The 144179-nt window shown below is 47.4% G+C and overlaps 3 protein-coding genes, 2 non-coding genes and 1 pseudogene across 6 annotated transcripts; 3 read left to right on the top strand and 3 right to left on the bottom strand.

The window, feature by feature from the left end:
• Positions 1 to 13573: 13573 nt before the first annotated feature.
• TRNAA-AGC lies at positions 13574 to 13646 on the top strand. Its single transcript has one exon. It is a non-coding gene; the product is annotated as a tRNA-Ala (tRNA).
• Positions 13647 to 18014: 4368 nt separating this feature from the next.
• On the top strand, positions 18015 to 18087 carry TRNAA-AGC. The gene has a single exon. It is a non-coding gene; the product is annotated as a tRNA-Ala (tRNA).
• Positions 18088 to 18779: 692 nt separating this feature from the next.
• Positions 18780 to 19061, bottom strand: LOC124670672. The gene has a single exon (XM_047207145.1). The coding sequence runs from the start codon at positions 19059 to 19061 to the stop codon at positions 18780 to 18782; it is 282 nt and encodes a 93-aa protein (XP_047063101.1).
• A 769-nt stretch (positions 19062 to 19830) lies between these two features.
• LOC124676313 lies at positions 19831 to 23917 on the bottom strand. Of its 2 annotated transcripts, none has more exons than XM_047212392.1 (5): positions 23688 to 23917; positions 22822 to 22954; positions 22319 to 22713; positions 21010 to 21649; positions 19831 to 20492 (listed from the first exon to the last, which is right to left on the bottom strand). In XM_047212392.1, the coding sequence occupies exons 1-5, from the start codon at positions 23778 to 23780 to the stop codon at positions 20260 to 20262; spliced, it is 1494 nt and encodes a 497-aa protein (XP_047068348.1). In that variant the 5' UTR covers positions 23781 to 23917; the 3' UTR covers positions 19831 to 20259. The 2 variants fall into 2 exon arrangements, with proteins under 2 accessions (XP_047068348.1, XP_047068349.1); XM_047212393.1 differs by having other exon boundaries at positions 19833 to 20492; positions 22319 to 22698.
• Positions 23918 to 58968: 35051 nt separating this feature from the next.
• On the top strand, positions 58969 to 123653 carry LOC124673211. The gene is made up of 11 exons (XM_047209329.1): positions 58969 to 59118; positions 60961 to 61523; positions 92103 to 92160; positions 92839 to 92911; positions 92988 to 93209; positions 93301 to 93608; positions 118602 to 118745; positions 118830 to 119792; positions 119883 to 121235; positions 121951 to 122761; positions 123293 to 123653. The coding sequence occupies exons 1-11, from the start codon at positions 58969 to 58971 to the stop codon at positions 123523 to 123525; spliced, it is 4878 nt and encodes a 1625-aa protein (XP_047065285.1). The 3' UTR covers positions 123526 to 123653.
• Positions 123654 to 125395: 1742 nt separating this feature from the next.
• Positions 125396 to 130842, bottom strand: LOC124673210 (annotated as a pseudogene).
• Positions 130843 to 144179: the final 13337 nt, after the last annotated feature.

The following is a 144179-nucleotide window of genomic DNA, read 5'->3' as shown; positions in this document are numbered from 1 at the left end:
GAACGACGTGGTCTTCAACAGAGCGGTGACTTCACATGTCACCATCAGGGACAAGGTGCGAGAGGATTTCGAGCGGTGGCGCCTAGCCAAGCTTTTCCGTGACGCGCTCTTTGTGTTTCTTGATCCAATCGTCCTACCGTGGCAGCACGGAGAGTAGGCGTGTGTGTGGGGAGCTGTCCCCCTTGGGTAGATACACCTTTCCATGGTGTATTCTCAGAAAAAAAATGCACTAGTCTTCACCCAACTATCATAATTTATTTTTTGTGAGATCTTCATTATATGTGATCATGGTTGGATATTGCCTAGGAGTAGCCAAGTAGCATAAGTTTTTCTAGAAACACGTGGAATATTCGTTAATCCGGGAAGTGATCTATTATCTATATAGATAGGTTTGTACAGACTCTTTATGCATTGTGAACAATACCACAAAAAAAGATAGAGGAAAAATGGATAACCACATATCTGGAAAATTCCCTTTGTGTAACCGTTTAATAGGCGTATTATTTATGTATACCAAGGGGTCATGTTTGTTTTGTGATTGTGGGCTTCCTCGTATGCCCCACAAATTTACTGTTTTTTACGTATCGCCATTTAAAGAACGTTCCGACGTTGTTGTCTCTATCGGTTTGGAGGTTTTCATGATGTGGGCATGTTTCCACCATTCATGTTCCTTTTCATATGTTGGCATGTGTTTTTTTGTCGTGTTTATCCAACTTATTTGCTGTTTTAGGTTTGCTTCACCTCTATTTCTTAAAGTCGTACATTTAGTGATGTGGTTATGAGTAATATCACAGGTTTAGAGGCTACAAAATAAGAGAACACCAGAGTGTGCATTGCATTCATGCATAGAAAATCCGGGGAATTTTTGCTGCATATGGACCCATTCTACCTAAGAACCAACTAGTCCCTATTAGTGAACTAAATGAATTCCATAGTAAACCTTAGAAGCACATAGCTCCTATTTGTAGTAATTCTTGTTCTTTATTAAACATGTTCTTCAAAGATTATTATTTTGAAGTAAATATCAAGCAAACCATAGAAGCCAATAGTTCTTACTTAAAATATTTCTTATTTACTATGTAACTTGTTTTTCAAGAGTTATTCTTTTGAAGTACATAATAAGTAATCATCAACCATGCACTATAAGACTTAAAACTGACAACTACTCTTTACATGTTATGCAACCATTATTCCTTTGTGAGTATGATTGTTATGATGCTTTATATCACTTGTTTATGATACTATGATAACCAAACCCTAATCAGAACCTTGTTTGAGAAACCACTCTAAAAGTGCAACTCACCCTAAAAAAAACTTCACAACTCACCAATCCTAAATCATCGGGGTTAGGTTACGCTTAGGGTGATTGCATCTCATACTATGCATTATAGCATTTTTGCTAGATCTTTAAACATTGTCATTACCAGACGATGATGGTATTTCATAATTTGGAGTTATCACGCATAGAAGCTTTTGCCTGCATAATCTTGCAGCCAAGAAAGGCAAGTTCATCGCTTGCTCATGTCATTTGATTATTTTTATCAAATTATATGCAAAATACTATACTTATCACTCCTGCATTGAAAATCAAAACATTACTTTACAATTATGAATATGACTATGTGGTGGGCAATAGAACCATTGTATATCTTGATGGTGGAGGTTCCATTGCAAGGGTATTACTCATCTAGGACTAATCACCAATGCCATCTAGTGATTCTAGCGCCGTATATTTCGCGTTAACCATGAGATCTATAATGGCTCTGGAGAAGTCAACTGTATCTTCTTCCTTTCGATGGATGCCTATTTGCCGGCGTTGTGGTGTACTGCTGGTCCCACAGTAAGATTGAGAGGCCATAAAGCTCTCCGGTTCTAGGTGGACGTCATTGTGCAACAGGGTCTATGATGGATTGTATCATGCCCGAGGATCAAGCGCTCTAGATAAGTAAGCGATTGAGGGCCCTCTGAATGCAAAAGGGTGGGTATGCGGGGTCACGGAGAAGGCAGTGGTTGGCTTTGTTCTTATACTGGGCCTCACACCAAGAAAGTGTGGACGGGAAAGTTAACTCTCGGTTGGCAACAAGGATAAGTTCTCTTATGGAAAAAGTAACGCACTTCTGAAGAGTATATTGAATTGTGGCTGTCACTCCTTGTTCTGGGAAGGGAACTACGAACGCTGCAGGAAAGGAACTCCGTGAAATTCTGTTCAACCTGTGAAGACTGTCGGGCATTATTTTTAGAATAAAATAAACATTTGAAGAAATGTTTACTAAAACTTGTATTCGTCTATGACTTTCTGGTCTGTGGCTGTAGCTAGTGCATGATACACCTATGTCCCATAATGAACTTGTTGTGTACGCTCGTACTCATCCCTCTTTGAATCCCCTTCTTAGATCAAAATCATCGAAGGAGAAACTACCGTGGAACTCGAAGACAAAGGAGTCAAGTACAACAAGATGGAGAACCCAAATCAATGAAGTCAATGGAGTTAGCTTCTAGAGTGAAAACATAGTCTAGTAATAGAAGGGAATATTTTCCCTAGTCCTAGTACCTAAGTAGCAAGAGTTCTTTAGCAACCCAAGTAGCTCTAGAGCTAGAGTTAGCAATAAGATAGACTACGAGTTGTGCTTTTGGAGCTTGAGTTAGCAATAAGATAGACTACGAGTTGTGCTTTTGGAGCTTTATTTGAAGTTTTACCTCACTGTAAAGTAGGAGGTTGTGTTGATCGTCTGTAAACAGTTCGTGTATCCTTCTATAGACATGCCTTGAACTCGCATATGTTTCTGTTGTACCACTCTGAGGGATGTAATATGAGTGAAACAGTGTTTCACTTGTGTTATGTCAACGACTTGCGTACTACACCATGCAGTGATATGTTGAGTCACCTCATTATGATGCATTAGTTTTGTAGGATAACGTTGCATAGAAAACAAAAAATTTCCTACCGCGAACATGAAATCCAAGCCAAGATGCAATCTAGAAGATGGTAGCAACGAGGGGATTATCGAGTCTCACCCTTGAAGAGATTCCAAAGCCTACAAGAGTAGGCTCTTGTTGCTGCGGTAGACGTTCACTTGCCGCTTGCAAAAGCGTGTAGAAGATCTTGATCACGATCGCTTCCGGCGCCACGAACGGGCGGCACCTCCGTACTCGGTCACACGTTCGGTTGTTGATGAAGACGACGTCCACCTCCCCGTTCCAGTGGGCAGCGGAAGTAGTAGCTCCTCTTGAATCCGACAGCACGACGGCGTGGTGTCGGTGGTGGTGGAGAAATCCGGCGGAGCTTCGCTTAAGCGTGCGGGATGTGGTGGAGGAGAGAGACCGCTAGGGTTTGGGGAGAGAGGGGAGGCTAGGGCGCCGGCCAAGGGCAGCCCTAGGTGGTGCGGCCAAGTGTAGGCAGCCCCCTCCCTCTCCTCCTCATTATATAGGTGGAAATCCCCAAGTGTTGGTATCCAAGTCTTCGAATAAGACCCCAACAATGAAAACTCCCATATGTAGGAAAACCTACCCAATGTGGGAATCCCACTTGGGGTGGGATTCCCCCTTTCCATGAGGGGGGTTGGCCGGCCACCCTAGGGGAGTCCACCTTGGACTCCTCCCCTTTAGGGTTGGCTGGTCATGCATGGTGGAGTCCCTTCAGGACTCTACTTTCCATGGTGATTTCTTCCGGACTTTTCTAGAACCTTCTAGAACCTACCATAAATGCACCGGATCATTTCCAAACTTGGAATATGACTTCCTATATATGAATCTTATTCTCCGGACCATTCCGGAACTCCTCGTGATGTCCGGGATCTCATCCGGGACTCCGAACAAATATTCGAACTCCATTCCATATTCAAGTTCTACCATTTCAACATCCAACTTTAAGTGTGTCACCCTACGGTTCGTGAACTATGCGGACATGGTTGAGTACTCACTCCGACCAATAACCAATAGCGGGATCCGGAGATCCATAATGGCTCCCACATATTCAACGATGACTTTAGTGATCGAATGAACCATACACATACGATACCAATTCCCTTTGTCACGCGATATTTTACTTGTCCGAGGTTTGATCATCGGTATCACTCTATACCTTGTTCAACCTCGTCTCCCGACAAGTACTCTTTACTCGTACCGTGGTATGTGGTCTCTTATGAACTTATTCATATGCTTGCAAGACATTAGACGACATTCCACCGAGAGGGCCCAGAGTATATCTATCCGTCATCGGGATGGACAAATCCCACTGTTGATCCATATGCCTCAACTCATACTTTCCGGATACTTAATCCCACCTTTATAACCACCAATTTACGCAGTGGCGTTTGGTGTAATCAAAGTACCTTTCCGGCATAAGTGATTTACATGATCTCATGGTCATAAGGACTAGGTAACTATGTATCGAAAGCTTATAGCAAATAACTTAATGACGTGATCTTATGCTATGCTTAAATGGGTATGTCCATTACATCATTCATATAATGATATAACCTTGTTATTAATAACATCCAATGTTCATGATTATGAAACTAATCATCCATTAATCAACAAGCTAGTTAAGAGGCATACTAGGGACTCTTTGTTGTCTACATATCACACATGTACTAATGTTTCGGTTAATACAATTATAGCATGGTATGTAAACATTATCATAAACTCAAAGATATTATAATAACTATTTTATTATTGCCTCTTGGGCATATCTCCAACAGTCTCCCACTTGCACTAGAGTCAATAATCTAGTTTACATTTGTAAAGATATAACACCTTGGCCTTCCGGTGCTTTATCATGTTTTGCTCACGGGAGAGGTTTTAGTCAACGGATCTGACACGCTCAGAAACGTATGTATTTTGTAATTCATTTGCGTCTCAACGCATCACTCATTTCAAAATGAGTCGGCATTAAATATGTTTTGTCTTCTGGTGGAACCTTAATTCCGCGGTCTGAAATATGTCACTAATATTGTCACACACAATATAGCTTCAAAATTCTGACTCTGTCGGAACTACACCAAGTTCTCAAAGAACCTCTTGACTTTAACATCCTTTGTCATTGTCAAAGCAATGACATATTCTGACTTCTTTTGTAGAATCCGTCACAATATTTAGAACTCTTCTAAATCTAGCATAGACAACTTCTAGCTCATTGTGCTACCTTTTTTAAACAACACTTAGTCTAATTTGAGATTGAAATTATATTTTATATGTGACAAAAACAATATTGGTGTAACACCTTACAACGATTTGTTTGTCATTTCTTCATAAAAATATATATATATCCTTGGTTCTTCTAAAGTACTCAAGGACATTCTTACTGTCGTCCAATGATCATCTTATGAATCATTCCGGTATATGCTCATAACATTTTAGAGCACAAGATATCTGATTTTGTACATATTATTCGTGATCTAAAATCACTCATGTGTTTTTACTCATCGAGTGTCAGATACACTCAAGTCTTGTTAAACCTTCACATGACAAGAACATTTTCTTAATATTTCTATATTGAACTATTTCAATATCCATTCTATGTACTTTGACTTAAACTTATTATGTGTTTCAATCTATCTTCATAGATCTTGACACTAAATATGTTTTATATCCTTTCATTGAAGTTAATTTTCAATGAAACATTTCAATCAAGTATATAAATATGTCTCAGCGCTCCCACTTAATTTCTTGCAAATGCAAGCCTCTTCATCGTCTTTGATGAAATCAAAAACTCTTTGACTATTCAGTGAAGATTCAAACTCCGCTATACTTACTTCATCAAATTGAAGTTTGTATACCTATCTAGTATTCCACGGACCAGCAAAACTCTTGGTTGTATCTTGTATACACCTTTTAATACATACTTCTGATAAGTAATGTATTTTGCCATCCTACTAGCATATCTCATAAAGGAAATATGTAGTGATTACTAGAATAATCCACATAGACTATAAGCATTGCTACGGAAGATCTAATCTTATCGTAGTCAACTCTTTGAACTTTGTCGTAAACAATTTTTCGACAAGTCGAGCTTCTTTAAGGATATTCTATCCAAGTCCATAAATTGTATAGATCCATTTACTTTCAAAAAGTATTTATCTATCTTGGATTTCATGGCATATAGCCATTTTAACGGAGTCAGGGCCCATCATAACTTCTTTGTTTGTAGTTGGTTTATCATTGTTCAAAATCAATCCTTTGTTCACAAATCATTTATTTGATCACAAAGTAAACCATACCTACAAGGTTCAATATGTACTTTGATCTCCATGGCTAAAACACTTTTGTAGTCATGGGAGCCATGATCATCGTGGTCGCTTCCGAAACCAATTCCAATGCTGCGCTACTCTGATCATTATGCTCAGGTTCATAAACCTTATCAAAATATATTGTCCTCCCACTCAAATACTTCACTAGAAACAATTTCTCGGAAATAAGAAACATTGACAAACACTTTTGTCTTTGTCTTGTGGGAAGAATTCCCAATTAAATCTCTGGGATAACCAACAAAGACATTCATCCGATTTTGGTTTGTAAACTCTTAGACCAAAATTTAAAGAAAGGACTATTAGGGTTTATACCCATGCCATAACTCGTATGGTGTCATTTCAACGGATCATGATGATGCTCTATTCATTGTAAAAGCGGTAGTCACTAAAGCATAATCCACAAAAATATAATGGCGTCATAATATTTTATCTCATCATTGATCCAACAAGGTTTGGATACATCTCTTGGATACTTCATCATCACTATGATACTCCAATAAATGTGAGTTGTAGAACAATTTCATAACTCTCTTAGATATTCGCTAAAACTCGTAATTCAAATATTTCCACCATGATCCAATCATAGATATTTGACTTTTCTATTACAATGATTTCCACTTCATGCTGAAACTTATTTGAATTCATTCAAATGTTTCAAACTTCTTCCTTATTGAATATATCCACATATATACTCAATTCATTGTTGAAAGTTTTCATGAAGTAGAAGAATCTCCCGCACACAACTATGCTCAGTGAACCACATACATCATTATGTATTTTTCCACTAAGTTTGTTGCCCGTTCAACTCTTGGCCTATGAACGGTATTTTAATCATTCTCTTTAGAAAAGATTTGCAAGCGCCAAATGATTCAAAAATCAAATGACTCCAAAAATCCATTTGCATGGAGTTCCTTCATGCGTTCCTTTCTAACATGACCTAAATGGCGGTTCCACAAATAAGTGGAATTCAAATCATTTGCCTTATGGCATTTTAGCGTCAGTATTATGTGTGTGTGTTTCACCATTAAGATTTATAATAACTTATCCATCACACATGGAGTAATGTCATAATTTGAACAACTCATTGTTTTCATTTGACCAGAGCAAAATAACAATTATTAAGTTCTTTATTATAAATTCTAAGGGCTAGATAGAATGCCAACGACGAACATAATAACACTTTATTTTGTTCCAGACGTGTATTCCTATCATATTCCTTGTCAATCACTTAGGCCATTGTATTCTTGTATTGCGTTGTTTTGTATGACACTTCATACCAACCAATGTAGTACTAATACCCAAGAATTTCATAGTGTGACTTAACTAGGAATACAACCATAACATGTATATCATTTATATATACCTGAGCTAGACTTTCTAGTCTTTTCTTTTCTTTTGCCAAAATATCTTTTGCGGTTTCTCTTTTAGCTTTCCTCATTATTCAGAAAAACACTTCAACATCATTAACTTCTAGGTTTGTTGGTCAAATACCAATAACCTTGAGGTTCTTACTTTGAAGTTGATCATCATATGACAAGTGTTCCAGATTTCACTATTAGTAACTTTGTAATATGATGAACAATTTCACTCATAATTTTATCCATCATATCATGACGACTTTCCGAGACCATGTCCGTACATGCTAGGCTCGTAAAGTTTTAACCTTGGTATTTGCATGTGCAAATCTAGCTTGCACCCGTTGTATGCACACGTAGAATCTATCACACCCGATCATCACGTGATGCTTCGAAACGACGAGTCTTAGCAACGGTGCATATTAAGGATGGTCACTTCATGGATATGCGAATATCGTTAGTGCCCCAATAGTTGGAGGATTGTGACGCCTTGCGTCTTCAACCTTCGTACATTCCCATAAAACTTATGAGTTCATGTAGTCTCACCAAATTATATTCTATCATCTTGCAATAAGGTCTTAGATATCACATATATCTCATACCTTGATTATTTCTGAAAACTAAATTGAAGTTTGCAAACAGATTTGAACTTCAAGTTTCACGGAGACAAGATAACTTTAGGTACTAATTGAAACCATAGCTCTTTGAATCAACAATGTGAGGTTTACTAAAAGTTTGCAATAGGACTTAATCAATTCTTGATTCTTTAACAATACGGTACCAATCCGTAAAGTTTCTTGTCAGATTTTAACGAGTATTTCTATCTCAATAACAAGACTAGCGCATGGTAGAAAACGGATGCCAATACTACAAAATTAATTCAAAATACTACTCGGACTATGTTTATGATAATTAGTTCATGTTTTAATCTAATTACTAATGAACTCCCACTTAATACAAGCATCCCTCATAGTTGTTAAGTGGTACACGATCCACATCCACTACACCAAAACCGATCATCACGTGAGATGTTGTAGCTTCAATGGTGAACATCAACATGTTGATCATATCATCCATATGACTCGTGTTCAACCTTTCGGTTTTCCTTGTCCCGAGGCCATGTCTGTACATGCTAGGCTCGTCAAGCAAACCCAAGTATTCCGCGTGTGCAACATGGCTTACACCCGTTGTATGTGAACGTTGAGTCTATCACATCCGATCATCACGAGATGCTTTGAAACGACGAACCGTGCAACGGTGCATACGAGGGGAGAACACTTTATTATCTTGATATTAATGTGAGGGATCATCTTATAATGCTACCGTCGCGATCTAAGCAAAATAAGATGCATAAAGGATTAACATCACATGCAATTCATATGTGATATGATATGGCCCTTTTGTCTTTGCGCTTTCGATCTTCATCTCCAAAGCACGGACATGATCTCCATCATCAACGGGCATGATCTCCATCATCGTCGGCGTAGCGTCAAGATTCATGGTGCCGTCTTCATGGTTGTTCACCTCATGTAGCAACTATTACAACTACTTTGAAATACTACTCAACATGAAAATTAAAGACAACCATAAGGCTCCTGCCGGTTGCCACAATACAATAATGATCATCTCATACATATTCATCATCATATCATGGCCATATCACATCACCAAACCCTGCAAAAACAAGTTAGACGTCTCTAATTTGGTTTGCATATTTTACGTGGTTTAGGGTTTTCGAGAGAGATCTAATCTACCTACGAACATGAACCACAACGGTGATACTAATGTTGTCAATAGAAGAGTAAATTGAATCTTCACTATAGTAGGAGAGACAGACACCCGCAAAGCCTCTTATGCAATACAAGTTGCATGTCGAACGAGGAACAAGTCTCATGAACGCGGTCATGTAAAGTTAGTCCGAGCCGCTTCATCCCACTATGCCACAAAGATGCAAAGTACTCAAACTAAAGATAACAAGAGCATCAACGCCCACAAAACCATTGTGTTCTACTCGTGCAACCATCTATGCATAGACACGGCTCTGATACCACTGTAGGATAACGTTGCATAGAAAACAAAAAATTTCCTACCGTGAACACGAAATCCAAGCCAAGATGCAATCTAGAAGATGGTAGCAACGAGGGGATTATCGAGTCTCACCCTTGAAGAGATTCCAAAGCCTACAAGAGTAGGCTCTTGTTGCTGCGGTAGACGTTCACTTGCCGCTTGCAAAAGCGTGTAGAAGATCTTGATCACGATCGCTTCCGGCGCCACGAACGGGCAGCACCTCCGTACTCGGTCACACGTTCGGTTGTTGATGAAGACGACGTCCACCTCCCCGTTCCAGCGGGCAGCGGAAGTAGTAGCTCCTCTTGAATCCGACGAGCACGACGGCGTGGTGTCGGTGGTGGTGGAGAAATCCGGCGGAGCTTCGCTTAAGCGTGCGGGATGTGGTGGAGGAGAGAGACCGCTAGGGTTTGGGGAGAGAGGGGAGGCTAGGGCGCCGGCCAAGGGCAGCCCTAGGTGGTGCGGCCAAGTGTAGGCAGCCCCCTCCCTCTCCTCCTCATTATATAGGTGGAAATCCCCAAGTGTTGGTATCCAAGTCTTCGAATAAGACCCCAACAATGAAAACTCCCATATGTAGGAAAACCTACCCAAGGTGGGAATCCCACTTGGGGTGGGATTCCCCTTTCCATGAGGGGGTTGGCCGGCCACCCTAGGGGAGTCCACCTTGGACTCCTCCCCTTTAGGGTTGGCTGGTCATGCATGGTGGAGTCCCTTCAGGACTCTACTTTCCATGGTGATTTCTTCCGGACTTTTCTAGAACCTTCTAGAACCTGCCATAAATGCACCGGATCATTTCCAAACTTGGAATATGACTTCCTATATATGAATCTTATTCTCCGGACCATTCCGGAACTCCTCGTGATGTCCGGGATCTCATCCGGGACTCCGAACAAATATTCGAACTCCATTCCATATTCAAGTTCTACCATTTCAACATCCAACTTTAAGTGTGTCACCCTACGGTTCATGAACTATGCGGACATGGTTGAGTACTCACTCCGACCAATAACCAATAGCGGGATCCGGAGATCCATAATGGCTCCCACATATTCAACGATGACTTTAGTGATCGAATGAACCATACACATACGATACCAATTCCCTTTGTCACGCGATATTTTACTTGTCCGAGGTTTGATCATCGGTATCACTCTATACCTTGTTCAACCTCGTCTCCGACAAGTACTCTTTACTCGTACCGTGGTATGTGGTCTCTTATGAACTTATTCATATGCTTGCAAGACATTAGACGACATTCCACCGAGAGGGCCCAGAGTATATCTATCCGTCATCGGGATGGACAAATCCCACCGTTGATCCATATGCCTCAACTCATACTTTCCGGATACTTAATCCCACCTTTATAACCACCCATTTACGCAGTGGCGTTTGGTGTAATCAAAGTACCTTTCCGGCATAAGTGATTTACATGATCTCATGGTCATAAGGACTAGGTAACTATGTATCGAAAGCTTATAGCAAATAACTTAATGACGTGATCTTATGCTATGCTTAAATGGGTATGTCCATTACATCATTCATATAATGATATAACCTTGTTATTAATAACATCCAATGTTCATGATTATGAAACTAATCATCCATTAATCAACAAGCTAGTTAAGAGGCATACTAGGGACTCTTTGTTGTCTACATATCACACATGTACTAATGTTTCGGTTAATACAATTATAGCATGGTATGTAAACATTATCATAAACTCAAAGATATTATAATAACTATTTTATTATTGCCTCTTGGGCATATCTCCAACAAGTTTTTCACTAGAGGATCGTTGCCATGGGAAAATGTGTGAAGGTAAACGCAACAACCTCATACGATTTCGATATAACTAACTTTTATCACCGATCTTTGATATTTGTATTTGTTTCAATTGTTTAAAATTGTGATTGTAGAAATCATTTTTTGGGGGGTATTCTGCCTTCACGTGTATTGTGAGATCTAGAGCACACACTCTTCACAATTTCTGAAATAACAGTAAAAAGTTATGCTTGCTTTGAGCAGACACGAGGGCCTCCTAAACCTCTGTAGAAAAAATTGTGCTTCGGATTTTAGAACTTTAAGTATGTTGATGAAACATTTTAATAGAAAAAGTGTACTACTATTATCTAGAATGAAGGAAAATATCCTTATGAGAAAGAATCATTTGAAAGTGGGAAGGTAGAAGGTAGGGTTGAAGATAATGGAGAACAATAGGAACATGAAGAGGAAGAATGTAGTATACTCCTCGTCATTGACTTCAATATTAGTGGAAACTCTCTAACTCCAATAAGTGCCCCTATAGTTTTTTTTTACTATGAGTGCCCCTATAGTTAATTTGATAGTGAACATATTATCTTGATAATGGCATGTGTTTTGATCTTCTTGAGGATAAATTATTATTTGATGAAACATTTTATCTTCGAGGAATGGGTTTACACAATACTTGTAGAAGATAATCACAATAAATGGGTTTACATGGTTCTTGTAGAAGATAATCACAATGATTGTAGTTCTTGTTTTTCAAAAGAATACAATTTAAGATGATGAGGAGTAATACATTTGTTAATTAAAGGATAATGAAATAGAAGATGATCGCACCATGCTTAATTATTCTCCATGTGGAACATCTAGACCTGATTTATGGGAGGATGAAAATTATATCAATGAAACTAAAGACCCCGATGGCTCATTAGATGATAAATCCCTTTATGATTATAGTAATAAATATTTGATATGCCTATGTGAACACATCATTGGATATAGTAATTCTGCATTTATTATAAAGAAGACATCATTGATAATGATTTTAGTGTTGAGTTATCCTAGGCCTACCATAGAGGATAAATATGCTTTTCTTGAGGATTGCATTTGTCATTTGCAATTGGCATGTGCTCATAATGATTCATGTGGAAGAAATATTGTTGAATTTATTCCAGACGGTTGCAACTATTATGAGAGGTGAAGAAATAACTATAAGATGCATCTACCTTTTTCCAATATATTAAATTTCAAGTAACTACTTCTAATATGCACCTAGTCTTCACCCAACTATTATACTCCCTCCATCCCACTAAAAGTGTCTCAACTTTGTCAACATTTAAATATAACGAAGGGAGTAATTTATATTTTATGAAATGGCACAAAAAAGATACTCATTCCGATTCATATTAATTAACTCTAATATAGATGTATCTAGACATATTTTAGTACTAGATACATCCATACTAGTGGCAAGTAATACGAATCAGAGAGAGTAGTGTAAAAAGGGATAAATCACACATTTGTATAGTTGGAAGGCATGAATTGTGAGTATTTCGCAGTTTTTTCTATCCGTTTAATATACATGTTATTTATGTTTACCTTGGGATCCTGTTTGTTTTGCAGTGATTGTGGGCTTCTTGGCATGTCCCACAAAATTGTTGTTTTCTTATGTACGCCATTTTGAAGGACGTCTATCTGATGTCTCTATCAATTCGGGGGTTTTCATGTTGTGGGCATGCTTTTTTGCATTCGTGTTTCTATTCATATGTTTGCATGTATTTTTTTGTTGCATTTCTTCAACTTTTAGCTGTTTTAGGTTTGTTTCACCTCTATTTCTTAAAGTCGTATATTTAATTGTGTGGTTGTGCTGCATAAGTTTTCCACGGGAGGATCGTTGCCATGGGAAAATGAGTGAAGATAGAGACAGCGGCATCAAAAGATTTCGATATAACTTTAACTTTTGTCACCGAGTCTCTGATATTTGTATTTGTTTCAGTTTAAAAAAATGGTGGTTCTAAATCCTCCTTTTTCGGGCGTTATGCCTTCACGTCTATTATGGGATCGACATCACACAAAGATCTTCACAATTCCTTGCAGTAAAAGTAAAAAAAATGGAAACTAGCTTTGTCAACATGGAAAGGGGATGTAGCTCAGATGGTAGAGCGCTCGCTTAGCATGCGAGAGGCACGGGGATCGATACCCCGCATCTCCATTCCTCGTTTTTGCCATGTCAAATTACGATGGATTTTTCAGTTGGCCTTCAGTTGCGGGAGAGGCAGGTAGCGACGAAGTGTTTATAGCTCTGCGCCTCTGACGGCAATGGCCTGATCGATGAGCCATAACCAGATGCTGGGCTTTGACCGTGGCCGGAGACGACGTGACAGCGCGGCCATTTCGCACGCGTTCAGCGGGCTGGCTCATGCCCGGTGAATTGCGTTGAAGCCGTCCGTCATTTTCAGTCGATGCTCAGGCAATCAGTTGATGCTCACGCAAACGAACCCGTCCGTCGTTTTCAGTCAATCAGTTGATGCTCATGCAATCAGTTGATGCTCAGGCAAATGAACCCGTCCGTCGTTGCCAGGATTCGTCGGGTTTTGATTTGTGTAGCAAGCACTGGATGCTCAGGCAAACGACGAGGCATCATCATCAATCATGTTTTGAGAAAAGCAAAGGTGCTATACATGCCGGAGAGAAGAAGAGGGAGTTGCAAGGTGCACCTCCACAGCCGGTGGGCCCCTGTTCCCCGCCGTCGGGCGCCTCTTCAGCTCGCCCTCGACGACCTCCTTCACAAGTCATTCGAGCGCGATGCACCGCCTCCTGTTGTCGCCTCTGGAGCCGCGTCTGCACCATGTCTTCGTTTAGTCTCCGAACGATGACGCCCGCGTTTTCTCCGGCATGCCCGGAATGGCAGTCTGGGACCTTCCGCACAAGGCTCTGCAGCGGAAGTGTGGACCAAGAGCCAGTCGTGGCCAGCACACCCTTCTACCGCGGGCATGTTGCACAACCGCTGGAGCAAAAGGGCCGACGGCGAGCGGTCGGTAGCTGACCGGAGAAGCGGGCAGCGGTTGGCTCGGGCGACCGGTTGCCTGGGACCCGGATGCGGCAAAGATTAATTTCTCTCCGGCCATTCAATTCTCGTCATTGTGAAATTGGGAATTGCCTAAGAAAATGTTAGTTTCTCGTGGTTTTGGCTCTCGTTTGATTGGGTGGATTTTCAAAGCTCTTGTAAATGGATCTTATTGCATTCGCATAAATGACTGTAATAGTGAAAATTTCATTGCGGGCAAAGGTCTGAAACAAGGGGATCATCTCTCCCCCATCCTTTTCAATTTCATCTCAGATGTGTTCAACAAAACGCTCTTTAAAGCTGCTTCGAAATTTTGATTCGAGGTTTGTTGCCTCAGGTTGTACCAAGTGGTATTGCCAGTCTCCAATACGCTGCCAATACCAACTTGTTTCTGGAGCCTGACATTCATATGGATCGTGTTCACAAAGGGATATTAACTTGTTTTGAAAATATTTCAGGAATGAGGATCAATTATCATAAAAGTGACTTAATGACTATGAATATGCCTGACTCTACTCCTAGAGAATTTGCTCAGGTGTTTAGCTGCAACCTTCGATCTTTTCCATTCAAATATCTTGGAGTGCCTTTGCATTTTGCCAAGCTCAGAAAAGAAGACTTGCAACCAATTATTGATCAAATAATAAAGAAAATTTCTGGATGGCGAGGTAAATTAGTTTCCTATGAAGGAAAACTCATTTTGATTAGGGCTTGCCTTGCTAGTATTCCTACTTATCTGATGTTTGTGTTGAAGTTTCCGAAGTGATCAATTAATGCCATTTATTCTAAAATATCTCACTTCTTCTGGAGTGATCTTGATGATCATCAAAAGTACCATCTTGCAAATTGGGGTTTAATCGAAAGGAAAAAATAATTCGGGGGGTTGGATGTTCCTAACTTAAGAGATATGAATCTCTGCTTGATGGGGTCCTAGTTTAAAAGATTCTTCAATTCGGAAGATAAAATTTGAAAGCAACTTGTTTCTTATAAATATCGTACCACCCCCAACTTATGTCATTGTCCACTATGGCTCATCACCCTTTTCCGAAAGTTTATGCTGGGTTGCTCCGTCTGTTAGATGTGGATTTAACCGGAGATTGGGTAATGATAGTAACTTCTTTTTCTGTTAGCTGGTGGGCCCTGTTCCCCGCCGCCGGGTGCCTCTACAGCTCGCCCTCGACGACCTCCTTCACAAGTCATTCGCGCGCGCTGCACCGCCTCCTGTTGTCGCCTCCAGAGCCGCGTCTACACCATGTTTTTGTTTAGTCCCCGAGCGACGACGCCCGCGTACCATCTTGTTTGTGTTGAAGTTTCCAAAGTGACTATCATTTATTTATACTAAACTTTTTCACTTCTTTGCACTTTCAACCCATTTCTCTCTCCATATGATCTTAACAACTTTTTTTTTCTTTTATATTTATATAAATTAACCACATCCTAATACAACTATATAGCAAGATACAAACATTTTTATTATGCAATTTTAACTTCTACCTTGCAAATTGTACTTGCACTAAATTTGAATCATATATACAACAAAGTTTATTCTACTTGTTTCCCATTTGAGACACTACTTAAAGAAGTTTAGTTGAGTATAAGTACCCTCTATGTGAGGGAAAAATAACAATTCTGCATGTCTTCTTAGATTAATGTGTGCCACTAAGGTGAACTCCAAATATATGTATGTGTTCATGTCTATTTTTATTTCCTTACATACCATGACAATGACCTCTAAATTGGAAAGAGGTTTCTTCAATGCATGATGTTCTCTATTAGGAGCAAGTAAATATAAGATATGATTCTAAATAGAAATTACTAGAATGTCCAAATTATCTATGATGGATTTGTCCCCTTAAGTGTCCGCCTACTACACTAATCATAAAATCCTATAATTTATAAAATATCTAGGACGGGTTTGTCTTCTAAGGAATCCACTCATGGCCGACTATGTATTTCCCGGGTACAACAGTATCTTAGCATTACATGCTTAATTTGTAGCTAGTGTTGAATAAGACCATTTAGCTCAACCCACATAAAATTCGTCTAATTTCTAACTGCCAGATCCACACTCTTATTTTCTTAAGAGAATATCCAGACTCGCATGAAGCACTTTCTTGTTCCGTTGTTGGGTAGCATACTTCTAAGATTAATATTCATAAAAGGTACAAAAAAGTATGCTTGATTTGAATAGAGATGAGGGCCTCCTAAACCCTTGTAGAACAAAAGTGTGCTTCAAATTTTATGAGTTTAAGTATCTCGATGAGATGTTTTAATCAAAAATTTGCTAATGTTTGTGATGTCTCTCTTGGTACTAATAATATCTAGAATGAAGGAAAATATGCTTATGAGAAAGAATCATTTGAAAGTGAAAAGGAAGAAGAGAGGGATGAAGATAATGGAGAACAATACGAACAAGAAGAGGAAGAATGGAGTATACTCGTCATCGTCGTTCAACATTAACGGCAATTCTCTAACTCCAATAAGTGCCCCCTATGGTAAATTTGTTAGTAGTGAACATCTTTATCTTGATAATGATAGGCATTTTTATCTTTTTTAGGACGAATTATTATATGAAACATTTTATGTCGTATTAGTTTATGGAAAATCATGTGATAAATGGGTTTACACAATTCTTGTAGAAGATGATCATGATGATTGTAGTTTTTTTAAGAATACAATTCAAGATGATGCGGGGTAATACATTTGTTATTTAAATGATAGTGGAATAGAGGATGATCGCATTATGTTTAAGTATTCTACATGTGGGACGTTTAGGCCTAGTTTATTGGAGGATGAAAATGATATCAATGAAACCGAGGTCCATTACGGCTCATTAGATGAAAAATCCATTTACGACAAAATTAATAAATATTGACACACATGTGAACACATCAGTAGATATAGTAATTCTATGTTTTATTATAAAGAAGATATCATTGATAACGAATGTATTGTTGTCACATATAATTGGCAGGTTTTAGTGTTGAGTTATCTTATTCATACCTTCGAGGATAAATATACTTTTACCGAGGATTTCATTTGTCATTTGCATTAGCATGTGCTCATAATGATTCTTATGGAAGACATATGTTTTAACATTTTGAGAGTAGACCGGCAGCATCGCCAGCGAGAAGATGGAAACCTTGGTGGGTCTCTCCGTGTTTCTATTTATATGTTTGCACGTGTTTATTCCCGTGTTTCTCTGACTCTACTTCTACTCCCTCCGATCCTTTTTAATTGACTTGTGCTAAATCAAAGTCAACTAAAAGAGATCATAGGAAGTATTTCTTAAAGTTCTGGATTAAAATGATGTGAAAGTGAAGGTAGAGACAACGCGCGGCATCACAACAGTATTGATATATATATCTTTAACTTTTATCGCCAGTCTTTGCCATTTGTATTTGTTTCGGTTTTTTTATTCTTAAATTGTTATCCTCAGCCTTCTTTTTTGGGCGTTTTGCCTTCTCCTTGAACTAACGGGTCCAATTCAGAAAGCTAGATGCAAAAGCGTACAAAGGGGATGTAGCTCAGATGGTAGAGCGCTCGCTTAGCATGCGAGAGGCACGGGGATCGATACCCCGCATCTCCATATTTTTTTACCGCTTGCCACGTCAAATTACGATGCATTTTCAGTCTGCTGTGGGAAGGCAGATAGCGACGAAGTAATTTTAGCTCTGCCTCTGCCGGCAATGGGCTCAAGGGCCAGGAGCGGGTGGAGAATCTGCTGGGAGTTGACCGGGGTCGGAGGCGGCGCGGCCAGGCCACACTTTTGGCAGAGGGGTTCAGCGAGCTGGGTAATGTCCCCGGTGAATCATGCGCGCGAGCTATTTGATTCTCGCGATAGCTGTGGAATTTCACTAATCCGTGTTTGTCCGGTGTCAATGTGTCATTCGGGTTTCGATTTGTTTAGCAATAGCAACTTCGCAAGCATTCGATGCTCAAGCAAACGACGCATCACCGATCAGCAAATCGTGTTTTGCGAAATGGCCAGCTTTACTTGCAACCCCGGAAACCAACATTCTCGACAGCAGAAAGAAACGGAAAGAAAAGCTCTCGATGTCACCCTACTCTACTCTCTCGAAGTCTCGATCGATGACGTACGAGTCCATCTCTTTCGCATTTGTTCCTAGCAAACATCGATCCTCCGTCGCTCTCCTGCAAGATGCGCGCCTGAAAGATGGACGAAGAGACATGTAAGCAGAGGAAGAACAGTACACAAGGAATGCGGTCCAGATCAATGGGAGACAGAACCAATATATACCTAGCAGGTGCGGTGGCTAGCTAGCGATGGACGATGTTGGAGCACTTGGCCTTGATCCAGCGGAGGCCCCGGCGGATGGAGGCCTTCACCTTGCCTTCCACGGTGTAGGCCTTGTAGCTGGCCACCCTGCCCCGCCGCTTCATCTCCGCCTGGTCACCCACGAACCACGCCACCGACGACGACCCCATACCCGCCACCCACCTCGCCGGCGCCTTCCGCTCCACGGCCCCGCCGCCGTAGGTGACCACCATCGCGTCGCCGCGCCCGTACTCGGCGGCGTAGGGCCGGTACGTCGGCGCCATCTTTCCAGCCGCAACACCACGCTCCGGCCGGTGACTGAGTAATGGAGGTAGGAGAGGACAGTAGAGAGGGAGGTGGCAAGGCAGGAGACAATGAAGGCGAGGCGCAGAGGGACGTTGCGCTGCTGATGGCCTGATATGAATGAATGAATGAGCCAGGCTCCAGCGACCGAGTTGGCAGCCAGCGGCAGCGGCATCCTATGCTCGGCTCCTTCATATGGAGTTTGGCGTTGCGCTCGCCGCCATGTCGGCCGTCCGATCGGGAATCTAGTGCCTTGGAAACGCAGCTCAGCTGCCTAGAGAGTCGCATTGTATACCTCCTGTGTGTCACGTGTCTGTCTTCGCAACACGACTACCCGAGCGCCGAACCATGGCCAAATATTATTTAGTTAGTTTCCAGGTATATCCGAATTTAGATAAGCTCAATGGTGGTGCTTCGGCTGCTGTATCTCCTCGTCGACAGACACGCACGAGTAGTGAAGCAAGCGATCGTGTGTGTCATGGGTCATGGCGTGTGCTCCGTGACTGGAACCTCACCATGATGCGGCTGCGTAGTGGAGCCGAAAGGTGGGAGATAACTTTCCTCTCCCAACACGACGACGACAAAACCCGTTCCTTCAGTTTGTCAGTTTGCAGAGGAACATTCAATTGTTCATGACCACAGCAAAGGGTTCAGCAGGGGAGTGGAGACAGAAAAGGCACACAAGAAAGATGGAACAAATATATACCTTGCTTGATAAAGAACAGCTACGGTATTAGGGTAGCACTTTATCCTAACAGAGAAGGAATATGTATTCTCTTCCTTTGTGCTAGGAATTGCTTTATCCCTTCCTGACGCAGCCGGGCTTGGGATGCCAGGTGCAAAACCTTTTTGATGCACCTGGATCAGATGCTACTACTAAGCAACTAAAAGGGGAAAGCTCAAACCACAGCAAACACTTCAAAAACACGGGCATCGAATAAAATTCCACATAGATATCCAAGTCCTTCCGAAGATTGGGCTTTGAAAGATCTGCCCAATTGGCAGGCTGAACGGCTGCACCCGAGCAAGTACTCAGGCACCAGTATGACAGGCAGATCTCGCAATACTGGATACCAGCAAATTTCGGATGCAGATCGCGCGCCAGTTCAAACTACTTACAAAATTATTCCACGAGCCTCTCAAAACACTTCTCGTCAGGGATCTCCAGCACCATCAACTTCAGGAAAACATATTTGCGATGTGACCGACGACCTTGCCCACAAAAGAGTTGAAGCATGCTGAGCAGATACTTCTCATGAGAAATGCTGGTTCTCGGCCATCACAGGCATGGCAGCAATGGCTAGGAAAAGGAAAAGGTGTAGCAACAACCCTATCCCTGTTGTGCTCAATCCCAGACAACGCCAAGATAGTGTTTGTTGCCCGCCGTGCTACATTCATGAAAGCAGTTTCATCTGGAACATGAAACACTGATAGGTTAGTCCGCTAGTCACATAGCCATGGGTTCGCAAGCTTGAAGAGTCCAACACAGCTATTTTGGCACTTAGTTCAATGTGCAAATAAACATGCACTATAAGATAGGCAAGCAGGACAACTGAAACTACTGGTAACCACAACCCCAAACAAAACGGTCCCTTCATGACATCCACAGACACATTTCCAGTACTTCGAGGGTAGCAGGTGCAACACCAGGATATTATAGCTCTAATTACGAATTTGTGTTACAGATGTAACTAATTTATTTATTTTTGGACCAATAACCTGCAACGATGGGCAACCATGTTAAATATGAAAACACAAAGCAAGACCAGAAATTTTGGAGCACAATCATATTAAATCTCTGTCTAATCAATATGTTAATAATGAAGTTGAACTACTAAACCCAAAATGTTGTTGAATGGTTATAATTCAAAATACACACATCCGCATAAAATTAATAAATTAATAGTTTGCTCAGAGGGCTATACATACCCAGTGGAGACTGAGCACAGATGTCCTTGATGCTCTTCTTGACAAAAGGAATCAGCTGGTCCTTGGCATTTGCTACTTCTCGGAAATTTTCAACACCGTTCTGCAACGCATGAGTTGCAGCCCTACGTCTAGACAGAAGAGTGTGAATACGCCGGTTCAAGGCACGCCTCCTATCCAGAGTAGAGTATCTCACAGTAGGGATTAATGCAGGTTCAACTGAGATATGCGACTCAGCCCGCTTATCTTCGTCAGGGGTTTCTATTGGAGAGAGATTCAGATCAAACCCTTGCAAAGAAGGCTGGTGGATGTTTAGTGGTGGAGGTGGTCTCTGGGATACCCCATTCAATACAGATCTGCCAAACGAACTAGAACTGGTGTCAGCAGTGTTCATATTACTTTCTCCATGGTTAACCACCTGATCCTGTGTTTGTGCATAAGAAGGCCCCTCCACAGTGAATCTACACCCACCACAAGACCAGCTCTCTTCTGGTACTTCTCTTCCCAAACCAACACAAAAAGTATGTGCAGAGGACTCACATACATCACACTGCAACATGAGATTGTCCTCACCACTTTGATTGCACTCAATGCATATAGTATTTTCATATGGATCCATTTCTTCTTCACTGGGCTGGTATACCTGTTCAAGGAAGAAATAGAACAAATGAGACAACCATATGTCTACATCCAGAGCTTTTTCTGAATGACAATGCTTTTAAGCTAACACTCATACGAGTTCCATAGCATTGTAACAATCAAAATGGATTTTATAAGTTGTCATACAAAACGTAATGCAAAAATCCAAAAGGTAATGAAGTCTTCAACATTTACAGATTTATGTCAATATCAAGGTTCCAATTATAACAAGAACAGCTCTTTATTGACCAGATATATGAGTGTAGCAAGAAAGGTTGGTACAAGATGATGAGCATGACCAATACTTATCAGTATTGTACATTATTGAACCCTGTGTTAGAATGGCAAAGTAGAGGTAATGGATCTGTTATCTCTAAAATTGTGTGGTACGTCTGCTTGTAAATTTTTCATCCAAGAATCAACATTTTGGATCGTTGCTCAACAAACAATTCAGCACACTTGCTACAAAGAATAGCAGCAAATGTAAGAGTACAAGGTCAAAAGCCTCCTATTCCTACAGGCTAAGGAGGCATATCTATATTGGCATGTTGAACATACATGCCCTTTCTCTCAATGCATAACTTATGCTAACATAAGTGGGTGAGTGATGGAAAGTGGTTTTAATACCCTGCAGACATGCAGTTAGATAATGATTATATGAGTGAACCATTACCTGATCACGTTTTTGTACCCTAATAGCAGTACTCCTCAGCCCTGATCCTTCATCTGCCACTGTAATTGTGTTGAAACGCCTTTTACACACTGGGCACCTCGACTCCGCCTTTGACCACTCCAGGATGCATGTGAAGCAGAAGTAATGTGAGCAGCAATTAAGCAAACCCTGTAATGTGGTTCTCTGCTCCTCTGAGAGACAGATCCCACATATTTGTTTGGAAGCCTCCTCAGGCTCTTTCCCCTTCTCATCAACTCTCCTCGGAACAATGATGTGTTGTGCTGGGAATTGTGGTGGTTGTGGCACTGCCTCTTGGGGACTAGGTACCACCGAATGCTGAAGTTCCTCCTCATCAGACAGTTCAGTTTCAGGGAACAAACCTGCTAGCAAGGAAACTAAACGGGCTATGATCTGACTTAGCCTCTTGAAACTAGTTACAGATCTACAAGAAGTAAAGTACACAAAGATTTTATGTAGAAGTAGCAAAGAGGGAATTTTCTCACCATGGGAATTGCTGGCAAGCGCCGCTCGAGCCGCCGCTGCCGCCGGAGCCAGAGCTATTCCTGCTGGAGGCCTAGAGGATATTTGAGCTCTGTCTTCGCCGCTCTCTTGCAGCAGAGAAACATCCATCTCGATCTGGTAATTGTTTCAAAAAGAAGCAATAAATCTTTTGTTAGCATATCTGAAGTTGTGTCTGTGTGAAAAAAAAAAATAACCAAATGATGTAATCCTGGCCATGAGCTGATTCACAAGGCCGGCATAAATGCAATAATTCAATTTGTTGAGTCATATAAATCCCCCCTCCCCGGGTGAACGTTTCAAAAAATATATAATCCCCCCAAACATTCCCTCTACAGCAAACAGTCCCACCCATGAGTAAGTACATAATTTGAATGTCTTAATTTTGTAGAATTTATATGTCAGTGCGTAAACTGTATGCAATTTGAGTACCAGAACAATAAAATTATCGGCCTGAAACTATGTACTTTACATTTTAACTTCCTCCACTGAAGTGGAACTGTGTAATTTTTTGGTCTGTAGCAAGGTCACAAAACGATTAAAAAAATTAGGTTAATGGTAACAGAATGACATTTGAGTCCCCAGATAGATTAGATCTGGGCAGTGAGGTAACTTCCTCCACTGAAGTGAAACCAATGTAATTTGTTGGTCTGTACCACGCCAGGTGGAGGAAGAGCAAGGTCCCAAAACGATAAAATGTGTAGCTTCCTCACACCCGCTAGCATCACAAAACAGTAGTAAATAGATAACAGAGAACTCTATTAAATCAGACCAAGAACCCTAGCTAACACACGAGTTTGCTCATCCAAGAACAGAAATTACTCCGTAGTAGAAATGGAAGAGAATTTACTGCCGGTTCGGGGTTCCGGATGGGGGTGAGACTCTGCCGCCGCCGCGTCGGATTGTGGGGAGTCGGCGGCGAGCCGGCGCGTCGTCTGGGCATCGTAGGAATCGACACCGCTCCCGGCTGCGGTGGAGACGACGGCAAGCTCGAATTCCTACACCAGAGTGGCCTGCTACGGCCGCAGCGATGGGACTACCGAGGCGGCGGCGGGACTAGGTGGAGTTCATCAGACGAACTTTTGCTGGACTAGTCGACTGTCGTCCAAAATGGTTCGGAAACGGGGGTAACTGGCTCCTAGGCACAGGCAGACCCAACAGGCCCACTGGCCCAATGCTTAGAGTCTCTAGTAGACCCAGTAAAAATGCGAACAAAAACACGAGTTTAGTGCACCGAACTCATATTTACGGGCAGGAAAATGGTAGACGCAGAACAGATTCTGTTTTTTAGTTTCGGTTTATGATCTCTGTTCTGCGCATGTGGGTTCCGAACCCGTAAAAGGCAGGGTTTTTCATAGAATTTATATGCAACACATACATCAATGTATCATAATTAATCAAATAATCATCCAAATTATTACAACACATAAATAATTATTTGAACCAAATTATTACAACAGTTTTGGGAAAATTAAACAAATGTAAAATGTCTCAACCAAATTACAACAACTTCGGGAAAATTGGACAAATGCACAAATGTCTCAACAATGATACATGTGACAAACAAATGAATGGAATGGTAGGATCAAAGGCGACGGCCATGTCGCTGCCAGTGGTGCATCTTCAGATCATAGACGAGCTGGGCATAGGTATTGGCATTCTCAATCTGCCGATGTGTTTCAAGGAAAGCTTCAATACGATCCGGATTGCGTTGGGGTTCCACTCGTGTGCCAACATTGTCATAGAAGCAGGGCAAGCTCAAGTCTCTTTCATCCTCGATGATCATGTTTTGAAGAATCACACAACATGTCATGATGTTGATAAGGGTTTTCTTGTCCCAAAATCGGGCTGGGCTACGAAAAATAGCAAACCTTGCTTACAAAACACCAAAAGCTCTCTCAATGTCCTTGCGAGCTGCTTCTTGAGCCTTGGCAAATTCAGCTTCTATTCTATCTTGGGGATCCTTGACAGACTTAACAAAAGTTGCCCAATCCGGATAGATGTCATCGGCTAGGTAATATCCCATTGTGTACTCATTGTTCATGACCTTGTAGTTGCAAGTGGGTGCTTCCCCATTTGCTAATTTAGCAAACAAAGGGGACCTTTGCAGGATGTTGATGTCATTGAGTGTCCCGGCAAACCAAAAAAAACAGTGCCAAATCCACAAATCTTGTGATGCAACGGCTTCAAGTACAATGGTTGCATCTTTGCTCTTGCCACAAGATCTTGTCCATGCCATGCCTTTGGACAATTCTTCCATGTCCAATGCATACAATCAAGACTACCAAGCATGCCAGACCAACCTCTTTTCTCATTTATCTCCATCAACCGTTTGGTGTCATCCTCGTTGGGAGCTCGGAGATACGTAGGCCCATACAAATAATCATGCGGGCAAACCTGCGGACTGACTCCGTGGTAGTATCTTCGCCAATTCGAAGATACTCGTCGGTGTAATCCGCAGGGATGCCATACGCAATGACCCTCATGGCAGCAGAGATCTTTTGGAAAGCGCTGAAACCCATCACCCCGGCGGCATTCCTACGTTGCTTGAAGTAATTCGAATGCAATTCGCAGGCCTTGACGATTCGGACGAACAAGCTACGCCGCATGCGATACCTCCTACGGAACAGATGGGGAGGATAGGTAGGTACCTGATACGTCTCCGACGTATCGATAATTTCTTATGTTCCATGCCACATTATTGATGATATCTACATGTTTTATGCACACTTTATGTCATTATTATGCATTTTCCGGAACTAACCTATTGACGAGATGCCGAAGGGCCAGTTCCTGTTTTCTGCTGTTTTTGGTTTCAGAAATCCTAGTAAGGAAATATTCTCGGAATTGGACGAAATCAACGCCCGGGGTCCTATTTTTACACGAAGCTTCCAGAAGACCGGAGGGGAGACGAAGTGGGGCCACGAGGTGGCCAGACACTAGGGCGGCGCGGCCTAGGCCTTGGCCGCGCCGGCCTGCTGTGTGGGGCCCTCGTGTGGCCCCCTGACCCGCCCTTCCGCCTACTTAAAGCCTCCGTCGCGAAAACCCTACGACGTTCGACGAAACCAGAGAAAACCTTCCAGAGCCGCCGCCATCGCGAAGCCAAGATCTAGGGGACAGGAGTCTCTGTTCCGGCACGCCGCCGGGACGGGGAAGTGCCCCCGGAAGGCTTCTCCATCGACACCACCGCCATCTTCATCAACGCTGCTGTCTCCCATGAGGAGGGAGTACTTCTCCATCGAGGCTCGGGGCTATACCGGTAGCTATGTGGTTCATCTCTCTCCTATATGCTTCAATACAATAATCTCATGAGCTGCCTTACATGATTGAGATTCATATGATGATGCTTGTAATCTAGATGTCATTATGCTAGTCAAGTGGGTTTTACTTATGTGATCTCCGGAGACTCCTTGTCCCACGTGTGTAAAGGTGACAGTGTGTGCACCGTGTGGGTCTCTTAGGCTATATTTCACAGAATACTTATTCGCTGTTATGAATGGCATAGTGAAGTGCTTATTTATATCTCTTTATGATTGCAATGTGTTTTGTATCACAATTTATCCATGTGCTACTCTAGTGATGTTATTAAAGTAGTTTGTTCCTCCTGCACGGTGTAATGGTGACGAGTGTGTGCATCGTGTAGTACTTGGCATAGGCTATGATTGTGATCTCTTGTAGATTATGAAGTTAACTATTGCTATGATAGTATTGATGTGATCTATTCCTCCTTTCGTAGTGTGAAGGTGACAGTGTGCATGCTATGTTAGTACTTGGTTTGGTTATGTTGATCTGTTATGCACTCTAAGGTTATTTAAATATGAACATTGAATATTGTGGAGCTTGTTAACTCCGGCATTGAGGGTTCGTGTAATCCTACACGGTTAGTGGTGTTCATCATCCAACAAGAGGGTGTAGAGTCTAGCATCTATCTATTTATTTTGTTATGTGATCAATGTTGAGAGTGTCCACTAGTGAAAGTATGATCCCTAGGCCTTGTTCCTAAATACTGCTATCGTCTGCTTGTTTACTTGTTTTACTTGCTTGTTTACTTCCTGCAATATTACTACCATCAATCGCACGCCAGACAAGCACTTTTCACGGCGCCGTTACTACTGCTCGCATTCATTCATACCACTTGTATTTCACTATCTCTTCGCCGAACTAGTGCACCTATTAGGTGTGTTGGGGACACAAGAGACTTCTTGCTTTGTGGTTGTAGGGTTGCATGAGAGGGATATCTTTGACCTCTTCCTCCCTGAGTTCGATAAACCTTGGGTGATCCACTTAAGGGAAACTTGCTGCTTGTTCTACAAACCTCCGATCTTGGAGGCCCAACACTGTCTACAAGAATAGAAGCACCCGTAGACATCAAGCTATTTTCCGGCGCCGTTGCCGGGGAGGAAAGGTAAAAGGCTCTCATACTCCGGTCCCGGGTAAAGTACTTTTACTGTTGTTGTTGTGTGAGTGCTCGAAGCTATTTCCTTTAGATCCTGCAATTGCATCTTTTTGTTTCTTGTTTACACTAGTTTGGCATAATGGACAACAATGAGCTTCTTATTCTATTTCCTGATTTAAGACATGGATGGTTTGATGCGAAAATTAAAAAACCTATGGAACATATTAGTATGAACGCTTTGAACACCATTGTTGCTAATGATAAGGAAAATTCTAAGCTTGGGGAAGCTGGCTTTGATGATTATGATATTTTTAGTCCCCCAAGCATTGAGGAGAAAATTTACTTTGACGATACTTTGCCTCCTATTTATGATGATTATAATGATATTGGTCTTTTAGTGCCGCCTACTATGGAGAGTAATTTTTATGATGATAATACTATGCCTCCTACACTTGATGAGAATAATAATGATAGCTACTTTGTTGAATTTGCTCCCACTACAATTAATAAGAATGACTATGCTTATGTTGGGAGTAGTAATAATTTTATGCATGAGACTCATGATAAGAATGCTTTATGTGATACTTATATTGTTGAGTTTATTCATGATGCCACTGAAAATTATTATGAGAGAGGAAAATATGGTTGTAGAAATTTTCATGTTACTAAAACACCTCTCTATATGCTGAAATTTTTGAAGTTACACTGGTTTTATCTTCCTATGCTTGTTACTTTGCTCTTCATGAACTTGTTTATTTACAAGATTCCTATGCATAGGAAGCATGTTAGACTTAAATGTGTTTTATATTTGCTTTTTGATGCTCTCTTTTGCTTCAACACTTATTTCTTGCGACTGCATCATTGAAATTACTGAGCCCATCTTAATGGCTATAAAGAAAGAACTTCTTGGGAGATAACCCATGTGTTTTTTTACTACAGTACTTTGTTTTATATTTGAGTCTTGGAAGTTGTTACTACTGTAGCAACCTCTCCTTATCTTTATTTTATTGCATTGTTGTGCTAAGTAAAGTCTTTGATAGCAAGGTTGATACTAGATTTGGATTACTGCGCAGAAATAGATTTACGTCACATCACGAATTTGGGCAGGGTTCTCTGTAGGTAACTCAAAAAAATCTGCCAATTTACGTGCGTGATCCTCAGATATGTACGCAACTTTCATTCAATTTGGGCATTTTCATCTGAGGAAGTCTGGTACCACTTTAAAATTCGTCTTTACGGACTGTTCTGTTTTGACAGATTTTGCCTTTTATTTCACATTGCCTCTTTTGTTGTGTTGGATGGATTTCTTTGTTCCATTGACTTCCATTAGCTTTGTGCAATGTCCAGAAGTGTTAAGAATGATTGTGTCACCTCTGAACATGTGAAATTTTGATTATGCACTAACCCTCTAATGAGTTTGTTTCGAGTTTGGTGTGGAGGAAGTTTTCAAGGGTCAAGAGAGGAGGATGATATACTATGATCAAGAAGAGTGAAAAGTCTAAGCTTGGGGATGCCCCGTGGTTCATCCCTGCATATTTCAAGAAGACCCAAGCATCTAAGCTTGGGGATGCCCAAGGCATCCCCTTCTTCATCGACAACTTATCAGGTTTCTTCTCTTGAAACTATATTTTTATTCGGTCACATCTTATGTACTTTACTTGGAGCGTCTGTTTGCTTTTGTTTTTGTTTTGTTTGAATAAGTTCATCCTTGTGTGGGAGAGAGACACGCTCCGCTGGTTCATATGAACACATGTGTTCTTAGCTTTTAATTTTCATGGCGAAGGTTGAAACTGCTTCGTTAATTGTTATATGGTTGGAAACGGGAAATGCTACATGTAGTAATTGATAAAATGTCTTGAATAATTTGATACTTGGCAATTGTTGTGCTCATGTTTAAGCTCTTGCATCATATACTTTGCACCCATTAATGAAGAAATACACAGAGCTTGCTAAAATTTGGTTTGCATAATTGGTCTCTCTAAGGTCTAGATAATTTCTAGTAAAGAGTTTGAACAACAAGGAAGACGGTGTAGAGTCTTATAATGTTTACTATATGTCTTTTATGTGAGTTTTGCTGCACCGGTTCATCCTTGTGTTTGTTTCAAATAACTTTGCTAGCCAAAACCTTGTATCGAGAGGGAATACTTCTCATGCATCCAAAATTCTTGAGCCAACCACTATGCCATTTGTGTCCACCATACCTACCTACTACATGGTATTTCTCCGCCATTCCAAAGTAAATTGCTTGAGTGCTACCTTTAAATAATTCAAAATTTATCACCTCTGATTTGTGTCAATGTTTTATAGCTCATGAGGAAGTATGTGGTGTTTATCTTTCATTCTTGTTGGGCAACTTTCACCAATGGACTAGTGGCTTCATCCGCTTATCCAATAATTTTGCAAAAAGAGTTGGCGCGGGGTTCCCAACCCCAATTAATCAACCTTCATTAATAATTCTCTTCACATGTTTTGCTCTCATTCATCGGTAAGCAACTTAATTTTGCAAATAGACACTCCTTCATGGTATGTGAATGTTGGAAGGCACCCGAGGATTCGGTTAGCCATGGCTTGTGTAAGCAAAAGGTTGGGAGGAGTGTCATCCATAAATAAAACTAAAATACATGTGTAAACAAAAGAGAAGAGGGATGATCTACCTTGCTGGTAGAGATAACGTCCTTCATGGGAGCCGCTCTTTGAAGGTTTGTCTGGCAAGGGGGTTAGAGTGCCCACTACCATTCGTTGACAACAACAAACACCTCTCAAAATTTTACTTTTATGCTCTCTTTATGTTTTCAAAACCAAAGCTCTAGCACAAATATAGCAATCAATGCTTTCCTCTTTGAAGGACCTTTCTTTTACTTTTATGTTGAGTCGGTTCACCTATTTCTCTCCACCTCAAGAAGCAAACACTTGTGTGAACTGTGCATTGATTCCTACATACTTGCATATTGCACTTGTTATATTACTTTACATTGACACTATCCATGAGATATACATGTTATAAGTTGAAAGCAACCACTGAAACTTAATCTTCCTTTGTGTTGCTTCAATACCTTTACTTTGATTTATTGCTTTATGAGTTAACTCTTATGCAAGACTTATTGATGCTTTTCTTGAAAGTACTATTCATGAAAAGTCTTTGCTTTATGATTCAGTTGTTTACTCATGTCATTACCATTGTTTTGATCGCTGCATTCATTACATATGCTTACAATAGTATGATCAAGGTTATGATGGCATGCCACTCCAGAAATTATCTTTGTTATCGTTTATCTACTCGGGACGAGCAGGAACTAAGCTTGGGGATGCTGATACGTCTCCGACGTATCGATAATTTCTTATGTTCCATGCCACATTATTGATGATATCTACATGTTTTATGCACACTTTATGTCATTATTATGCATTTTCCGGAACTAACCTATTGACGAGATGCCGAAGGGCCAGTTCTTGTTTTCTGCTGTTTTTGGTTTCAGAAATCCTAGTAAGGAAATATTCTCGGAATTGGACGAAATCAACGCCCGAGGTCCTATTTTTACACGAAGCTTCCGGAAGACCGGAGGGAGACGAAGTGGGGCCACGAGGTGGCCGGACACTAGGGCGGCGCGGCCCGGGCCTTGGCCGCGCCGGCCTGCTGTGTGGGGCCCTCGTGTGGCCCCCCGACCTGCCCTTCCGCCTACTTAAAGCCTCCGTCGCGAAAACCCTACGACGTTCGACGAAACCGGAGAAACCTTCCGGAGCCGCCGCCATCGCGAAGCCAAGATCCGGGGGACAGGAGTCTCTGTTCCGGCACGCCGTCGGGACGGGGAAGTGCCCCGGAAGGCTTCTCCATCGACACCACCGCCATCTTCATCAACGCTGATGTCTCCCATGAGGAGGGAGTAGTTCTCCATCGAGGCTCGGGGGCTGTACTCGGTAGCTATGTGGTTCATCTCTCTCCTATGTGCTTCAATACAATAATCTCATGAGTTGCCTTACATGATTGAGATTCATATGATGATGCTTGTAATCTAGATGTCATTATGCTAGTCAAGTGGGTTTTACTTATGTGATCTCCGGAGACTCCTTGTCCCACGTGTGTAAAGGTGACAGTGTGTGCACCGTGTGGGTCTCTTAGGCTATATTTCACAGAATACTTATTCGCTGTTATGAATGGCATAGTGAAGTGCTTATTTATATCTCTTTATGATTGCAATGTGTTTTGTATCACAATTTATCTGTGTGCTACTCTAGTGATGTTATTAAAGTAGTTTGTTCCTCCTGCACGGTGTAATGGTGACAGTGTGTGCATCGTGTAGTACTTGGCGTAGGCTATGATTGTGATCTCTTGTAGATTATGAAGTTAACTATTGCTATGATAGTATTGATGTGATCTATTCCTCCTTTCGTAGTGTGAAGGTGACGGTGTGCATGCTATGTTAGTACTTGGTTTGGTTATGTTGATCCGTTATGCACTCTAAGGTTATTTAAATATGAACATTGAATATTGTGGAGCTTGTTAACTCCGGCATTGAGGGTTCGTGTAATCCTACACGAGTTAGTGGTGTTCATCATCCAACAAGAGGGTGTAGAGTCTAGCATCTATCTATTTATTCTGTTATGTGATCAATGTTGAGAGTGTCCACTAGTGAAAGTATGATCCCTAGGCCTTGTTCCTAAATACTGCTATCGCTGCTTGTTTACTGTTTTACTGCTTGTTTACTTCCTGCAATATTACTACCATCAACTGCACGCCAGCAAGCACTTTTCTGGCGCCGTTACTACTGCTCGCATTCATTCATACCACTTGTATTTCACTATCTCTTCGCCGAACTAGTGCACCTATTAGGTGTGTTGGGGACACAAGAGACTTCTTGCTTTGTGGTTGTAGGGTTGCATGAGAGGGATATCTTTGACCTCTTCCTCCCTGAGTTCGATAAACCTTGGGTGATCCACTTAAGGGAAACTTGCTGCTGTTCTACAAACCTCTTGGAGGCCCAACACTGTCTACAAGAATAGAAGCACCCGTAGACATCAGTACCTCGGCGAAGTAGTCCTCCATCAGCTGCTCGTGGCCGAGGAGGTGATTCCGCTTGATGTGGTTCCGGCCAAACACAGAGCCGCGCCTCCGATTTAGCAGCTTCGCGTGGTCTTCCAGGTCCTTGACGGAGAGGAGGAGCATGGTGGCCTCCATCTCGTCGTCCTGGAGCAGCTCGTCGAGGTCGGAACCATCGGAGCTCGACGAATCCGACAGATCGAACTCGTCGCCCGAGCTCATCCTCGATTCGGACGGAGCGGCGGCGGTGGCGGTGGGGGCGGCAGCCGGAGTTGGGCGAACAACAGGCGGGGTGCGGGGCGACCGGCGCTACCTCCGGGATGCGGGGCTCGGCCGGGGCGGCGGCGGTGGAGTGTGGTGGCGGCGCGGGGAAGGAGCGAGCGGTTGCGTCAGCTGAAATTTCAGCGCGCCCTAGATAGGGATCGAGCGTTCGGTTCGCTAGATCGACCCCTACAAATACAGGCCGTTTTGAGTTTTCGGTCTCAGCCCGAAAAAAGTTTTTTGGTTTTGGCCCTTTTACGGTCACTGATCGCCGCCAATTTTCAGCCCGAACCCGTAAACTGGCGGTTATTTTTCAGTTTTGGCCCGTTTACGGGCTCTGTTAGAGATGCTCTTAGAGCATCTCCAGCCATGCCCCAGGAAGCCCCTTAGGGCTTCTTTTTTTTATCCGGACGGACGAAACTGGCTCAGTCACGCCCCCAGCTTCTCGTTTTCGTCTGGATTTGGGCCTAAATCCGTCCGGACTCCCCAGGCTATCCTCGATTTTCCGGGGTGCTATCGGGGACTACGGATGGAGCAAATTCCGCGCTCTGGCCCGCGTGTCAGTGAAGATTTCGCGCTCTGGCCCGCGCAAATTCCCCGGAACGGTTGGAAAATCGTTGCTCCCCATGCCAAAAATAGATCCAAGCCATTTCATCCGGATTATAGCCCGGGGGCCTCCAACGATTGGAGATGCTCTTACCATCTTCTGGGTATCCCTTCCTGATGCAACCGTGCCAACCGTGCCAGCAATGCCGAACGCCAACATTTTTGGATGAATAACTCGCAGAAACAATTGGAGAGGAGGAGATGTACATGAACCTGTGTCTGGTAAAGATGATTTTGTTTGCAAATTAAGAGCATCTCCACTCGGTCTCCCTACAGCCCAAAAACGAAAATAGGGCCGCCGGCGCCAAAATGCTACCCTAGCCACGCGCTCAAAAAATGTTTTCGTGCCGGTGCGGCGCGTATTTTCATCCGAGGCCCCTAGACCGAACTCAATCCGGTGGGAGGCCATGTGGGCGTCGGATGGTGCTAAAAGCAAGCGCGAGCCAACTCTGTCGGTGAGATAGGACTAGTTTCTCCCAAAAATCATTGGATTTCCCGCCAATCTTGGCGCCATACCACCCCGTTCTCCTTCTCTCTCGGACAGTTCCCGCCATTCCGGCCGCGCCCGCCGCGCTAGCCATCGCCTCGATGTGTCGTCCAGCCATGAAGACAAGGCAGTACGTTGCTTTACGCACGTCGGCGTTGTCGGGGGGAAGACCCCGGGTAGGGCAATGGACGCGGAGCAGCCGGCTTGAGGTTGGCCGGCTGACGGCAAAGGCCGGCTGAGGAGCAGCCGGCTGGAGCCGTGGCTGGCTGGCCCAGGAGCCGGCTGGCTCTAAGTCCTAGTCGGCCTAGCTACGGCCTTCAACGATGTGGCTGGGCCGGCTTCTACAAGCCATATCCGACTGGGGTTTATACCCTAGACCGACTCGAGGCTGGCGAGTCTTGCATAAGAAGGAACTGGGTAGGTGGTCCGGGTTCAAAGGTCCACGCTGACCTCATCTCCCGTAGAGCGCGGGGCACTGTGGAGCAACAGTGCCACGCGGCGGACAGGCCATCATGGCGTACGTCAGTCCGTACCGGCTACAGGGCATGATGGTGACAGGGACACCTACTAGCCATACCGCTGACTCCGGCAGGCGGACGGGAAAGGCCATGAGGCCTCAACGGCTCCATGACGTCAACGCCTCGGGAAGGAGCGGAAGCCGGAGCCGGCCAAGCCGGCCACTAGACTATAGGGACTTCTATGTAAAATGCCAGCGCCTATATAAGCTGGGCTACCCCTCGTGCGGGGACGATCGATCACTTCTCATTCATTCTAGTCTTAGCGCTGCCCCGTGAGAGAGACCTTCGTCTACCTTAGCCTCCCGGGAGCAGCCGGATACGGCTCTAGGAGCACCATTGTACTTGTGATATCATCATATACACTCATAGCAGGAGTAGAGGTGTTACCTCCATCGGAGGGCCTCGAACCTGGGTACGTCGCCGTGTCGCTCGTGCCCATACCCGCATCCGGATACCGCCGTGAGAACCCTAGGAACCACTTCGATTAGCCACCCTATGGCATATGCCGTGACGATACCACGACATTTGGCGCCCACCGTGGGGCCTTCAGCGTCCGCGGCCGGTGTGTCTTCATCCGGACGGGCCTCACCATCACCACCGGCGAGCGGGTCGCTTCAGGCTTGATCTGGAGATTCGGCTCCCTCGGCCGCATCGGCGACAACGCTGGTTGCTTCGCCGACCGGCCATTCCCTGCCGGCGGCAACATCATCAGCTTCGGCGGCTTCGACGTCTACGTCGCCACCGTCGCACCACCGCGCTACCCGCGCCAGATCCTGCGCTGCGCAAGCCCTTCTCCCGGAGCCGGCGCCAGCCTCACCGCCTCTAGCCCCTGCATCATGCATGAGTTCATGGCAACCGGCGACGAGCAGCCCACCAAGTCCACGCGCGTCCGTGGCCCGGACCTGGAGCGTCACCTCACGGCCGGCACGTCCGGCTCGGGCGCAAAGGCGCCGCCACCACCGTCCCGGCTGGACGAAGTCCGGGCGAAGCTGAGCACCCCGCTCACGCCTGGCGGCGACCCCGCCACCATCGAGGCGGATTTGGAGGCGCACCGCCAGCTCCTCCTCAAGCAAACCGAAGAACTGGCCGCTGCTAAGCGCCAGATGGAGATCACCCAGCGCGAGTACAACCGCGCCCACGGCCTCACTCCAGGCGGCAACGGTCCCAGCCGAGCCGGCCAGATCCGCCGCAGGGGCCGTGACCTTGGCGCCGAGATCGCCCGCGACGGCGCTCCTTCACCGACTCCGTCCGCGGAGCAACCCGTCTACAACACCCCCAACAAGAACATGCGCGCGGCACAAGCCGCCGCAGAAGAGCTGAAGCGCCTCGAAGGCGAAGAGCTACGCCGCCAGACCAAGCGGGTGACTGAGCTGCTCAACGCAGCCACCAAGCAGGCGGCCGACCCCAGGTATGTCAATGCCCCCAGAGCTTCTCACGCTCGTGGCGCTGCAGGCAACAACAGGGAAGGCGCCAGGGACACGGCCGAGTCCTCCTCCCCAGCACCAAGCCGGCATCGTGACTCCCGGGCCACGCACGCAAGCTCGAGCCGGCCGAGCCACCAGCCGAGCGGCAGCAGCCGCAGCCGGCCTCCTCCAAGCCGGAACCAGGAGCAAGACTCCGAGCCCCGCCGCCAGCACCGGCCGGCTCCAGAAGCAAGCGGCGCATGCTAGCCGGCACGGTCCCGGCTGGGCCCGCGCATCGAGCCAACCGACGCCCGAGAACGCCTCGACCGGCTGGTCGAATCCCGCATCGCGGAAGAAGAAGCGCCAGCCGGCCCAAAGTGCTTCGGGCCGTGCATCATCAATGAGCCCATGATCGACGGCTTCCAGCTCCCGCGCGACACCCCCAAGTACGACGGCACTGCCAAGCCGGAGGACTGGCTGCTAGACTACTCCACCGCAGTCGGCATTGCCAAAGGCAACAAGCGCTGGGCTGTGCGCTACTCCCCCCTCATGCTGCTCGGCTCCGCCCGCACATGGCTCAACAACCTGCCAGCCGGCAGCATAAACGGCTGGCTGGACTTTGAAGCTGCCTTCATCAGCAACTTCACCGGCACTTACCGCCGGCCGGGTCGGCCCCAACAGCTGGAGATGTGCAAGCAGGGCCCGGACGAGACGGATCGCGCGTACTTAACGCGCTGGTGCGAGACACACAACTCCTGCGAGGGCGTGCACGAGATCCAGGCCATCAGCTTCTTCATGGGAGGCTGTGGGCCCAACACCATGCTGTGGCACAAGCTACGCCGCAGCGACCCCCAGTCGATGGCCGCCTTGATGGCCATCGCCGACAAATACGCTGCCGGGCCGAGGAAGCCGGCAAGCCTCCGGCTGAAATTTCGCCGGCCCCCGCCGGCGGGACAACAACAAGCCGGCCGAGGGCGGCTCGCATGGCGGTCGGCGGGACAACTACCGCGTCAAGCGGCACGGCGACCAGCCGGACCGCCGGTACGGTTCCACCCAAGTGGCAGCCGTGTCGGACCATGCGGCGGGCTGGCGGAAGCCGGCGCCGGAAGCAAGACCGGCCACGGAAGCCGAAGTACACCTTTGAGCAAATGCTCGACTCGCCCTGCAAGTACCACAGCGGCAAGAACCCCTCCAACCACACCACCCGCGACTGCCACTTCATGAAGCGGCTGACAAGCGGTGAACCTCTCCCGCCTCCACCCCCGCCTCCACCAGCCGGCGGGCCGGGTGGGCAAGCCGGCGCAGAGAACGCCAACCTCGAGCACCACGAGGCTAACCACGTGCACCATGGCCGCTACTTGGCCGAGGATGCTACCTACATCATCTTCACCTCCGAGCCCGAGGACAAGACGAGCCAGCAGAGCCGTTCCCTTGAGGTCAATGCGGTCATACCGCCGGTCCCCCAGTACCTAAACTGGTCAGAGCAGGCCATCACTTTTGATCGCCGCGACACACCGGCTGTCCTGCCGAAGTCGGGCAGCTACGCCATGGTCCTCGACCCCACCATCGGCACAACCCGGCGCAGCGTGCGCTTCTCGCGCGTCCTCATCGATGGGGGCAGCAGCATCAACATCCTCTACCGCGACACCGCCCGCAAGCTGGGCATCCAGGAGGCCTAGTTGCGCCCCACCCCCACCGTTTTCCATGGCATCGTGCCAGGCCACTGCTGCCAGCTGATCGGCCGGATCACGCTGGAGGTGATGTTCGGGAAGCCGGATCACTTCCGCACCGAGAGAATCGAGTTCGAGGTGGTGGACCTCATCAGTCCCTACCACGCGCTCTTGGGTAGGCCGGCCCTGACCAAGTTCATGGCGGTGCCCCACTACGGGTACCTGAAGATGAAGCTACCTGGCCCTAAAGGGGTCATCACCGTAGCCGGCGACTATCGCCGCTCCATGGACTGCGCCACGCAGAGCTCCAAGATGGCCCAGACGCTGGTCATCGCCACCGAGAAGCAGCTCATCCACGATGCTGTCGCCCTGGCTAAGGCCGCGTAGGCGGACATGCCGGCAGTAGGCAACCCGGCTGGGATGACTCACTTCCAGCCGGCCGACAACACCAAGAAGATCCTGCTCGACCCGGTGCAGCCGGACAAGTACGTCACCATCGGTGCCGGCTTGAGCAGCAAATAGGAAGGCGAGCTCACCAGCTTCCTCCGTGAGAATCGGGACATCTTCGCATGGTCTCCAAGGGACATGCCGGGTGTGCCGAGGGAGTTGGCTGAGCACCACCTCCACGTCAGGGCTGAAGCCAAACCGGTGAAGCAGCCCCTCAGGCGCTTCGCCGAAGAACGAAGGAAGGCCATCGGTGAAGAAATCGCCCGGCTCCTAGCAGCCGGCTTCATCATGGAAGTGCTTGATACGTCTCCGACGTATCGATAATTTCTTATGTTCCATGCCACATTATTGATGTTATCTACATGTTTTATGCACACTTTATGTCATATTCGTGCATTTTCTGGAACTAACCTATTAACAAGATGCCGAAGTGCCGGTTTACGTTTTCTGCTGTTTTTGGTTTCAGAAATCCTAGTAACGAAATATTCTCGGAATTGGACGAAATCAACGCCCGGGGTCCTATTTTGCCACGAAGCTTCCGGAAGTCCGAAGGAGAGACGAAGAGGGGCCACGAGGGGCCACACCCTAGGGCGGCGCCCCCCTTGGCCGCGCGGCCCGTGGTGTGGGGCCCTCGTGCCGCCTCTTGACCTGCCCTTCCGCCTACAAATAGCCTCCGTGACGAAACCCCCGGTACCGAGAGCCACGATACGGAAAACCTTGCGAGACGCCGCCGCCGCCGATCCCATCTCGGGGGATCCAGGAGATCGCCTCCGGCACCCTGCCGGAGAGGGGATTCATCTCCCGGAGGACTCTACGCCGCCATGGTCGCCTCCGGAGTGATGTGTGAGTAGTCTACCCCTGGACTATGGGTCCATAGCAGTAGCTAGATGGTTGTGTTCTCCCCATTGTGCTATCATTGTCGGATCTTGTGAGCTGCCTAACATGATCAAGATCATCTATCTGTAATTCTATATGTTGCGTTTGTTGGGATCCGATGAATAGAGAATACTTGTTATGTTGATTATCAAAGTTATATCTATGTGTTGTTTATGATCTTGCATGCTCTCCGTTACTAGTAGATGCTGCTGGCCAAGTAGATGCTTGTAACTCCAAGAGGGAGTATTTATGCTCGATAGTGGGTTCATGCCTACATTGACACCAGGACGAGTGACGGAAAGTTCTAAGGTTGTGTTGTGCTTGTTGCCACTAGGGATAAAACATTGATGCTATGTCTAAGGATGTAGTTGTTGATTACATTACGCACCATACTTAATGCAATTGTACTGTTGCTTTGCAACTTAATACTTGGAGGGGTTCGGATGATAACCTCGAAGGTGGACTTTTTAGGCATAGATGCGGTTGGATGGTGGTCTATGTACTTTGTCGTAATGCCCAATTAAATCTCACTATACTCATCATGATATGTATGTGCATGGTCATGCCCTCTTTATTTGTCAATTGCCCAAGCTGTAATTTGTTCACCCAACATGCTTGTTTATCTTATGGGAGAGACACCTCTAGTGAGCTGTGGACCCCGGTCCAATTCTCTTTACTTGAAATACAATCTACTGCAATACTTGTTCTACTTGTTTTCTGCAAACAATCATCTTCCACACAATACGGTTAATCCTTTGTTACAGCAAGCCGGTGAGATTGACAACCTCACTTGTTTCGTTGGGGCAAAGTACTTTGGTTGTGTTGTGCGGGTTCCACGTTGGCGCCGGAATCCCTGGTGTTGTGCCGCACTACATCCCGCCGCCATCAACCTTCAACGTGCTTCTTGGCTCCTCCTGGTTCGATAAACCTTGGTTTCTTTCGAGGGAAAACTTGCTGCTGTGCGCATCATACCTTCCTCTTGGGGTTCCCAACGAACGTGTGAGTTACACGCCATCAAGCTAAATTTCCGGCGCCGTTGCCGGGGAGATCAAGACACGCTGCAAGGGAGTCTCCACTTCTCAATCTCTTTACTTTGTTTTTGTCTTGCTTAGTTTTATTTATTACTTTGTTTGCTGCACTAAATCAAAATACAAAAAAATTAGTTGCTAGTTTTACTTTATTTGTTATCTTGTTTGCTATATCAAAAACACAAAAAAATTAGTTACTTGCATTTACTTTAGCTAGTTTGCTTTATTTACTTGTTGCTAAAATGGCCAACCCTGAAAATACTAAGTTGTGTGACTTCACAACCACAAATAATAATGATTTCTTATGCACACCTATTGCTCCACCTGCTACTACGAGCAGAATTCTTTGAAATTAAACCTGCTTTCTTGAATCTTGTTATGCGAGAGCAATTTTTCAGTGTTAGTTACGATGATGCTTGCTGCCCATCTTAATAATTTTGTTGAATTATGTGAAATGCAAAAGTATAAGGATGTAGATGGTGACATTATAAAATTAAAATTGTTCCCTTTCTCATTAAGAGGAAGAGCTAAAGATTGGTTGCTATCTGTGCCTAAGAATAGTATTGATTCATGGACTAAATGCAAGGATGCTTTTATTGGTAGATATTATCCCCCTGCTAAAATTATATCTTTGAGGAGTAGCATAATGAATTTTAAACAATTAGATACTGAACATGTTGCTCAAGCTTGGGAAAGAATGAAATCTCCGGTTAAAAATTGCCCAACACATGGAGTCGACTACTTGGATGATCATCCAAACCTTCTATGCGGGACTAAATTTTTCTTCGCGGAATTTATTGGATTCAGCTGTTGGAGGTACCTTTATGTCCATCACTCTTGGTGAAGCAACAAAGCTTCTTGATAATATGATGATCAACTACTCCGAATGGCACACGGAAAGAGCTCCACAAGGTAAGAAGGTAAATTACTATCGAAGAAACCTCTTCCTTGAGTGATAAGATTGATGCTATTATGTCTATGCTTGTGAATGATAGGACTAATATTGATCCTAATAATGTTCCGTTAGCTTCATTGGTTGCCCAAGAAGAACATGTTGATGTAAACTTCATTAAAAATAATAATTTCAACAACAATGCTTACCGGAACAATTCTAGTAACAACTATAGGCCATATCCTTATAATAATGGCAACGGCTATGGTAATTCTTATGGGAATTCTTACAACAATAATAGTAATTCACCCCCTGGACTTGAAGCCATGCTTAAAGAATTTATTAGTACACAAACTATTTTAACAAATCTGTTGAAGAAAAGCTTGGGAAAATTGATATACTTGCTTCTAAAGTCGATAGTCTTGCTGCTGATGTTGATCTTTTGAAATCGAAAGTTATGCCTAATGAGAATCATCATAATAAAATTGTTACTACAGCAAATGCCATCCAAGTTAGAATTAATGAGAATATAAGATTAATGGCTGAACTGCGTGCTAGGTGGGATAGAGAAGAAAATGAAAAACTAGCTAAAGAGAAGAATGTAGCTAAAGTTTGGACTATTACCACCACTAGTAATGCTAATGCTACACATGTTGCTGCACCTCCTACTAATACTAATAAAAGAATTGGTGATAGCAATGTTTCCACTTCTAATGCAAAGCGCGAGAAACTACTGAAGCTGCTAAAGCTACTGAAGCTCACTTTGTGATAAAGCTGCTGAAATTTTTTCCAACATTGGGGATGATGATCCCATTGCTTTAGATTATAATGGTTTGAATTTTGATGATTGCCACATCTCTGAAGTTATAAAGTTCTTGCAAAAACTTGCTAAAAGTCCTAATGCTAGTGCTATAAATTTGGCTTTCACACATCATATTACAAATGCTCTCATAAAAGCTAGAGAAGAGAAACTAGAGCGTGAAGCCTCTATTCCAAGAAAGTTAGACGATGGTTGGGAGCCCATCATTAAGATGAAGGTTAAAAAATTTGATTGTAATGCTTTATGTGATCTTGGTGCAAGTATTTCTGTTATGCCTAAGAAAATTTATAATATGCTTGACTTGCCACCGCTGAAAAATTGTTATTTGGATGTTAATCTTGTTGATCATTCTACAAAGAAACCTTTGGGGAAAGTTGATAATGTTCGCATTACCGTTAACAATAACCTTGTCCCCGTTGATTTTGTTGTCTTGGATATTGAATGCAATGCATCTTGTCCCATTATATTGGGAAGACCTTTTCTTCGAACTGTTGGTGCTACCATTGATATGAAGGAAGGTAATATAAAATATCAATTTCCTCTCAACAAAGGTATGGAACACTTCCCTAGAAAGAGAATGAAGTTACCTTTTGATTCTATTATGAGAACAAATTATGATATTGACACTTCGTCTCTTGATAATACTTGATACACACTTTCTGCGCCTAGGCTGAAAGGCGTTAAGAAAAGCGCTTATGGGAGACAACCCATGTTTTTACCTACAGTACTTTGTTTTTATTTTGTGTCTTGGAAGTTGTTTACTACTGTAGCAACCTCTCCTTATCTTAGTTTTGTGTTTTGTTGTGCCAAGTAAAGTCGTTGATAGAAAAGTTCATACTAGATTTGGATTACTGCGCAGAAACAGATTTCTTTGCTGTCACGAATCTGGACAAAATCCCCATGTAAGTAACACAGAAAATTATGCCAATTTACGTGAGTTATCCTCAGATATGTACGCAACTTTCGTGCAATTTGGGCATTTTCATTTGAGCAAGTCTGGTGCCATTTTAAAATTCGTCAATACGAACTGTTCTGTTTTGACAGATTCTGCCTTTTATTTCGCATTGCCTCTTTTGCTATGTTGGATGAATTTCTTTGATCCATTAATGTCCAGTAGCATTATGCAATGTTCAGAAGTGTTAAGAATGATTGTGTAACCTCTTAATATGTTAATTTTTATTCTGCACTAACCCTCTAATGAGTTGTTTCGAGTTTGGTGTGGAGGAAGTTTTCAAGGATCAAGAGAGGAGTATGATGCAACATGATCAAGGAGAGTGAAAGCTCTAAGCTTGGGGATGCCCCGGTGGTTCACCCCTGCATATTCTAAGAAGACTCAAGCGTCTAAGCTTGGGGATGCCCAAGGCATCCCCTTCTTCATCGACAACATTATCGGGTTCCTCCCCTGAAACTATATTTTTATTCCATCACATCTTATGTGCTTTGCTTGGAGCGTCGGTTTGTTTTTGTTTTTTGTTTTGTTTGAATAAAATGGATCCTAGCATTCACTTTATGGGAGAGAGACACGCTCCGCTGTAGCATATGGACAAGTATGTCCTTAGTTTCTACTCATAGTATTCATGGCGAAGTTTCTCCTTCGTTAAATTGTTATATGGTTGGAATTGGAAAATGATACATGTAGTAATTGCTATAAATGTCTTGGGTAATGTGATACTTGGCAATTGTTGTGCTCATGATTAAGCTCTTGCATCATATGCTTTGCACCCATTAATTAAGAAATACATAGAGCATGCTAAAATTTGGTTTGCATATTTGGTTTCTCTAAGGTCTAGATAATTTCTAGTATTGAGTTTGAACAACAAGGAAGATGGTGTAGAGTCTTATAATGTTTACAATATGTCTTTTATGTGAGTTTTGCTGCACCAGTTCATCCTTGTGTTTGTTTCAAATAAGCCTTGCTAGCCTAAACCTTGTATCGAGAGGGAATACTTCTCATGCATCCAAAATACTTGAGCCAACCACTATGCCATTTGTGTCCACCATACCTACCTACTACATGGTATTTTCCGCCATTTCAAAGTAAATTGCTTGAGTGCTACCTTTAAAATTCCATCATCACCTTTGCAATATATAGCTCATGGGACAAATAGCTTAAAAACTATTGTGGCATTGAATATGTAATTATGCACTTTATCTCTTATTGAGTTGCTTGTTGTGCGATAACCATGTTTCTGGGGACGCCATCAACTATTCTTTGTTGAATATCATGTGAGTTGCTATGCATGTTCGTCTTGTACTGAAGTAAGAGAGATCTACCACCTTATGTTTAAGCATGCATATTGTTAGAGAAGAACATTGGGCCGCTAACTAAAGCCATGATCCATGGTGGAAGTTTCGAGTTTTGGACATATATCCTCAATCTCAAATGAGAAAATTATTAATTGTTGTTACATGCTTATGCATAAAAGAGGAGTCCATTATCTGTTGTCTATGTTGTCCCGGTATGGATGTCTAAGTTGAAGAATAATCAATAGCGAGAAATCCAATGCGAGCTTTCTCCTTAGACCTTTGTACAGGCGGCATAGAGGTACCCCTTTGTGACACTTGGTCAAAACATGTGCATTGTGATGATCCGGTAGTCCAAGCTAATTAGGACAAGGTGCGGGCACTATTAGTACACTATGCATGAGGCTTGCAACTTATAAGATATAATTTACATGATACATATGCTTTATTACTACCGTTGACAAAATTGTTTCATGTTTTCAAAATCAAAGCTCTAGCACAAATATAGCAATCGATGCTTTTCCTCTATGAGGACCATTCTTTTACTTTCAATGTTGAGTCAGTTCACCTATTTCTCTCCACCTCAAGAAGCAAACACTTGCGTGAACTGTGCATTGATTCCTACATACTTGCTTATTGCACTTGTTATATTACTCTATGTTGACAATATCCATGAGATATACATGTTACAAGTTGAAAGCAACCGCTGAAACTTAATCTTCTTTTGTGTTGCTTCAATGACCTTACTTTGAATTATTGCTTTATGAGTTAACTCTTATGCAAGACTTATTGATGCTTGTCTTGAAGTGCTATTCATGAAAAGTCTTTGCTATATGATTCACTTGTTTACTCATGTCATATACATTGTTTTGATCGCTGCATTCACTACATATGCTTTACAAATAGTATGATCAAGATTATGATGGCATGTCACTCCAGAAATTATCCGTGTTATCGTTTTACCTGCTCGGGACGAGCGAGAACTAAGCTTGGGGATGCTGATACGTCTCCGACGTATCGATAATTTCTTATGTTCCATGCCACATTATTGATGTTATCTACATGTTTTATGCACACTTTATGTCATATTCGTGCATTTTCCGGAACTAACCTATTAACAAGATGCCGAAGTGCCGATTCTGTTGTTTTCTGCTGTTTTTGGTTTCAGAAATCCTAGTAACGAAATATTCTCGGAATTGGACGAAATCAACGCCCAGGGTCCTATTTTGCCACGAAGCTTCCAGAAGTCCGAAGGAGAGACGAAGAGGGGCCACGAGGGGGCCACACCCTAGGGCGGCGCGGCCCCCCCTTGGCCGCGCGGCCCTGTGGTGTGGGGCCCTCGTGCCGCCTCTTGACCTGCCCTTCCGCCTACAAATAGCCTCCGTGACGAAACCCCCAGTATCGAGAGCCACGATACGGAAAACCTTGCGAGACGCCGCCGCCGCCGATCCCATCTCGGGGGATCCGAGGAGATCGCCTCCGGCACCTCGCCGGAGAGGGGATTCATCTCCCGGAGGACTCTACGCCGCCATGGTCGCCTCCGGAGTGATGTGTGAGTAGTCTACCCCTGGACTATGGGTCCATAGCGGTAGCTAGATGGTTGTGTTCTCCCCATTGTGCTATCATTGTCGGATCTTGTGAGCTGCCTAACATGATCAAGATCATCTATCCGTAATTCTATATGTTGCGTTTGTTGGGATCCGATGAATAGAGAATACTTGTTATGTTGATTATCAAAGTTATATCTATGTGTTGTTTATGATCTTGCATGCTCTCCGTTACTAGTAGATGCTGCGGCCAAGTAGATGCTTGTAACTCCAAGAGGGAGTATTTATGCTCGATAGTGGGTTCATGCCTGCATTGACACTGGGACAGTGACGAGAAAGTTCTAAGGTTGTGTTGTCTTGTTGCCACTAGGGATAAAACATTGATGCTATGTCTAAGGATGTAGTTGTTGATTACATTACGCACCATACTTAATGCAATTGTACATTGCTTTGCAACTTAATACTTGGAGGGGGTTCGGATGATAACTTTGAAGGTGGACTTTTTAGGCATAGATGCGGTTGGATGGCGGTCTATGTACTTTGTCGTAATGCCCAATTAAATCTCACTATACTCATCATGATATGTATGTGCATGGTCATGCCCTCTTTATTTGTCAATTGCCCAAGCTGTAATTTGTTCACCCAACATGCTTGTTTATCTTATGGGAGAGACACCTCTAGTGAACTGTGGACCCCGGTCCAATTCTCTTTCTTCGAAATACAATCTACTTGCAATACTTGTTCTCACTGTTTTCTGCAAACAATCATCTTCCACACAATACGGTTAATCCTTTGTTACGGCAAGCCGGTGAGATTGACAACCTCACTTGTTTCGTTGGGGCAAAGTACTTTGGTTGTGTTGTGCGGGTTCCACGTTGGCGCGGAATCCCTGGTGTTGCGCCGCACTACATCCCGCCGCCATCAACCTTCAACGTGCTTCTTGGCTCCTCCTGGTTCGATAAACCTTGGTTTCTTTCTGAGGGAAAACTTGCTGTTGTGCGCATCATACCTTCCTCTTTGGGTTCCCAACGAACGTGTGAGTTACACGCCATCAGTGCTGCACCCGGACTGGTTGGCGAACCCGGTCCTGGTTTTGAAGAAGAACGGCTCCTGGCGCATGTGTATCGACTACACCAGCCTCAACAAAGCGTGCCCGAAGGACCCCTTCCCCCTGCCGCGCATAGATCAAGTTATAGACTCGACTGCCGGCTGTGAACTGTTGTCTTTCTTAGATGCCTATTCAGGCTACCACCAGATTCCTTTGAATCCGGCTGATCAAATAAAGACTTCGTTCATTACCTCGTATGGGGCTTACTGCTACACGACTATGCCATTCGGCTTGAAAAATGCAGGAGCCACCTACCAAAGGTGCATGCAAAAGTGTTTGCAGGATCAAATCGGCAGAAATGTTCACGCATATGTGGATGATGTCGTTGTAAAAACCAAGGAGATGCCTACCCTCCTTGATGACCTGAGAGAAACCTTCACCAATCTGCGAAGATTACGGATGAAGCTCAACCCGGCCAAGTGCACGTTCGGCGTGCGAGCCGGCCAACTCCTGGGCTACCTCGTCTCTCAGCGAGGAATCGAAGCCAACCTGGAGAAGATCAGTGCCATTGAGAAGATGGAGCTGCCGCAGTGCCTCAAGGACGTCCAGAAGTTCACCGGATGCCTGGCCTCCTTGAGCCGCTTCGTCGGCCGAGCTGGGGAGAAGGCACCGCCCTTGTACCAGCTTGCTGAAGAAATCGGACAAATTCGTCCGGTCACCACGAGGCGGATGAAGCCTTCCGTGACTTAAAGCGCGTGCTCTCAACCGCGCCCATCCTCGCATCGCCGGCTTCAATGGAGCCGATGCTGTTATACATCGCTGCCACCAATCGTGTGGTTAGCGTCGTCCTGGTCGTGGAGCGCAAGGAGGCCGGCAAGGAGCAGTCGGTCCAGCGCCCAGTCTACTATCTCAGCGAAGTGCTGTCTCAGTCGAAGCAAAACTACCCCCACTACCAGAAGGTCACCTACGGCGTATACATGGCGGCCAAGAAGCTCAAGCACTACTTCCAGGAGCACCCCATCAAGGTGGTGGCCACGGCACCCTTGGCGGAAATCATCGGCAGCAAAGACGCCAATGGCCGGGTCGCCAAGTGGGCCCTGGAGCTAGCCGCCCACACCATCATCTACGAGCCGCGCACGGCCATCAAGTCGCAGATCCTTGCGGACTTCTTCGTCGACTGGGCCGAGATGCAATACTTGCCGCCGGTGCCCGATTCCACACACTGGAAGCTGCACTTCGACGGCTCAAAGATGCGAAACGGCTTGGGAGCCGGCATCATCGTCACCTCTCCCAAGGGAGATCGGCTGGACTACGTCCTGCAGATCCACTTCGCCGCATCCAACAATGTGGCAGAGTACGAGGCGCTCATCCATGGGCTGAAGCTGGCCAAGGAGATAGGCGTGCGTCGCATTCTTTGCTTCGGCGACTCCGACTTGGTCATACAACAAGCATCCGACGACTGGGACGCGAAGGACGCCAACATGGCCTCGTACCGCTTCCACGTCCAGCAATTGTCCGGCTTCTTTGATGGCTGCGAGTTCCATCATGTGCCGCGGGAAAAACAACAAGGCGGCTGACGCGCTGTCCAAGATAGGCTCAAACCGGCAAGCAATTCCGCCGGGGGTTGCCTTGGCGCATCTGCGGAAGCCGTCCATCATACCGTCACCGGACTCGGATTCCATATTCGTGCCGGCTGAGCCGGGGGCTTCTCAGCCGAACCCGGGGGCTTCATCGCCCAAGACGGGGGCTCATCGGCCAAACCCGCCGGCTCCACAGCCGAACCCGGGGGCTTCTCAGTCCAACCCGGGGGCTTCTCAGCCAAACTCGGGGGCTTCCCAGCCAAACCCGCCGGCTCCACAGCCGAACCCGGTGACCATGCAGTCGAATCCGGAAGCTCCGAAGATGGAGGCCTTGGCGGTCAGCGTGTTTGAAATAAAATACGTACCATCATGGGCACAAGAATTCCTCTCCTACATCACCGATGGTGTGCTGCCCAATGACAGGGTCCAAGCCAGGCAGATTGAGAGAAGGGCCAAGGCCTATACAATCATCAACCACGAGCTGTACAAACGCAGCGTAAGTGGGGTGCTCCAGCGGTGCGTCGAGCCGGCTGAAGGGATTGAACTCCTACGGGAAATCCACCAGGGAGAGTGCGGCCATCACGCCTCCTCCAGAGCCATAGTGGCCAAAGCCTTCCGGCACGGTTTTTACTGGCCGACTACGCTCGGAGACGCAGAAGAACTGGTGAAGAAGTGCAACGGCTGCCAACGCTTTGCCAAGCAAAAGCACACGCCGACTTCCGCCCTGAAGACCATCCCCATTACCTGGCCGTTTGCCGTATGGGGCTTAGATATGGTGGGCCCATTCAAGACAGCCCGAGGCGGCATGACTCATCTCTTGGTGATGATTGATAAATTCACTAAGTGGATCGAGGCCAAGCCAATCAAGAAGCTGGACGGCTCCACAGCCGTCACATTCCTCAAGGAGATAATCGTGAGATACGGCTACCCCCATAGCATCATCACCGACAACGGCAGCAACTTCGCCGAAGGCATCTTCAAACGATATTGCGGGGAGATGGGGATCCGAATGGACCTATCGTCCGTGGCGCATCCGGAGTCAAACGGCCAAGTGGAGAAGGCAAACGGCCTGATCCTAGCCGGCATCCGGCCCCGGCTGGTGGAGCCGCTTGAGCGCTCAGCCGGCTGCTGGATTGAAGAGCTGCCCAGCGTACTATGGAACCTGCGCACGACGCCGAACCGCTCAGTCGGCTTCACGCCCTTCTTCCTCGTATACGGGGCCGAAGCCGTCCTGCCGACTGACATCGAGCACGACGCGCCAAGGATCAAGCTATACATAGAAGCTGAAGCCAAAGAAGCTCGCGAAGATGGAGTCGACCTGGTCGAAGAGGTCCGGCTGATGGCCGAGTCCAGGTCTACCGTATACCAGCAAAGCCTCCGACGCTATCACAGCCGGAAGGTCAAGTCCTTAGCATTCCGAGAAGGAGACCTAGTGCTCCGGCTGATCCAACGGACAGCCGGACAGCATAAACTGTCATCCCCATGGGAGGGTCCCTTCATCGTGAACAAGGCAGTAGGCAATGATTCCTACTATCTCATAGATGCCCAAGAGGCTAAGAAAAACAAGGCAAACAAAACTGATGAGGAGACTAAACGTCCCTGGAATGTCAGGTTGCTTCGACCATTTTACACTTGAGAGCAGGAATGTATGTATCCCTTGTACTCCCTTTTGTAAGCTATGAAAAAGCAAGCGCCAAGAGCGCCGATTGCGACAATTTTTTCGCGTACTCTATTGTTTTCGCCGATTGGCTAACACCTTCTCACGCGGCCGGCTTAGTAACGTGATCCGGTTTCCGACAGCCGGCTTCCGACCAGCTACAGACCGCAACCCGGCTGTCCGGCTGGCGGGAGTAAGTGCCTAGGGAGCCGGCACGCGAAAGACGGTTAAGGGAAAGAGTGAAAGCGAATCGATTCTTGCACAACTCTTCATATGTGTTGGACTACCGAATTCGACTCGTTCGACTGAAATACTGTCGGCCTCACCCAGCGGCCCGCTCTTGATCCGGCGACGGACCGCAAGTCGGACGTACGATCGACAAGGGCAAAGCCAAAGAGTGGGGCGGATGGGAAAAAGCGAACAAGTTGAAAGAAAGCAAGCCGGCACACAAATGATTAAACAAACACATTAAAGTGTGCCCTAATGAAAGGATAATGACATTGTCTTACATATGCACCCGGCATCCCGGGGATTTAATGAATTGTCTTGTCAAAAGCAACATCTTAACAGATAAAATTTAAGCACCGGCTGGATCAGGACCAGCCGGGGGAGCATCAGCGTTGCCGGCTGCCGGGTCCGCCTCAGGCATATCCGCATCTTCTTTCTCCTCCTCGTCGTCAGACGGCGGGTTCGGATCCTCGATGAAGATGCGCTAGTCGACGAAGTCGGCGATGGCACAGGCGCGGGCAAGCCGGGCGGTCTTGTTCTCCGCCGAAAGGCCTTCCTCCACATCAGCCCTCCGGCACTCCAGCTGGTCAAGGTTGACCTCGTCATACCAGGAGAGCACGAAGGAGAGGGCCATATCGGCTCTAGCACGCGCAGCCGACTCCTTCCAGTCGAGGAAGCGGTCAGGCGCCGTCTCCAGCCACTTGATGAGGTTGGCGAGGTCCTGCGGCAGCATCTCTGTCGGCCACAGCAGCTGGATCAGTTCCTCCGCCGCCTTCCGGAGCTCCCAGCCAAGCTTAGTGATTGGCTCCACGCGGGCGGCCATGGACGCCAGATAGTCCTACATGGTGAAGAAGGCAGAGCTCTGCTCCCCAGTGGCCTGCCGGCGCTCCTCCCGCGCCTTGCCAACGGCCGCTTGTGCCGCATCCTGCGCCTCAGGGAAGGCCGCTGCAAAGAAGAAGCACGTCAGAAGCCTGTCAAGGGCAGAAAAATGCAAATTTTCAAAGCAAGACTGGCGGCAGCCGGCAAGAACCGACTGCCCCCAGCCTGAAGATGGATATATCGAAATTTAAAAGACTGGCGACAGCCGGCAAGAACCGACTGCCCCCAGCCTGAAGATGGAGATATCGAAATTTAAAAGACTGTCGACAGCCGGCAAGAACCGACTGCCCCCAGCCTGAAGATGGAGATATCGAAATTTAAAGAGCGGCGACAGCCGGCAAGAACCAGACCGCCCCGAGCCTGAAGATGGAGATATCGAAATTTAAAAGACTGGCGACAGCCGGCAAGAACCGACTGCCCCCAGCCTGAAGATGGAGATATCGAAAAAATCAGTTTCTGCCGCCGGCTGCTAACCTAAGCCGGCAGCCGACGGCCGAAAGCCGGCAAAGGGGAAGGAAAGAGAAGACTCACCCGCCAAGCCACGGTCGAGCGCGCTAATTTCGTTCACCCACAGCTTGGCGGTGGCCGACAGCTCATCAGACTTAGCGGTCACCTCTTGGCGAAGCGCAAGCCGCTGCCGTTCCACCTCCTCCAGCCGCTTGCTCAGGCCCTCCAGCTTCTCCTCCGCATCCTTTTTGAGGGCGGCCAACTCCTTGAGGTGGTTATCCTCAAGTTGGCGCAGCCGCGTCAGCTCCCCATCAGCCACCTTCAGCTTGGCGGCAGCAGCCCGGCCCGCCTCCTCGCTCTCGACGCATTGGGCGCGGGCGGCCCGAAGGTCCGACTCCAGCTGTGGGACCCGGGCAGCCTCAGCTGCAAGTCGACAAGAAAAGTCGTCGAGCGAGTGAAATCAAAGAAAAAGAAGCCAAGTCAAAAGGAAGAAAACCTTACCCTTGGCAACCTCCAGCTCGCGAGCCAAGCCGGCCCGCTCAATTTTGGCCTTGTGGTAGCTGGTCACGACTTGGTTGTACAAGACGGTGCGTCGCTCCGCAACCACCTGAAAGAAACGATCAGATGTTAGACGAAACCCGGACCAGCTCCAAGCAGCCGGCCCATGCCTCGGAGGGCTACCAGGATAACAACAAAATTGCAAAAAATAAGATGAGATACATACCTTGTCAGCATCCTCCAGCGTTGCCAGCTGGGCAAGGGTCTCGGCGGCCTTGGCTTTAAGGCTGGCACGGTAGCCGGAGAAGAACATCTTCATGGGCGCCACACCCAGACGCCCCTCCCGGCTGGTCACCTCGTAGGCATCCGCCTGATGCCACGCCTTCTCCATGGTGCCAGCCGAGCCAAGGCTGGAATCGTAGGCGGACGGCACATGCAGCAGCCGGGCCCCCTTGGCCACATGGAGGCCTTCAGATGGGTCCGACGGGCCCTCCTTCCTCACCAACGCCCGGGAGTCGGCGCCCTTCGAGCGCGCCGGCTCCTCCCTCACCGGCTCCTTCCCGGCCGGCTCCTTCCTCGACGGCTCCGAAGCCGGAGGCGGCACGGTCGAAGCAGTTGGCCCGGTGGGGGCCGCCTTCTCCGGCGTCGGATGCGTTCCCTCAGGCGGCGTAGCCCCGCCGGCTCCAGCTTCAGGCGGCGCAGCCCCGCTGGCTCCAGCTCCAGTCTCGGGCGGCGCAGCGTCGCCGGCTCCAGCTTCAGGCTACGCAGCCCCGCCGGCTCCAGCTCCGGCCGCTGGCGGCGCACCCTTGCTGGCCCCCGCCGTAGGCCCCAGCAGGGGAGCGCGGCGTGGAAACAACTCATCCAGAGTAGGCCGGCGGACCGGCTCACCCTGGACGCCGCGGCCAGGCGCCGCAGAAGGAGGTGCGGTCGAAGATGCTCCCGCAGGCGGCACGACGACAACAGGTGGTGCGCGCATCGAAGACTGCGGGGTCGACTCCCTCCTCTGCCGCGAGAGCGTTGGCTCAACACGGGGAGGCGGCCGAGAGCCGCCGCCCTGGGTGAACTTGATGGCAGCCCTAGTCGAACAAACAAGAAAATATAAATATAAAAAGAAAGGAAAGAAAAGGAATTAAACAACGAAGAAAAGGGACTCACCCGGCCTGCTCCGGAACCTTCTTGGGCTCCACCCGGCGCTGTTTCTTGGCCTTAGCCTCCACCCTGGCCGTGGACCCACCGCCGGCTCGCTTCCTCCCCTTGGGCGCAGAAGTCGCTGAGGCGGCAGGCGGCCTCACGCGTAGGGGCACCGCGGGAATCGGCCCCGTACCGGACTCCGCCGTCTCCTCCTGCTCCTGCTCATGCTCCGGCGAAGGCGGCGGGTTGTGCTCCCCCTGGCCGCCTTGGTCCGGCACCTCCGGCAGATCATCGTCGCCGGCTTGGTCGCCGGCTTGGTCGGCCGGATCAACATGATCCGGCGTCCAGATCTTCTGCGCCAGGTCGCCGTCCTCAACACCCTGGCGGTCGAAAAGCTGAAAGCAAAACAAAATAAGTATCAAGTCGGCCACGCAGCCGCAAGCCGGAAGTCAGCCAAAAAACAAAAGCTTACCAGCTCAGGCGGCGACGCCCGGTCGAAAGGCGGCAGCCCCCAATCCCAGTTCTTCGGCATGTTGGCCTTGGTGATGTTGTTCACCCGGCGGGCAACCTGGGCCTTGGTGAGCTCCACCTTCGACGTCCGGGTTGGATCAAGCCGGTCGGACATGTGCCCGATCTTGTGGACACGCCTCTGGAGCGGCAGCACTCGGCGCTCGATGTAAGTGCAGAGGAGGTCCTCGGCAGTCAGCTGGCCCCCCGTGACGCACTCTCCCAAGAAGTCCCACAGAAGATTCACCTCCGCGTCCGGGTCCGTCGTCCTGGCGTTGTGGCCCCAGTTGGTCCGGCCGACTGGCGAAGCCGGGTTGTATTCCGGCAGGTTGAGCCGGTCGAAGGCTGGGTTGTCATTCCGCACATCTGCCAGTTCTTCACGGAATCCACAGTCGAAATCCTCGGAAATGACGTACCCGTGCGAGGATATATGGAGGCGGCGCCGCAGGTCCTCAGATGGCCTTCAGTCGTCTGCGCCTTGATGTAGAAGAGCCGGCTCCAAAACTCCCCGTCAGGCCACAAGCCGGCGTAGCCTTCCATGAAGGCCACGTAGCAGCTCAGGAGGATGAAGGCGTTGGCCGGCAAGTGGTGAGGCTGCAGACCGAAGAAGTCGAGGAACCGACGGAAGAAGGGTGAAGCCGGCAGGCCCAACCCTCGGTCGAGATGCGCTCCGAAGATCACACGCTCGCCAGGGTTAGGCCTGGGCTCCATCTCGGCGCCAGGCGCCCTCGTAATCACCCCCGCCGGAATCCGGCGGAGGCGCACAAGCCACTCGATGTCATCCTCTCGCATATAGGAGCCCCTCCAAGAACCGCTTGGTTGAGTCATCGATGAAGAAGAAGAAGAGGAGGACCAAGAAAGACGAAATGGCGAGGAAGAACCACGGGACGGCGGCGACGGCGGCGACGGCGACGGCGGGGAGCGTACCGTAGAAACGCGGGGCCCCGTGGCGTCGGCTCGATGCGCGGACGGCTGCGAAGAAGCCAAGGTGTGCGGCCGCGCTCGGTCGCCGGAGTTCGCCAGGAGGACGTCGGAGAAAAGGAGTTCGTGCGAAGAGAAGTGAAGTGGGAGCGCGAGGAAGAAGAAGGGCGCCTCGGTACCGCTCCCAGGGGCATTTATAGCCGCCTGACGCGCCAGTTGCGTGGCCACGTGGTGATCGTGGGCCACGACTGGGATTTACTGCGCCTTAACTTCCCCCCACGACGGCAGCGGTTACTAGAAACAGACGCGCCACTTCCCCCACGACCGCACCGGATCCGGAGGAAACATTGATGTGACCAGACGAAACGGCAGCAGGAGCCAGCCGTCAGACCGGTCAAGTCGGGCGCAGGGCCCAAGGCGGCGGAGACTCCGGCGCACCCAAGCCGGAGCCGGACATTAAATTCAATCCGGTCCCGAACTCTCTCAGCAAGGCGGATACATCGTCAACACTTGTGAAAAAGCGAAAGTTGCAGATGCAAAAAAAATGTCCGGCTAGAAGCAGTCGGACAAAGCGAGCCGGATGAGGGCGCAGCCGGCTGAATAGGGATCTTCAGTCGGCCCCTCCGAGTGCCGCTGAAACACATTGGAGAGATATCTAAAGCCAGGAAAACCTGCCTAGGTCCCTCTTTTCGCGGGACCTTGCCAGCTTCGGGGGCTAATGTCGGGGGGAAGACCCCGGGTAGGGCAATGGACGCGGAGCAGTCGGCTTGAGGTTGGCCGGTTGACGGCAAAGGTCGGCTGAGGAGCGGCCGGCTGGCCCAGGAGCCGGCTGGCTCTAAGTCCTAGTCGGCCTGGCTACGGCCTTCAACGCTGTGGCTGGGCCGGCTTCTACAAGCCATATCCGACTGGGGTTTATACCCTAGACCGACTCGAGGCTGGCGAGTCTTGCATAAGAAGGAACTGGGTAGGTGGTCCGGGTTCAAAGGTCCATGCTGACCTCATCTCCCGTAGAGCGCGGGGCACTGTGGAGCAACAGTGCCACGCGGCGGACAGGCCATCATGGCGTACGTCAGTCCGTACCGGCTATAGGGCATGATGGCGACAGGGACACCTCCTAGCCATACCGCTGACTCTGGCAGGCGGACGGGACAGGCCATGAGGCCTCAACGGCTCCATGACGTCAACGCCTCGGGAAGGAGCGGAAGCCGGAGCCGGCCAAGCCGGCCACTAGACTATAGGGACTTCTATGTAAAATGCCAGCGCCTATATAAGCTGGGCTACCCCCTCGTGCGGGGGACGATCGATCACTTCTCATTCATTCTAGTCTTAGCGCTGCCCTGTGAGAGAGACCTTCGTCTACCTTAGCCTCCCAGGAGCAGCCGGATACAGCTCTAGGAGCACCATTATACTGTGATATCATCATATACACTCATAGCAGGAGTAGAGGTGTTACCTCCATCGGAGGGCCTCGAACCTGGGTACGTCGCCGTGTCGCTCGTGCCCATACCCGCATCCGGATACCGCCATGAGACCCCTAGGAACCACTTCGATTAGCCACCCTATGGCATATGCCATGACGATACCATGACAGGCATCGGACGCCCTCGCCGCCAAGCCTGCTCCCGCAAAGAAGAAGGCGTCATGGGCACCCGTCGTCAAGGAGAGGCCACCGGGGATGACCAACGCCGAGTGGACGTTCGACATCCAACGGCGGTCGGTGGAGAACGCCAGCCGTCGCTCGAGGGATGCGAAGAGGGCTGCGGCAGCAGCGGCGAATGAGGTTGCGTTGATGGAGCGGGCCGCTGCCATGGCGGCGCCCCACACCCCGCCGCATGGAGCGGCAGCCAGGACAGCGTCTCCTCGATGTCTCCATCCACCTCGTCTCCGTTGCCTTTGTTCCATGACGCCCAAGGTAACCCGCCCCACCTGTCGCCCTTCTCATCGAGCTGCCACGATTTCGACCCGCTTGGTGGGTTTAACCCCAACACCTTCGCCGTCACAAACACTTTCATCGTCGGTGACCTGCACATGCTGGCAGCCGGATCGCCTGAGCTCCGCGCACTTCCTAGAGTGGAGGCGGACCTCCTCCTCACCCCGGCTACCAGCAGTTTGCCGCGAGCAGCAGCGCGCAAGAGTCGTTCGGCCCGATGCCGGGCGACGCCATCTTGGAGGACATGATCATCGATGGCACCAGCGGGCTGCCGTCCTTCACGCAGCAGGAAGCCGAGGCGTACGCCGAAAATGAGGAAGAAGGCGACGAAGTTGGGTGGGTGAACGACGTGTACACCTATGTCGAGGATCTCGAAGAGATCACGCTGGCCATCGTCGACCCCAAGGGCAAGAAAAAGAAGGCCGACACCGCGTCGGGCGCTGCTGAGGCGGACCCGAAGAAGAAGGCCGGCATGCGCGGGCCAAAGTGGAGCTCGAGGGAGGACGATTGCCTCGCTGAGGCATGGAAGACCGTGAGCGTCGACCCCTTCACCGACGCCAACCAGAACACCGAGTCCTATTGGAAGAGGGTGAGGGCGGCGTTCGAAGAGCGTCGGCTATTGGATCCCTACTTCAAGGCGTTGACCGTCGATCGCAATGTCTCCACCATGTCTCACCGTTGGCACATGATCCAGCACGCCTGCAACAAGTGGCACGGCGCTGTGGAGGAGGTTCGCCGCGTCCACATTAGCGACACCAACTTTGAGGATCAGGTACTGTCGCTGCTCCCACCGTGCACTGTCCTTGATCACCGGTGTTTCTTCGACTGATCAAGTCATTCGTATGATGGCAACTTTAGTCCCTGCCTGAAGCTTTGCTTCAGCCAGTCACTCGGGGGCTATTGATGTGGGCATTACCCTTCGGGTACCCCCTCGCCCAACAAGGGGCCCCTCTAGGTTTTGCCCCACCGGCTACCCCACGCTGTCCCCTTCCCAGGTAAGGTCTCGGCCTCGCCTCGGGAACGCCGCAACTAGCCATGTCATCCCTTCAACTCGTCGGGGCGTCGCCGGTTTCTTCTCCGGCCAGTCGGCCACCCGTGGCCAACCCAGAAAATGGAAATAGGAGCACTGAAGTTACTGTGGGAGACTAGGGACATGTTTGATAGCCTGGGTCTGATTTGGGGCTCACTGGCGCAGTGGTGCGAGGTCACCTGTGCGTCCGGAACGAGCCACGTGCTAGAATTGGCATGCCATTTGGTCAGTCGGTGAAAAGGGATTAACTTGCCAATGCCTACGGATTGTAGACTAGGGTTTCGTTGGATGTAGAGGGCAAGTAGATCTCGAAGGTTTTAGCCGAAAAGTGCTCGACAATGTAAAAACTAGGGTTGTGTTGACAGTAGATTCGATCCCTTTCTTTGTCCCTCGACCCCCCCTTATATAGGAGGTGAAGTCGAGGGTTTCGTAATATACAAGTTTACAGATTCCGGGAGGGTTTCTGACCCGTCCCGCAAGATTACAAACGATAACTTCTATTACAACTCTAACCTTCCTTAACAATATCTTGGGCTTCCAAATCTTCTTATTCTTTGGGTCGTGGGCCTTCATTAAACCCCGGGTACCACTTTCGGCAGGCCCATTGGGTGTGCCTATGTCAGTAGCTCCCGAGATTTTGCTTGAATCGCAGAATCAAGGAAAATCTCTACTTTTATATTTATTCGACACCTCTGAATTTTCGCACATATCTTTGCATACAAATTTCTATTTTGTGCAGGGATAATGGTAATCGGGGCTAGTTCATCTGACGGATCAGGTACTAGTTAACTGCTCTAGTGGCAATCCGCAAAAACCTACTTCAAAATCACGTCCCCGGACATGATCTCGGGATACTGGTGTAAACTTCGACAGGCGCCGCGTAAGGTCTTACCATTCTGTCGAGTCCCGAGTCATATTTATCGGGTACCTAACGCGTCCGTTAGGATTTTTCTTCGTATCCGTTGATACGGAAAAAAGTAGCAAACCGACGTCGGAGACGGCGCCACGCCGCACGAACGGATGCGGGGTCTTACCTTCGCAAATTTTGCGGCATTCGGAGATTTATTCGCAACTTTGGCGCTACGAGAATATATTGTCGAGTGCTTATTCAGCTGTTGGAATAGCACATTTTATTGAGTCAATGGATGACTTATATTGCTTTCCCGATGGGAGTATATGTAGAGTTATTTTAACTCGAAATATACCCTCTTGTCTTTCTTTTTTTTATAATTTAATCGGGCACGCGAACAGCGTTCTCGATGGGAGTAGCCCCCGAGGCTACAGCCAAGAACTTGTGCTTGGGTGTAGGCTCCACATTTTATGCCGCTATATTTTCTTTTTCTCTCGAAACTCTTAAATCTCACGGATGCGCGAACAGCGCTCTCGATGGGAGTAGCCCCCGAGGATATGAGCAAATATTTTATATTTGATCGTAGGCTCATATCATTTCTATTTTGTCTTTCTCGAACTTTTCATTTTTTCCGAAGTAGCCCCCGAGCATTTGGGCAAAAACTTGTATTTGTTCAAAAGCTCTCTAAACAATCTTATGCTGTCGCCATTCTTCCCAAGCTTCATAGCCGAGATTTTCTTTTTACCAAGGTGACATCACTGCTGATCACAGCCACGACCAATGTATCTGGAAATCGCGAGATGTTCTCTCTCACTGCCTTGCGGGCCCAAACTCCGCATCAGATTGACACGTCGTGCAAGTGGGGGACACACGTCCTCCGCTTTTCCTGGCGCAAGTACTGTAGTTGCTGCACTTTCTCGTCTATATGAAATTACCATTTACCCCTTGTCCACGTGTACACCATCTGTGGCGTAATCTGTCAATCCAACGGCGTGACGGTTCACCGCACCTCTATATAAGGGCGTCGTCTTCCTCCTTCAGCACTTCCGCTCGCGCCGCATCTCTGCTCCTCCTCTGCAACTCCTCCATTGCTCCCATTGCTTCAGGCACTCAACCACTCTCACGCTCTTCGCCTCCAAGTCCGTTGATGCCGCCGCGCATCCGTTTGACTAGGCATAGCACGCCAGAGTCGAAGATGACAGATCTGGGAAGCGCCGAGTGGGAGAGATCCAAGATCTCAGCCCAAGATATCAACATGCTAAAGAAGATGGGCTTCAGCAAGAAGGAGGACTCTCTCCAGTTCCCCAAGGAAGAAAGCTACCCGAAATCTCCAATCGACTACCGGGTTAGTTTCGTTGACCATCTCATCCGAGGACTTTCTCCCCCAATCCACAAATTTCTTCGTGGTCTCCTTTTTGTCTATGGGCTTCAGTTGCATCATCTGACGCCCAATTCCGTTCTCCATATCTCTATTTTTATCACGCTATGTGAGTGCTTCCTCGGGGTCCAACCCAATTGGGCTCTATGGAAGCGCATCTTCTGCATCCGCCGTAATGGCTCTCACAACGTCGCCTACAATATTGGCGGCGTTGTTATCTGTGTTCGATCTGATGTCGAATATTTCGACATCAAATTTCCCGACTCCGTCCAAGGTTGGCGGAAGAAATGGCTATACATCCACGAAGAGAGCTCCAACCCAGTGGAAGAAAACATCGCCCCTTTTGACGGAGATGCTAAAATCCTTCGTCCCCGTTCTTGGGATGCTGAAGCTACCGATGTTGAGAAGTTGGCGACAGAAGCGCTGATGACTCGCATCCATGAGTGTCGGGGGGAAGACCCCGGGTAGGGCAATGGACGCGGAGCAGCCGGCTGGCCACTGGCCGGCTCGCGGCAAAGGCCGGCTGAGGAGCAGCCGGCTGGCGCCGTGGCCGGCTGGTCCGGAAGCCGGCTGGCTCTAGGTCCTAGTCGGCCCGGCTACGGCAGCCAATGCCGTAGGCCGGGACGGCTTCTACAAGCCATATCCGGCCGGGGTTTGTACCTCAGACCGACTCGAGGCTGGCGAGTCTTGCACTAGAAGGAACCGGGTTGGTGATCCGGGTTCCCAAAGTCCACGCTGACTTCATCTTCCGTAAAGCTCGGGGCACTGTGGAGCAATAGTGCCACGCGCCGGACAGGCCATCATGGTCTACGTCGGTCCGTACTGGCTACCGTGGCTGATGGCGACAGGGACACCTCCTCTCCATACCGCTGACCTTGGCAGCCGGATGGGACAGGCCATGAGGCCTCAACGGCTCCTGACTATAGGGTCTTATATGTAAAGTGCCGGTGCCTATATAAGCCGCGCTACCCCCTCTCGTGCAGGGGATCGATCATTCTCACCTCACTTCCACCCCTAGCGCTGCCCTGTGAGAGAGACTCTTGTCTTCCTTAGCCTCCCAGGAGCAGCCGGACACAGCTCAAGGAGCAACCTTGTATTGTGTGATCATCATATACACTCTAGCGAGGAGTAGAGGTGTTACCTCCATCGGAGGGCCTCGAACCTGGGTACGTCGCCGTGTCTTTCGTCCCCATACCCGCATCCGGATACCGCCGTGAGATCTCCTAGGAACCACCTTCGTTAGCCACCCTATGGCATATGCCGTGACGATACCACGACATTTGGCGCCCACCGTGGGGCCTTCAGCATCCTCGGCCGGTGTCTTCATCCGGACGGGCCTCACCATCACCACCGGCGAGCGAGTCGCTTCAGGCCTGATCTGGAGATTCGGCTCCCTCGACTGCGTCGGCCGACAACGCTTGCCGCTCCGCCGACCGGCCCTTCCCAGCCGGCGGCGGCGTCATCTCCTTCGGCGGCCACGACGTCTACGTCGCCACCGTCGCACCGCCGTGCTACCCGCGGCGGTGCTGCGCTGCGCAAGCCCTCCTCCGCGAGCCGGCAGCAGCGCTCCTGCCAGCCCCGCCGTCGTGCAAGTCATGATGGCTGGCGAGGAGCTCCCCACCAAGAACCCGCGCACCCGCGGCCCCAACCTGGAGCGCAACGTCGACCCCAACGCCTCCGGCTCGGGCCCAAAGGCGCCCCCACCTCCATCCCGGCTGGACGAAGTTGAGCTCCCCGCTCACCGCAGGCGGCGACGCCGCCACCATCGAGGCGGACCTGGAAGCACATCGCCAGCTCCTCCTCCAACAGGCCGAAGAGTTGGCTGCTGCCAAGCGCCAGCTGGGCATCACCCAGCGTGAGTTCGAGCACGCCCATGGCTTCACGCCAGGCGGCAACAACCCCAGCCGAGCCGGCATAATCCGCAAGCACGGAGGCGGCCTAGGCGCTGAGATCGAGCGCGACGGCGTGGAAGCGCCGGCTCCGTCCGCGGAGCTGCCCATCTACAACACCCCCGACAAGAACATCCTCGCAGCCGAAGCGGCTTCGAAGAAGCTAGCCCTCCTCGAAGGAGAAGAGCTGCGCCGCCAGACGCAGCGCGTAGCTGACCTGTGCCGGGCTGCGGCTGAGCAGACCAAGGACCCCAGGTATGGTGCTTCGAAAGCTCCTCCCGTCCGCGCTGCTGCGGGCACCGGCAAGGACCACCACAGGGACACGGCCGAATCCGCCTCGCCCGCACCAAGCCGGCACAGAGACTCCCGCGACACCCGCGCAGGTTCAAGCCGAACAAGCCGGCTGGACGGCGGCCACAGCGGCCGCAGCCGCCCACCACCACACCGGAACGAGGAGAACGACTCCGAGCTGGCGGCGCCAAGGCGCCAGCACAGGCCGGCTCCAGAGCGAACCGGCACCCGGCAGCCGGCACGTTCCCGGTTGGGCCCCCGCATCGAGCCCGTCGACGCCAGAGACCACCTCGATCGGCTGGTCGAATCCCGCATCGCGGAAGAGGAGGCGCCGGCTTGCCCCAAGTGCTTCGGGCCCCGCATCGCCAACGAGCCCGTGCTCGACGGCTTCCAGCCCCCCCGCGACACGCCCAAGTACGACGGCACCGCCAAGCCGGAGGACTGGCTGCAGGACTACTCCACCGCAGTCGGCATCTCTCGAGGCAACAAGCGGCCGGACGGTACGCTACTCCCCCCGATGCTGGTCGGCTCCGCCCGCACCGGCTCAACAACCTGCCGGCCGGCAGCATCAACGGCTGGCTGGATTTCGAAGAGGCCTTCATCAGCAACTTCACCGGCACCTATCGCCGGCCGGGTCGCCCTCAGCAGCTTGAGATGTGCAAGCAGGGCCCGGACAAGACGGACCGCGCATACCTGACGCGTTGGTGCGAGATGCGCAACTCCTGCGAGGGTGTGCACGAGATCCAAGCCATCAGCTTCTTCATGGGAGGCTGCCGGCCCAACACCATGCTCTGGCACAAGCTGCGCCGCAGCGACCCCAAGTCGATGGCCGCCTTGATGGCCATCGCAGACAAGTATGCGCTGGCTGAGGAAGCCGGCAAGGCGCCGGCTGATATTTCACCGGCCCCAGCAAGACGGGAGAACAACAAGTCGGCTGAGCACAAGCCGGCAGACGGCACCTCTCATGGCAGCCGGCGGGACAACTACCGCGGCAAGCGTCACAGCGACCAGCCGGACCGCCGGTACGGCTCCGCCCACGTAGCCGCCGTGGCGGTACAACGCGGTAGGCGGCAGCCGCCGCCGAAGCAAGACCGGCAGTGGAAGCCGAAGTACACCTTCGAGCAGATGCTCGACTCGCCGTGCAAGTACCACAGCGGCAAGAACCCTTCCAACCACACCACCCGCGACTGCCACTTCATGAAGCGGCTGACAAGCGGTGAACCTCTCCCGCCTCCACCCCCACCGCCTCCAGCCGGCAGGCCGGGTGGCGCAGCCGGCGCGGAGAACGCCAACCTCGAGCACCACAAGGCTAACCAAGTGCACCATGGTGGCCGATACTTGGACCAAGACGCCGCCTACATCATCTTCACCTCCGAGCCCGAGGACAGGACGAGCCAGCAGAGCCGTTCCCTCGAGGTCAACACGGTCATACCGCCGGTCCCCCAGTACCTAAACTGGTCAGAGCAGGCCATCACTTTTGATCGCCGCGACACACCGGCTGTCCTGCCGAAGCCGGGCAGCTACGCCATGGTCCTCGACCCCACCATTGGCACGACTCGGCGCAGCGTGCGTTTTTCGTGCGTCCTCATCGACGGCGGCAGCAGCATCAACATCCTCTACCGCGACACCGCCCGCAAGCTAGGCATCCAGGAAGCCGAGCTGCATCCCACCCCCACCGTCTTCCATGGCATCGTGCCGGGCCATTGCTGCCGGCCGATTGGCCGGATCACGCCGGAGGTGATGTTCGGGAAGCCGGATCACTTCCGCACCGAGAAGATCGAGTTCGAGGTGGTGGACCTCGTGAGTCCCTACCACGCGCTCCTGGGCAGGCCGGCCCTGACCAAGTTCATGGCGGTGCCCCACTATGGGTACCTGAAGATGAAGCTGCCCGGCCCCAAGGGGGTCATCACCGTAGCCGGCGACTATCGCCGCTCCATGGACTCGCGCCACGCGAGCTCCAAGATGGCCCGGACGCTGGTCATCGCCACCGAGAAGCAGCTCATCCACGACGCCGTCGCCCTCGCCAAGGCCGCGCAGACGGACATGCCGGCTGCAGGCAACCCGGCTGGGACGACTCACTTCCAGCCGGCCGACAACACCAAGAAGATCCTGCTGGACCCGGCGCAGCCGGACAAGTATGTCACCATCGGTGCCGGCTTGAGCAGGAAATAGGAAAGCGAGCTCACCAGCTTCCTCCGTGAGAATCGGGACATCTTCGCATGGACTCCAAAAGACATGCCGGGTGTGCCGAGGGAGTTGGCTGAGCACCACCTCCACGTCCGGCCTGAAGCCAAGCCGGTGAAGCAGCCTCTCAGGTGCTTCGCCGAGGAAAGAAGGAAGGCCATCGGTGAAGAAATCGCCCGGCTGCTCGCAGCCGGCTTCATCATGGAAGTGCTGCACCCGGACTGGTTGGCGAACCCGGTCCTGGTTTTGAAGAAGAACGGCTCCTGACGCATGTGTATCGACTACACCAGCTCGAACAAGGCGTGCCCGAAGGACCCCTTCCCCACGCCGCGCATAGATCAAGTCATAGACTCGATCGCCGGCCGTGAACTGTTGTCTTTTCTAGATGCCTATTCAGGCTACCACCGCATTCCTTTGAATCCGGATGATCAAATAAAGACTTCGTTCATTACCCCGTACGGGGCTTACCGCTACACGACTATGCCGTTCGGCTTGAAAAATGCAGGCGCCACCTACCAAAGGTGCATGCAAAAATTCTTCAAGAGCAAATCGGCGGAAACGTTCACGCATATGTGGATGATGTCGTTGTAAAAACCAAGGAGACGCATACCCTCCTTGATGATCTGAGAGAGACCTTCACCAATCCGAGAAGATTTCGGATGAAGCTCAACCCGGCCAAGTGCACATTCGGCGTGCCGTCCGGCCAGCTCCTTGGCTACCTCGTCTCTCGGCGAGGGATCGAAGCCAACCCGGAGAAGATCGGTGCCCTGGAGAAGATGGAACCGCCGCAGGTGCCTCAAGGACGTCCGGAAATTCGCCGGCTGCTCGGCTTCCTTGAGCCGCTTCGTCGGCCGGGCTGGGGAGAAGGCACCGCCCCTGTATCAATTGATGAAGAAGGCGGACAAGTTCGTCTGGTCACCGCAGGCGGATGAAGCCTTCCGTGACTTGAAGCGCGTGCTCTCAACCGCGCCAATCCTTGCAACGCCGGCTTCAATGGAGCCGATGCTGTTGTACATCGCAGCCACCAATCGAGTGGTTAGCGTTGTCCTGGTGGTGGAGCGCAAAGAGGCCGGCAGGGAGCAGCTGGTCCAGCGCCCAGTCTACTACCTCAGCGAAGTGCTCTCCCAGTCAAAGCAAAACTACCCCCACTACCAGAAGGTCACCTACGGCATATACATGGCGGCCAAGAAGCTCAAGCATTACTTCCAAGAGCACCCCATCAAGGTGGTTGCCACAGCGCCCTTGGCGGAAATCATTGGCAGCAAAGACGCCAACGGCCGGGTTGCCAAGTGGGCTCTGGAGCTAGCCACCCACACCATCCTCTACGAGCCGCGCACAGCCATCAAGTCACAGATCCTCGCGGACTTCTTCGTCGACTGGGCCGAGATGTAGTACCTGCCGCCTGTGCCGGATTCCACACATTGGAAGATGCATTTTGACGGTTCGAAGATGCGCAACGGCTTGGGAGCCGGCATCGTCATCACCTCTCCCAAGGGAGATCGGCTGGACTACGTCCTGCAGATCCACTTCGCCGCATCCAACAATGTGGCGGAGTATGAAGCGCTCATCCATGGGCTGAAGCTGGCCAAGGAGATTGGCGTGCGCCGCATACTCTGCTTCGGCGACTCGACTTGGTTGTACAGCCAAGCATCGGGCGGCCGGGACGCGAAGGACGCCAACATGGCCTCGTACCGCTTCCACGTCCAGCAGCTATCCGGCTTCTTCGACGGCTGTGAATTCCACCATGTGCCACGAGCAAACAACGAAGCGGCTGATGCCTTATCCAAGATTGGCTCAACCCGGCAAGCCATTCCGCCGGGTGTCGCCTTGACGATTCTCAAGAAGCCGTCCATTATACCATCACCGGACTCGGATTCAATATTCGTGCCGGCTGACCCGGGGGCTGCTCAGCCAAACCCGGGGGCTTCATCGCCCAAGTCGGGGGCTAACAAGCCAAACCCGCCGGCTACCACGCCGAACCCGGGGACTTCTCAGTCTAACCCGGGGGCTTCATCGCCAAACTCGGGGGCTAGCAAGCCGAACCCGCCGGCTAGCAAGCCGAACCCGGCGACCATGCAGTCGAATCCGGAAGCTCCCACGCAGGAGGCCCTGTTGGTCAGCGTATTCGAGATAAGATGCGTACCTTCATGGGCACAAGAATTCCTCTCCTACCTCACCGATGGTGTGCTGCCTGATGATAGAGTCCAGGCCAGGCAGATTGAGAGAAGGGCCAAGGCGTATACAATCATCAACCACCAGCTGTACAAACGCAGCGTAAGTGGGGTGTTCCAGCGGTGCGTCGAGCCGGCTGAAGGGATTGAACTCCTACGGGAAATCCACCAAGGAGAGTGCGGACATCACGCCTCATTGATGTCTACGTTCCCCCTCCTTTCCTGTAGACAGTGTTGGGCCTCCAAGAGCAGAGGTTTGTAGAACAGCGGCAAGTTTTCCCTTAAGTGGATCACCCAAGGTTTATCGAACTCAGGGAGGAAGAGGTCAAAGATATCCCTCTCATGCAACCCTGCAACCACAAAGCAAGAAGTCTCTTGTGTCCCCAACACACCTAATAGGTGCACTAGTTCGGCGAAGAGATAGTGAAATACATGTGGTATGAATATATAGTAGCAGTAGCAACGGTGCCAGTAAATAGCTTGCTGGCGTGTAGTTGATGGTGGTAGTATTGCAGCAGTAGTAACACAGTAAAACAGTAAACAAGCAGCGATAGCAGTATTTAGGAACAAGGCCTAGGGATTACACTTTCACTAGTGGACACTCTCAACATTGATCACATAACAGAATAGATAAATGCATACTCTACACTTTTGTTGGATGATGAACACATTGCGTAGGATTACACGAACCCTCAATGCCGGAGTTAACAAGCTCCACAATTAATGTTCATATTTTAGTAACCTTATAGTGTAAGATAGATCAAAAGACTAAACCAAGTACTAACATAGCATGCACACTGTCACCTTCATGCATATGTAGGAGGAATAGATCCCATCAATACTATCATAGCAATAGTTAACTTCGCAATCTACAAGAGATCATGATCATAGCATAAACCAAGTACTAACACGGATGCACACACTGTCACCATTACATCGTGCGGGAGGAATAAAACTACTTTAATAACATTGCTAGAGTAGCACATAGATAAATTGTGATACAAACACATTGCAATCATAAAGAGATATAAATAAGCACCTCACTATGCCATTCAACGGTGAATAAGTATTCCGTGAAATATAGCCTAAGAGACCCACACGGTGCACACACTGTCACCTTTACACACGTGGGACAAGGAGTCTCCGGGAGATCACATAAGTAAAACTCACTTGACTAGCATAATGACATCTAGATTACAAGCATCATCATATGAATCTCAATCATGTAAGGCAGCTCATGAGATTATTGTATTGAAGTACATAGGAGAGAGATGAACCACATAGCTACCGGTACAGCCCCGAGCCTCGATGGAGAACTACTCCCTCCTCATGGGAGCAGACAGCGGTGATGAAGATGGCGGTGGAGATGGCAGCGGTGTCGATGGAGAAGCCTTCCGGGGGCACTTCCCCGTTCCGGCAGCGTGCCGGAACAGAGACTCCTGTCCCCCAGATCTTGGCTTCGCGATGGCGGCGGCTCTGGAAGGTTTCTGTGGGTTTCGTCGAACGCCTCAGGGTTTTCGCGACGGAGGCTTTATATTGGCGAAGAGGCAGCGCAGGAGGGCTTCTGGGGGGCCCACACCATAGGGCGGCGCGGCCCCCCCTCTGGCCGCGCCAGGGTGTGGTGTGGGGCCCCCAGGGCTCCCCTCGGCGGCTCTCGGGTGTTCCGGATGGTTCCGGGAAAAATAGGAACCCGGGCGTTGATTTCGTCCGATTCCGAGAATATTTCGTTACTAGGATTTCTGAAACCAAAAACAACGAGAAAACGAGAACTGGCACTTCGGCATCTTGTTAATAGGTTAGTTCCAGAAAATGCACGAATATGACATAAAGTGTGCATAAAACATGTAGATAACATCAGTAATGTGGCATGGAACATAAGAAATTATCGATACGTCGGAGACGTATCAGCATCCCCAAGCTTAGTTCTGCTCGTCCCGAGCAGGTAAAACGATAACAAAGATAATTTCTGAAGTGACATGCCATCATAAACTTGATCATACTATTGTAAAGAATATGAGATGAATGCAGCGATCAAAACAATGTATATGACATGAGTAAACAAGTGAATCATATAGCAAAGACTTTTCATGAATAGCACTTCAAGACAAGCATCAATAAGTCTTCATAAGAGTTAACTCATAAAGCAATAATTCAAAGTAAAGGCATTGAAGCAACACAAAGGAAGATTAAGTTTCAGCGGTTGCTTTCAACTTATAACATGTATATCTCATGGATATTGTCAACATAGAGTAATATAACAAGTGCAATATGCAAGTATGTAGGAATCAATGCACGATTCACACAAGTGTTTGCTTCTTGAGGTGGAGAGAAATAGGTGAACTGACTCAACAATGAAAGTAAAAGAATGGTCCTCCATAGAGGAAAAGCATCGATTGCTATATTTGTACTAGAGCTTTTATTTTGAAAACATGAAACAATTTTGTCAACGGTAGTAATAAAGCATATGTATCATGTAAATTATATCTTACAAGTTGCAAGCCTCATGCATAGTATACTAATAGTGCCCGCACCTTGTCCTAATTAGCTTGGACTACCGGATCATCACAATGCACATGTTTTAACCAAGTGTCACAAAGGGGTACCTCTATGCCACACTGTACAAAGGTCTAAGGAGAAAGCTCGCATTGGATTTCTCGCTATTGATTATTCTCAACTTAGACATCCATACCGGGACAACATAGACAACAGATAATGAACTCCTCTTTTATGCATAAGCATGTAACAACAATTAATAATTTTCTCATATGAGATTGAGGATATTTGTCCAAAACTGAAACTTCCACCATGGATCATGGCTTTAGTTAGCGGCCCAATGTTCTTCTCTAACAATATGCATGCTTAACCATAAGGTGGTAGATCTCTCTTACTTCAGACAAGACGAACATGCATAGCAACTCACATGAAATTCAACAAAGAGTAGTTGATGGCGTCCCCAATGAACATGGTTATTGCACAACAAGCAACTTAATAAGAGATAAAGTGCATAAGTACATATTCAATACCACAATAGTTTTTAAGCTATTTGTCCCATGAGCTATATATTGTAAGGTGAATGATGGAATTTAAAGGTAGCACTCAAGCAATTTACTTTGGAATGGCGGAGAAATACCATGTAGTAGGTAGGTATGGTGGACACAAATGGCATAGTGGTTGGCTCAAGTATTTTGGATGCATGAGAAGTATTCCCTCTCGATACAAGGTTTAGGCTAGCAAGGCTTATTTGAAACAAACACAAGGATGAACCGGTGCAGCAAAACTCACATAAAAGACATATTATAAACATTATAAGACTCTACACCGTCTTCCTTGTTGTTCAAACTCAATACTAGAAATTATCTAGACCTTAGAGAGACCAAATATGCAAACCAAATTTTAGCATGCTCTATGTATTTCTTCATTAGTAGGTGCAAAGTATATGATGCAAGAGCTTAAACATGAGCACAACAATTGCCAAGTATCACATTACCCAAGACATTATAGCAATTACTACATGTATCATTTTCCAATTCCAACCATATAACAATTTAACGAAGAAGAAACTTCGTCATGAATACTATGGGTAAAGCCTAAGGACATATTTGTCCATATGCTACAGCGGAGCGTGTCTCTCTCCCACACAAGCATGATGTAATCCAATTTATTCAAACACAAACAAAAATAAAAGCATACAGACGCTCCAAGTAAAGTACATAAGATGTGATGGAATAAAAATATAGTTTCGGGGGAGGAACCCGATAATGTTGTCGATGAAGAAGGGGATGCCTTGGGCATCCCCAAGGTTAGACGCTTGAGTCTTCTTAGAATATGCAGGGGTGAACCACCGGGGCATCCCCAAGCTTAGAGCTTTCACTCTCCTTGATCATAGTATATCATCCTCCTCTCTTGACCCTTGAAAACTTCCTCCACACCAAACTCAAAGCAAACTCATTAGAGGGTTAGTGCATAATCAAAAACTCACATGTTCAGAGGTGACACAATCATTCTTAACACTTCTGGACATTGCTCAAAGCTACTGGAAGGTAATGGAACAAAGAAATCCACCCAACACAGCGAAAGAAGCAATGCGAAATAAAAGGCAGAATCTGTCAAAACAGAACAGTCCGTAAAGACGAATTTTAAAATGGCACCAGACTTGCTCGGATGAAAATGCCCAAATTGAATGAAAGTTGCGTACATATCCGAGGATCACTCACGTAAATTGGCATAATTTTCTGAGTTACCTACAGAGAATTAGGCCCAGATTCGTGACGACAAGAAAACAGTTTCTGCGCAGTAATCCAAATCTAGTATTGACTTTACTATCAAAGACTTTACTTGGCACAACAAAACACAAAACTAAGATAAGGAGAGGTTGCTACAGTATTAAACAACTTCCAAGACTCAAATATAAAACAAAGTACTGTAGCAAAATAACACATGGGTTATCTCCCAAGAAGTTCTTTCTTTATAGCCATTAAGATGGGCTCAGCGAGTTTTAATGATGCACTCGCAAGAAATAGTATTTGAAGCAAAAGAGAGCATCAAGAGGCAAATTCAAAACACATTTAAGTCTAACATGCTTCCTATGCATAGGAATCTTGTAAATAAACAAGTTCATGAAGAGCAAAGTAACAAGCATAGGAAGACAAAACAAGTATAGCTTCAAAAATTTCAGCACATAGAGAGGTGTTTTAGTAACATGAAAATTTCTACAACCATATTTTCCTCTCTCATAATAACTTTCAGTAGTGTCATGAGCAAACTCAACAATATAACTATCACATAAAGCATTCTTATCATGAGTCTCATGCATAAAATTATTACTACTCCCAACATAAGCATAGTTATTCTTATTAATTGTAGTAGGAGCAAATTCAACAAAGTAGCTATCATTATTATTCTCATCAAGTGTAGGAGGCATAGTATTATCATCATAAAAATTACTCTCCATAGTAGGCGGCACTAAAAGACCAATATCATTATAATCATCATAAATAGGAGGCAAAGTATCATCAAAGAAAATTTTCTCCTCAATGCTTGGGGGACTAAAAGATCATGAAAACCAGCTTCCCCAAGCTTAGAACTTTCTATATTATTATCAACAATGGTGTTCAAAGTGTTCATACTAATATTACTACCAGACATGCAAATAAGATTCCATAGGTTTTTTAATTTTCGCATCAAACAATCCATGTTTTAAATCAGGAAATAGAATAAGAAGATCATTCTTGTCCATTATGCCAAACTAGTGTAAACAAGAAACAAAAAGATGCAATTGCAGGATCTAAAGGAAATAGCTTCGAGTACTTACGGCGCCGGAAAATAGCTTAGTAGCCGAGATCCGGAGTGTGAGTACCTTTTACCTTTCCTCCCGGCAACGGCGCCGGAAAATAGCTTGATGTCTACGTTCCCCTCCTTTCCTGTAGACAGTGTTGGGCCTCCAAGAGCAGAGGTTTGTAGAACAGCCAGCAAGTTTTCCCTTAAGTGGATCACCCAAGGTTTATCGAACTCGGGGAGGAAGAGGTCAAAGATATCCCTCTCATGCAACCCCGCAACCACAAAGCAAGAAGTCTCTTGTGTCCCCAACACACCTAATAGGTGCACTAGTTCGGCGAAGAGATAGTGAAATACAGGTGGTATGAATATATAGTAGCAAGTAGCAACAGTGCCGATAAATAGCTTGCTGGCGTGTAGTTGATGGTGGTAGTATTGCAGCAGTAGTAACACAGTAAAACAGTAAACAAGCAGCGATAGCAGTATTTAGGAACAAGGCCTAGGGATTACACTTTCACTAGTGGACATTCTCAACATTGATCACATAACAGAATAGATAAATGCATACTCTACACTTTTGTTGGATGATGAACACATTGCGTAGGATTACACGAACCCTCAATGCCGGAGTTAACAAGCTCCACAATTAATGTTCATATTTTAGTAACCTTATAGTGTAAGATAGATCAAAAGACTAAACCAAGTACTAACATAGCATGCACACTCGTCACCTTCATGCATATGTAGGAGGAATAGATCCCATCAATACTATCATAGCAATAGTTAACTTCGCAATCTACAAGAGATCATGATCATAGCATAAACCAAGTACTAACACGGATGCACACACTGTCACCATTACATCGTGCAGGAGGAATAAAACTACTTTAATAACATTGCTAGAGTAGCACATAGATAAATTGTGATACAAACACATTGCAATCATAAAGAGATATAAATAAGCACCTCACTATGCCATTCAACAGTGAATAAGTATTCCGTGAAATATAGCCTAAGAGACCCACACGGTGCACACACTGTCACCTTTACACACGTGGGACAAGGAGTCTCCGGAGATCACATAAGTAAAACTCACTTGACTAGCATAATGACATCTAGATTACAAGCATCATCATATGAATCTCAATCATGTAAGGCAGCTCATGAGATTATTGTATTGAAGTACATAGGAGAGAGATGAACCACATAGCTACCGGTACAGCCCCGAGCCTCGATGGAGAACTACTCCCTCCTCATGGGAGCAGCAGCGGTGATGAAGATGGCGGTGGAGATGGCAGCGGTGTCGATGGAGAAGCCTTCCGGGGGCACTTCCCCGTTCCGGCAGCGTGCCGGAACAGAGACTCCTGTCCCCCAGATCTTGGCTTCGCGATGGCGGCGGTGATAACCCACAAGTATAGGGGATCGCGATAGTCTTCGAGGGTAGTATAACCCAAATTTATTGATTCGACACAAGGGGAGGTAAAGAATACTTATAAGCCTTAACAACTGAGTTGTCAATTCAAGTTGCACTCGGAAAAGCACTAGCAACGAGGGTGATGTGAAAGTAACAGTAATATGAGAGCAGTAGTAACAGTAACACAGCAGCAGTAATAGCAATATGAGAGCGATGGCACGAGAAGATAGTTGATACTACTTCCAATGACATGTAGAACAGGTATATTATGATGAGATATGGACCGGGGTTCCCAGCGATCTACACTAGTGGTAACTCTCCAATAAGTGACAAGTGTTGGGTGAACAAATTACAGTTGGGCAATTGACAGGAATCAAAGCATTAAGATAGAACATCAGGCTTATTAATTATGTAGGCATGTTTTCCGTATATAGTCGTACGTGCTCGCAATGAGAAACTTGCACAACATCTTTTGTCCTACCAGCCGGTGGCAGCCGGGCCTCAAGGGAAACTACTCGGATATTAAGGTACTCCTTTTAATAGAGCACCGGAGCAAAGCATTAACACACCGTGAAAACATGTGATCCTCACATCACTACCATCCCCTCCGGTTGTCCCGATTTCGTCACTTCGGGGCCATTGGTTCCGGACGAGTGACATGTGCATACAACTTGTAGATACAATCTAAGCAATAAGTATAGAGCTTAAATCTAAGATCATGGCACTCGGGCCCTAGTGACAAGCATTAAGCATAACAAGATTGCAGCAACAATAACTTCACAAACTTTATAGATAGACTAATCATAATGTATCATCCATCGGATCCCAACAAACACAACACCGATTACATCAGATGAATCTCAATCATGTAAGGCAGCTCATGAGACCATTGTATTGAAGTACATGGGGGAGAGTATACCGACATAGCTACTCGCTAGAACCCGTAGTCCATGGGGGAACTACTCACGGAGCATGGCGGAGGCGGTGGCGTTGATGGAGATGGCTTCCGGGGCACTTCCCCGTTCCGGCAGGGTGCCTGGAACGAGTTCCGTCCCCCGAATTGGAGTTTCGCGATGGCAGCGGCGCCCCTGGAGTCTTTCTGGAGTTTCGTCAATTGGTACGGTGTTTTTAGGTCGAAAGGGATTTTATAGGCGAAGAGGTGGCGCAGGGGGGCACCTGGGGGCACCACACCCTAGGCCGGCGCGGCCAGGGTCTGGCCCGCGCCGCCATGTGGTGTGGTGGCCCCCTGGCCCCTCTCCGACTCTTCTTCGGTGTTCTGGAGCCTTCCGGGAAAAATAGGAGGTTTCGCGTTGATTTCGTCCAATTCCGAGAATATTGCCCGAACAGCCTTTCACGGAACCAAAAACAGCGAGAAAACGAGAACCGCACTCGTGGCATCTTGTTAATAGGTTAGTTCCGGAAAATGCATGAAATCATCATAAAGTGCAAGCAAAACATGTAAGTATTGTCATAAAACAAGCATGGAACAACAAAAATTATGGATACGTCGGGGACGTATCAGCATCCCCAAGCTTAGTTCTCGCTCGTCCCGAGCAGTGTAAACGATAAAAAGAATAATTTCTGTAGTGACATGCTACTTACATAACCTTGATCATACTATTACAAAGCATATGAAATGAATGAAGTGACTCAAGGCAATGATCTATAGTTGCTAACAAGTAGATAACATATAGCAAAACTTTTCATGGAGAGTACTTTCAAGACAAGCATCAAAAGATTGCACAAGAGTTAACTCATAAAGCAATAAGTTCATAGTAAAGGCATCGAAGCAACACAAAGGAGGATATAAGTTTCAGCGGTTGCTTTCAACTTTCAACATGTATATCTCATGGATATTGTCAACACAAAGTAATATGATGAATGCAAATATGCAAGTATGTAAGAATCAATGCACAGTTGACACAAGTGTTTGCTTCTAAGGTGGAAGGAAGTAGGTGAACTGACTCAATATTAAAAGTAAAAGAATGGTCCTTCAAAGAGGAAAGCATCGATTGCTATATTTGTGCTAGAGCTTTGGTTTTGAAAACATATCGAGGGCATAAAAAGTAAAATTTTGAGAGGTGTTTGTTGTTGTCAACGAATGGTAATGGGTACACTAACTACCTCGCCAACCGGACATTCAAGAGCGGCTCCCATTTTATTTTATTTTTGGGTGGCACTCCTTCCAACCTTTCTTTCACAAACCATGGCTAACCGAATCCTCGGGTGCCTGCCAACAATCTCATACCATGAAGGAGTGCCTTTTTATTTTAGTTTTATTATGATGACACTCCTCCCAACCTTTGCTTACACAAGCCATGGCTAACCGAATCCTTCGGGTGCCGTCCAACAATCACATACCATGGAGGAGTGTCTATTTAGTTTGATTAATTTGGGACTGGGAATCCCATTGCCAGCTCTTTTTGCAAAATTATTGGATAAGCGGATGTGCCACTAGTCCATATGAGAGTCCGTCAAAAGTAAATGACAAGGTTGAAAGCTAAACACCACATACTTCCTCATGAGCTATAAAACATTAACACAAATCAGAGGTAATAAATTTTGAATTGTTTAAAGGTAGCACTCAAGCAATTTACTTTGGAATGGCAGGAAATACCACATAGTAGGTAGGTATGGTGGACACAAATGGCATAGTGGTTGGCTCAAGTATTTTGGATGCATGAGAAGTATTCCCTCTCAATACAAGGTTTAGGCTAGCAAGGTTGTTTGAAGCAAACACAAGTATGAACCGGTACAGCAAAACTTACATAAGAACATATTGCAAGCATTATAATACTCTACACTCGTCTTCCTTGTTGCTCAAACACTTTTACCAGAAAATATCTAGACCTTAAGAGAGATCAATTATGCAAACCAATTTTAACAAGCTCTACAGTAGTTCTCCACTAATAGGTTTAAACTACATGCAAAAACTTATGATCTACTTGAGAGCTCAAAACAATTGCCAAGTATCAAATTATCCAAGACATATGAGGCATTTTCTTTTTCCAACCAAACAATAAGTATTGTAGCTTCCAACTTTTATCATTGAACATTAAAAGTAAAACGAAGAACAAGTGTTCATATGAAAAAGTGGAGCGTGTATCTCTCCCAATCAAGGATTGCTAGGATCCGATCTTATTCAAACAAACAAAACGAAAATAAACACACAGACGCTCCAAGTAAAGCACATATGATGTGACCGAATAAAAATATAGTTTCAGGGGAGGAACCTGATAAGTTGATGAAGAAGGGGATGCCTTGGGCATCCCCAAGCTTAGACGCTTGAGTCTTCTTAAAATATGCAAGGATGAACCACGGGGGCATCCCCAAGCTTAGACTTTTCACTCTTCTTGATCATATATCATCCTCCTCTCTTGACCCTTGAAAACTTCCTTCACAACAAACTTCTCATAAACTTCATTAGAGGGGTTAGTACTCAAAAAATTTGAATCCACCTTGGTCCTGTAGTGGCACATTGCAAGAACTCAATAAAACATTAGCTACAGCTCTCTATGTCTAGAAAAGCTCGCTTAAAGTCCACAAGAGACAATGCAAAAAAAACAGAGACAGAATCTGCCAAAACAGAACAGCCAGTAAAGACGAATTTTAATAAAATACTTCCGTTGCTCAAATCAGAAAACTCAAAACTAATGAAAGTTGCGTACATATCTGAGGAACACGCACGTAAATTGGCATATTTTTCTGATTTTCCTACAGAGAAAACAGCCCAGATTCGTGACAGATAGAAATCTGTTTCTGCGCAGAAATCCAAATCTAGTATAAACCTTCGATTAGAGGCTTCACTTGGCACAACAAAACACAAAACTAAGATAAGGAGAGGTTGCTACAGTATTAAACAACTTCCAAGACACAAATATAAAACAAAGTACTGTAGCAAAATAACACATGGGTTATCTCCCAAGAAGTTACTTTCTTTATAGCCATTAAGATGGGCTCAGCAGTTTTGATGATGCACTCGCAAGAAATAGTATTGGAAGCAAAAGAGAGTATCAAGAAGCAAATTCAAAACACATTTAAGTCTAACATGCTTCCTATGCATAGGAATCTTGTAAATAAACAAGTTCATGAAAAGCAAAGTAACAAGCATAGGAAGATAGAACAAGTGTAACTTCAAAAATTTCAGCACATAGAGAGGTGTTTTAGTACCATGAAAATTTCTACTACCATATTTTCCTTTCTCATAATAATTTTCAGTAGCTTCATGAACAAACTCAACAATATAACTATCACATGCAGCATACTTTCCATGATTTCCAAACACATAATTTTTATCAAGTTCAAGAATAGTGGAATTAAAACTTTCAAACTTACTTTTATTAATAATATAACAAGGTAGTTGATCAATCTCAAGAGATATGGGACTCCTAGATAAAGTCATGAACTCTCCAATCCCATTTTCATTAGTAGTACAATTAATATTATCAAGTAACATAGGACCATCATCTAAAGCTTTATCATAAACATTTGGTAAGCAAAATTCTTTAGTACCATGCATTTCGACATCAGACACAAACAAAGCATTATCATAAGATTTATCAAAGTAGCATGGATTATCATATATAACAGTAGCATAATTATTCTCAGAAGTTTTACTCATAGGGAATATTTCAAGAGAATCCACAGGAACATAACATTCAACCTCTCTCGGTAAGCATGGAGGACAATCAAATAATGTAAGAGATAAAGAGTTACTCTCATTAGGAGGTTGGCATGGGTAGCTAATCCATTCTTCCTCCTTTTGTTCGTCGCTCTCCTCTTCTTTTTCATCCAATGAGCTTTCAGGTTCATTAATTTCCTCCTCTTTTTCATCCAATGAGCTTTCAGGTTCATCAGTTTCTTCTTCCACGGGTTCCTGCAAATTGTGAGTGCATTCTTGTGCATTAATGAGTCTCTCTTTATAATCAATGATATAAGGATTATTACCGAAGCATTCTATGCAACAATTAAGGATAGAAGAGACATAATCTTTAAGGTCCTTACAAACAACACAAGTTTCATAATTCTCAACCATGAAGGATTCGATCTCAGAGGCTCCCATAAACACGACAAATTGTTCTACCTCTTCGAACCCATAATGAATATAGCAATTCCGATTATAGTTCTTAATTAAAAATTCCTCACAAAAGCCACATTGAAATTTAAGATGTTTAGTATCCTGTTGAGAGCAACAGTTTATATCATGGCGTTTAAGCAAGATTTTAGCAATTGTATTCACTTTTTCTATCATAGCACTCATTACTTCACCAGACTCTTGATTTCCTATAATTATTATAACATTCTATAAGCTCCAAGTAGGTTGTTGGTTCTCCCATAACGAGCAGTTTTTAATTTTTTGGTTTTTCAAATTTTTATGGATTTTTGGGTATATGAGACAAATAAAACAAGACAAAAATAAACTAAGCAAAAGTAAACTACGCAAACTAATACTAGACAGAAATAAACTAAGCACAAATAAACTAGACAAAAGTAAACTAAGCAAAACAAAATAAAACAAATTAAAAACAGAGAGAGAGGTAGAGTGTACTCCCCAGGTGAACTTATGAGTAGAGCTATGCCTCCCCGCAACGAGCGCCGTAAAACAGTCTTGATAACCCACAAGTATAGGGGATCGCGATAGTCTTCGAGGGTAGTATAACCCAAATTTATTGATTCGACACAAGGGGAGGTAAAGAATACTTATAAGCCTTAACAACTGAGTTGTCAATTCAGCTGCACCTGGAAAAGCACTAGCAACAGGGGTGATGTGAAAGTAACAGTAATATGAGAGCAGTAGTAACGAGTAACACGAGCAGCAGTAATAGCAATATGAGAGCGATGGCACGAGAAGATAGTTGATACTACTTCCAATGACATGTAGAACAGGTATATTATGATGAGATATGGACCGGGGTTCCCAGCGATCTACACTAGTGGTAACTCTCCAATAAGTGACAAGTGTTGGGTGAACAAATTACAGCTTGGGCAATTGACAGGAATCAAAGCATTAAGATAGAACATCGGGCTTATTAATTATGTAGGCATGTTTTCCGTATATAGTCGTACGTGCTCGCAATGAGAAACTTGCACAACATCTTTTGTCCTACCAGCCGGTGGCAGCCGGGCCTCAAGGGAAACTACTTGGATATTAAGGTACTCCTTTTAATAGAGCACCGGAGCAAAGCATTAACACACCGTGAAAACATGTGATCCTCACATCACTACCATCCCCTCCGGTTGTCCCGATTTCGTCACTTCGGGGCCATTGGTTCCGGACGAGTGACATGTGCATACAACTTGTAGATACAATCTAAGCAATAAGTATAGAGCTTAAATCTAAGATCATGGCACTCGGGCCCTAGTGACAAGCATTAAGCATAACAAGATTGCAGCAATAATAACTTCACAAACTTTATAGATAGACTAATCATAATGTATCATCCATCGGATCCCAACAAACACAACACCGATTACATCGGATGAATCTCAATCATGTAAGGCAGCTCATGAGACCATTGTATTGAAGTACATGGGGGAGAGTATACCGACATAGCTACTGCTAGAACCCGTAGTCCATGGGGGAACTACTCACGGAGCATGGCGGAGGCGGTGGCGTTGATGGAGATGGCTTCCGGGGGCACTTCCCCGTTCCGGCAGGGTGCCGGAACAGAGTTCTGTCCCCCGAATTGGAGTTTCGCGATGGCGGCGGCGCCCCTGGAGTCTTTCTGGAGTTTCGTCAATTGGTACGGTGTTTTTAGGTCGAAAGGGATTTTATAGGCGAAGAGGCGGCGCGAGGGGGCACTCGGGGGCGCCACACCCTAGGCCGGCGCGGCCAGGGTCTGGCCCGCGCCGCCATGTGGTGTGGTGGCCCCCCTGGCCCCTCTCCGACTCTTCTTCGGTGTTCTGGAGCCTTCCGGGAAAAATAGGAGGTTTGGCGTTGATTTCGTCCAATTCCGAGAATATTGCCCGAACAGCCTTTCTGGAACCAAAAACAACGAGAAAACGAGAACCGGCACCGTGGCATCTTGTTAATAGGTTAGTTCCGGAAAATGCATGAAATCATCATAAAGTGCAAGCAAAACATGTAAGTATTGTCATAAAACAAGCATGGAACAACAGAAATTATGGATACGTCGGGGACGTATCAGGCGGCTCTGGAAGGTTTCTGTGGGTTTCGTCGAACGCCTCAGGGTTTTCGCGACGGAGGCTTTATATAGGCGAAGAGGCGGCGCAGGAGGGCTTCGGGGGCCCACACCATAGGGCGGCGCGGCCCCCTTTGGCCGCGCCGTGGTGTGGTGTGGGGCCCCCGTGGCTCCCTCCGGCGGCTCTCGGGTGTTCTGGATGGTTCCGGGAAAAATAGGAACCTGGGCGTTGATTTCGTCCGATTCCGAGAATATTTCGTTACTAGGATTTCTGAAACCAAAAACAGTAGAAAACAGGAACTGGCACTTCAGCATCTTGTTAATAGGTTAGTTCCAGAAAATGCACGAATATGACATAAAGTGTGCATAAAACATTTAGATAACATCAATAATGTGGCATGGAACATAAGAAATTATTGATACGTCGGAGACGTATCACTCATCCAGAGCCATAGTGGCCAAAGCTTTCCGGCACGGTTTTTACTGGTGTTGACGTCCGAAACCCACCGGCGGGCAGCGACGGGCAACACCGTAGAGCCGGGAACAACCTAGAGCTGCGGCTGGCTGAGGTCCCTCCGAGCGACGGCCCGCAAAGCCTTCTGGTCACACGTCCGATGCTGATTGCAAGGGCGTGCCACCTGACCTATACCTGGCCAGGAAGGTGATGGAGATGCCTCGCTTAGTTTCCTGCATGGCATACACTTAAACATTAAATACGAGCCTCGATCGGCTCTCAGGTTATCCTGTGAATCGGCTCAAGGAGCCGATCCACCCATGATTCGTACGGGGTGCACGAATATATGGTGGTCCTGCTTGATCAAGATAAAGCTAATGAGATCTACGACGATTTAGGGTTTTCACCGCATAATCGGATCATCCTACTCAGGATTGGGCCTCGTGGCCACGCACGGTGATCGTAAGCCGATCCTAGACAAGGCCTAAAAACCAACACGAGGTTGATCCCCGGAACTTCCTGTCTAGGACTAGCAAACGACACCCTACGTGCCGCTGGATCCTCCAGCCCCTTGTAAGGCCTAACTATTGCAGATATTAAACTAATCCTTGATGAACAAGGAGCAACCGTAACGGATCGGATCTACTAAATAATGATCAAGCGGGGTGCCGCCCCCACACCTAAGATAGGTGTGAGGGTGGCTAGATATGCAAGGGTTGCACTACGATAGCATGTTACGCGAAGAACTATGCTAACCCTAACACATCTATGATAACTACGTTGCTCGCCATCAACAAGGCTTCAGTACGAGCAACGCATGAACAACGTGGAGCTTGTGCTGCCTAGATCGCAAGATGCGATCTAGGCAGCATGTTGCTTACCGGTAGAAACCCTCGAGACGAAGGAGTTGGCGATGCGCCGAGATTGGTTTGGTTGGTTGAACGTTGGTTGTTGTTTATTCCATAAACCCTAGATACATATTTATAGTCCAGGGGACTTTCTAATTTAGGCGTGCACCTAACCGTGCACGGGTAAAACTCTATCTCTTAATCTAAGATGCGATCTACTATATTACAGATACAAGGGCAAACTAGCCCAAACTTTGCATATAAGGCCGATTCACGTATTTCTTCCGTATATAATCTTCAAGTCCATCTTGATCGCGGCCCACCTCCGACTCGGTCAAATTCTTGTGATAACACATGCCCCCCTGGTTTTGGAATTGATAATTCCAAAATCACTCTGCTTTTTCTTCGTCGGGTCATGTCGTGGCAGAACCGTCGCAGTATCCTTCATCATGATGCCTTGCCTTCTCAACTTCTCCGCGTGAACTCCCATTTTTGAAGAAGGTTTCGACGAAGGACCAGCCGATGACACCCCAATCGGCTTTTAAAACAGAGCATCTACCAGGCCAGCTGCCCCCCGAGCCTCAGTCAAGGCGAGAATAGCGGTGAGGATACACGGATCAGACAAAGGGTTTTGAACTCAGGTAATTCTGAGACGGCCACCATGCCGAGCCAGCCAAACTTGCCCCCATCGATCGCCTCCTCTTCCGTTGAAAGCCGATATTGTAGACGAAACACCAACGGCTTAATGAGCAAAAGGCTGCCTTGCATGCCAAAACTGGCGCTTCGACGAGCATCGCCGAACCGGCGTAAAGGGTTGGAAGTCCTCGAAGAGAAAGTTCGGGCACCAAAATCGGCTCATTGCAGCCGAGGAAGCTCTCATTGTTCACTCCCTCAAGGAAGCAGAAGACCTTGAAGCTGAACTGAAGACCGTCTTGGTGAAAATCCGCGTCTTGAACACGCAGCGGGTAGATCCTGTGTAATTATACTAGAGTCGATGGCTGTGCATCGGCTTTATTTCTTAGCTCTAAAGTCGATGTCCGTGCATCGGCTGTATACCATGAGAAAAATCATCTATGGAAGAACATTGCAAAACCAAATGACATTTGGGCTGAAAGGGCAAAAGGTGGCATCTTCTGGATATTATCAACATAAAGTAATATAACAAGTGCAATATGCAAGTATGTAGGAATCAATGCACAGTTAACACAAATGTTTGCTTTTTTAGATAGAAGGAAATGGGTAAACTGACTCAACATTGAAAGTAAAAGAATGGTCCTCATAGAGGAAAAGCATCGATTGCTATATTTGTGCTAGAGCTTTGATTTTGAAAACATGAAGCAATTTTGTCAACGGTAGTAATAAGGCATATGTATCATGTAAATTATATCTTACAAGTTGCAAGCCTCATGCATAGTATACTAATAGTGCCCGCACCTTGTCCTAATTAGCTTGGACTACCGGATCATCACAATGCACATGTTTTAACCAAGTGTCACAAAGGGGTACCTCTATGCCGCTTTGTACAAAGGTCTAAGGAGAAAAGCTCGCATTGGATTTCTCGCTATTGATTATTCTCAACTTAGACATCCATACCGGGACAACATAGACAACGAGATAATGGACTCCTCTTTTATGCATAAGCATGTAACAACAATTAATAATTTTCTCATTTGAGATTGAGGATATATGTCCAAAACTGAAACTTCCACCATGGATCATGGCTTTAGTTAGCGGCCCAATGTTCTTCTCTAACAATATGCATGCTTAACCATAAGGTGGTAGATCGCTCTTACTTCGGACAAGACGAACATGCATAGCAACTCACATGAAATTCAACAAAGAGTAGTTGATGGCGTCCCCAGTAAACATGGTTATCGCACAACAAGCAACTTAATAAGAGATAAAGTGCATAATTACATATTCAATACCACAATAGTTTTTAAGCTATTTGTCCCATGAGCTTGTATATTGCAAAGATAAAGAATAGAAATTTCAAAGGTAGCACTCAAGCAATTTACTTTGGAATGGCGGAGAAATACCATGTAGTAGGTAGGTATGGTGGACACAAGTGGCATAGTGTTTGGCTCAAGGATCTTGGATGCATGAGAAGTATTCCCTCTCGATACAAGGTTTAGGCTAGCAAGGTTGTTTAAAGCAAACACAAGTATGAACCGGTACAACAAAACTCACATAAAAGACATATTGAAAGCATTATAAGACTCTATACCGTCTTCATTGTTGTACCTTTTATCATTATATCGAAGCCGATCGCTTGAACCGGCCCCCTCTTTGTCCTTGCCACCAGAGTGACTGCTTTCTTCTTTGTCTTTGCCATGGCGGTAAACAGAATGAGCTACCATGTAGTTAATTTCCCGGCGCAGAGCTCTGGTCCGTTCTTCTGAAGGGGTGGACAGATCTACTTGGTCGAGGGCACCCTCGGCTGTAAAGCCGTTCCACCTGATGCCATGAGAACGGGTCTTCGAGAAAGAGCCGATTAGATCGGCTTCAAAGAGAGCCTTGAGCTCATCGTACCTCTTCTTGTGCTCATCGAGCAGCTCGCGTACGTGGATCGGGTCGCCAGCCATCTCAGCTGTGGATGTCGACATGGTTGCTGAAGAGTGTCCCACCGGGCGTGCCAGAATGTGTTGACGTCCGAAACCCACCGGCGGGCAGCGACGGGCAACACCGTAGAGCCGGGAACAACCTAGAGCTGCGGCTGGCTGAGGTCCCTCCGAGCGACGGCCCGCAAAGCCTCTACGGTCACACGTCCGATGCTGATTGCAAGGGCGTGCCACCTGACCTATACCCGGCCAGGAAGGTGATGGAGATGCCTCGCTTAGTTTCCTGCATGGCGGACACTTAAACATTAAATACGAGCCTCGATCGGCTCTCGGGTTATCTCGTGAATCGGCTCAAGGAGCCGATCCACCCATGATTCGTACGGGGTGCACGAATATATGGTGGTCCTGCTTGATCAAGATAAAGCTAATGAGATCTACGACGATTTAGGGTTTTCACCGCATAATCGGATCATCCTACTCAGGATTGGGCCTCGCGGCCACGCACGGTGATCGTAAGCTCGATCCTAGACAAGGCCTAAAAACCAACACGAGGTTGATCCCCGGAACTTCCTGTCTAGGACTAGCAAACGACACCCTACGTGCCGCTGGATCCTCCAGCCCCTTGTAAGGCCTAACTATTGCAGATATTAAACTAATCCTTGATGAACAAGGAGCAACCGTAACGGATCGGATCTACTAAATAATGATCAAGCGGGGTGCCGCCCCCACACCTAAGATAGGTGTGAGGGCGGCTAGATATGCAAGGGTTGCACTACGATAGCATGTTACGCGAAGAACTATGCTAACCCTAACACATCTATGATAACTACGTTGCTCGCCATCAACAAGGCTTCAGTACGAGCAACGCATGAACAACGTGGAGCTTGTGCTGCCTAGATCGCAAGGATGCATGTTGCTTACCGGTAGAAACCCTCGAGACGAAGGAGTTGGCGATGCGCCGAGATTGGTTTGGTTGGTTGAACGTTGGTTGTTGTTTATTCCATAAACCCTAGATACATATTTATAGTCCAGGGGACTTTCTAATTTAGGCGTGCACCTAACCGTGCACGGGTAAAACTCTATCTCTTAATCTAAGATGCGATCTACTATATTACAGATACAAGGGCAAACTAGCCCAAACTTTGCATATAAGGCCGATTCACGTATTTCTTCCGTATATAATCTTCATGTCCATCTTGATCGCGGCCCACCTCCGACTCGGTCAAATTCTGGTGATAACAACTGGCCGACCGCGCTCAGAGACGCAGAAGAACTGGTGAAGAAGTGCAATGGCTGCCAACGCTTTGCCAAGCAGAAGCACACGCCAGCTTCCGCCTTGAAAACCATCCCCATCACATGGCCGTTTGCCGTATGGGGCTTGGATATGGTGGGCCCGTTCAGAACAGCGCGAGGCGGCATGACTCATCTCTTGGTGATGATTGACAAATTCACTAAGTGGATCGAAGCCAAGCCAATAAAGAAGCTGGATGGCTCCACAGCCGTCACATTCCTCAAGGAAATAATCGTAAGATACGGCTACCCCCACAGCATCATCACCGATAACGGCAGCAACTTCGCCGAAGGCATTTTCAAACGCTACTGTGGGGAGATGGGGATCCGAATGGACCTATCGTCCGTGGCGCACCCGGAGTCCAACGGCCAAGTGGAGAAAGCAAACGGCTTGATCCTAGCCGGCATCCGGCCCCGGCTGGTGGAGCCGCTTGAGCGCTCAGCCGGTTGCTGGATTGAAGAGCTGCCCAGCGTACTATGGAGCCTGCGCACGACGCCAAACCGCTCAGTCGGCTTCACACCCTTCTTCCTCGTATACGGGGCCGAAGCCGTCCTACCAACTGACATCGAGCACGACGCGCCAAGGATCAAGCTATACACAGAAGCTGAAGCCAAAGAAGCTCGCGAAGATGGAGTCGACCTGGTTGAAGAGGTCTGGCTGATGGCCGAATCCAGGTCCGCTATCTACCAGCAGAGCCTCCGACGCTATCATAGCCGGAAGGTCCAGCCCTTAGCATTCCGAGAAGAAGACCTAGTGCTCCGGCTGATCCAGCGGACAGTCGGACAGACATAAACCTGTCATCCCCATGGGAGGGTCCCTTCATCGTGAGCAAGGCGAGTAGGCAATGATTCCTACTATCTCATAGATGCCCAAGAGGCTAAGAAAAACAAGGCAAACAAAACTGACGAGGAGACTAAACGTCCCTGGAATGTCAGGTTGCTTCGACCATTTTATACTTGAGAGCAGGAATGTATGTATCCCTTGTATCCCTTTTCTAAGCTATGAAAAAGCATGCGCCAAGAGCGCCGTTTCCGACAAGTTTTTCGCGTACTCTACTTTGTTTCGCCAATTGGCTTAAACCCTCTCACGCGGCCGGCTCAGTAACGTGATCCGGCTTCGACAGCCGACTTCCGATCCAGCTACAGACCGCAACCCGGCTGTCCGGCTGGCGGGAGTAAGGTCTAGGAAGCCGGCACGCGAAAGACGGCTAAGGGAAAGAGTAAAAGCGAGTTGACTTGCAACCTTTCATAAAAGTGTCGGATTGCCGAATTCGGCTCGTTCGACTGAAATACTATCGGCCTCACCCAGCGGCCCGCTCTTGATCCGGCGACGGATCGCAAGTCGGACGTACGACCGACAAGAGCAAAGCCAAAGAGTGGGGCGGATGGGAAAAAGCGAACAAGTCGAAAGAAAGCAAGTCGGCACGCAAGTGATTAACAAACACATTAAAATGTGACATAATAAAAGAGATGATAATGTTCATACATGTGCACCCGGCATCCCGGGGATTTAACAAATTGTCTTGGCAAAAGCAACTGAGAGACAGGTAAATTAAGGACCGGCCGGAGGAGCATCAGCGGAGCCGGCTGCCGGGTCGTCCCCAGGCGCGTCTTCCGCCTCCTCGTCTTGCATCTCCTCATCCTCGTCGTCAGGCGGCGGGTTCGGGTCCGCAACGAAGAGGCTCTTGTCGATGAAGTCGGCGATGGCGCTGGCTCGGGCAAGCCGGGCAGTCTTGTATTCGGCCGGGAGCTTGCCCTCCACGTCGGCTCGCCGGTACTCGAGCTGCCCAAGGTCCACCTCGTTGTACCAGGAGAGGACAAAGGACAGCGCCATGTCGGCTCCAGCGCGCGTGGCCGACTCCTTCCAGTCGAGGAAGCGATCCGGCGCCCGCTCCATCAAGGAGATGAGGTTGGAGATATCTTGCGGCACCGCCTCCGCGGGCCACAGCATCGGGACCAGCTCCTCAGCCGCCTTCCGGAGCTCCCAGCCAAGCTTGGTGATGGGCTCGACGCGGGCAGCCATGGATGCCATATAATCCTCCATGGTGAAGTACTCCGAGCTGCCCTCGCCAGTCGCCCGCCTCCTAGTCTCACGCGCAACGCCAACGGCCGCTAATGCCGCGTCCTGCGTTTCCGGGAAGGCCGCTGCAAGAAGAAGCACGTCAGAAATCATCAAAGCCGAAATAAGCTGAAAAATGCAAATTTTCGAAGTCCTAAAGTAGGCCAGGCGGTAGCCGGCAAGAGCCGACTGCCCCCGGTCCGAAGATGGAAATTCCGAAGGATAAAAGGAAAAGCCTGGCGGCAGCCGGCAAGAACCGACTCCCCCCAGCCCGAAGATGGAGATAGCGAAAAAATCAGTTTCTGCCGCCGGCTGCCAACCTAAGCCGGCAGCCGACAGCCGAAAGCCGGCAAAGGGAAAGGAACAAAGAAATGAACTCACCCGACAAGCCGCGGTCGAGCGCACCAATCTCGTCCACCCAGCGCTTGGCAGTGGCCGACAGCTCCGTGGTCTTGGTGGTGACCTCCTCCTGAAGCGCAAGCCGCTGTTTCTCCACCTCGGTCAGCCGCCGGCTCAGATCCTCCACCTTCTCCTTCTCAACCGTCCTAAGGGAGGCAAGCTCATTAAGGTGGTTCTGCTCAAGCCGGCGCAGCCGCGCTAGCTCCAGCTCAGCCACCTTGAGCTTGGCGGCTGCAGATCGGCCCGCCTCCTCGCTCTCGGCGCACTGAGCGCGAGCAGCTCGAAGATCCGCCTCCAGCCGCAAAACCTTGGCGGCTTCAGCTGCAAGGCAGCCGGAAAGAAGCGTCAGCCAACCAAGACTAAAAAGAAAAAAGACATCGGGTCGGAAAGAAAAAGATCTTACCCTTGACGGCATCCAGCTCGCGAGCCAAGTCGGCCCGGTCCAGCTTGGCCTTGTGGTAGTGGGTCACGGCGCGGTTGTACAAGCCGGTGCGCCGCTCTGCCACAGCCTAAGGAGAAAGAAAATCAATCAACTAGACGAAACCCGGACTGGCTTCGGGAAGCCGGCCCATGCCTCGGAGGGCTACCAGGATGATAACCAAATTGAAAAACAGATGAAGCGCTTACCTTGCTGGCTTCCTCCACCTTGGCGACGTTGGCCGCGGTCTCAGCAGCCCTGGCCTTGAGGTTGGCCTGCAAGCCGGAGAAGAACATCTCCACCGACGCTTGGCCTGGGTTCCCCTCCCGGCTGGTCACCTCGTAGGAGTCAGCGCTGAGCCACGCTTGCTCCATAGTGCCAGCCGAGCCGAGGCTGGAGTCGGAGGCGGACGGCACGTGCAGCAGCCGGGCGCCCTTGGCCACATGCAGGCTCCCCATCGGCGCCGACGGGGCTTCCGTCCTCACCAGCGCGCGCGAGTCGGCGTCCTCCATGCGCGCCGGCTCATCCCTTGCCGGCTCCTGCCTGGCCGGCCCCTCCCTCGTCGGCTCCGGCGGTGGCGGCACTCCGGGCGAAGCAGTTGGCCCAGTCGGCGCAGCCGTCTCCAGCGCCTGAGGCTCCCCCTCCGGGCTCTCCACCAACACCACCACGCTCGGCCCGGTTCCGGCCCCGGTCGCAGGCGGTGCAGCCCCGCCGGCTCCGGCTCCGGTCGAAGGCGGCATGCCCCAGCCGGCCCCAGTGCCTTGGTCCAGAAGACGAGCACGGCGCGGGAACATGTCGTCCAGCGTCGGCTGGCACGTCGGCTCGGCCCGCGTGCCGCGGCCAGGCGTTGAGGCCAGCGGCACGGCGAAAGAAGGCGCCCCTGCGGGAGGCGGAGTACCCGCAGGCGGCGGCGGCGTAGGCGCGCGCGGTGGAGGCTGTGGCGTCGACTCCCTCCTTTGTCGCGGAAGCGGCGACACGACACGCGGGGCTTGCCGGGAGCCGCCGCCCTGAGCAAACTTGATGGGGGCCCTAGCCGAACAAATAAGAAAAAGATAAGCATAAAGAGTAAGGAAAGAAAAGGAATCAAACAAGAGAAAAAGAGAACTCACCCGGCCTGCTCCGGAACCTTCTTCGGCTGCTGCCGGCGGAGCTTCTTCGCCTTCGCCTCCAAGGCGGCGGTGGAGCGGGGGTCGCCGACCCGTTTCTTCCCCTTGGGCGCCGAAGTCGCCGTGGCGCTTGGCGGCCTCGCGCGCAGAGGCACGGCGGGGATTGGCCCCGTGGCGGACGTCGCCGGCTCCTCGTCCTCCTGCTGCTCCGGTGAAGGGGGCGGATTGTGCTCCCCCTGGCCGCCTAGATCAGGCGCCTGCAGCAGGTCATCGTCGCCGGCCTGGTCGCCGGCTTGGTCAGCCGGATCGGCGTGATCCGGCGTCCACCTCCTTGTCACCAGATCACCGTCCTCGACGTTCTGGCGGTTGAAGAGCTAGAAAAATAGAAGACATGAGCAAACAGCAAGCTGGAAGTCGGCAGAAAGAAAGACAAGTCGGCCTCGCAGCCGCAAGCCGGAAGTCGGCCTAAACAGTAAAACTTACCAGCTCGGGCGGCAGATCCCTGCTGCGGGGCGCCAGCCCGTAGTTCCACTCCTCCGGCATGTTCGCCTTGGTGATGTTATTCACCCGGCAGGCCACCTGGGCCTTGGAGAGCGGCGCCCTGGACGTCCGGGTCGGGTTGAACCGGCCGGACATGTGCCCGATCTTGTGGGTGCGCATTTGGAGCGGCAGCACCCGGCGCTCAGCGATGGTGCAGAGGAGGTCCTCGGCGGTCAGCCCATTCTCGACGGCCGCCCCCAGGAAGTCCCAGAGCTGATTCACCTCAGCGTCCGGATCCGTCGTGCGGGCGTTGTAGCTCCAGTTGATCCGGCCGACTGGAGGAGCCGGGTTGAACTCCGGCAGATTGATCCGATCGACGAGCCCGCCCTCGTTGCGCACGTAGAAGAATGACATCTGCCAATTCTTCACCGAGTCAACGGTTGGAATCTTGGGGAAGGGCGTACCCGGCCGAGTGTAGATCGAGGCAGCGCCGCAGGCCCGCAGGCGGCCGTCAGTAGTCTGCGCCTTGAGGTAGAAGAGCCGGCTCCAGAAGTCTATGTCTGGCCACAAGCCGGCATACGCCTCCATGAAGGCCACGTAGCAGCTGAGGAGGACACAGGCGTTGGCCGGCAGGTGATGCGGCTGCAAGCCGAAGTTGTCGAGGAATTGGCGAAAGAAGTTGGACGCCGGCAGGCCCAACCCGCGGTCGAGGTGCACGCCGAAGACGACGCGCTCGCCGGGCTCCGGCTTGGGCTCCGTCTCCGCGCCGGGCGCCCTCGCGACCACCGTCGACGGGATCCAGCGAAGGCGCACCAGCCGCTCGATGTCGTCGTCCCTCATGTACGACCCCCTCCAAGATCCGCTGGCGGAGGCCATCGACGAAGAAGAAGAAGAGTCCCACGAAAGACGGAACGGAGAGGAGGAACCTCGCGACGGCGGCGGCGACGACGGCGGCGGAGGGCGCACGGTTGAAACTCGAGGCCCCGTGGCGCCGGCTCGACGGAGTGGCGGCGGCGGCTCGACGGAGACGCGTTTGCCGGGGCTCGCCAGTGAGAGCTTTCGCCGGAACCGCAAGGAGCGAGGGCTCGAAGAAAACAACGAAGAGCTCGAGCGCAGCGGAGCAGGGCGCGGGCGCGAGGAAGAAGAAGAAGTACGGGAGTGCCGCCTCGATCCCCCTCCCCCCCCCCCCCGCGCGACATTTATAGCCGCCCGGGGCGGACGGTTGGGCTCCAAGTGGCATGCGTGGCCACGTCGCCCGGATCTTCTGCACATTAACTCCCCCCACGATCGCTGCAGTTACCGGAAACCGCCACACCGCGTCGCCCACGACCGCACCGGATCCGGAGGAGACATTGATGTGACCAGACGAACCGGCGGCAGAGCCCAGATGTCAGACTGGTCAAGTCGGGTGCAGAACCCGAGGCGGCGGAGACTCCGGCGCGCCGCAAGCCGGAGCCGGACATTAAGTTCACCTCGGCCCAAAATTTATCCAGCAAGGCGGAGACATCACCAAAACTTGCGAGAAAGCGAAAGCTGCATAAGTGCAAATAGTGGCCGGCTAGGAGCAGCCGGCCGAAACGAGCCGGATGAGGGCGCAGCCGGCTGAAGGGAAATTCTCAGTCGGCCCCTCCAAGTGCCGTCAAGTATATTCAAGAAGCCAGGAAAACCTGCCTAGGTCCTTCTAAACGCAGGACCTTGCCAGCTTCAGGGGCTAGTGTCGGGGGGAAGACCCCGGGTAGGGCAATGGACGCGGAGCAGCCGCCTGGCCACTGGCCGGCTTGCGGCAAAGGCCGGCTGAGGAGCAGCCGGCTGGCGCCGTGGCCGGCTGGTCCGGAAGCCGGCTGGCTCTAGGTCCTAGTCGGCCTGGCTACGGCCGCCAATGCTGTAGCTGGGCCGGCTTCTACAAGCCATATCCGATCGGGGGTTTGTACCTCGGACCGACTCGAGGCTGGCGAGTCTTGCACTAGAAGGAACCGGGTTGGTGATCCGGGTTCCCAAAGTCCACGCCGACTTCATCTTCCGTAAGCGCGGGGCACCGTGGAGCAATAGTGCCACGCGCCGGACAGGCCATCATGGTCTACGTCGGTCCGTATCGGCTACATTGGCCGATGGCGACGGGGACACCTCCTCTCCATACCGCTGACCTTGGCAGCCGGATGGGACAGGCCATGAGGCCTCAACGGCTCCTGACGTCATTGCCTCGGGAAGGAGCGGAAGCCGAAGCCGGCAGAGCCGACCAGTAGACTATAGGGTCTTATATGTAAAGTGCCGGTGCCTATATAAGCCGCGCTACCCCCTCTCGTGCAGGGGATCGATCATTCTCACCTCACTTCCACCCCTAGCGCTGCCCTGTGAGAGAGACTCTTGTCTTCCTTAGCCTCCCAGGAGCAGCCGGACACAGCTCAAGGAGCAACCTTGTATTGTGTGATCATCATATACACTCTAGCAGGAGTAGAGGTGTTACCTCCATCGGAGGGCCTCGAACCTGGGTACGTCGCCGTGTCTTTCGTCCCCATACCCGCATCCGGATACCGCCGTGAGATCTCCTAGGAACCACCTTCGTTAGCCACCCTATGGCATATGCCGTGACGATACCACGACAATGAGTTACAGAACACCCGCGGCAAGGAATTGTCGGGTATTGAGATTACCGCCTATTTCCTTAGGACTAGAGTGCAGCCTCTTCAGGCGCGCAAAAACCCCTTCTGGAAGTACGCTGGCGAAAAAGATGTTGACAGGCTCTCGAAAGATCTTCCTCTGAAGGATTTTGAAAAGCTTATCCGCAAAATCTCATCGCTCAATAAGAAGGATTCAGTTCCATCTTCTTGTCGTATCGCGCCATATAGTAGCGCCAATCCCCTTCCCGAGGTAATTCTTCTTTTTAATTGCTATACTGCCTCCTCGAATTTTTATTTTTTGTCGACTACTATCTTATTAATGCTTTTTGTCGACATTGTTTCTTTTTTCTCAGGACCATCCTGTCCTTGTTTCTCTTCCTCCTCTTCCTGAAAGTGGAGAGGTTGAAGACCGTACCGTTGTCGATGATGACAACCAAAGCACCTCGCGCCCTGCCACTGAAGTCGCGGGTTCCCATAAATCCGTGGCTTCCGCTGATTCAGAAGCCACTGCCTCGACACACTCTCTTCCTCATGCTTCTCCAAGGATGAAGAGGAAAAGGGATGAAGTCAAAGATTTCGGCACATCCAAAGCCGAAGAAACTGAACCTTCAGATAAGAAGGCAGCTTTCAATCCATACACTGATGCCCTCGTCAGCTCGTAAGTTACTCCTTGCCTTGTACTTTATTTTGCCTTGACGCTTATTGTCTATCTTGCTTCTTATACTGTCGCTATTTTATTGTAGTGATGACGAGGAAGAAGAACAACCAATTGACGCGGCTGCTAAAACGAGTACGTCGCGTACTTTAGTTGTTTCTGAAGCTCATCATGATGGGGATGAAACTTCACCTCCCCAACAGGACATTGTGCAACCACCGCCGCTGAGAGCCCCGAGCCTCTCCTCCAAAGAGAGCTAGAGTCGAGTCATCCAGGGAGCCTATCCAATTTCCTGGTAGCTCTTCAACACCTTCATTGGATGATGTAAGTTTCGGACCTTTTCTTACTTCCATCTCCCCTTTGTTTTCTGCTAAACGTTGTCGAGTTTACATTAGATATATTGACTTCTTTTTCTTCCTTTTTCGTTTCTTCAGCCTCTAATGAAGGAATTTATTCGTCTTGGTACCCAATTTGTCGGGTACCGTGACTATTCAAAGAAGTTGGAAGGTACTATCTTTATTTTTCTCTGTTGCATCTGTACCACTTTTTTGTCATGATGTTTGACTGTCATGTATCTTTCCAGGAGATCTTGCGGAGGCCAACAAACGTGCTACCGCTCTTGCTGTCAAGTTAGAGCAAAGCGAAAGAGCCCGCGAGAAAGCTGAAAAAGATGTTGCCGCCATTGAAGATCTTCGAAAGAGGCTTCATGACGCAGAAAGTTCCTTGAGCGAGAATATATCTCGGCAATCCGCTCGAGAAGCAGAGATCCTCGCTCGCTTCGAGTCGCAGAGTCGACGTTTTGTCAGTAAGTGCCTGAATCCTTGTGCATTTCCTCAGGTTACTTCGTTTTTTCCTCGCGTTTTTTGTTTACAAGCTACTCTTTGCTCGTATTTTAGGGAGAACTCATCAAGACTACGAAGTTGAGGGTCCTGAAGGCGACGAGCTTCTTGATGCGCTGACCCTTCTTGAGATTCATGGGGATGAAGCACGCGACGGCATTGAAAACGCTGAGGCAGGTCTATCGAAGCTTTTCCCCTACTTCTTCCCGAAGAAAGAGATCCCCATTACTTTTATTGACCTCGCCAAAGCCTTCAATGGGCAGGAAGATCTTGGACTGAAGCTTCGCCAAGAGGGTCTGAAGATTGGCGTTGAGGGCACCGTTGCACTGATCGCGAATAGTCAGCAAAACATCGACTGGGCCAAGGTTGGCGACATAGGGGAGATGGAGACGAAGAAATGGCAATCTCTAATTAGAGCTGCCAAACCTCCCACCAGGCCAATCCGTTCCTTCCTTGGTGTTGAACCAGCACCTACTCCAAGCACGTCTAAGCCGGAGGTCAAGTAGACCACCCTGTCCTTTCTATTTTTTAGTTTTGTCTTTTGATGCTGTCGCCTTAGTAGTTTTGGCGACAACTACTTCTATAGTCCAGTAGTGACCTTTCTTCTGTAATAGCAATGTACATACTTCGAAGTTTTAATGGAAATCTATGTTTGCTGGATGATTGATGTCGAAAATCTTTATTTTCAGTTGATTTTTGACAACTATTCCGCAACTCCTCGTCCTTCCGCTGTTTTACCTGCCTCCTCGTACTCGAAGAAAACACCTGTTGCTGTCGAAGTTATTGAGAAGTTATCGAATAAAGGTTCAGCATCAGATTCGGAGGAACTTCGTCGAGAGCTCCAGTCCACGAAGAAGCAATCACTTGTACTGATGGAACAATCTCGAAAATCTTCCGAGAGGGAGCAAATTGCACTTCAACAAGCTCAAGATGCCTTGGCTGAAAAGGAAACTGTGGTTGCTGAGGCCGCAGCAGCTTCTACTCGAGAAAATTTCATGTTGCAACTGCTGACTGATGCTAGCTTGGATATGGCAGGTGTGCTTCCTGAACTTAGTCGCATTTTTTCTCTTTTTCTTGCCTCCTCTTTTCCTGATGACTCTTTCCAAATAGGTTCTTTTGTGCACGCTGCTACCGAAGATGAGCGTGTTGAAGCCCGATCCAATGTACTTCTCAGACTTGCACAGGAACATGGTTCTAACTTTTGGGGCACACCTGAATGTACCCGCCAGATCGTCAGATTTCAAGATCGTGCGCTTCAGGTCCGCGACTTTCTCGACTTTTGTACGAGGACTTTGTCTTTAGTTTATGGGACCATGTTTCTGCGTAATGAGATGCCAGAAACCCTTCCTGCCTTGATGGAACAATTTCGGGATGCTCCTCGAATCCATGGCTTTGTGCGAGCCCAATTAGCTGCTGGCGCAAGATTTGCCATGATAATGATAAAAATCTGCTGCCCGAAATTAGACATGGGTCAAATTGTTCCGAAATGCCTAGCGAAGATGGCGAAGAGGAAAAGGAACTTCGGCAAGTACGATGACATTGTCACCCCTGTTGCTGAGGATATGATGGATGAACTTCTTCGACTGGACGCCGAGTTCTTCGTGAAGGGTAGTTATGCTGAACATAGCACTCGCGCTGTAAATAATGAGCGATTGACCATAGATAATATTCTGGGCAATAATTGAAGATTTGCTTCTCGAGGATTTGTATCCCATATGCTGTAAACATAAGCTATATTTGTAAAGTTACTGTTTTGTCTTTGCCAAGCCCCCGGGCGTTTTGTTGGCGATGATTTTTATAATGCGAGGTTGTCCCAAGGCAAAATAAATTATTTTGAGTACTATATTTGCAGGCATTAGCCCCCGAGTGTTTTGCTCTGTTTTGACTGCTATTTTTGTATCTTTGCTTTATTTGGCGAGGTATTTTGTACCAAGGCGAAATAACTTTGTCAGTTGAACCCATCTATATTGTAGATATATTGTAACTGCAACATGTCGATGGAAAAAATATGTGTTTCCACTATCTTTTTTATATTGCAGCACCGCGAGCCCGCCTCATTAAAAACCTTTCCCGGCCCCACTCGGTGCCCCGAAAAAGGAAAAGAGTGCGTCTGAAAACTCGCGGGCGTTTCAGTACATTGTATTTTTACAAGGAGAGCTATATTTTGATACTAGGCGTAGAAACTCCTTAGCTGCGCTACGTTCCAGGGGTTTTTCTCGGGAACCCCTGTCTTCTTATCCTTGATCCTGTATGCTCCTCCTTCGATTATTTCCGTAACAATGTAGGGACCGAGCCAAGGCGACTCGAGTTTTTCAGTACGATCTTGATTGAGTCGCAGAACTAAGTCTCCAACTTCGAAAGGACCTTGGTCGCAAACGTCGACTGTGGTAATTTTTGAGGTCTTGCTGATATTTAGTGACTCTTGATAGTACTTCGTCTCGAGCTTCGTCAAGTGCGTCGACATCGTCTTCCAATGCCCTTCCAGAAGTTTCTTCATTGTATTCCGTGACTCTCGGAGAGTCGTGCTCTATTTCTATCGACAGTACTGCCTCTGCCCCATGGACCAGAAAAAACGGAGTCTCTTGTGTCGTTGTATTTGGCGTTGTTCGGATGCTCCATAACACGCTCGGCAGCTCTTCTGGCCAAGTGTGTCGAGCTTTTTCCAGTGGCCCTAAAAGACGCTTCTTGATACCATTGCAGATGATACCGTTGGCTTTCTCGACTTGACCATTAGTTTGTGGATGCGCGACTGACGCGAAGTGCAATTTGATGCCTACTTCTGCGCAATATGCCTTGAATTCCTTGGATGTGAAGTTACTGCCATTGTCCGTGACGATGCTATGAGGTACCCCGAACCGAAAAACAATGCTCTTCACGAATTTTATTGCTGACGCTGCATCTGGTGAATTTATCGGCTTCGCTTCTATCCACTTGGTGAATTTGTCGACAGCGACGAGCATATACTAGTATCCTCCCGGCGAGGCCTTGTGTAACTTTCCCACCATGTCGAGACCCCATTGAGCAAAGGGCCAAGATAAGGGTATTGGCATTAACTCCACTGCCGGAGAGTGAGGTTTTGCGGCAAATCTCTGGCACGCGTCGCAGGTTCGCACTATTTCCTTCGCATCCTCAATTGCCGTTAACCAGTAAAATCCAGCTCGAAAAACTTTGGCCGCAATAGCTCGGCTACTTGCGTGATGGCCGCATACTCCTTCGTGTACTTCCTTCAGAATTACTCTCCCTTCTTCGGGTGTAACGCATCTCTGTAGCACACCCGAAATAATTCGCTTATACAACTCCCCTTTGACCACAGTAAAAGCTTTAGAACATCTAATTATCCGCCTTGCTTCAACTGGATCGTCGGGTATTGTTTTTCTTAGGATATACGATATGTACGCTTGCATCCATGGAATTTGCACCATCATAACTAACTCCTGTTCCTCTTCTTCTTCGTCTAGTGATTCTTTTGCAGAACCCGAGGGTTTTGCATCTTTCTCTTTCTTTTTTGATTTCATTGGCTTGGTGGATCTCTCGCTTATTTCTTCCCAAAACACACCTGGAAGAATCGCCAGGCATTGCGACCCGATATTTGCAAGAACATCAGCTTCATCATTGCTCAATCTGCTGATATGATTTACCTCGCATCCATCAAATAGCTTTTCTAGCTCATTATACATCTCCTTGTATGCTATCATACTCTCGTTGACTGCATCACATTGATTCATGACTTGTTGTGCCACCAATTGTGAGTCGCCAAAATTTTTCAGTCGGGTTGCACCGCAAGCTTTCGCCATCTTCATTCCATGTATAAGAGCTTCGTACTCTGCCTCATTATTGGATGCGTTTGGGAACGTCATCCGTAAGACGTATTTTAATTTGTCGCCTTCAGGCGATATGAGAATGACGCCTGCTCCGGATCCCTCTAATCTCTTGGATCCATCGAAGTTCATGGTCCAAGTTCTCGATAAATCCGGAGGTCCTGTATTTTGCAATTCCATCCACTCTGCGATGAAGTCTGGTAGAATTTGTGACTTTATTGCCTTTCTTTTTTCATACGTGATGTCCCGAGGAGAAAGTTCTATTCCCCAAAGGGAGACACGGCCTGTAGCTTCTGGATTATTGAGTATGTTGGATAAAGGCGCCTCATTGACCACTATTATCGGATGCACCGAAAAATAGTGGCGCAATTTTCTTGCGGTTGTGAATACTCCATATGCTAGCTTTTGGTACTGTGGGTACCTCTGTTTTGAAGGCGATAATACTACGCTGATGAAATATACTGGCCTCTGCACTCCATGGAGTTTTCCTTCTTCTTCTCTTTCGACAACTAGCGCCGTGCTGACCACCTGAGGTGTAGCCGCAATATATAGCAGGAGAGGTTCCTTCTCTTTTGGCGCCACCAAGATTGGTGGTGTCGAAATTGTTCGTTTAAGATCCTCGAAAGTGTCTGCCTCTTCATTCCACCGGAACTTTTCTCCTTGCTTGATTAAGGCGTAGAACGGTAGCGCCTTTTCTCCTAGCCTGGCGACGAATCTGCTTAAAGCTGCGACTCGCCCCGTTAGTTGTTGTATTTCTTTCAACTTTGTTGGCTTCCTCATTGTTACGATAGCCTGGATTTTTTCGGGATTTGCTTCAATCCCTTTTGCTGAGACTAGGAACCCAAGAAGTTCTCCCGCAGGAACGCCGAAAGAATATTTCGTCGGGTTCAGCTTGAGGCAAAACTTGTCGAGGTTGGCAAAAGTTTCTTTCAAATCCCCGATCAGTGTTTCTCCCTTTTTTGAAGTTATGACGACATCGTCGACGTAGACTTGTACGTTTTTTCCAATCTGTGTTGCTAGGCATTTTTGCATCATCCGCTGATATGTTGCTCCCGTGTTTTTCAAACCAAAAGGCATTGTTTTGTAACAAAACACGCCATACGGTGTGATGAATGCTGTTTTGGCTTCGTCGTCTTCCTTTAATCGGATCTGGTTGTAACCAGAATATGCATCCAAGAAGGAAAGACGTTCGCATCCTACCGTGGACTCGATAATTTGATCGATCCTTGGGAGGGGAAAGTGATCCTTTGGACAATGTTTATTAAGGCACGTAAAGTCGACACACATGCGAAGGACTTTCGTGTTTTTCTTAGGCACCATCACTGGGTTAGCTACCCACGTGGCTTCTGTAGATATCTCTTTAATAAAACCAGCATCTTTGAGTCGATCAATTTCTGACAGCATAGCTTTGCGGTTTGGTTCCGAAAAACGCCGCAAAGGTTGTTTGATTGGTCGCGCAATAGGATCCAAGTTTAGGTGGTGCTCGGCAAGTTCCCTGGGTACTCCTGGCATGTCGGCTGGACACCATGCGAAGATTTTCCAGTGCTCACGGAGGAACTCGACGAGCGCGCTTTCCTATGCAAGGTCCATATTTGTTGCGATGGACGTCGTTTTCTTTGGGTCCGTTGGGTGGATCTGCGCCTCTTTTGAATCCTTTGTCGTGTTGAAGGTTGGTTCTCTGAGTGGCCTCCCTGTGTCTGGCAACACATCATAATCAGTGAGCCTTGGCGCCATATATTGAAAGATCGAGATGTCGCCTAGAGGGGGGGTGAATAGGCAATTACAAACTCTTGCGGATTTGTCTTGTATGAATGCGGAATTAAACTATCGTTTAGTTTACAAGCACAAACCCTAAATATGCTAAGCTCAACTAAGTGTAACAATAGCAACTAGAGCTAAGCAAGATAGGCACAAGATATATGTAGCACAAGTGATAGCAAGATATATGTACTTCAAGCACGATGGCTATCACAAGGAAAGAGAGCTCGGGTATAGAAATAACCGAGGCACGCGGAGACGAGGATGTATTCCCGTGTTCCCTTGCTTTGCAACAAGGTACGTCACGTTTGGAGGAGTGGAGGTCCCACGAAGGATTCCCCGCGCCACGAAGGCTCACCCTATTCTCCGAACCACACCCACGAAGGATAATGGCCCTTTCCTTATGGTTAGCTTTTCCTCCGCTCCGGAGATGGCAAGCTCCACAACCACTTCACAAGCTCCACGAAGGAGAAGCCCGGGCCTCTTCACAATCTTCTTGAAGAGATCACCGGAGCACCAATCACCAAGCCAACTAGGAGGTCACCCTCCAAGAGTAACAAGCTCACGGTCTCTCACTCGAACAAATCGTGGTGGAGAGCTCAACACTATGCAATGATGCAAAGCAAGAACACCGGCGGTGTTCAAGTCCTTCACACTCAAATCCCACCAAAGCAACGAATGCTAGGATGAGATTGGAGAGGAAGAACAAGGGGAAAGTCAACCAAAGACTCCAAGATCTAGATCCCAAGAGATTCCCTCACTTAGAGAAGAAACGGTTTGGTGGAAGTGTAGATCTAGATCCCCTCTCTCAAATCCTCAAATATGAGCAAGTATGGTTGGAGGATTCAAGGGGAAGAGCAAGTTCTTCAAATAGTAGCAATGGAGGAGAGAGAGTAGGAAGAACTAACTTACTCAAGGTGGAAGAAGAGCTATTTATAGCATGGGAGCAAATATAACCGTTGGGGAAAAAGAACCATTAAAAACGTAGTAAAAACGGCCAGAAAAACGGCCCAGCCGGCTGCCAGGCCGGTCGACCGGAGCAGCAGCCGGCCAGGCCGGTCAGCAGCCCGGTCGGACCGGCCCAACGAACCGGACCAGGCTGCGGCCGCGCCGGGCGGCGGTCAAGTAAGGGCGCGCGGGGTGGGCGGCCCGGGCTGGGCGAGGCAGGCGGCGGGCGAGCGGGCCGCATGGCCGCGGCGGCCCGAGCGCGCGTGCGGCCGGGAGGGTGGGCCGCGGGCGGCGGCGGCCGTGTGGGCCGAGCGGCGGTGAGCGGCCCAATGGCGCGCGGGCGAGCGAGCCGGCAGGGCCCCGGTCGGACCGGGGCCGTGCCGGCGCAGGCCGGTCCACGGACCGGGCTCGCGGCCGGACTTGGGCCAAATGGCCCGGGAGGCGGCCCGAAGGCACCGGTCACCGGGCCGGTCGGGGACCGGGTGGGCCGGCGCGCGGCCCGGTTGACCGGGCGGTCGGCCGGCTGCCACGCCTGCTTTTTTCTTTTCTTTTCTTTTTATCCTTTTCTCTTTTTCCCTTTTCTTTAATAACAAATGCTCCCGAACTCCGAATCGCATGAAACCAATTTTGTTTGGAAGATAACAACAAATGCTATCTTATGGAAAGTCAAAACCCAAGAATCTGTAGGAGGGGATTTTATCATGAATATAAAAGGTAGAACCTTATATCATGAATAACCGGTAAAATCACCCAACCTCGAAAACGCAATAGAAGATGCATGTGAACTCCGTTTTCGATGAACTTGGGCTTGTTGTAAAGCTAGCAACAAGCTCAAGAACCTCACACCGAGAAATACCAAGAAGCAATAAGAATATGCGATGCATGCAAGGATTGAGCTCCCTAAGACGATGTGATCAAGTTAACCAACCGAAAGCCCCTCTTGATAGTGCGGCTATCTATCCTATAATCCGGTCTCCCATCAACCACCTCGAGACCGGTAAAAGGAAAGCCTATCAAGGTCATACCTTTGCCTTGCGCATCCCATCACTTGATCATTGTCGCTTCGTGTATACACACAAATGCTCCCCCATACACTATGATGGGAAAGCTTCATTGATGCACATCATCACATGTCCACTATCACCAAATGGACGGCAAGCTTCAAGCATGTGATCCACTCAAGATGCTCATCTTGAACTTGCCCAACTCAACCTTGTATCTTCTCATACTCACTTGAGATAGAGCATGGCTAATATTGAGTTCCACATAAGAACTCCATCTTCATTTCTTCTTCTTGACCATATCACATATATATCTTCATACCGATGATCTTGATGCCAATACACAAGGTATATCTTTATCTTCATGGCATCCATACTTGAATCCAACACATGGAGAGCAAGTAGTACCTATGGAATATTCCTTCATATAAACTCAATGAAAACATTAGTCCATAGGGGTTGTCATTAATTACCGAAACCACACATAGGGGCAATGTACCCTTACAATCTCCCCCATTTTGGTAATTGATGACAACCACAATAAGAGGGTTTATATAATGAATATTAGTGACAAGTACGCAACTTATCCGAGAATAAGTTGTATACAAGAGGTTGTATTTGATATGGTCAAGTAACACAAAGCAACTAGTCCATATCAAAACCGGCTCTACTCACACAACTACAATCAAATGCAATGGATGTGAGTAGAACCAATATATATAGAGAAAACTCCCCCACAATGTATGCACGTGTGATGAACATGAATTCATTGCATACATTGTCAAGATTAACCTTTGGGATAGTTTCCACTATATATATACAACCATGCAAGACATATAAATATGGAATGCATGAGAGGCAAAACACTTAAGCACAAACCAAGCTTAAGTATAAAACCATTCCCTTAAACCCTCTAAACTTCTCCCCCATTGGCATCGATTGTCAAAATGGGTGAAAAATTTAGAAGGCCAATATAATGTGAGTTCCTCCCCAAAGTGTGCACTTCTCATAATTTGAGTGGAATCAAGTGCACATATCCAATGATGAATACTTGAAGGAAATCAAACTATATTGAGGATCAAAGATTGCATAAAGATAACATGGTGAAGTGAGCTTCAACAAAATAAAGCAAGCAATCAAAGATCCAATTGGACAAACAAAGATATCATGATAAGAAAGATATAGTGCTCTAAAAATAAGAAAGCTCCCCAAGGTTCGTGCACAATTTATAATGTTTGCATTTGAATACAATATGCACAAACATGGAATCCTCACTCCCTATATACCATTTAGAACACAACAAAGATAAAGAGAATATGCTTATCAAGAACAATTTGAGTCCAACAATTACGAGATATGAGTGCATGAAGAGAAACAAATAAACCAAGCACTCATAAATCTTCTTTACCAATAACACTAAAATCAAGAGGATAAGAAGATAGTTGGCAAAGAACAAGGATATCAAGGTGATGGATTAACGCTCTTATGTATATGAGTTTCTAAAGTGGACAAAGTGATCCATAAAGAAACATGCACACACAAGAGGTTAACAAAATAGATAAGACGAGATATCCAAGATGAAGTCATAAAATATACCAAAAGATGTTTGCTTAAGAAGCATATATAGCCTATGGCTCCAATTTTCACTTATGGTATATGAATGAACTTCAACCAAGTTAAACCTCAAAAACAACACAACTAACAATAAGGGAAGTAGAGCTAGTTGGAGTGTTTTGAGAAAAGCAACAAGTATCACAAATACGGATTTATTTCACAAATTCATCAATATTGCACACAAGAGCTCTTTGAGGAATTGATATGCAATAAATTGCTAGAGGGCATATTTGTGATAGGTGAATCATAAAATATGATATATATATAACCTATCATATGCATCTTCTCAAATTACTCAAATGTACAATAGGAAGTTTTCTTTTAAAAGGATTTTTCAAGAATCGCAATATTTTCGAAATAAAGAATTTCATGCCAAGATGCAACCTACAAGAGGTTGGATGTTATATGAGTATGGATGAATAGGATACTTGTTACCGAGATAGCAATGACTTGATGTAGTAGATAAGAGTTCATTGATAATCCTAGCTTGACTCCAATTCTCATATGGTGATAACACCTTCCTTATAGATGAGACAAGCCTCCATTGCATCTCCAATGTACCTAAAACATTATTCAAGTACATCTTGGTCCCCAAACTTATTGGGTCCAACATGGTTAGACTAACCACAATATATAGGACACACTCCATATAAACATGTGCATATTTAGATGAAGTTTGAATTTCATGCACATCTTAGCCATTTAGGATTTGATGGAGTATATCCTACATAATGGATCAAAAGAAAGCAAGCATGCTACAAGAATAAACAAATTACATATAAGCATGCACCAAAACCTTTAAAGATCCAAGAAAGATATACTTTGGACAAAACACCAAAAGAAATGGATAAGGCATAGAGGTGCCACAAAACAAATTTGTTGTCCAAGTTATATCTAAGAAGCAAACCACAAAAGATTTGTTCAACAAAGTTCAACAAATGAACTAAGAGGAAACCATTGAGCATAACGGATGAAATAAAGCAAACATGCTCAAGGATTTATCTCATTCAAGCAAATAAATCATGTAAGAAAGAATGAGATAGCAAACTCCCCAAAAGAGCAAGGTTCAAACAAAATAAACCAAACCCTATACACTTTTCACAATGGCACAATGTACCGTAAGGAAAAGGTTTGTCTTCCAAAACAAACACTTGATATGAATCAAGAGAATTTATCAAAACATTTTTCAAAGGGACAAGGAAGACCCATGGGAGCAACAAAGATTTCTTGGAAATAAAATAAGGAGGTAAGAAACAATCCAAGGTGAAGGTGATCCATAAATTCAACCACATATAAGGTTATCAATTGTCAAGACAATGAGTATATTGGAAATAATTTCCGGTGGTGAATTGACAAAGATAGTAAGGATCAATCTTTACAATAAAAGGCATAGGATAAGTATATAGAATTAAGCACTATGCACGGATGAAGATTCTTGATAACTTCAACTAGTCACACAATCACGCACGGCAATGATTAGAATAACTTGAAGCAAACGGTGTCCCAAATAAGATGTAGAGATATGTATTTGAGGAAAAACCGCACCAAGAATTTCATATTCAAACAAGAGCCCACAAGATGAGCAATAAAATATTTTTATTATGAATGGAGCTTGTTTGAGCAAACATGCCACCTAGGAACAAGATAATTAAGAGCATCAACTCTAAGTGGCATAACCTCATATGTTCACATTTTCTAGGCTTGTGATATGTACAGAACATATTACTCCCCCATAATGTGATAAAACATTTCTTCTAAATAAGAGGCAACTAAAAATTCAACTAGAGATGATTAATGGATATTTAGAATTTGAATTTCTCATGAGTACGGCACACCACATAGTGACTAGATAATCTTGCAATATCAATACTAAGTGGTGGTACCCATGTACACACATTTTAAAGAAAGAGAGATGCACAAAGCATATCACTCCCCCAAGATGGGATGTTCCATTAATCACTTCAAAGAGAGCCAAATAAGATATCATCAAGGTGCATTAGGCTCAAAACAATACACAAGTATATGGTGAGTCAAACAAACATACTTGAATACACAAGATAAGCAAGTAAGACACAACACATACATACATATATTTGGTACAAAACCAAACATGCAAAGGGGCAAGTAACTTACAATAAACATGAAGAGTTGAAGTATAAGTTACCGCAAGGAGGAACATTGGATTATAAGATATAGACGATAATCCATACGACTTGGCTTGGTAAAAATACAATATATGAAGATCCCTTAATTCTTCATGAAGAAGCCAGATCTCCAATGCCCTCCACTTGTACCTATTGATCAAGTTTGAGATTGTTGGTCCCCAACCAAGTTGGGTCCTAAGAGGTTAGTCACAATAGGCTTGGCAACCCAAATGGTTCTTTTCTTGAAACCACTTTGAGTTCCAACAAACTTGGCAAACACATTGCCATCCTTATCCTTCCCTAGAGAATAATCATTATCAACAATTATAGGGTTAGATAAGGTACCACCTAAGCAAGAAGAAGCAAAGTGCCCCTTCTCACGGCATAAGTAGCAAGTGTTCCCCTTTCTCTTCTTTATTGATTTCTTCTCTTGGGGAACTATATCTTGATTCTTCTTGGGAAGTGGCCTATCTTCAACTTGAGGTCGAGCATGAGCTTGACCTTTACCTTGTGGCCGTTTCCCTTGTTGTTTCTCACTCAAGTGCTTCTTCTTCTTCTTCTTCAATGGGCATGATCTAACATGATGCCCTTCAACCTTGCACTTGAAACAAACCAACTTGGCCGAATCCTTGACTTTGTCTTGGCCCTTCTTCTTGTTGCTCTTGCTCTTGGACTTGTTCTTGTTATTGGAGTTGAATCCAAGTCCACTCTTGTCATTGGGGGATTGTTGCACACTTAGCATCTTGTCAAGTGCGGATTTCCCTTCATGACGTTTTTCCAAGTCTTTCTTCAAAGAAAGAACTTGGGCCTCGAGCTCTTTTATTTCCTCTACATGGTTAGTAGAAATACAAGTACTAGAGGAAGTAGAAGCTTCATTGTTAGAGCAACAAGGCAAAGTGAGTAATCCAACACAAGGTGTATCACTAGTTTGACTAGATGGATTACAAGGACTAGCACATGGCAATATAACATTTTGGGTAGAGGTTGTGCTAATGTCCACATGAGGCTCACAAGATGTTACCTTAGTGATACTAGCCTCATGAGCTAACTTTAGCTCATCGTAGGAAGTTAGAAGATCCTCAAAAGAGTGTGAGAGCGTTTTATTGCTTTCTTCCAATTCCCTACAATTGCTAGTTAGCAATTCAAGTTGAGCCCTTAGCTCAACATTCTCCTTTAAGGTAGATGCTTCACAAGAATTAGAGTTAGTAGCACAAGCATCATCAATAGATTTTTCATTTTCAAGCTCATAGGATTCAATTTTTTGTGTGAGCATAAAATTAGTATGCTTCTCATCTTTTAGCTCTTGCTTGAGGAGATTGAATCTTATTTCCCCATTTTCAACATGGGACTCCAACTCCACTATGGTTTCCTTATATTTATTCAAGATATCCATAGAGTATTCGAGATTAGCACGAGCTTCTTTATTACCATGAAGAGAAGCATATATCATTGCCATATTATGCACCAAGGTATTATATTCTTCATCATTATCATCATCATCACTCTCATCATTAGAGGAAGTGTTAGGAGTCAAAGTAGGAGATACCTTTGATCCATTTGCCATAAGGCACATGTGCATACCGGAGAATGAAGATGAAGATATTCTTGAATCCTCATTTGAAAACATGTCTTGATCCATATAGTGTTCGGTTTCCTCTACATTGTTAGTCAACAAACAACTAGAGGAAATATAAGCATTTTGATTATGGGGGCAAGACAAGGTAAGCATATCTTCATGAGATCTATGTAAGCAATTTACACATGATATGCAAGGACTAACAACACAAGCATGTAGGTCATTTTCAATGCTAGAAGTGTTTAAGTCCAAAGAGGAAACATTGCAATGAGATAGAGATGAAGAGTCATCACTATTGAGCACAATATCAACATTGCAATTTCCCTCACCACTCACCATATCATTACCTTGTGTCTTGCAACACGTTGGTGAAGTGGAAGAAGATGATATATCATCACGACCGGAGGTGGAAGCAACTTGGAGCTCTTCATGATGTGAAGGGGAAGAGAGCTCCTCGGAGACACCACCGACCAATTGAGAAGTGGATCCACCAAACATTTCCTTAAGCTTGATCCACATCTCATGAGATGATTTTCGCTTTATATATATCAAGAACCTACGAAAATCGGGTCTCAAAGAGAATAAAAGCTCATTAGATACTTGAGCTTCAAGATGTAAGTTTTTCTCATCCTCTAAAGATAGATTTTGAGAATCCATCGGAGGAGAAAAACCGACATCTAGAAATTGCTCTATATGTGGACACAAGGTCCGAAGCTTACAAAGCAAGCAATTTCTCCACAAAAGATAATTTGTGCCATTAAAGACAATTGTGTCATTGTGCACTATACTAGCCGACATCTTTACTCTCAAGGCGGTGAAGCCTTAAACAAGGAGAGACCTTGCTCTGATACCAATTGAAAGATCGAGATGTCGCCTAGAGGGGGGGGTGAATAGGCAATTACAAACTCTTGCGGATTTGTCTTGTATGAATGCGGAATTAAACTATCGTTTAGTTTACAAGCACAAACCCTAAATATGCTAAGCTCAACTAAGTGTAACAATAGCAACTAGAGCTAAGCAAGATAGGCACAAGATATATGTAGCACAAGTGATAGCAAGATATATGTACTTCAAGCACGATGGCTATCACAAGGAAAGAGAGCTCGGGTATAGAAATAACCGAGGCACGCGGAGACGAGGATGTATTCCCGTGTTCCCTTGCTTTGCAACAAGGTACGTCACGTTTGGAGGAGTGGAGGTCCCACGAAGGATTCCCCGCGCCACGAAGGCTCACCCTATTCTCCGAACCACACCCACGAAGGATAATGGCCCTTTCCTTATGGTTAGCTTTTCCTCCGCTCCGGAGATGGCAAGCTCCACAACCACTTCACAAGCTCCACGAAGGAGAAGCCCGGGCCTCTTCACAATCTTCTTGAAGAGATCACTGGAGCACCAATCACCAAGCCAACTAGGAGGTCACCCTCCAAGAGTAACAAGCTCACGGTCTCTCACTCGAACAAATCGTGGTGGAGAGCTCAACACTATGCAATGATGCAAAGCAAGAACACCGGCGGTGTTCAAGTCCTTCACACTCAAATCCCACCAAAGCAACGAATGCTAGGATGAGATTGGAGAGGAAGAACAAGGGGAAAGTCAACCAAAGACTCCAAGATCTAGATCCCAAGAGATTCCCTCACTTAGAGAAGAAACGGTTTGGTGGAAGTGTAGATCTAGATCCCTCTCTCAAATCCTCAAATATGAGCAAGTATGGTTGGAGGATTCAAGGGGAAGAGCAAGTTCTTCAAATAGTAGCAATGGAGGAGAGAGAGTAGGAAGAACTAACTTACTCAAGGTGGAAGAAGAGCTATTTATAGCATGGGAGCAAATATAACCGTTGGGGAAAAAGAACCATTAAAAACGTAGTAAAAACGGCCGTAAAACGGCCCAGCCGGCCGCCGAGCCGGTCGACCGGAGCAGCAGCCGGCCGAGCCGGTCGGCCAGCCCGGTCGGACCGGCCCAACGAACCGGACCGGGCTGCGGCCGCGCCGGGCGGCGGTCAAGTAAGGGCGCGCGGGGGTGGGCGGCCCAGGCTGGGCGAGGCAGGCGGCGGGCGAGCGGGCCGCATGGCCGGCGGCGGCCCGGAGCGCGCGTGCGGCCAGGGAGGGTGGGCCGCGGGCGGCGGCGGCCGTGTGGGCCGAGCGGCGGTGAGCGGCCCAATGGCGCGCGGGCGAGCAGGCCAGCAAGGGCCCCCGGTCGGACCGGGGCCTGTGCCGGGCAGGCCGGTCACGGACCGGGCCTGCGACCGGACTTGGGCCAAATGGCCCCGGGAGGCGGCCCGGAAGGCACCGGTCACCAGGCCGGTCGGGGACCGGGTGGGCCGGCGCGCGGCCCGGTTGACCGGGCGGTCGGCCGGCTGCCACGCCCTGTTTTTTTCTTTTCTTTTCTTTTTATCCTTTTCTCTTTTTCCCTTTTCTTTAATAACAAATGCTCCCGAACTCCGAATCGCATGAAACCAATTTTGTTTGGAAGATAACAACAAATGCTATCTTATGGAAAGTCAAAACCCAAGAATCTGTAGGAGGGATTTTATCATGAATATAAAAGGTAGAACCTTATATCATGAATAACCGGTAAAATCACCCAACCTCGAAAACGCAATAGAAGATGCATGTGAACTCCGTTTTCGATGAACTTGGGCTTGTTGTAAAGCTAGCAACAAGCTCAAGAACCTCACACCGAGAAATACCAAGAAGCAATAAGAATATGCGATGCATGCAAGGATTGAGCTCCCTAAGACGATGTGATCAAGTTAACCAACCGAAAGCCCCTCTTGATAGTGCGGCTATCTATCCTATAATCCGGTCTCCCATCAACCACCTCGAGACCGGTAAAAGGAAAGCCTATCAAGGTCATACCTTTGCCTTGCGCATCCCATCACTTGATCATTGTCGCTTCGTGTATACACACAAATGCTCCCCCATACACTATGATGGGAAAGCTTCATTGATGCACATCATCACATGTCCACTATCACCAAATGGACGGCAAGCTTCAAGCATGTGATCCACTCAAGATGCTCATCTTGAACTTGCCCAACTCAACCTTGTATCTTCTCATACTCACTTGAGATAGAGCATGGCTAATATTGAGTTCCACATAAGAACTCCATCTTCATTTCTTCTTCTTGACCATATCACATATATATCTTCATACCGATGATCTTGATGCCAATACACAAGGTATATCTTTATCTTCATGGCATCCATACTTGAATCCAACACATGGAGAGCAAGTAGTACCTATGGAATATTCCTTCATATAAACTCAATGAAAACATTAGTCCATAGGGGTTGTCATTAATTACCGAAACCACACATAGGGGCAATGTACCCTTACATATATTCTGCTTGCATCCCGAAAGTTTCCGACAATTGATGAAAATCTCTGTCGCACTTATCAGCTAACGCAAAGCTTCCCTTGACTGTGATTGGTCCTTTGGGTCCAGGCAACCTCCACAATAAGTACATATAGTGAGGTACCGCCATAAATCTGTTGGAGATATGCCCAAGAGGCAATAATAAAATGGTTATTATAATATATCTTTGTGTTTATGATAATGTTTACATACCATGCTATAATTGTATTAACCGAAACATTGATACATGTGTGTTATGTGAACAACAAAGAGTCCCTAGTAAGCCTCTTTATAACTAGCTTGTTGATTAATAGATAATCATGGTTTCGTGATCATGAACATAGGATATTATTAATAACAAGATTATGTCATTATATGAATGATGTAATGGACACACCCAATTAAGCGTAGCATAAGATCACGTCATTAAGTTATTTGCTATAAGCTTTCGATACATAGTTACCTAGTCCTTTCGACCATGAGATCATGTAAATCACTTATACCGGAAAGGTACTTTGATTACATCAAACGCCACTCGCGTAAATGGGTGGTTATAAAGGTGGGATTAAGTATCCGGAAAGTATGAGTTGAGGCATATGGATCAACGAGTGGGATTTGTCCATCCCGATGACGGATAGATATACTCCGGGTCCTCTCGGTGGAATGTCGTCTAATGTCTTGCAAGCATATGAATAAGTTCATAAGAGACCACATACCACGGTACGAGTAAAGAGTACTTGTCAGGAGACGAGGTTGAACAAGGTATAGAGTGATACCGATGATCAAACCTCGGACAAGTAAAATATCGTGTGGCAAAGGGAATTGGTATCGTATGTGTATGGTTCATTCGATCACTAAAGTCATCGTTGAATATGTGGGAGCCATTATGGTTCTCCAGATCCCGCTATTGGTTATTGGTCGGAGAGAAGTCTCAACCATGTCTACATAGTTCGCGAACCGTAGGGTGACACACTTAAGGTTTGATGTCGTTTAAGTAGATATGGAATATGGAATGGAGTTCGAAGTTTTGTTCGGAGTCTCGGATAGGATCCAGGACATCACGAGGAGTTCCGGAATGGTCCGGAGAATAAGATTCATATATAGGAAGTCACTTTCCAAGTTTGGAAATGATCCGGTGAATTTATGGAAGGTGGTTTCTAGAATTATCCGGAAATAAATCACTATGGAAGGAGGAGTCTCGGAGGGACTCCACAAACCCTAACCAGCCAACCAAGTGGGAGGGTGGAGTCCATGGTGGACTCCACCTCCTTGGCCGGCCAAGAAAAGGGGAAAGGGGAGAGTCCCTGTCCCTCTAGGTTTCGTCCATAAGGCAGTTTTTTCTGTTGCGGTCTTATTCGAATACTTTGGGCAAACCCTTGGGGTTCCACCTATATAATGAGGAGGAGAGGGAGGGGGCAGCCCATGGCTTGGCCGCACCACCCCTGCACCCTTGAGGCCGGCGCCCATGGCACCCCCTCTCCCCAAACCCTAGCCTCCCCTCCTCCACATACAAACTCCCGCAGCGCATAGGCGAAGCCCCGCCGGAGTTCTCCACCACCACCGCCCCCACGCCGTCGTGCTGCCGGGATTCCGAGGAGGATCTACTACTTCCGCTGCCCCCGGAACGGGAGAAGGACGTCGTCATCAACACCGAACGTGTGACCGAGTACGGAGGTGCTGCCCGATCGTGGCACCGTGATCAAGATCTTCTACGCGCTTTTGCAAGCGGCAAGTGATCGTCTACCGCAGCAATAAGAGCCTACTCTTATAGGCTTTGGAAATCTTCAAGGGTGAGTCTTGATCATCCCCTCGTTGCTCCCGTCTTCTAGATTACATCTTGGCTTGGATTGCGTTCTCGCGGTAGGAATTTTTTTGTTTTCTATGCAACGAATCCCTACAAAATCTGGCATATGCTGGTCGTCCCAACAAAGCGTGATATTGCGACGGGAAATCCACGACTTCAAACTCCAATTTCTCTATCCTGTAATTTTCTCGGGTCCCAAACTGAACGTCAAGATTGATCTTGCCCAGCGGATAACTTGGTTTCTCTGGCGTGATCCCGTGAAAACGTGTGTCAGTTGGTGCTAGATTTGCCAAGGATATGTTCATCTTCCTTAATGTATCTCTGTACATAAGGTTTAAGCTGCTGCCTCCATCTATAAAGACTCTCGACACATCAAAACCGGCAATTATTGCGGGTAAGATGAGTGCGGATTGCCCTGGTCGAGGAACCCGCCGCGGGTGATCCGCAATTGTGAAGCCAATGTCCTGTCCCGACCAATTTAGATAGTCAACTCGTTGGTGGAGGCATCTTTTCTCGCCATGAATACTTGCCGCGAAATTACTTTCGCGCCCCGTTAGATGGCCTAGCTTTCTGAATCATCAAGACTGCACCATTAGAGTTAGGGTCAACATATGGAGGTGGTTGTGGTGCTGCCGCTATCCTGAGCTGGTGTCGATTTTCGTCCGTAATTGCGGGAGGGGGTGGGAGATGTATCTCGCTCCTTGGCCCCTGGGGGTTTCTATTCATCGCTTGAGCATTGGCCATTCCTCGCGGCTCGCAACATTGCTTGAAAATTTCGACAATCCTTCCGCGGATGTCCCGACCGCCTCTTCCCATCATTATCAAGAAAAAAGTGCATCTGACATGGTCCGTTCATCATTTCCTCGGGAGACACATATGGTCTCTGAAACCTTGGTCCACTATTTTGCCTATTACCACGGTAGTCACTTCTGTTGTCACCTTGTTGCTCGTTACCTCTTTGGTAATTACCTTGATTATTTCCTCCAGGATTTCCTCGGAACCCAGCCGATATGTGGCCAGGAGCATCATTGTTGTAAACCGGCGAGAAAATCGCCTTCTATTTTGAAAATTTCGACCGCGGTCCTCCTCTCGGCGACTCGTGTCGCTTGTTATGTATAGCATCTTCTCCATCTGCCCACTTATTTGCTATTTCCATCAATGCTGATATTGTTTTTGGGTTAGTTCTTCCTAGGTCCTCGACAAAATCTCCTCGCGAATTCCTGCCACGAACGCATCTATTGCCCTCTCGTCCGATATATCTTCTGCCGAGTTTTTGATGATGTTCCACCTCTGTATATATTTTCTCATAGATTCATCGTGTTTCTGTCGACACGCCCTCAACTCTTCTAATGACGCTGGTTTTTTGCAGGTGGACCGGAAATTTTTCACGAAGATGTCTTCGAAACTATCCCAGTTGTCGATAGAACCTGGGGGAAGTTTCTTTATCCAAGATCGTGCGGCTCCACTCAGATGTACCTGGATGCTTTGCATAGCTGTTGCCCTGGTTCCTCCTATCAACTTCACCATCTCGAGGTAGTCAACAAGCCAATCTTCAGGATCCTGTAATCCGTCGAATTTCTTGGAGTTTTCGGGTAGCTTGAACCCTAACGGGACTCGAGTTTTTCGGACTCGTCTCGTAAAGCACGGGAGCCCGCACAGATCTTCATCTGCAACTTCTGGTGAATGCCGATGTTCCCTTCTTTCTTGTCGCGCTCTGTCTACCCTTGCTTGAGCCGTTGTATCTCTTGCCCCACTTGTTCTCGGTGGATCTTGCACTGCTGCAGTGGGTCGTGGACTATTTTTCCTTGCAGTTCCTTCGGGAGGTGTAGCTGTGAATGCTGTTCCCATGACTCCAACTCCTGCCATTGCCATGTTGAATAACGCTTCTCTAGGATCCCCAGGGGGTGGTCTGGACGCGAGGATATAGGCTTGCGTTGCCATGTACCCAGCTTCTGGTGTTTTAGGGATAATATTTCCCCTGGTGTCGATCGTCATGAAAGACATGTCGAGGTTTTGAATCAGATGAACCCTCTCTGCTTCGGGTATGTTTTGCAGTCGAGATCTTGCTCTCCTTCGAGCCTCTCTGTGACTATCTCCCGAAGTTCCTGATTGTCGGCTTAGTTCTCGCTCTTCGCCTACTTGACGCGGAAGCTCGCTTCCTTTCTCCTCGTTCAAGGAAGTCGTTTGTTTTTCCAGTTCCCTACTCACACGAGCAAGTCTATATTGATAGGCCTGTAACTCTTCGACAGTAGCGGTTGTAGTCATTGGTTCTGTACCGTCCATAGCTCTTGCGGCTCTATCCCACGCTGTTTGTGGGAGTTGGACTCTTTCGCGAGGCGAAGACCCAGCATATTTAGTGCCTAGGCCTCTTCTAAGATCAGCGGGATCGACGTATGGGTTTCCCAAATCGTCGAAAGCCTCTGACGTTTCTGGTGTTTCTCGGCTTGCCTCCTCGATTGCATAGACTTGATGATATTTTGGGTGTTGATTTTTGTCAGGATTGGTGACACCATCATAGAGATTGGTGAAGACCTTTCCGATGGCAGCAGATTTGTCGATGAAGTTGAGGCTGTCGACGCTGTCGGAGTCGCTGCTTATAAAGGAGTCCGCAGACGACCCGAAGGATGTGTCGCGGAAGATCTTGGCGAGCTTTCCGCCTGCCTTGGTGTTGATGAAGCGCGGCGACGAAAATTCTTCATCGCTCGATGAAAAGTCAGAATCGATCGCTGAAAATTCCGGCGAGATCGGAACTTCGAGACGATAAGATCCTTCCTTGTTGACGCTAAATCGGAATTCTCCGAACGTCATGACGATGGGCTCCTCCAGATACGCACATGCATCCACACGGGAGGGCGGGTGAGGAATAAAATCGACTAGATCAGTTTGTTCCCGTTTACCTCGATCCATCGCATTGCTTGCTACCGACGAAGTCGACGATTCTGGACGTGCCATCGAGATCAGCTCCTTGCAACCTCTAAATCCCACGAGACGGCGCCAATTGACAAGGGATTAACTTGTCAATGCCTACGGATTGTAGACTAGGGTTTCGTTGGATGTAGAGGGCAAGTAGATCTCGAAGGTTTTAGCCGAAAAGTGCTCGACAATGTAAAAACTAGGGTTGTGTTGACGATGAGATTCGATCCCTTTCTTTGTCCCTCGACCCCCCCTTATATAGGAGGTGAAGTCGAGGGTTTCGTAATATACAAGTTTACAGATTCCGGGAGGGTTTCTGACCCGTCCCATAAGATTACAAACGATAACTTCTATTACAACTCTAACCTTCCTTAACAATATCTTGGGCTTCCAAATCTTCTTATTCTTCGGGTCGTGGGCCTTCATTAAACCCCGGGTACCACTTTCGGCAGGCCCATTGGGTGTGCCTATGTCAGTCGGGTTGCATGGTTTGGGCCAAAAAGGCCCTTTTGTTTGTTTTCCTGCAACCAACCCCAAATCTCGATGGAGATGAGACTACGCCTATTTGGTACCATCCAGGCAAGCCTAAGGTCACCTCTCTCTACAACGGGTAGCCTTACCATACTTCACGTCCCATCTCACAGAAATCACAGTTCATCAGTTGCACACCAAGCTAGCAGTTCACGAATTCAGCCCTACCTACTACAAATGGTAGTTCATAATGACACTCCCTAGCTACTACGAATGGCAATTTATCATCATGGGGTAGTTCAACATACGGGGATCAAATTGGGGTTCAATAAACATGGGATCAAAGGGGTTTTCTTCTTCTTCACTTGTTCTCCTTCTCAAATGGTGGTGCAGCCTCTGGCTTCCCACTCTCGCCTCTTCTCCTTCCAGGCTTTGTTGTCACTTGCATCCACTCCATGGCCGGTCTGAACTTCATCAAAAGTGACAACCTCTTCGAAGAAGTCATCCTCCCCCAACCTAGGATCTAGTTCTGAAGAATGTAGCAAACAAGGACGAGCTTCAATTGAGTGTCAAAAGTGTGGAATGCTTTCTGGTTAAGGACCTTGAACCCATTCCTCAATGCAGCAAAGAACCTATCGAAGGCTTGAGTGTCTCAGATTGAACAACTCTTTTGCATTCTGAGATCGGTTTCTTGGAGTAAACTCGTTGAGGTGGTACCTTATTTCCTGAAGGGAGGTTGAATACGAGGTCGGCATGCATATCCAGCATCTCCAAGGAAAAACTTACCCTCAGGGATTTGCAACCCATCAAGACTTGACAAGCTGTCTGATAGGATGCTTGCATCATGATCTGAACCCTCCCAGCCAGCAAGCACGCATGTGAACCTCATATCGAAATGAACATCTGCTAGCACGTTCTGGCTGGTGTAGTGCTTCCTCCCACGGAATGCTGCAGACATTGATCTCAATGCCTTTGCAGTCACATTAGTACCATCAATATCCCCAATGCAATCATGTGAAACAATTAGCACACAGTCATGTTTTTGGCAGTACCACACATCTAGTAAGTGGAACGAACATGATTTTGTACTCACCCTGAAATACGGGAACCACCTGTAGCTACCCAAATGCGTGCAACACCTGCTGAAAGTACTGAGAGATAGTCTCTGTGGATCGCGTGAATATGATATGTGACTCTGAACCTCTGATTATGACCCACGACATGAATAAACATTGCGACTTGCTCTTCGATAGAGGTGTGGATGCTATCAACCAGCAGTCATCTCTCCCGGAACATTTTCATAAGTGCATAGAAAGGGGCTCTTCTCATCCGAAGCATCTGACTAGCCTCTACATCGTTGTAGTTGTAGATGTAGTTTATGTTGTCCATCCACTCCTAATCTCGTTGTAACATAGAACCGTACATGACAGGAGCAAAATCAGCATGACTAACTTCTCCGTTGTGCACCATCAGGATTCATGTTTGTACGCAAATGATGAGTTCTGCGGCGTGATGCACAAGCTAGAGCTGGTCGGTCTACTCAAACAAGATCTAAGCATTATGAACTGTCTTATCGAACCCAACTAGTTCCACCAATATGAATGTAACACTATAGTAGAGCAGAGGAGTTTCCCCTTACCTCTGCCATGGCAGACCATGGAACCGAAGATGGACTTTACCCCTACCTTTTTTCCACGCAACACCGCTCGGATTTTGCCTTCTCCCGCCATGTTGTGGCCGAGCGCCCGTGCGAACGACGTTGTCAATTTTTGTCGCGCCTGAGCCTGTCCCTGAAAAAAATGTCAAACTGGGTGTTCCTCCCGAGCTTGTCCCGTAGGTGTTTTAAGATCCGTATTGCGTATTGCGCAACAACGTGGAGATGACCAGGTATCTAAAAACTGCGAGGCACAGGCGAGCCAAAGGGTGCCCAGCTAAGAGCAAGAACAATAGCGTAGCCGGCAGCCGGCTACAATAATTTGCCACATCATCTATAGACAACTTATAGTTAGCATGTACAATAGTAAGCTATAAAAGTGTAGTACTTTTATAATACATGGCCCACCTTTTAGTCTCACATAGTGCCTAGGAGCATGTGCTAGAGTTGGCTATTAGATAAAAAACCCACTTCCATTCTCTCTCATAATCTCTCTCCTCCAACTAAACGAACTTATAATATTTTATCTCTTTGCCCTGTTTGGTTGCAAAGAATTGAGGCTCGGAATTGGAATTGAGGCCCATATAGGTCAATTCCGTTGTTTGGTTGCGCTTAGAATTGGGCCGTGGAATTTGGAGGCCAATTCCAAGGTCCAGCCCCCCAAGCGTAATTTTCGGCCTCCCCAATTCAGAGGTCTGGACCTCTGAATTCGCTCGGAAACGAGCGAAGCGTTACCTCGCTCCTCAAACTCGCACTATCCCGCGCCGCCGCCCCGCACCGTCGCCGCCGCCCCCGCACCGCCGCCGCGCCGCCGCCGACCGCAGGGACCCGCGCCGTCGCCGCCTGCAGGGACCCGCACCGCCCCCGCGTCGCCGCCGCCCGTAGGGAACCGCGCCGCCGCCGACCGCAGGGACCCGCCCCGTGCCGCCTCGCCCGCAGGGACCCGCCCCCGTGCCGCCTCGCCTGCAGGAACCGAGCTGCCGTCGCGGCCTGCAGGGAACCGCGCCGCCTCGCTCGCGAATCATCGCCCCTGCGCCGCCGCCGACTGCAGGGACCCACCCCCGCGCCGCCTCGCCTGCAGGAAACCGCGCCGTCGTCGCCTGCAGGGAACCACGCCGCCTCGCCTGCGAATCGTGGCCAGCTACAAATCCGCGGCCAGCTCCGCCGCTCGCCGGCAGCGGCGCTCCGAATCCACGCCCAGTTGCACCGCTCGCCGGCTACGCCAACCTCCGGCAAGCCATCTCCAGTTTATGACATCGCTGCAAAGAAAAAGGAAAGAGAAAAGAGAAATAAAAGGAGAAAAGAAAATGGAAAGAAAAAAGAAATAAAAGGTTATTATGTGAAAAATAATATTATTCTATATGTACATGTATATTTCATCCATATTTTAAAGTTTATATTGTTCAAAGTCAAAAATATTCAATTCAACACAATTTGCATCCAAACAGTTTCTAGAATTCCATTGCTCTTTTGATTTTGCAGATGAATACCATGCGCATCCAAACAACAATTATGGTATTCCATTGAAATCGCTGATTTGATTTTCCATTACCAATTCAATTTAGAGTCGAATTCTGTGCAACCAAACAGGGGTTATAGCTATCTGATTGTACCTTATTGCTCTAACAAAACGGGACATAGAAACCGTGGGCGTATTCCGCACGTAAACACACGGTAACCGCCGTAGTAAATCTACCTCCGGCGCGCTAGGCCCACCCGCTCCCGCACGGATAAAACGGCGAGGCCCACTCACCCCTTCCTCCCTCTCGCTATCTCCATACCCCTTCCTTTCCTTTCCCCCTCTCTCTCGGCCTTGCTTCCGCATCACACCGTCCTCGTCCTCTCCCCCCTCACGTCTCCTCCCTTTCCACCCAAACAAAACCACCTCTGACCTGACGGACTTCTTCCATTTTTCTTTTCGCCGACTGATTTGAATTCTACCACACCACTGCTACCACTTTCGTCTACTCCGTCGTCGGGAGAAACAAGCCGCCGAGCCCACCACACACCACAGGCGGCGGTAGCCTATTTGGGGGAGCCGCCTTTTGTCGCCCACTGTTTCTCCTCAATTCTCGTGCGCACAGGCAAGTCTTCTCCCCCTCTCTTCACCCCCGAAAAGGAACTTCTGCTGTCCCCCCTTTTTTTTTACAACCCCATCTTCTTCTCATTCCTTTTTCTGGAAGTTAAATTCGGCCCGCCGATTTGGCCCTGTCGAAATTCAATTTCGGTTCGGTTTCTAGTTTTTGATTGATGGTACTAACTGATTTGGATTTCGATTCCTGGCGTGCGTGCGTGCGTGCAGGGGTGGATGGGCGCTGGCGGCAGGGTGGCCGTGCGGCGCGGCAAGATGGACGACGACGATGAGGAGTACGTGGCGGACGAGGACGAGGACGAGGTGGAGGAGGACGATGCGGAGTACGTCGCGGCCGCCTGCTCCGACGAGGACGCCGCCGCCGCCGCCGCCGAGGACGAGGACGAAGAGGACCCGGACCCGGACCACGAATCTGACGCCGATTTCGACGGGGACGAGGAGGAGGAGGCGGAGGACGAGGACTTCGAGATCGAGGCGCCGCGCCCGCGCCCACGCCCGAGGCGGCGCCCGGCGCCAAAGGCCCGCGGCCGGGGCAGGAAGCCGGATTCGTCCTCATCCGACGACGATTTCGACGAGGACCTGGAGATCGATCCGCCGCCGCGCGCCAAGCCCAAGCCCAAGAGGAAGCGTGCGGCGGCCAAGCCTCGCGCCCGAGCCAGCAGGAAGCCGAGGCCGCGCCGGGAGGACGACGATGATTCAGACGCCGATTCCGACGAGGACGAGGATTTGGACGACGAGACGTTCCGGATCGAGGCGCCGCGGCCCAAGCGCCCCGCCAGGGTTAGCGCCCGACGCAAAAAGGTGAAGAGGCCGCGGGATGAGTCAGACGAGGACGAGGGTTTCGAGATCGAGGCGGCACCGCGGCATTGGCGTACGGCCAGGGCTCGCTCCCGAGGAGGTAGTAGTAGGAAGGGGAAGCCGCGTGATGTTTCTGACGACGAGGATTTCGGCGAGGACGAGGAACTGGGGGACGAGGGTTTCGAGATCGAGGCAACCCGACAGAGGCGTCAGGCCACGGCCCGCTCCCAAGGAGGCAGGAACAGGAAGCCGAGTCATGATTCTGATGAGGATTCCGGGGAGGACGAGGAACTGGAGGATGAGGATTTCGAGATCGAGGAGGCACCACGGCAGAGGCGTCCAGCCACGGCTCGCTTCCGAGGAGGCAGGAAGGGGAAGCCGCGTGATGATTCTGACGAGGATTTCGGCGAGGACGACGAACTGGAGGATGAGGATTTCGAGATGGAGGTACCGCGGCAGAGGCGTCCGGCCACGGCTCGCTCCCGAGGAGGCAGGAAGAAGGAGCCGCGTGATGATTCTGACGAGGATTTCGGCGAGGACGACGGTTTGGAGATCATCGAGGCACCACGGCAGAGGCGTGGCGGGAAGGGGAGTCAGGAGGAGGACGAGTCTGATGCTGATTTTGACATGGGAGAGGAGGAATTCGAGATCGAGGCACGTCCAACTGCGGTTCCCTCCCTGGAATGCGGGGAGGACGAGCCTGATGCGGATTTCGCGGGGGAGGAGGAAGAGTCGGAGGACGAGGTGCTGGAGATCGAGACACAGCCAGCTGAGGTTCATTCCCCTGTCACGACAGGACAACACGACGATGACTCTGATGCAGAGTTCAACGGAGAAGAGGAGTTGGAGGACGAGGGTTTGGAGACGGAGATGCCACAACCTGAGCATCGAAATGGGAGGCATGATGACGAGTTTGATGAAGATTTCTGCGAGGAGCAGGAGGAACCAGAGGATCAGGAAGCAGATGAGGAGTTGGAGACCGAGACGCTGCAGCTGACGTTGGAGACCGAGACGCTGCAGCTGACGCAACCAGTCGAGGGTCCTGGTTGGGGCAGGAAGAGAAAGCCGACAGGATCTCGACGGCCCAGACACGAGGATGATGATGACTATGAGGAGGAGATTGAGGATGAGGACGAAGACTTCGACCCGGAGGTGGATGAAGAGGAGGACAACGAGGAGGAAGAGGTTGCAGAAGACGATGAGGATTTGGATGAATATGCCCCGACTCGCGCCAAAAATGTTAGGCCTAGGAACCACTTGGCCAAGCGGAAGCCGGTGGCGGGGCGCCAGCATCGTAAGAGGAGGAGCGGTTCCAAGGGAAAGGCAAGGAAGGGCACGTCAGCACATCAGCGGAGAAGGAAACAATGGGTGGCTGATGACGAGGAAGAAGAAGATGATGATGATTTTGTTGTTGAGGACGACGTGGAGGTAGAGGTGGATTACCAGCCAAGGAAGAAGGCTAAGGTTGCGGGGGATGATGGCACAACAGAGCCACTTGCTGTTGGAGAGTCATGGCCATCGGTTGAGTCAGACACATCAGAATTCGAGTTTGTGACATCTGAGGAGGAAGATGCCAAGAATGAAGAACCGATTGCTGCTGAGTCTGTGAAGATCAAGAGGAAGAAGGGCAGAAGGAAGAAGGGTTCTGAGTCAGACTCATCCTCGGATTCTGATTATGTCATATCAGAGGAGGACCTTAAGGATTTGGGGGTACCTAGGCCCCAAGAGACAGTGCCACAGCCTCTTCTACACACAGCACGGCGGACCATTGTTCCAAGGAGGGTTGATGAGAAGGGGAAAGAGCCAGAGGACGCTTTGAAACAGATATGTGGGATCTGCCTCTCAGAGGAGCAGAGAGCCACAATACAGGGGGTGCTTAATTGCTGCTCACACTACTTCTGCTTTGCATGCATCCTCGAGTGGTCAAAGGTGGAGTCCAAGTGCCCATTGTGTAAAAGGCGTTTCAACACAGTTACCAAGTCATCAGTGGCAGATGTAGGATCAGGGTTGAGAAATGCTGCTATTAGGGTAGAAAAACGCGATCAGGTAATGATTCACTCTCCTGATCATGAATTAATTGCATAACTGCAGGGTATAAAAAAATTCATCAGTAGCTCACTTAATATTTGTATGTATTGGTTATGTATTGCGATGAAGTGCTTGTACGTTTCAACGCACCGCTAGAGATATATGATTATATGAGAAAATCCTGGCCCCATAGCCCATACTAATAGGACAACTTTGACCTTGTTCTCTTATTTTTTGCTGTTATTGTGCTGAAATATCTACGGAGTACATTGTTCAATAATCTATAGTGCTGATAATCATAACTTCTACTTTACCGTTTTAACTTAGGCTCAATAATCTACAGTGCTGATAATCATTGTTCATGAACATCTTGTACCAAACCTTGTTGCTACACTTGTATTCTGGTAAATTAGGAGCTGTTCTTATTGTACTTGCAGCCTAAATATTGACATAAATCTGTCGATGTTGAAGATTTCATTGTCTTTTGGGTTTATGTATTATGTTTTGCATAACAACCTATAGAGAACATATTGTTGCTATGATGCTAACTGAAACTTGTGTGATGGTCAGCTTAAAGCACTGTCAACCATAAAAAGGAATAATAACCTCGTGACAATTTGTATGTTCTCCTGTTGGTAGCAAGTATACTGGATGTCCAGCTCAAAAAAAGCAAGTATACTGGATGTCCTGTCAACATATTGTTGTCTAATATTTTTGTTTCGTCCTTGGACAGGTATACCAGCCGACTGAAGAAGAAATGAGGCGTTGGTTAGATCCATATGAAAATGTTGTATGCATAGAGTGCAATCAAGGTGGTGAGGACAATCTCATGTTGCTGTGTGATATTTGTGATTCCTCTGCACATACTTTTTGTGTTGGTCTGGGAAGAGAAGTACCAGAAGGGAACTGGTATTGTGGTGGATGTAGATTCAGTGTGGAGGGGTCTTATGCACAAACACAGGATAGAGTGGTTCACCGTGGAGAAAGTAATATGAACACTGCTGACGGCAGTTCTAGTTCATTTGGCAGAACTGTATCGAGTGGGGTATTCCAGAGACCACCACCACTAAACATTGATCAGCCTTCTTTGCAAGGGTTTGATCTGAATCTCTCTCCAATAGAAACCCCTGATGAAGATAAGCGAGCTGAGTCACATGTCCTAGCTGAACCTGTATCGACCCCTACAGGGAGACACGCAACTCTGGATAGGAGGCGTGCCTTGAATCGACGTATTCGTATTCTTCTATTTAGACCTAGGACTGCAACCGCGTGGCAGAATGGCCTTCAGCATGACAGAACCACACCAGGAACTGAGCAAAATCAACAGAGCACCTGCACTTCTACAGAAGATAGCCCATCCTGTTCCAGGGCTGATTTGTTGCAGAGCCAACAGAGTAGCTCACATTTTGTTCAGTCTACAAGCAATCTTACTCAGTGCACCTATGAGGGTGGAAACAATTTCCGGGAAGTAGAAAATGCCAAGGAGCAGCTGATTCCTATTGTCAAGAAGAGCATCAAGCACATTTGTGCTCAGTCCCCATTGGGTATGTACAAACTCTTCGAGCAAACCATTGTTTAATATATGAACTCTGCGAGCATGCTTGTGTTTTGACTCATAACCACTGAATAACATTTGGGTTTTATAATTAACATATTGCATATGTTTTGCTGGAAGTCTCTGGCTTAGCTTTGTTTTTAAAATGGTCGTTCAGAATTTTTTATTTTGGTTCATGCCAAGGCTTGTCCACTGTAGCAGCTTATTGGTTCATGAATAAATTAAGTTATTACATTAACAAGGAAATTCTATATCTCCGTTCCAAAATAAGTGTTGCAACTTTATCTAGGTACAGATGTATTTACAACTAAAATGTGTCTAGATACATCCGACACTTATTTCTAACGGAGGGAGTAATAATGGAAATCCTGGTGTTGCACCTATTGCCCTGGAAGTACTAATAAATTTATTTTCTGGTTGTTCTCATACATATTTGGTAAAATCAACGTTATCATGTCAGACTCTTTCACTAAAAATGGTTTATTTAACTCGAACTAACCTATCTTATTTTTTTGTTCAGATCAATCTTCTTTCATGAATGTAGCACGGCGAGCAACAAATACTATCTTAGCATTGTCTGGGATTGAGCACAACAGGGATAGGGTTGTTACTACACCTTTTCCTTTTCCTAGCCATTGTTGTCATGCCTGTGATGGCCAAGAACCAGCATTTCTCATGAGAACTATCTGCTCGGCATGCTTCAACTCTTTTGTTGGCGATGTCGTTAGTCACATCGCATATATGTTTTCGTGAAGCTGTTGCCATGTCTCTCTCCATTGTTGTCATCATTCTTTTATAGACAGTTCACAAGAATATAAAACCATGAATGTGTTACTGAAGATTTAATAGCTTGAAATATAGTTCGTTATCAATTCATTATATCTCTTAGAACTAGCTCTTGCTTGGTTTGTTATTTACCATCTGGGCAAGTTTAAGTCTTCCAACCAGCTGCTAGAGGTACCTTGCTGAGAAGGGACATTACTTTTGCATCTACCATATCAATGACCATGTCCTCCTGTGATCTATTTGAGTTACCAACTGTCTAACTTTTGTTCTCTTCCTTCAGTTATATGTGTGTTCTTTAAGTACAGATTGGAGTTTCAGTTCACAAGCACCCTTAGTGATGCTATCTCCAAAAGATGTGGAGCTTCTAATTTATGATGAGTGAAAACTCGGAGAATGAGCACTGAATATTTAAATTTTGATTGTGTCCTGATTATCTTAAAGAAATTAAGAATAGGATATTGGACAAAAAGTTGTATATCGGAGTATATGTCAGCGGTTTCCCTTTTGGATTGCTACACATCTTATATTTTTACCACCCTTGTCGTTAGATAAAAAAGTTAAAAGCCTATTAGTTTATCTTGTGTGAGGCAGCTATATTTTATGGTATCATTTCATTATTATTGCTTATTTTGGAAGGTTTCTCACTGTGCATATGCATGATTTGTACAGTTTTTCTGTTACCTTTCCAGTTGCTACCTTTTTCTTTTTCTCCAGTTCTTCTCTTTTTTTTGACCTAGGGGCTGAGCACGGAACAACCTTCTGTACAGATTAACCCTGTGTTGATATGTCGCTGTGTAACCGCTCTAATGCAATTATTTAGTACTCATTCTGTTTCATATTAGTTATCGCTGATTTAATATATGGAATGAACGGAGTAGTAGACTATGCCAACTTAGAAAGAACTGTGATTAGATTCCAGCAGCTTCTTCTGCGTGAGCCCTCCTGATTTCTGTTGGATTTCTCCCTCCTTGTCATGTCTTACATTACTTGCAGATTCCACTTTGTACTTCTCTAGTATATTTTTGTATGTTCGTTCTCATCGGGTTGTGTCATGTTTATTATTTGCCCTCCCTGGGAGTAATTGGGATATGCAAAGGCATTGTGATAAAGAAATTGTTTCATCCACCGATTGATTGCCTAAGAGTTGCCAGATTTGCAGTTCCATATGGAGGGACCTTCGTTGACGATGCTGGAGGTCCCCATTGAAAGTGTTTGAAAGGCTGGCCGAAACAAACTCGTGTGCAGTATTATTGGAACAAAAAAGAATGGGTTAATACTGGCCCCTCTGCAATTGTTTCTGCGAGTTTTTTTTTTGTTGCGAAACACACGTGTACAGTATTGCTGCAACAAAAAAGAATGCTATCATGTGATACTTCATTGTAAAACGGAAATGGCAGCCGTCTATGCCTGTGTGCCCGTACCAAGCTATGAAGCTAGGGTGTGTTTGGTTATATCCCTCAATAAAACGGATCGGGCTCCCGCGGCGCTCGACTGGGCGTCACGGGGGAACGCAGCGCCGCCGGTCCGCACCTCCACCAGCGCTGACCCGCGCCGCCGCTGCCGCCGGCCCTTGCCGCGGTGGCGGCGGGCCCTGTCCCCAAAGGCGGGCGGGGATCCTCTGCCCGTGGCTCGCGCGGGAGAGACGGAGGCCGGGGCGGCGGCCTCGGATGGCTGGGACCTGGCCGTGCTGCAGTCGGCCGCTGCGGCCGCGTGGGCGGCGTGGCGGCGCGTTCCTGGTGGCAGGCTTGCGGACGCCGGGGCGGCGGCCCCGGGTTTCATGGCGGCGGTAGCCATGCTTCCCGACGGCGTGGCTCGGCTGCGCAGGCGGCGGCGGGGCTCAGCGGCTGCAGGGGTGAGGTGTTGGGCTGCGAGGCTGGCGCAACTGCAACGGCTTGAGCTGCTGCTTGGGCAGGTGGACGCCGGGGCGGCGGCCTCGGGATGGGTGGCTCTGGCTGCCAGCGTGGTGGCCGGCGGCATGGCGGCCGATGTGGCTGCGAGGGCGGCATAGCGGCTGGACCGGGGAGCTCGCACTGCTGCGGCCGACGGCTCGGTCTTGGACCCCTGTGTTGGCGTCCGTCGAAGCTCCCTCTCCGTGGCGGTTGGCGGCGCCCGCGGAGCTCTTCTCGGCGAGCTTGATCGGCAGTAATGGTGCGACTCGGCTCTTCAGCCCCGCGTGGTGCGGGTGGTGGCAGCGGAGCTCGCGGAGCTCCTTGGTCTGGTGGAGGTGGTGGCTTGTGTGCGGCGGTGGCGCCGCTTCTGCACATGAGGTGTGTCTGCGGAGTGCGGGCTGGCAGCGTTTTCGGTCTTCGTCTCGATGTCCGGTCGCGTGAGGGTGTGGTGGTTCGTTTGCTCCGGGCGAAAGCCTGACCGCGCGGCGTCTGCGGATGTCGCCGTCCTTCTTGGGGGGCGGTCGTGGAGCTCTACGACCTTCGCTGCCTCGGGTTCACATCTTCGGGTGAAAGCCTAGATCCCGCGGGATCGGACGACGGCGTCGATTCTTCGTCGTGTCCCCTCTTGAGGGCGTCGTCTTGAGGTTGGTGATCCCTTTCGCGCCCTCCGACGGCCTCGACACACAGAGCATCTGGGTTGGCAGGACGTCAACCGCAGATGCGGGTGTTCCGGGTGGAGGCTTGAGAGGCAACGATGATGGTGGTGACCAAGGTTTGGTTGCGGCAAGGTCATGTTAGTCGGCTCCGTTCCGGCGTGTTCGAATGTCTTCGTGGTGGTCTCTCCTTGCTGTGAAGTCAAAGCCACCCTCGGGCGGTGTACGATGACCTTCGAGGGGCGGTCCGGTGAAGGTCCTATTCGACGCTTGTCTTGCGCATCTCCTCTCCGAGGCTCGTCGTCAGAAGCGGAGCTACCGGTCTCTCCTCGATGAGCCATCTGTTTGGCATAGGCCGACTTGAGCTTCTTAGCTTTTGTGGGTAGCCAGGATGGCTGGGTGTGCCCTTCTGGCGGAGTGTGTGTGGTTATGGGTGTGCTCTGGCACTGCTGTTGTTGGTTTTTGCCCGGTTTTCTCCTAAAAACCGGGCACCTTCTTCTTAATGAATGGATGGGGCAAAGCTTTTGCCTCCGTTTCAAAAAAAAAAAATCCCTCAATAAAAAAAATTATGTTAGGTTATATGCAAAACGGCTACTCTGCTTGCTAACCTCTTCTTCGAGTGGTGATGTTACCGCTCAACTAGTAAACAACATCTGAAATGAACAAAAAAAAAAACGACATAGTACTTAAAACACAAACCATAGTATTTAAAAAGTTGCAAATGAAGTTCGAAAACCACCGACAATTCACAATTCATAATATAGAGAACGCCAATACTCCCTCCGTCCATAAACGGATGTCGGCGATTTGTATAAATTCAGATGTATCTATACATGTCTAGATACATCTAGATTTAGACAAAGTTGCGACATCCTTTTATGGACATAGATAGTATTAGCAGCAGAACAACTGACATAAACCATCTACTCCCCGTCGCCGGTCATGGCTAGGGCTGGTTCGTGATCCTGGCACTTCTGAACCACCTCAGGCCTTCAGCGCAAAAGTAGTTGAAAATGACAACTCTGAACACATCTCGACAGATCAGCTTGAAGGTGAGGAAGTACCCGCTCATCAGATTGTGAGCAATGGCAAAACTTGGTCATCCTTGATCCAGGACCGCTTTCCCGTTGACATCCTTCATCCTGATCTACCTGTTGCAATCAGTGTTGGCCTTGAGGGCGACTATCTTCGGGAAGGTCCCAAATGGGTCTGAAGACGTCTGGAATGGGAAGCATCCTTAACCCAAGTGCTATCAGCACCTTGCAGAAGTGGATAGGGGGGCATCTTTGTGAAAAAGTTCGATCCTCGCTGGCCTTCCTCTCGGCCTCTTGCTAGAGCTTCCATCTCCACGAACCTCGACAGGGGCCAGGCTGCAGCTTTGAGCACTACAAAAATCATAAGGAGATGATTAGCAATGCAATGCCATTAATAGGGAAAGCCTCATGCTTAAAACCACACATATTGCACACCCAAGATTTGGATCTAAAGTACCATGAAAATGCAGAAGCTATGGCTTTGTACATGACACATTACTATAGACCAACCCTTGAACACAGCATGGGTTTTTAATAATCGGTAGTACAAAAACGAAGAACAATGCAAAACAATGAACAACTAGGTAGTTGCAAAATAATGGACGTCGGTTATAAATTGCCTCATAACAAAAACACACAATATAAAGAGATGATCCTACTGTAGCAAAGGAAATACATATGTGCCACATTTTTAGATTTTTTTTCAATAAAGAGCAATATATTAATACAAAGATGATATCAATTATATCTAACCTCTGCAACAACTCAATATCAAGAGCAAGTCAAAAGGTGTAAAAAGAAGAAAAAATAAAAAGTATAACACTAAAGTACCATGATAAAACAAAGGCGTGCAACGACGACATCAACCACCATCCTAGGCCACACAGGGGCATGATAAAGGTTCTCCAAAAGCAACGTCTTCAAGAAGACAACGACGCATACACGCCCCTCGTCACCGGATCCAGTCAATAAAGACCAGATCTTAGGTTTTCACCATGGAGAGTAGATTTGAGTAATCTCCAAGCAATGTCTTGATCAAGTTAACGATGGCAAAGCACCACCATTGCCAGGCACAACCAAAGAAGGTCAGACCAAGAGAATTTTACCCTAGAGCTCAATACTAGTACCGACCACATCCAACCTGTGTTGCCGCCTCCACTTCGAACGCCAATTTTCAGATGGACACGTACCCACCATTAACCCGGAATGGCCATCCATGGCATGAGCTTGATGTCAGTCCCCAAAAAGAGCAGGTGTTTCCATCAGTGAACTCATCCCGTCGCCAAGCATTCCCAGCTCAATGAAAGAACCATCTTATTTATTTCAAAATAATACACATCTGTTAGTTTTTTATTGTCAAAACACAGAACACCAAATCATAAATAGGCTCGGTATAAGCAAACTACAGAGTAATATAAATCTTAACTGTAAGATATACATACGAAGCCGCACATGGGTTGAAAGAACAACACTGCACATTCTCAAGCTTATGCCACACTTACCATGTACACGACACCTTCTGCAGGCAACTTTAAAATATGCAGCCTTTTCAAGAGACACAAGACAGAAAGAACATAATGCAGATAAAATCCCTGAGTCGTTTACAAAAAATTAAATCCCCAATTAGCCAACTCACATGTAGAAGCAACATCACTTTATTATATTTCCAACACACAACTATTAGAACATGTAAAAAAATCACAACTATAAGAAGAAAATACCTTGTCAATTCCGTGTTGTTATTCCAAAACCAGCAATATTACATTAGAGTAACATGGACATCTAGAATATATATTTTTAAATGAATCATCTCAAACATTACAGTTATACAAACTCATTTAGTCATTCAGTGTAGAACCGACAAACCAAGAATAAGAAATTGGCATGAGCATTGTTAAGGAGTCTTAGTATTGGTCTAGGTCTCTATGAGTCCGTATTTGTCTAGGTTTACTATTCTTGTGCCTCAAGTCTTTTGTACTATATATTATGGCCTTTGCCCCCCCTGGTAATACAAGTTGCTGTTTGTCTAACAAGCATTACAGAAGAAATACAACAGAAAATGGTAAGAACAAGAACATACAGCAATTAGGTGTCTGTATTCGTTGACACATTAACCTTTTCGGAGAATAAAATGAATTCCATATGTATACAGATCAAAACTGTAACTATTATTCAGAGCAAACTAGGTCCAATCTGGTGTTCTAAAACCAGGGGCATGCGATGACGACGCCCCACGCACAGTCCAGGTGATCTCTTGAGTATTTGGTTAACCTAGCAAACCATCCCTTTGTTGACTTATTGAACCCGTCAACCCTTTTTCCTCAGCTGTCCCTGAAGCCAAGTTCCTGATTCTAAGATCAGGTGTAATCCATATGGGAGCTGGTCGTTTCGACCAAAGAGGAGGAGACATAATTTCCTCCCTGCAGTTACCATCCAAGTTGAGTATTCCCATGTCACCATGATCATTCTCCCATCCCAAAGTCCACATAACATTGTCATCAGTATAATAGACATGATTTGACTTGAGTGACGGATATTCGTCAGCACTGAGACAAAGCGACTGATTATGCCCAAGAAACAACACATGGTCACGTAAGCAATTGATTTCCTTAAATTTACTTCCTGAAGAGTCAAATTCGTATATTTTATATTCCGTAGTGTTCCATAACACAGCTGCCCCAGGATCAGGTCCTATATGAAGATTCTACAAATAAGCAGCAGATGGCCCCATGGAGCTTGAACAATGTACCTATACCCATAGGGTGGCACATTGGGGGTTCTTATAATCATCTCCATCTTGATGTCAGGTCCACTACTAAAATCAAAAGCATAAAGTTCTCCGGTTACAGTCACTGCATACAATAGGCCATCCTTGTAAGTGCAGTCCTCGAAGCGTTCATGAGGTGGCAGCCAGGTCCACTTATCATTCCCTACCCTTGCAAAAGAGAGCTGACGCCGCGGATTATGGATGAGGACCACCATGTAGCGTCCTCTGGAAGTTTCAGAAAACACAAACGCCTTGTAGTGGAGTTCGTCCCGCAGCTTGTCAAGAGCGAAGATCATTGGTGGGATCAAACCAATACGCATTCCACTGTACACCGACAATTCATACTTGTGGACAGCACCATGCTCGTCAAAGATGGGCTTCACCTGCTCGATGGTGATCACCGAAGGTAGAGCAATCTGTTCACCCGTGATCGGATTGATGAGATGCATCTCGGATCTCTCATCGACAGTAACCAGCCAGCCAAGTGAGGACCCGATCAAACACCTGGTGTGGATAGGTGGCTTCAGATGAGTTAATTGGTATGATCTCTTTTCAGTGAGGCTGTAGATGCAAGTGACGCTATCACCAGCAGATTCAGAAGTGTAGAGGAGGCATGGCGTCTGTGCAAGTTTGTACGGCCCAAGGCTTCGGAGGCTGGTGTATGCGGAGCGCCAGGAGGAGCAAACAGAGCCGGCACGCACAAGGTCGGGGATTTCAAGGGTGGCAAAGATACACATCAAGATATCCTAAGGAAGCTCTGGCAATGTGTGGACCGCAGTCTCGAACAGTGGTGGTGGATGAAGATGTTCATCTCTGCAGAATTTCCTGAGTGAACTGAGGGTGAAGCCTACCACATTTGGCAGAACTCTGAAGAATAGGAAGCAAAAGTATATAGCTAGACCACCTAAGCACATTATCCTGGCGACGCCACAAGACTCCATGGGAGCAGCAGGGTCACTCTGCAAAGATCTGGAGCTCCGGCTAAACTGACAAATGTATTTAGTAAGTTGGATGAAGCACGCAGAGGGAATGCAGCCTAGGTGGAGCAAATCGGTGTCCAAAACGAGATGCGTTTCAAGGGACTTTGATTTCAAGCGCCTTCTACACCGGACTGGCACTCGTCATACTTTTGATGTTTCTGCAGGAATTCCTAGTGTCTTCTTCGGATTCCCCCTCCCAAGCAAGGGCTGAAGGAAGAGCACTAACCGGCGGCAGGCGACACGAGGGTATTAATCGGCTGGAGGAGGAGCAGGAGCAGGAGCATACGAGCAGCCAACGAAGAGCTTCTGTGAACGAACCGTGGCCACCGAAGATGGCGATCCTAACCACGGGGAGGAGCTGGCTGGCTTCGCGCCGCCGACGGCAGGCGGCTGGGGGAGAGGGAGTGGTGGACTGGAGCTGGAGGGGCGTGAATTCGATTTTTTTTTTCTTTACAGTACTATTTTTCGTTGTTGAGGGGCCGAAGGAGCCCACGGGACTCTTAAAACACACTAGTAAGATTGCACATGCAATGCACGTCTAAACTAATAAATAGTCAAACGTATTGGGAACATTAAATTTTAAATTGTTGCATCCTATGAAACAACTTAGCTCTTTTGTCAAGTACCCAAAGTATACATTATAATCATTAATAATATATCCTTAATTGCGTAGTTCAAATACATTTGTCATACACGAAATGATAAACAGCTTGAAAATGACAATTTCAAGTTGTTAACCTCTCAATTCATGCCATTAAAGGCAGTTCCGACCATGTTTTGCGACCTAATGTGTGTTTCTAGCGAAGACTGCTGCTTGATAGTTCCGGTAGCAACCTTTATGAAATTTAGCGAAAAATGTTTTAAAAAATTCCATCATCCATTCTAGCATCTAAGTGGGTAGCTTCTTTATGTTTCTTCTTGATCTGCTAAGAACAGAACCATCGTAGCAGGGTATCCATCTTTATGCAACTCCTCAAGAACAAGCAAGCAACCACATCAGATATCACAATAATTTCTTGCATTCATCTTTCTGGAGAAGGTCAATAGTGGTGCAAGGAGGTCCAACACGACGATGCGCAATAACCGATGTCTGTGAGCTTATGGTGCGGAGTGCCTGAGAGGACGACATCCTCGGCGGCAACATGGCTGCCGCAAGTTCAATAGCAAACTTTTGCAGAAAAATGAAGGATCTTATCTTATCATCTATAACCATAGCACAAATCCAAATTGCGAGTTATTTTCATTCAAAGTTAGAAATTCAAGATATAAGGCTGTAAATATTGCACACGTAGGTTTAAGAATTTAGAGACAAAAATTGATTGCATGAACCTCTTGGCATACGAAATACGATAAGAATAGTGAGTGAGCATTAAAATTTTGAGAACTTATAAACTATCTGAACTCATGCTACTGCATCCTAACAGTGAACTTACATTAGTTCAGAATTGAATTTGAGGCTTGGCTGACACTTGCGCCGCTGGCCACATGGTCTTCCACAACAACAACAACAACAAAACTCCATCTGCAAGAGGCAGGAGTTCATCAAGCTTTGTGTTCCAGCCTTGCATGACCAGAACATGAACAACATGAATAAGTCTTACATTGCCTTATGCCAAGAGAACAGAGCAAAGTCTGTGTAACACGCATGTCTCCATAATATAAGGATATTGAGTTTGAACCATGATACATGGAAGAACCTCTGTATCAAGCTGAAAGTTTTTATCATCAACTGAAAAGCTTGAGGATATCCTTCAACTTGAGAGAGTATGTATACCAGAAACTTCTGCATTGTCTTGTAATTCCTCGCAAGGAGCCAAAGGCATGACATAATTTAAATAATTGTGACTTTGCATTTAGAATTAACATTTACTAAAGGATGAATCCTTCATTCCCATACGTGTTCAATATAAAAGCATTTGAAGTGTGGTCCAACAGCCAAAATATAGAGTATCCTTGTATAAATATTTACCTCCCATCTTATTATCTTACCTTGTTTTCTATACTCGCCATTTTCAACAATAAAATTGGATTTGCCGAGCCTCCTTTCTGGGTAGTAATCAATGTCACACAGTTATCCTTTGATGTAGTCCAAAATATCATAGATTTGATGCATTTTTTCTTCTTTTGTACAGATCCTACTGCAATGACAACTTGATGTCTTGATTGCAACTCCGGTATCGACAGTTTTTCATCCTGAAAAAAACACATGCATGTCAAGCAAACAAAATAAAATGAAAGAAGTAATGCGAGGTCACCTCAATCTTTGCCGGTAGCGTTGAAATCTTGTTGCGATAACATGCTCAACTTCTACATGATTATGAACAAAAGAAATACAAGGATCGCTTCGAGCTAAAATGTTCAGCTTCAGTAACATAAACGTAGCCTAGTTCAGACATAAAAATTGCTGAAGGAACTGTAAGTATTCATTATGCTAAAATCTTTGCTGAAGAAGAAATTTTTATGACAAGCCAATCTCTATTGGATTTTGTAAGTGTCATAACAAAAATACAAAGGAAGAGGAACCACAATTATTCATGTATCCTCTTTCGTCTGTACTGAATGTTGAAAGCTCCCACACAGTATGGATATTTATACTTCTGCCTTGCGTAGTGAAGAATACTGAAGATGAATTTCTGCCTTGTGTACTTATAATTCCAGTGGTGTTTAAATCCGCTAAACAGCAGTCATATATATATATTTATATATAGCAAAGAAAATCAAGAGGTATTTTTAGACATTATCACAGACAGTCCTATATTTATGAATCAAGCTTAGATAGGCTACTTTACAGGACACATTATACATAAAATGCTGCTAGAAAACTTCATTTCTTGATCTAGTGAACGAAGGAGAAATATTGAACCAGAGCATTTTATCCTAATCCCAAGGTATTCTCTTACACAAGTAAAAAAAAAGCGTCGTAGCAAGTGATGCTTGGACCCTACGAAGATGCAACATGGTAAATCAACTCATTCTCGACTACATGGTCCAAGGAATAATGATCAAGACACATCAGAAAAATAGTTGGTAATGAAATCTAAAAACAAACCTTGATTTTGCAGCGTCCAATTCTTGTGCGGGTGTACATCGTTAGCTCTGCCGCCCTGCGGGATCCTGTAGTCCATCTTGGGATGACCGGCCAGCCAAACGGTGGTGCAGAGCAGGCGCGCGCATTCACTCATGGCGGCGGGCGGTATCCATAGAGGACGGCGACGGTGCGTAGGTTGATCCAGTGTGAGGCGGGCTCGCTCACGGTGGTGGGCGGGATCAATTGAGGACGGCGGCGGCTGGCAGGTGCAGAGGAGGCGTCGGCGTCAGCTTGTGGTGCGAAGGCAGGCCATCCAGTGCAACGGCGGAGTCGACAGCGCACTGCGTCGGCGGCGCGCGGCCCTGCTGCCTGTAGTGCGGCGTCGGCCAAATCGCCGGGGGCAGTGGGTCCACGAGGGGCGCGGTGTGCGCGACGTGAGAGGGGCGGCAGTTGTGTGCGTGTGGGCGTGCATGGCGGACGCGGTGGCGTCGTGCGAGGGGATTAGGAAAAACTGAATTAGGCGCTGTCCGATGGGTGTTCCGCTCGGTTAAACACGAAATCAATTGGGATCGTACGATACAGGTGTTTGACGGTCCGGATGATTTGGATCGGAGCCTCTCGCTCTTTTAATAGTAGTGGTGATAAGACTTTATTTTTCGATAAAAAATATATATTAATATTAAAAGATACAATTACACACAGCCTCTCCAATAACACAATGCCCTAATATTACGGATGCACATCTCTACTACTTATAAAGGCACGAAGTGCCGGTGGAGAATTGAATCTCGACCGTCCAGCAACTCACATCACAGGGCGCACGATGATCTATTCTCCCCACCCACTAATTCCGCAGCACCATCTCCACACGCCAATATCTGAAGAAAAAAATCGCATTCCCTAAATCTCTACTACTTATAAAGGCACGAAGTGCCGGTGGAGAATTGAATCTCGACCGTCCAGCAACTCACATCACAGGGCGCACGATGATCTATTCTCCCCACCCACTAATTCCGCAGCACCATCTCCACACGCCAATATCTGAAGAAAAAAATCGCATTCCCTAAATTATGGAACAACACGGAAACGGTTCCCCTAAATTGGCCTCTCCCGCAGCGCCCACAGGCATCCTCCATGCCGCCGTATGTGCCTCCTCTGCGGTGCCACCCAGCCGGAGGCAGCAGAGGCGGAGACTTAACTCATGTCGTCACCTCTCGCGACCGAACTCGCGTTGGATGTGCCTCACGGGTGAGCAGCAGCCAGGTCAATTCTTCCTAAATTTCTCGCGATCCCCAGGTTTCTAGCTCCCCACCCCGGTCGTCTGTTAGACCAGTAAATCCTCACGTCTGTTAGCCAGTTCCTTCCTCCTCTTGCTTGCTTTTCTCCTTGTGTTGCAGCAACCGGAGTTTAGATGCAAACATTTTTTTGCCTCCTTTTGCTCTAGGCTTATGCACACAACTTGTTTGATAAAATGGCTGAAGAAACAAAAAAAAAATTGCAGACCATCCTTATGTTCGTTGGAGAAGGAAAAGTGATAGACTTGGGAAGGAGATGATTGGTTAGCTAGCAGTGACAATTGAGAAGAAGTGGTGGTCTATCACCTTCACAGTCCAAATTTTCTCGCTCGATCTTCTCCAGGGCTACGGGGAGGATGAGGGAGTCAAGAGAGGGGTTCATCGGCCATGGCAGCGAAGTGTTCTGGAGTGGGTTGATTTTGCTATGGGTACGTGTTCCTCCATCCTCTCATGTGTTGTTGTCCCTATTTATTGTGTGATCTTGAGCCAGCGGAGCTATTGTAGGACATACCGCTAAGATGATTCCACAAAGATCAGTCTAGGCGTGCGCTTTAATAAAAACTGCAGCCTGATATGCTTCTCAACTCATTCCCTTTTCTTCACCAGTTCGAACTTTTAAACTGGTAATTTCTTAATACTATATTGTTTAACCATGAAAAGTTGCAGTTTGATATGCTTCCATGAAAAGCTCCTGCAGTCCTGCTTCATTTGATCATGTTTCGGTTTGTACTGTTTGGAAGATAGCAGTGACCTCGAGCTAAATTGTACATCGCCTCATATCAGCGGGCTAAACCAACCTTCTAAGAAAACAACAACACAAAGCTGAATAGTTTAAGTATTAATTTTTTTAACACTATCTTGATGTAACATGATTTCTTGTACCTCCTGTTTATTTTTTAGTGTAATCTGGAAGGGAGGAGGTACCTGGCAGATGTTTATTTTACTGTCGGGTCTGTGTGATCTTCTTTGCGCACGTCAGCCTCTAGGACGGGCCGCCATGAGAATATCCTCCTGCACCTCACAATGGAGTAATCCTTACATTTTCCTCGCAATCATTTCCTTTTTACTGTCTCAGGCTCTCAATATGCTAGGTTGTCTACGCCTCTATGGGGCATGCAAGAATGAGTGCCGGAGGCGGCTGTTGCGGTCCTACAAAGCGCACATGTATAGGAGAGTATGAATGTGTACCTTTGAATCGGAGATGGCAAACACGGTCATATTAGATTTCTTAGCATGTGATGTTGTCTTTGGTACAGGTCTGATCATATTTATTCAGATTATGCAAGTTGATGATATGAGTCAGATGATGTTACTGGTTACCTTAACACTGCAGCCCTGGTTCAGCAGATAAAGACTCCATGCAACTGATATCTGGAGATTTTCATTTAGTTGATGCCCATTCCAGAGATTGGTAGATTGTTCTTTTATACACTGAGGCATTAGGTTTCCCATGACAAGTGTGATCCAACTGCAGATTTAAGCCTCGGCGAGTGTATATATTGTATGTTTAATCTGCGATTGTTCCTTTTAAAATCATAATTTGCAGTCTGGTTTCTATTGTCAACTGACTAGGTAGAACATCCTAAGAAACTTCACATTTTCAGAGAATTGCTAATGACAAGGATAAGCTTGGATTACACCTGCATGTTATAGGTAATTATGTAATGTGTTTTTATTTTCGGTTTCCCTTCCATGTGCACTACCTGAGAAACTAAAATCCGCCCAACCTCCGCTATTATGTAATTGTTGTTGCCTAAATTTTGCCTGCTGGCTGGATGTACCATTCGGTTTTGACTAACATTTTCTATCATTATTTAATTCATATTCTACCAGCTTTCTGAAGACAATAACAGATTTGAAGAAAAGTTGGCTCTTAGATTACGTGGAAGAATACCACCAGAGAAATACTCGGTTTGTTTAACTTTCTCGATTACTACTGCATTTCTCAGACTAGCGATCTCACCAACTTGTTTCGTTTAATTGGACACACCTTCATGTTCTTTTTAGCGTTGGTAGTGTGAGGGCAGATACTCGTGGCAGTTGATGATGGCACGCACAAGACACGGAAGGAGAGTGCGGACGCGAGGAGAAAACCGGTGCTACTGTTGACATATGTGTGTGTGGGGAGGGGGGGTGTCTTCGAGTCTGCTACTTGTCTTTCACGCATATCTTCTACTTAACTGCCCCATGTGCATAATTTGAGGCTTGATTATGTATATATTGATTCAAGTTTCAGACTTATAGTATCATTCTATTTCAGCATAAATTTGAGTCTAAGGTTTTTATATAATAGTTATGCCTGCCTGGACAGGGTGTTTCTACACCCAGGTGCATATGCACCCTTTATTTGAAATGCATATTAAATATATTTAAAAATGTTAGAAAAATATAAATAAAAATTCCTTGTGTATACCTTGACATGTTACATGCTTACAAAGTTGTTTCAACAAAAACCGATATGTTTCATGCCTTGTGCAAAAAAGACAAATCTTAGGTGCTAAAATAGTCTATTTTTCGAGGCATTATTTGTCTTTTTTACACAGGGTACAAAAAATGTTGGTTTTATGTGAAAATTTCCGTGCACACATAGAACATGTCCGTCTACATGCTAAATTTGTTTCCTAAATTTTTTACGGTTTGGAAATATGTTTTATACATGCCGGGTGCATATGCACCCGGGATCAGATTTGGTTTTCCGTGCCTTATTTCTCTATTTCAGTTGGTCATTTCAACTTCAACTTTGAGAGTATTGGATATGCAGTGAACATAAAGTATCTCACCTAATTTTATCTGTGCCATTGAGGTTTGAAAAGTGATTACTGATATCATCTACTCTGCATGATTAATTGTCATAGGTTTTTTCTCTTACCTTTTAACGTGCAGTATAGGAAGTTGTTTATTTTTCGATGCCCTGAGATTGTATATGTTCATTTACCATGAATCTTATCCCTTGCAAGCGTAGGATAGTGGTAATAATTTACCCAAGATACATCAAAGTGTTGTGTGAAATGACAGTCAATCTTTGATGTTTTTATGCCACTTATGACCTCCTGTTTAGCTTAATGGATATGGCAACGAATGGCGGAGTATTCCGGCCTCTGTTCTCAAAAGTCTACTCAAATCAGTCCAAAATTATTTTACTCAGAAGCATTACAGAAGCAAGTGTTCATATCAGCTCAAGACCATTCATGTCTTGTGTGACCAATTTGAATAAGAATTGTCCATATAGGTTTATCATGTGTTTCTCGGAAGCATTACAAACACGTGATCAATTACTATAAACAAATTTGATAGGTCAGTCCAAAAACTGTATGTGAATGATATGCGAGTAAATATATGATATTTGCAAATTGTAGATAGCACCGTTTGTTTTGAGATAAAATATTTCGTTTGTTCACATACATATTTGAGTTCTTAGAAAGTAATTGGCTGTCATAAAATGGATGTGTGCATCATGCATGTTGTGGTAATTCAGAAAAGGATGCATTTCTATATGAAGCAGTTGGTCATATATCTATCTAAGATTTAATCTGCTGCGATGTAAGAAACTAAAATGATGCCATTTACTGGAAATCACAAATCAAACCTATATCGGCGTATATATTGATTTGAATACGAACCGCCTTTTTCTAGATATTTATAAAGATTGTTGCATGTTACAATGGAGTGGCATATATGTAACCTTCATATTTAGAGCATCATTGAGCAAGATCCTGTTAATTTCTTTATCAAGAATCTACGAACAAGAATCACTTTTCTTTTGACTTGACAGCCGCTTAAAAGGCACATTGGAAAATCAAAGAAATGAACAAGCACGAGCCATTGCTTCATGTCGAGATTGTCATGTGTGATGAACGCAGATTGTGTAGACGTGCGTTGCACGTGCAAACTTACTAGTATAAAAAAGCAGTGGCGGACCCAGGATTGGAGAAAGACGGGGGGCTAATTTTCTAATGAGTAAAACTTGAAAAAATTGCCTCATAATCCCCTCACGATAACATATTATATTACCTTTTGAACGCAAAATGCGATGTTTTGATATGAAATAAGCTCAATGTCTAACCAGATGACAATAAGAAAAGCAGAAAAATAGTAGCATAATCACATAATCCAGACACGTTTTTGTTACCTACATAGATTTGGCATGACCCTAGCCTACTAATAAAAAAGAGAAAAACAAAACTAAGAAGTAAAAATTCTGCTACAATATCTCAGCCTTAGCAACATCAATACATCCACCATCAAGACAATACCTAAATTTCAGACTGTTCATGGTGAGATATTTTTTTACTGTTATTGCCCTATATGTAAGTGTTAAGATTCCACTCTCGCGGATTTGCCCTCTTTCCAAAGAAAGTGATCGTGGTTCTATTCAAATATATGTCAGTTAGGTCTACTGTATAATTAGAGTTAGGATTGTAACATGCAATCATGTGTGTACCAGAACATGAATATCTTCAGAATTCGAATGGATCCATACAAGGAAGGTTGATATTTACCGCATGTCGGTTTCTGGATGATTGTGTATTTCCTTTAGAAGCTGAGCTACACGCATGCATGGAATGTTTAGAACTTTCACTTCAGTTCAGTCAATTGCCTATTATAGTTGAAACTGATTGTCCTCAGCTTGTGGAAGTTGTAAGTTCGTCGACGCAAGACAGATCCGCCCTTCTACATTTGATTTCTGATATAAATAACTTGTCTAGTTGTGATAGATTGTGTAAGTTTGTGAAAGTGGAGCGATCACAGGTTAGGGTTAGCCGCTGCCTGGCAAATTTTGCAAGGGCAAAACGCCGTACAGTTACGTGGTTAGGTTCTGGGCCTGAAGATGTCCTTCATGTGCTAGACCATGATCGTCTTGTAACCCTTCCTGCTTAGTAAAGTTTATTTTTTTCTCGCAAAAAAAAGAGAGTTATGACCAATACAATAATGCACATTTATTCTCTCTGAAGACCTGAATAAGCCTTGCGAGTTGCGATACGTCTCTTGTTTACATAGTATCTATTTTTAGCATGTGGTACATAATATTTTGACAACATTGTCAACACACACTAGCTCGATGGGTATCTCACTCGCGTCGACCGCCACCCTCTCGGGCGTCAACCCATTAGAGCAAGTACAATAGAGTCCAGTCAGCTGACTATAAAACATTAAATAATATATTTTAGATGATTTGGAGGAGAGAGAAGGGGAGAGAGAAGAGATGTGGGCTCTTATGCAATAGTCAGCTCTTGCATGTGCTCCTAGGCACATTGTGAGAGTGAAAAGATGGGTCATATGTTAGTAAAGTACTTCATTCTTATAGCCAACTATTGTACATGTTAGATATAGAATGTTAAGAACCTTTAGAGAAACCTAACCCGCCCCCTCCCAACCCTAACCCGCCCCTCCCCCTCCCCCTCCCAACCCTAACCCGCCCCCGCGCGGCGGCACCGCGCTGCCGCCGGGGCGCCCACCTCCCTCCGTCCCTCCAGTCCCCTCCTGCGATCTCCTCTCCGCAGCCACTGCCGGGAGCATCGCCAGGCAAAGCCTGGGCGGTGAGGTGGCGGCGGCGGACGTCCCTCCTGGCGCCGAGTTGACGACGATGACGGTGCTCGTCATCTCTTCTCATGGCGTCGGTGCAACGAAGGGATGGTGGCCACAGCGGATCCGGTGGCCGCAAGATGCAGCGGCGGCTCCATTCAATCTGATCCGGTCCCCATGGGGCTCGGGCGGAGGGGATGAGCGGGCTCCTGCGGGCAGCGGCGTGCGGTCCTCATTTGTGTCCCTTCCACTTCACGAGGGCGCCTGGAGTTTCTACTCTAGGCATGGCGGTGGTGGTCTTCTCTTTCGCCGGAGGAGATCGGCTAGTTGTTTGGCTAGCTTTGGCGGATCTCGCGATCCGTCGTCTAGCTCCCGATGGTCAGGCGTAGCTGCCGGTGAAAGCTGGCCCTGACTTCGGTCATGGCGGATGATGGCGGCGCATGTTCGTCGTTACCTTGTTGAAGGCATTCTCTCTGTAGTCTGCGTTCTTCGCCTGGGCTGCTCCCGGATCGGACGATGGCGGCGTGCAGCGCCGTTCAATCTGTTGGGGGAATCGTTTTTGGAGCAGACGACAGATGGTGGTGGTGCTGAGGTGGAGCGGTGTTTCTTTGCTGTGTCGGCATCGTCGAGTCTCCGCGGCATGGTGCAGTGGTGTCTCGAAGACGGACGCAGTGTGATGGACGCGTGTAGGATGGTGGTGTCATCTGGCGCCATGGCGGCATCGATGGCAGGCATATTGAGTCGATGAAGACGGCGGTAGCAGCTTCTGTGGCGTGTGCGTTGGCGTGCGCTAAGAGTTTGCTTGACTGGATGTGCTTCTCATCTGCTATTGGGCGGCCTGGGAAGTCATTTGGTTTTTTGGATGATGTGAGTTGGTGTATTGTCACCCCCTTCATCCCACTGTAGGTTTAGCGAGGTGGCTTCGAGTTTAATCTTTTGTATTGCTTCTTGTAAGGTGTTATGAATAATCTAATAAAAAAATCGTATGCATCCCTTGAATGTAGAAGCTGGGGTGATATTTCCCCATTTCGAAAAAAATATGTTAGCTATATGGTGACTACAAATGATATGGCATCTTGTTATAGCCAGCAATTGGCTATATTATTGAAATTGCTCTTAGCAGTCGAACGATAACCTACACAATATCAATGATCGTTGCAAAATCGACCCATCCAACATCGAATGACAAATGAGATTAAAGGTGTGAGATACACTACGGTCCCTTCCCCGCTCGCTCTCTCTCTCTCTCTCTCTCTGCTACAGGACTTTGAGGGTCGACCTCCGTCGGCCGGGCCGATCTGAGGCCCTCTCCGCCGGAATAGCCGGCCGGAGTAGGTCAAAGATGGGCGCCGGAGTAGGTAGGATTAGGTATAGTTGCAGATCTAGTTTAGTTTTAGATGCTACCCATGTGGAGTTTGGCGTCATGCCCTTGGGGGCTTGGCCATGGTGGAGCTTGCACTAGTAGGAAAAGGGCTAACTGTGGCGCACCATTTTCTCTTTCTGTGGCGCACGAGGCCGTCGCCACAGTTGCCACGCGACTAGTATTAGAATTCTGTGGCGCAGCACTGGGTGCGCCACAGAAGTTTGGAATTCTGTGGCGCATGCGCACCAGTGCGCCACAGAATCTTTGACAATTTTGTGGCGCACCAGCGCGCATGGGCCACAGAATTTGGCTGTAGATTTTGTGGCGCATCTGCTTTCGTGCGCCACAGAATATTTATAAGTTTTTATGGCGCACTACCATTGCATGCGCCACAGAATGTTAATTTTTGGATTTTCGAATTTTTTCCATTTCTGCAGTATATACTGGTATTTGACAGGAAATATACAGGAAATACATAGCACAATCCAGAAATAACAGAAATACTCACAAATGACATGATACACACAAATCTTCATCATTACATCATTTAGATCCAAATTATTACACAAGTACAAATGTGTTCATCGTCGCATACACATGCATCGTCACCGGCCACCTAGACTAAAGTAAAGTATAGTACAACCGCGGTGGCGGTGAGTAAGAGGGGGACAAAGAACTTCAGCCGGTTCTTCTTCTTCCCCACGTGTGCCCTCCACTGTGCTACCGCCTCCTCTCTAGTCGCGTATCCCTTGTAGCTGTTCCCGCTGAACTTGTGCACCTGTTCGAGACAGTCCTGCCACTCCTCGTAGACACCTGGAACCCGACCCTTGTACACAACGTACGTCGGCATCTCTATTGACAAGGCATATTAGTATATCATATTAGTACATCACGCATATATATATGTTGATAAATATTAGAGCAAAGCATATAGTAAAGTTGAACACGTTAACGATAAGTTTGCGAGGCGCACACACAAGACGACGTCCATCGATACACCTAAACCGATGAACATAATACTTAGAGTTTAATTACGACCCACACAAAAGACGACGTCCATCAATATATACAAACTAACCGATGAAGATAGCTAGTACTTAGAGTTTATGATCCACATAAACTAAGTCAAGGCTCGCAGGGCTCCGGGAACAACTTGTACAGATCTTTCGTATTCCACGTCCTCCTGTCACCCTGCGCTTTGAGGCGTTGTTCGATGTCCCTCTTGCATAACGCTCTACCCTGGTGTAAGAGCCCTCCCCCTGTGATGACGTCTTCAATGATGATATGTGATAACTTGACCTGGGTAGCATGGAAGTCTTCTCCGAGGTCATCATCATTGATCCGCGCCAACTTTTCGGACCATCCTCGGAGAGCGGATGGCAGCAACAAGTTCCGGCTATCCCGGACAAACCCTTTTAGGTGATGCATGACATAGAAGGCCTCCGAGTGCTGTTTTCAGGCTGCTTGACACAGGGGAACTCGAACACGTGCTTGAACTTGTGTTTACCATCATCCTCGAAACATTCCGCCTTTTCTTTGAAGGCGCCTCCCTTTTTTAAGTAGCCCTCGAGAGCATCATCTAGCACACCCCTTATTCTGGTGTAGTTCTTCTTTTTCGCACTTCCCGAGTCGAAATAGGTGGCAAGAGAATACTTCGGGGCGATGGAGATGAGTACGCAGTACGTGTCTCTGCGCAACACAAATTTGGAACAAGATCGATGTTGGAAATGAGCAATTGAAAAGAAATTTATTACAGGACTAGCGGGATGTGTACTTACGCGGGAAAGTAAACCAAAAGGATGTTGTCCTTCCTCTTGTTGTCCAAGAAGCACTTCTGTAGGTACAACGAAGCCCGGACCCGCACCACTGATAAGGCCAACTGGCTTTCACGCATGTAGTAGGGATCCGCTATCGCGACGTCCGGGGTACTCTCTCTCTTGATCTTCATCGCCAGATTGAGCGTGAATAGGCGGACCAAGTTATAGTCCAGCCTTCTCGAGTGGAATAGCTTGAAGATGTCCTCGTACGCTATAAAGAATATATCCGCGGGGGCATCAGTGACAAAGCCAACATCTCTTGGCACCCTGAC

This window comes from Lolium rigidum, chromosome 7 (genome assembly GCF_022539505.1).
Source record: "Lolium rigidum isolate FL_2022 chromosome 7, APGP_CSIRO_Lrig_0.1, whole genome shotgun sequence".
NCBI classification, from domain to species: domain Eukaryota; kingdom Viridiplantae; phylum Streptophyta; class Magnoliopsida; order Poales; family Poaceae; genus Lolium; species Lolium rigidum.
Note: the sequence above shows the minus strand (reverse complement) of the source record. Positions and strands in the feature narration are given on the sequence as shown.

Coding starts and splice junctions, on each gene's coding strand:
- LOC124670672 (XM_047207145.1), bottom strand. CDS start 19,061: ATGGCGCCGACGTACCGGCCCTACGCCGCCGAGTACGGGCGCGGCGAC.
- LOC124676313 (XM_047212392.1), bottom strand. CDS start 23,780: ATGCCCAGACGACGCGCCGGCTCGCCGCCGACTCCCCACAATCCGACG. Junction 22,714..22,821: donor GCTTGCCAGCAATTCCCATG/GTGAGAAAATTC, acceptor TAGCCCGTTTAG/TTTCCTTGCTAGCAGGTTTG. Junction 21,650..22,318: donor GGGTACAAAAACGTGATCAG/GTAATGGTTCAC, acceptor TTCCTTGAACAG/GTATACCAGCCCAGTGAAGA.
- LOC124673211 (XM_047209329.1), top strand. CDS start 58,969: ATGACAGATCTGGGAAGCGCCGAGTGGGAGAGATCCAAGATCTCAGCC. Junction 92,161..92,838: donor AAGTGGAGAGGTTGAAGACC/GTACCGTTGTCG, acceptor TCGTTTCTTCAG/CCTCTAATGAAGGAATTTAT. Junction 121,236..121,950: donor GGGTAGAAAAACGCGATCAG/GTAATGATTCAC, acceptor GTCCTTGGACAG/GTATACCAGCCGACTGAAGA.